General features: G+C 39.1%; 9 protein-coding genes and 1 non-coding gene across 13 annotated transcripts; 7 read left to right on the top strand and 3 right to left on the bottom strand.

The window, feature by feature from the left end:
* Positions 1-8,707: 8,707 nt before the first annotated feature.
* Positions 8,708-67,523, top strand: LOC108607930 (neural cell adhesion molecule 1-A; the record flags this gene model as incomplete). The annotated part of the gene is made up of 18 exons (XM_033294152.1): positions 8,708-8,894; positions 40,810-40,936; positions 43,494-43,611; positions 45,148-45,241; positions 45,338-45,451; positions 45,995-46,198; positions 46,968-47,113; positions 49,726-49,870; positions 53,431-53,561; positions 54,283-54,442; positions 57,726-57,889; positions 57,930-57,984; positions 60,060-60,201; positions 61,504-61,685; positions 62,817-63,004; positions 63,092-63,200; positions 63,968-64,194; positions 66,405-67,523. Coding segments are annotated over 18 exons (3,114 nt in total), but the record flags the coding sequence as incomplete, so codon positions are not given.
* LOC108596787 (N-acetylgalactosaminyltransferase 4-like) lies at positions 30,130-32,168 on the bottom strand. Its single transcript, XM_017983322.2, is given in 5 exon segments — positions 30,130-30,912; positions 30,968-31,099; positions 31,101-31,397; positions 31,451-31,793; positions 31,855-32,168. Coding segments are annotated over 5 exon segments (1,809 nt in total). The 3' UTR covers positions 30,130-30,189.
* LOC108607929 (N-acetylgalactosaminyltransferase 4-like) lies at positions 32,519-34,716 on the bottom strand. The gene is given in 4 exon segments (XM_017999044.2): positions 32,519-33,229; positions 33,290-33,724; positions 33,780-34,122; positions 34,177-34,716. Coding segments are annotated over 4 exon segments (1,704 nt in total). The 5' UTR covers positions 34,431-34,716; the 3' UTR covers positions 32,519-32,557.
* Positions 35,219-38,970, bottom strand: LOC108607928 (N-acetylgalactosaminyltransferase 4-like). The gene is made up of 5 exons (XM_017999043.2): positions 38,900-38,970; positions 38,108-38,688; positions 37,702-38,044; positions 37,215-37,643; positions 35,219-35,952 (listed from the first exon to the last, which is right to left on the bottom strand). Exons 1-5 carry the CDS (start codon positions 38,903-38,905, stop codon positions 35,281-35,283), a joined length of 2,031 nt encoding a protein of 676 aa, XP_017854532.2. The 5' UTR covers positions 38,906-38,970; the 3' UTR covers positions 35,219-35,280.
* Positions 67,524-94,784: 27,261 nt separating the features above from the next.
* On the top strand, positions 94,785-95,721 carry LOC108602032 (protamine-like protein 99C). The gene is made up of 2 exons (XM_017990039.2): positions 94,785-94,893; positions 94,962-95,721. The coding sequence occupies exon 2, from the start codon at positions 94,962-94,964 to the stop codon at positions 95,574-95,576; it is 615 nt and encodes a 204-aa protein (XP_017845528.2). The 5' UTR covers positions 94,785-94,893; the 3' UTR covers positions 95,577-95,721.
* Positions 95,722-97,997: 2,276 nt separating this feature from the next.
* On the top strand, positions 97,998-98,929 carry LOC108602652 (protamine-like protein 99C). The gene is made up of 2 exons (XM_017990799.2): positions 97,998-98,091; positions 98,160-98,929. Exon 2 carries the CDS (start codon positions 98,160-98,162, stop codon positions 98,772-98,774), a length of 615 nt encoding a protein of 204 aa, XP_017846288.1. The 5' UTR covers positions 97,998-98,091; the 3' UTR covers positions 98,775-98,929.
* A 7,880-nt stretch (positions 98,930-106,809) lies between these two features.
* LOC108602307 (CG15278) lies at positions 106,810-108,286 on the top strand. The gene is made up of 5 exons (XM_017990394.2): positions 106,810-106,949; positions 107,004-107,100; positions 107,152-107,345; positions 107,404-107,595; positions 107,660-108,286. Exons 1-5 carry the CDS (start codon positions 106,884-106,886, stop codon positions 107,681-107,683), a joined length of 573 nt encoding a protein of 190 aa, XP_017845883.1. The 5' UTR covers positions 106,810-106,883; the 3' UTR covers positions 107,684-108,286.
* A 5,143-nt stretch (positions 108,287-113,429) lies between these two features.
* On the top strand, positions 113,430-115,533 carry LOC108602780 (protein rolling stone). The gene is made up of 5 exons (XM_033294195.1): positions 113,430-113,617; positions 113,680-113,858; positions 113,918-114,131; positions 114,954-115,260; positions 115,316-115,533. Exons 1-5 carry the CDS (start codon positions 113,596-113,598, stop codon positions 115,479-115,481), a joined length of 888 nt encoding a protein of 295 aa, XP_033150086.1. The 5' UTR covers positions 113,430-113,595; the 3' UTR covers positions 115,482-115,533.
* A 21,087-nt stretch (positions 115,534-136,620) lies between these two features.
* Positions 136,621-143,557, top strand: LOC108608474 (sodium-dependent nutrient amino acid transporter 1). 4 transcript variants are annotated; one of them, XM_017999863.2, is made up of 7 exons: positions 136,621-137,091; positions 140,001-140,089; positions 140,150-140,492; positions 140,727-140,979; positions 142,113-142,854; positions 142,914-143,190; positions 143,241-143,557. In XM_017999863.2, the coding sequence occupies exons 1-7, from the start codon at positions 137,076-137,078 to the stop codon at positions 143,483-143,485; spliced, it is 1,965 nt and encodes a 654-aa protein (XP_017855352.2). In that variant the 5' UTR covers positions 136,621-137,075; the 3' UTR covers positions 143,486-143,557. The 4 variants fall into 4 exon arrangements, with proteins under 4 accessions (XP_017855352.2, XP_017855351.2, XP_017855353.1 ...); XM_017999862.2 differs by lacking the exon at positions 140,727-140,979 and adding an exon at positions 141,711-141,972; XM_017999864.2 differs by lacking the exon at positions 140,727-140,979 and adding an exon at positions 141,711-141,972 and having other exon boundaries at positions 140,168-140,492.
* A 285-nt stretch (positions 143,558-143,842) lies between these two features.
* LOC117135072 lies at positions 143,843-143,949 on the top strand. Its single transcript, XR_004458978.1, has one exon. It is a non-coding gene; the product is annotated as a U6 spliceosomal RNA (small nuclear RNA).
* Positions 143,950-144,179: the final 230 nt, after the last annotated feature.

Genomic DNA, 144,179 nt, shown 5'->3' on the forward strand with positions numbered 1-144,179 from the left:
AACTTGGCTTAAGTAGCTCGCATTAAAAAGAAATTTCTGCATGCCCTAAATTGCTCTACTTGGCTCCGACGAGAACTTGGCTGCTACTTTGCTGTTGCTGTTGATGTTGCTGTTTCAGTTGCTGTTGCTTGTTTATTAAATTTGTATGTAGTTTTTCATTAGTCGCCAGCGAGGGTAAGCGAAGAATGCCGCTTGACAGCAGACTTTGCTACTTCTTTTTGCATAGTTAAAGTTTAATGCAAATAAATTAGAAAGATAAATTAGGGAAAAAGATTGACCTGGAAAGCTACGTAATTCACAATTGAAATATGCAAATGAGCAGCAAACAAAAACCAGTTAGTCCTGCACAAATTAGCAGACCAGCCAATTGGCCAAAAACAGAGCACGCACGAGCTGAGGTCAAACCCATATACGGGGTACTTCCCAGAAATAAAGCGTTTGCTGATTTTGGTTGGCAGCTCGCTACTGTATAGCAGTTATAAAAATTTGAATACTGTATTTTTGATAAGCTGCTTGTGACAGCAACTGTCCACAAAAATTTTGACAAAGCCCCAAACCAAAAGCCAACCCCTCAACCCGGCCACAAGCCGTTGATTTTAAGCCTAATGCCCCATTTGGGTGCCAAACAGCGGGGGGCACGGTGCGGGGCTTTGTGTATGCGTGATGTGTGCCAAACAATTGTTGAAGTTTATAGCGCAAAGCCAATTACGTTTGCAGATACTACATATATATGTGTATGTTGGTATTTTAAATGCCAGCACCCATAAGGGTAGCCCTTTTACTTGGGGTTAGTTTGTGTCAGTCGAAATAGACAAACATGTAAATAAATATATACACACATATATATATATTCATATATGATTGGTCTTATCAAAATGCTAAGCAAGCCTGAAAACCAATTTGTGTGCGTTTCAACTTCAAAAAGGGGCATTAGCCAAAGCGCATAAACAAAAGTTGCGTATACGCAGCGTTAAACGTTGACGGGTTAATGTGATTTTAATGTACTTTTTAGCTACCACAATTCAAAGCACTCGCTGGGGCACACATACATGTGTGTTGTATATATATATATATATATATATATATATTATACGTAGTTTAGGGTAGATATGAACTCTCAAAGTTTTATGCAATTCAAAAAGAAATTTATACTCGAATGCCATCAATTTAAAGACAACTTTAATAATAAATTGAGAATGGAGATAGTTATAATTCTGGCAGTGAATAACATGTCATTTCTTGTAAATAAATTTATGATTTATGTTGCTTGTTAAAAGATTGAATGCATAAATTTTCGTATTAACTTTACAAACTCTTTTAGATTATAAATTTGGTTTGCTGTCAACTGATATTTTTTTTAATCATATTTTTTAATATAAAATGCTTATGCAAACATTATAATTATATAATATATACAAAATATTAATTCAAAATAGCTGCTTACTTTTTCTTTATTTTTTTTAATGTGTTTGTGACTCTTTGGTGGCGCTTCGTAGTCAAGTGTATTTATTGGTCACCAACCAGTTTTAGCTGCTTGTTTCACAAGTGAATAGTAACACACGCAATTCAATATTAGAAAATAAAATAAATATAGCTATTTACGAAGAACAAAACGTGCAGCTAGAAATAATCAAAATGATCTACGCCTCACAGAACAGAACAAAGCAAAACACAAACAAAAACAAATTCAGAGAAAATGCGTGCGGAGTACTAGCGTCTGGGGTGGGATGGGATGGGAGAATATACAAAGCAGTATCTTCAGCGGCTGATTTTGCGTGCGGTTACCACAACAATGGTGTAGAAATGTTCCACGCTTCTGAAATCAATCTTCCTAATGACAGACAGCAACCAACAACAGGCGCCAGCAACAGCAACAACTGAGCAATAAATGGGGGGAAAATAAAGCAGCGAATTGTGGACACGTGCGCGCTTGCGTTTTTACGCTCAAGTGTCTTGCACTTGTAACGGTAATCGATCTGAACAACAGCAACACCCACTTTTATAACAAAAACAACAATAAGTTAGCATGAGTAAGCAACAAAAAAAAAAACAACAGTGAAAAAATTGCTAGTCTGGAGTTCAGTGTGTTCAGCTCATAAACTTTTACCCCACTTCAGTTACAGTTACAGTTACAGTTAAGTTGGAAATAATTTGAAGCGTGTAAACAATTAAATATATATTGAATCAAATAGAGAAGCATGAGTAGTATGATATTATGAAAAGCTAGAATTCCTTTGCCATCATAATGAGTTAGAGTCTTTTCTGTGTGAAAGGCGCTCATTAACACTTTCAAAACTTTTCTTTCCACCTAAGTCTTAGCAGCGACTAACAACATAAAGCTCGTAATAGAAAAAGTTTCTGCAAGTGGCATACAAAATTTAAGCGTATAATAAATTCAATTTGAACTAACTAGCAAATAACTAGATTGAGCACAACAATTCCTAACAACAATTTACTTTTTTGTCTTGAGTTTACTGCAAACTCATTTGAAATGGACAAGAATTTTAAACATTTCTGATTGGGGCTTGCTTCTAATTTTAATGTATGTTAATGATATTCATATCAACTAATGGATGAGTGTATAAATAGTCTGAAACACTGACCAACATAAGACTTTTGTCTCAATCCGAGTAACTGCAAATGCTTAGCACTTATTAATAGCTTTACGAATAGCACTTAAATTAATTAATTTTCTTGGAAATCCTACTAAATGCGACATACACAGTACTTAGTACTGAAGAGAGCTAAAACCAATTGGAGGCTCCTCTACAAAACTGCAGCACATATGTGTGGACATATCAATTTACTTGGCTACTAAAAATATAAATTATATAGAATCGGTTATTTTTTATTAAATATGTAATTCATCCCAAATAAAACGTTTACTACCAATTAGCAAAAGAAGGCTTAAATGTCAATTCAATTTATTGTTAAAGCATTTTCTGATTTAATAAAATAATCAAATCAATCACATCTAAAATAATTACAAGGGAATTTTATTATTTTAGTATATGAATTTACTCTGTTATTTTTAGTATTAATTGCAGACTATGTATTTGTCTTAAAGCTATAAAACGTATTTAACAATTAGTTTTCATTATGTGAGTAGAGCTAAATTAGTTAAACTCTAACGAATGTGTAAAATCCAATATTAAAGGCTTCACTTTAAGCATATATAGAGGAATACTAGCTAAAAATATATATACTTCAGCTGATAGATTAAATATTAATAGCTCTTGGCTATACTGCTGCTGTTGTTGTTGTTGCTATTGCTATTACTATCACTTCCCTTTGCTACTTTTAGTGCTCGACGGCAGCATAAACAAAGTTGTAGTTTCTTTGACTTGGTCCCTTGGCTTGGCTTGGGCTTGTCCTGCATTTGCTGTAGTATATTCAATGATGAGATTGTTATATTAACAAAATGAAGCATTACTTTTTGAGTGCAGATAGATAGGAGAGAGAAGAGAGTGGCAAGTAAAGTGAAGCCATGAATATATTTGCAGTTTTTCCAAATTTTTGGGTGGGCTAAAGGAATTCGAGTAGTCGATGCGAGCTCATCTTGGATTTTGGCTTATCTGCAAGTTTGATGGATTCTTATCCCTTTTGTCGTGCCTTAGCTGCTTACTTTTATTTTTATTATTATTATTATGATGCCTGCTCTGCAGCGTGTTGCGTGTGTGTGCTTTCGTGTGAGTCTGTGTGTGTATATTTTGTTGTGTTTTTATTATGGCCACAGACACACGCAGTTTATTTATTGTGCTCGCACTCGTATTTGCTTTCGGTCGTTTTCTTATTTTATTTTATTCTTTTTTTTTTTGCGCTCTCCACTTTGGCATTTATTTATACTCGTTTCCTGTGCTCTCCACTTCGTTGTCGGCGCATTTATAAATATAAATGAGTTTTGCTCGATGAAGGTTAAATTGAAATTTACTTTGTGCCGAGCATTGGGCTGCTTTAAATAATGCCAACAACATAAATGCGCACAGGACACGCAGTCCTTTTTTCGTGAGTGTGTATATGTGTGTGTGTGTTGCATGATGAAAATAAAAACTTTAAGGCATCTGCATTTCCGTATTTATGGCTTCTGTCTCCAGCTATCACTCTCGGTCTCTCTCAGTCTCTCTCTCTCTCTGGCAATTTGTGTGTGCGGTTTCATTTTAATTTTGATAAGCAAATGCGGCACATCCTTTTCATATTTCTGTCTGTCTGTGTGTGTGTCTGTGGGTGTGAAAAGTTTGTTTGCCAGGCTGGCTTTTGTTTGGTCTCATCATTTGTCAAAAAAATGAAAAAGAAAGTAGCAGACAAGAAAATATTCATAAAATTGAATATTTGCATACGTTTATTGAAACAGGCAGTCAAGTTGGCAACTCGACATTGCCAAACCCTTGCTAAGCTTCGGCTAACTGTTATATATATTGGGGTTATGGATAAGCCCTAAATGTGTTTGATCTTCTGTTCAATTTTGCCATATTTTCGATATTAATATTGTCACATTTACTTGCGCTCTCTTTATGTGCCAAATGGAATGTATATTAAAAACGCTTTCATTTCATTTGCAACGCAAACACAAACCGCAAGCTGCCCATGAGGCAATGATATATGCTCCGACAAGTTATTTCCACAGCCATAGCAATATATATGTGTGTTTATCGTTTATCGTATCTGCGATGCGTTCATAAATTTTTTTTGGACACACACCAAGCGTCGTGTGTATAAAAATCCGCGACTTAAGCGCTGCCCATAAGTCAGCGTAGCGTTGGCGACTGACCAATCGGTAAACATAAATCTCATCGACACTAAAAATCAGATATGCGTTATAAGCTCAGACAGCTAGCAGGGTAGCTTTGCTTTCTGTGTGTGTGTGTGTGCGACTGTGTGTGTATTAATGCCATTTATATGTCGCCATTAATGTCGTGTTATGAAAGTAATTTTCTTAAATTCGCATATTAAACGTTTTGGCCATTAATAATGAGCAGAGCACAAGCATAAGCGAAGAAGGGGAGCCATGCCATGCCAATGAAATGAGTGGACAACGTTCGAAAGCAAAAACGTACATGCTACGGCAACGAAACGAAATGTAACGTAACGAAAGAAAATGAAGCGAATATAACAAACATGAAAATGCTGTGCATGTTCCAAATGATCGCTTCAATAACCACAAAAACCATAAGAAACAGCAACTGAGTGTTTGAGTGTACTGAATGAATAAATGAATAACGCCCCAAACCAGCTTAGTCCAGACTCTAGCCAGAGAGAGAGAGAGAGCCAGCAGAGCTACTAGAGCCGCAACCTGATGGACTGCCGCCATTTTTGCACACGATAAAAATTTATTTAGACAAAATAGCAAACGAAATGAGACGACCGGGTATAATAAACTACAGCGAAAGCGCTCTCGGTTTAACTCGAGCTTAAGCGCAGCAAATGCCACAGCAGCAGGCTATTGACGGGCCATTGTCTGAAGTGCTTTACAGCTACACACACACACACACACACACAGATAGATAGACACACACACAGACAGTCACATATGAGCGCATGTCAGTGGCACTTCAGTCGCTTGACTCCCCCACTCACTCACTCACTCATGCAGTCCGTCTGTCAAGTCTGTCAGTCATTCAGTCAGTTAGCCCAAGAGCTGAGCAGCGACTGTAACCGACGGCTGCCTCCATACAATAAAGAATGTCTATCAAATGCTGGCAACCCTATTTTGCTTTAGCTTCTTCATAAGAGTAGAGTATATACGGATTAGTCTAATTATTGAGGAATTATGAAAGAGAAGTAGAGCTAATAAGATCGAGTAAGCAAAGCTTTTATCAATTTAAAGTTGGAGCCAATTATAGCTGAATATATTTTTTATATTTTAATTTAATTCAATTCCTTATGTACATAATAAATGATTTTTGTCTTGAGCTAATCGAGAAGTAGCGCTAAATATCAAATAAGCAACGGTTTGATCAATTTATAGTTGGAGCTGGGGTTTAATATTTTTGTTTATATTTTAATATTAATTTAATGCTTTAATGAACTAAATTCCTTATTTAAAATATAAAACTGCTACTTAATTAAGTGCATTAGTTGTTCACCTATGCCTTAAATTTTCCATATCGCTTTGTTGCTTTAGATACAAAGTTTCCCCCACGTCCTTGGCATTTTCCTGTTGCTGTTTGAATGTTTGTCTATCGGTTGGTGGGTCGGTCGTTCGGTCGTTCGTTCGACCGGCCGACGTTTCCGTTTCCGGCGTCTGTATGCCATGTTGATTTTGCTCTGCTCTTTGTTATTGTATTTGTTTTGTGCTCTGTTTGCCGCGCTCTCCACCTCCACTTCTGTCTCTATATATATATGTATGTGTGAGTGTATTTGTGTTTGTTCTTTGGGTAATGTGCGCACTCGACTGTGCGCAAATTGCTCAAGTGTAGTTGATGCTGTCCATTCAATTTTTTATACTCACATTATGCCACATCTCAAAAAACTGGAAAAAACAAAGCAACAGCAACAAATACAAATACAAGGGGCTAAGCAAATTTTCCATAATTGCCATTGGTCCATTAGTTTTATCATTGTCGCCTCCATCAGACGGCATTATTATTATCGTGGGCGCATTATCAACTGGGGCCTTATTATTGCTCTCACATTGGCACCTTCTATTGTTTGTGCTTATCTGACGACCATTTCGCTCGCTTATTACAATGTCTTACATTCCTTATCATTATTAAGGCCTGCATGTGCTCATGCTAAAGACACTCAGCGGGCACGTTGACAAAACGACAATGGAATGAGATGTGACTGCCAAGAGAGACAAATATCGAAGTTTGAATGCCCTTACACTTGGCTGTGTACACTCTTCATGCTGTAACCCAATATGCTCGCAATCTGGGCAGTGTAAAAAAGGTCACAGACAAACTTAAAAAAGGTAAGAAATGTCTCAGTCTGACTTGCTATTGATTTGCTGCCTTTGGCCTTAGCTGTATCTGTTGCAACCTTCGTTGAACGAAACACCTTTTGTGTCTATTTATTAGCGCTGCCTTTCTTTTGTTACTATCTTGTCTACCTTTTTTTCTATTTATATCCGAGTTTTCTTTGTCAGTTACGTTTTGTATTTGCAAATCATTATTATTTGCATTTGAGAAAATTTTTACAGATTATATGCAGGCCAAAGCCCTTTAAATTTTCTTCGGGGGGTACCTTAATTTTTATGTTTGTTATTTTCTTTTACCCGTCTTTTGTGTTTCCTGTGCTCACGGCAAGCCCTATATCGAGCACTGGCAATCTATAACTGTGAAAGAGCTAAGGGACTTGCCGGAAATTGTAAATTTTTGTTTGTTGCTGCTGATGCTGCTTCTGCTGAAATGATTCGTGGCCTTATCACGCAATGGGTTGGCTGATGAGATGAGATGAGAAATGCTGCGAGTTTTTTGTTACATTGAGTCGTGGTAGGAGTTGCTGTTCAAAGAAATTCACAAACTGAGATCTCTCTGACATGATTGAATATTGTAATATATTAACGTTAGAAGAAAAACATAATGCAGAGTTTTATTGAAATTTTTCTGTTTGGGTTCAGTTTGCTTTGTAAGTTTAATTAAGCATAGCTCGTCTGCCATTTATAGCTTTAACAGAAAATGTTATTGAAGGGATTAAGTTCTGTTAACACATTAACATAAAAGCAGAGTCTGCAAAATGTAGCTTAACAGAATATGTTATTAACATATGTATTGAGTTTTTTAATTGTTAACCGCAGCGCTTAAAATGTTATTAGCATATTTAAACTGTAAATGTATTTAGAAAAGTTTTGCAATACATATTTTATTCATACTAAGCATTCACTTGGCAACAGCATCCTTTCCCGGAACTTCAAAATTCCAAATTCCATTTGTAGACTTTTACCAAAATGAATATTCATAATTTTTCGTCTATACCACTTGGTAATTAAGGTTTTATCATATGCTTAATAATTCACTGTGTGCTTCGGAACTTCTCGAAGCATAAAATACAGGCGAGGTTAAAGCTACTCGTTTTGTTTTAACAAGTTGACAGCTGAACCAAAAAGGTGGCTTAGTTGGCTTAGCACTCACTTTGGGAATGGTCACATCTGTATGTGTGTGTGTGTGTGTGTGTGTGTGAGGAGGCGTGTCCTACAGCCTTACAACTCGATAATTGCGGCTTCAATTTGACTTTAACGAAAACTTGTTCAACTTCCTAACTAGCCCACAACCCGCGCGACCGAAAAAAAAACTTTTCCCAAACTCAACTCAACTCAACCAAGCTGATGGCATTTCTCTTATATATATACTTTTCGTTCTGTGTGCTCTTTCAGCTGCTGCTGCCGTCGCAGCGCCGCAGGAAAAATCGAAATGTGCTGCCGCCGCCACTAGAAGCTGATGCAGAGCCGCAGCCCAGGCAAAGGACGTAGGACGTAGTGAAGCATAAACTGGCAAAGCAGTCGCAGCCGAAAAGAGAGAAAAACAAAAAAAAAAAAAACGCAGCCAGCACTTGCCGGACGCAACTGAAAATCTGCAAACCAAATCCAACTTAAGTCACATCAAATTAAAATCAACAAGCGACGAATAGAAAAATAGTCCAGAAGCAAACGCTAGTTTGCTCTAAAAAGAAAATTACAACAAAAATAAGAAATATTTTTCGCCAAGGAGCGAAAGAGAGAGAGACAGAGAGCTAAAAGGCAAAGCACGAAAATGAAGTGCAATAAAAGTCAAATGGCCACGTTAACAATGTGGAAAATTTTTATGGCGCTGCTGCTCGCTCTGGCTCTCAATTCGACGCTGGTAATGCCGGTCACATTAGCGCACCAGCATGCCAGCATGGGCGAGCGGACGGGCGGAGGATCTGCAGGACATGGCGGTACACTGGGCCGGCTTCTGGACTGGGCAAGGATGCACACGGTAAGTGTTACAGTTTACAGTTGGCCATGCAGTTTTTTATTATACGCCCTTGTACTTTGCCTGATTATTTTAAATGGGTGCCCAGGCTGTGCACCGGGCTCCAAGGCTGTCCAATAAATAAATTTAAATATTAACTAACTCGCATTCAGAGCACGCGACTTTCTGTTGCCAAAAACTTTAACACCTCGTTGTGCCAAATACGGGATAGAGCCAGCCATTTGGCACAAGCAGGCTAAGCACGTGGCCTGGCTGCGCTGGCACAGCACGTGTCCCGGCATTTATGATTTCATTTTGGTCTGCTTCTGCTTCTTCTTTGTGTTGTTGCCTGCCGCGCTGCACTTTGTTACGGTTGCCAGCGCTCTGCGCTGCACTTTTATCGCTCAACTCGCTCACCTAAACTCTCCATTAGCACAAAACAAACGCTTATGGAATTTTTAACAACATGACAGTAGCGGAAAACAAGCAGAATGCCGTTACAAATGTTACAGTGCAATTACTTCGGGGAATCGGGACAAGGGTGTATAAATAAATGAATAAAATAAATATAGATTTAACAGGTCAAATGTTGGGAATAATATTTTTAATTGTGTCTGGAATAAGTATTAAGAGTTATACATAGTAGCTAAACATTTAAAAATGAATTTGAGTTAAAGCTATTATTCATTCAAAAAAGTAATGTGAGGTGACAGTGAGTTATTCTGTTTACTCTGTTAGGTTATAACAGAATCGTTGCTTAACAGAAGCATCAGCTTAACATAACAGCTGAACATTAGCAGAAGAAGAGAGTTCGTGAATTAAAGCAAATCCAATTAAGATCGTTCGATAACACTTAAATCGAATTTAATATTAACTTATACGTACATCAAATAATTAAATAATATTTGTAGAACCGACTTTTTTTTTTGTCTGGTACTAGTTGATTAATTTTAGTCCACAATAATATTTTAATATTGATTTAAAACGAATTATAGACCACAAATTGAGGTAAGCTTTATTAGTCAGCTTTTGTTTCTAAATGATCAAAATATTTTTACTAATACGAACTTTATCATATTAAAAATCAGCATAATTAAAAATCAATTATTTATCAGATATATTTTTTGTAAAACTATTGAACCAAAAGTTAGAAATGTTATTAAGCAGATAAACCTATTTGTACTATTTTAAATAAATATGGAAGCATTATAAGTAATTTAGATTCAATTTTATGGTAGTTAGCGCAGGTCGAAATAACATATTATAGCTTAACATATCAGTAGCTGAAACCTACTGTTAATAGACACAAAAGTTAAAGCTTTTAAAGTCAATCAATTACATTTAATAAGCTCCTAGTTATTAATTTGAAAAAGATTAATTTTACGTAGTGGCAGTAAACAGTTTGGTTATTTAAGTCGGTCAAACAAATTTGAAAGCAACTCATTAAATAAGTTTCTAGTCAAAAGTTGCTGGACCAAAAAACATGCTAAAGCCCTGCGCTACAGAGATTGCTTGTAAAATTGCTTTCTAAACGTCACACAAATTGTTTTGGTGACAAACTCAAGCGCTGCTAAAAGGCAGCAACACCAAAAGGCAAGTCAAGCAGCAAAGTTGATTGAAAAGTTGTTGCCCGGTTGGCAGCTGCTGCAGTTATCGTTACCTGAATACCCAGCGAGCTGCTAGCTGGAGTTGGTCTGTTTGGCTATACATTTAATGCTGGTTTGGTGTAACTTGTGTGGGCTTAAGCTCTCGCAGTGAGGCGCGCTCTCACTCTCACCCTCTCAGGTAACTTTTGGCAAAACACTTTTCACATGGTTTTGGTAGCAACGAGCTATTTGACAAAAGTGTCTGGCCCAAAGCTGGGCTATTTATTATGCCTGGCACTTTAGGCCAAGCACACTCACACACACAGCAAGAGAGAAAGAGAGAGACAGGTATAGCAAAAAACACACTGGTACATTTACTCGTATGCAAGTGGAAAACTGCGTAAATCATTTCCACTTTATGCGCTCTGTAAGCCAGACAATGTCAACAAACTGCAAGCAAAACAGAGCGAGAAGCGATCTGGAGAGAGCGCGCGAGAGAGAGAGAGAGAGAAGCATTATAACGCATTAAAAAGTAGCTCTAGCTGCAGCGACTGGGCTCAAGCAAAGGGGTGAGAAAGGGTATAAAATCTCTTGGCAGCCAAAAACTTTGGCCGTTTAGAAAAGTGTCAAGCATTTTATCACACGAAGCAAAATCCACAACAGCAATAGCAAAAGCAACAGCGAGTCCAACGATGGCGGCCATAATAAATCTTTCGAGTGTGCGAGAGAGAGCGAAGAGAGTTGCGCGGGTGTGACAGCAGCAGCGACAGCGAGTGCAGTAATGCATGTCAGCTAAGCAGGCGCCTAAAAGTATGCAGCGCAAACTAAATGACGTACTGCCTGACTGAACGAAGGACTGACTGACTGACTGACTGACTGACTGTCTGTCTGTCTGTCTGTCCGCCTAACTGAGTGGTCGACTGACATTTGGCCATTTGGTAAGTTTTGTTCGCACAACCGAAAAACTTGTCAACATGTTGAGTGCAGCAGTTGCCGCCTCCGGGAGACGACGACGTCACCGCAGTAACCCGGACAAACTTTGTGGCACACAAAAAACTCACTGAAAAAGATGGCACAAGTAAGAACGTCACCAAAAATGAGCACGTGTTTGTTATTTGCGGAGCTGTGGGAGCTTTTTTCTGCCGCTGCTGCTTCGCTTCTCTTCTCGTTTTTTAGTGAGTGCTTAGTTTGTTCAGGTGTATTCCAGTGAGGGATTAACCCGTGTGCTAGCCCGCATTGCAAGTGAATTTGGGTTCTCCTTTTTTGGTTTCTGGCATATAAACAAACAGCAAAAACAAGTTGCAAGTTGTCGCCACTCAACGTATGCCACTAATTGTATTTGAGATTGGGGGCGCCACGTCAACAATGCAAATAAAACAAAATACCGTTAGAGGATGAAAAGAGTTTCAGAGTTGACTTTGCAAAAGTATAAAATGCTCTAGACTCGAAGGTGAAAGTAAACTGTAGGCTAACGAAAAGCAAAGCAGCCTACATAATTTTAATCCAAGCATATTCCATCTCAACAATTTTATACACTAAAGACAGCCAAAGGGTTAAGGCTATAAATTGTGAGCATCTCATTAAACTGCTTGCCAACAAACTTGGCTTGTTGCAAATAGGCAATGAACTTGACTAGCGCCAAACTGTTGACAAAATTTGCCTAAATTTTTAATTACCATTGAGATGAATTGACAAGCAGGTTGCCAGCTGCTGCTTCACTACAGGTATTTTGCTAGCCCACCTGCGGCTTTAATTAATTAAAAGTGAAGTGAGTCTGCCAGACAGCAAATAGGTTCTTGGCTATGTCGAGAATAACAGCTGCTAGTAGTTAGCAGTTAAAATGATTTGCTTGCATGCAAATGCAACTATCTTTAAATTAAAGTTGACGCAATTGTTTTTTAGCAACTGCTTAATTGCTTTTTAAATCTATAGAGATTCGGCAAGGAATTTGCGAAAAAAGTTGTGCATTTCTTATTTGCACAAAGCTCTGTTAAGCATTTTCACTTATTATTATGGTTTGGGGCGTGAGCTAGTGTCGAGACAAAAAGCAAATTACGTCGCTTATCTGCACAATTTACGTGCTCGGGCACAAAGGACAACGCCATGCTGAGGTCCTTCGTCGTCTGGCTGCATTTTTGTGCGCCTTTGTGCGCAGAAATTTTGCGAATTTGTGCCGCGCCGCGAATTTTGCTAACATCAAATGCAGCGCGTGCTTCAAATTCAAAGGATTCGGGCGCAAGCTTTTAAAACAAAGCGCCTTCAAGTTTGCCAGCCAGCCATGAATGCCATAGTGTACACGCTACACTAGGATCAGGTTACAAAGTCAGATTGCAACGTTGGCGTTGGTTGAAAGCGCAGTCAGCTTAAAATCTATACAAAATTTAAGTTTCACGTTTTCTTATTTGAGCCAATGTAATATGTGCCCAAGGCACAAGGCACAAGGAACAAGGCACACTGGCCATACAAACTGCGCCTTATTGTGTACACTCTTCTCTATATGCATGTACATGTACATGTGCGCGCGCGTGTGTGTGCGTCTAGTTGCCTAAAAACATGCTACAAAATTCTATAGAACTCACTGCTTTGGCTTTGGCATTGGCAGCTGCGCCACACTCCGCATGGCCAAGAGGCTGCAGCAAAAACTTTGTTGCCTAGCCTCACATTTTTGTGACTTTCATTTGCCATAAATTATTTTATGTTATTATTATACAATACATACATACGTACATGCAAGAAGCAAAGGGGCAGCAAGTGAGAGAGAGAGAGAGCGCGTTGGAGGCCAAGGGTTAAGTACAAGAAAACCGACTACGACAGCCAACAAGCAAATGGCAAAAATTTTACTTTTATTACGTTTTCGTTGACATTTTACTTGTGTGTGTGTTTGTGTGTGTCTGGGTTTTATGTTAAAGGCTAACATTGTTAGAATAATGTAAATGCAAAGGCAACATAAACTAAACCGAAGTACAAGCTAATAAATATGAAATAAATTTTATGCTGATTATGCATTTGATAAAGATAAAGAACAAATTACAATTATTCTAACAACTCTAGTAAGCATGTGTGGCATGCAAATGGAGTCGTATGAAATGGTAGTGATTGTGGCATTTTTATATTCGCTAAAAATCAGTGTCAAGTTTGAATTATAAGAGCAACAAAGGAATTTGATTATTTAAATGTTTAATGCGCCATCTTCGGGTGTCCTAGCTGAAACCTAATTTATTGGAGGAGTAACAATTATTGTAAGCTATTATTAACTTGCTAGGTGATAGCCCTAAAATAGTTTATTACACAAATTCATTCAAGGAGCAAAATAAAATATTGTTTGAATATTAAACCTACTATTTATTAATAAGTTGAACTTGGAAGCACTTCTATACTAGCCCTGCTAACTAATATAAATGAATAACTTATTAATACACTTAACCGCAAGTTGAGTTAATTGATAACCGTTACAATTACAGTTGAGATAAGTTAATTGAAAGAATAGAACAAAATGTGGGCACAATTAATCACTGGACTTGAGCCATTCACAAAAGACATTTGCAACTGCTTAGGCTGCATAACTAATTGAGCATTCGAGGCTCAAGTCAATAAATGGGCATTCCGAATTAGGTTGCGCCCCATCGATTGAATACTTGAATTCATTATGCCGTTGGCCGTTGGTCAGTTGGTCAGTTCGGTGTTGGTCAACCCTTTGGTAATTACAGTTATGATGATCATTGCAAGTGCGCGTGCTGTTTGTTATTTTATTTTCGTTTTATAATTAATATTTATAGCAGGCACAAGGCACAAATTGTATAAACAAACAAAACGTATAGGCGTAGAGTCAACGTACTTCTGCTTACTTAACGTAACTGTAGGCGTTGCAGGTTGAGAGGTTGCCACTCGGTTGCCATATCGTGCGGGCGAGTGATTATGTAATAATTAACTGTACATTAACTATTTGTAGCCATGAAATTCCATACACATACACAGACATAAAATGAAATATTTGTGCTTAGTTTTTCCAACACGACAGCGAGAGCTACAGCGCACACCGAACACGCTATAAGGCCAGTGTACGAAACGGTATTTTCCTAATTTGGAGTCTGTTTGCTTCGAATTTAGCTTCAAGGCTTAGGCTAGTCAAAGTGCCTGCTAATTGAAAGGGTAATTTAATGGCTGTAAGTAAATATTTATGTTTAATTTTAAGCACAATTTTTACGTTTAATTTAACACCCGGGCTTGGGGTTGCTGAGCAGCGGCTAAGCAAAAATATGGCCCACATTGCGTATACGTAATGTCTGTGTAGTCGTTTGGGTGCGCAACAACTATTACGATAAATCTTATTTATGTAATTTTGTGCGATTTTTATGAGTTGATTTTTTCCGGCATCCGACTGGAATTTCTTGTTTGTTAGTTGAAATAAATTCAGCGGCGAATATAAAAATCCAAATGCAAACGGAAGCGGATATAGCAAATGCGCTGGTCACGGCTCACACGCTTCAGTTGTGGACGCAGCTCTAATCTAATTTAAGCTACCATTAGTGTTTAACACCCGTCCAGAAAGAAGCCTGTGTCGAGCTCCATAAGCCTCAGGCTACCACCCACCAAATTCAGCGACAGCTTCATCAATCAAAGGCTGCGCGGCGTAGTTTACATAAAGCGTGGGCAGGTATTCAGGCAGGCGGAAGGCTGCGTGCGCTTGCTTGTACTTGTTGCGTAATTTGAGCTCTAAACTTTGCCTAAAAATATGCTACATTTTTGTACTTTTTGCTGCCATAGTAGATCTATCATTGTTTTAACAAATTAAAGCGGTCTACAGCTTACAAGTTGAGCACAATTTGTTTGATTAATTGGCAAGCAAATTGGCAGCGACATGTGTTGATTTTCGTTAAATATGTCAAAGTTATAGAGGAGAGCTCTCTCTCTCTCTCTTTAAGCCTTTGCAGCTCAGATTTCAAAGCCTTTATTTATTGTGTAATCGCGAGCAGCTGTTCAGTTAGTTGAGGCACTTTTGTCGATTGGCTGCGCTACGCAGTTCGTGTTTACAAATATGCTTGGCTTTTATTATGTTTTCTTTTTTGTTCTTGTTTTTGGCTTTTTGCCTTTTGTCGTAAGCCGATACCAAAAGTCGCGCCCAGGCTTAGAGCTTTTGATTTTGTGGGGGGCTTGGGGGCTGCCGATTTCTCGTTATCGTTGCTTTTGCTTTTGCTGTTGTTGTAATGCGCTGAAGTAATTGATTTTTAAACTTGACACCTTGCGCTAAGCGGCTTAACGCTTGCAAAACACAAAGCATTCGCCCACCCTACCACGCGCCACCCACTGCCCACGCAACTCCCTCAATATTCAGTGCTGTGTGTTATTGACGGCCAAGTGATGAGGGGGGAGGGGGAGCTTTGCTTTGTGAGCTGAGCGCGCGTGTTTTTAGCCAAACAATACAAAGGGCAGCTCAAAATTTGTAGTTGCTGTAACCTGATATGGCTCATTAGTGGATTTGTTGCTTGCTTTGTTGTTGTTGTTGTTGTTGTTGGTGGTGGTGCGCGTAAGAGTGTTAAGTGCCGCCCATTGGGGATGGGTGTGGTGCGTATTTGATTACTAAATGCTTTATGCAGCTAACTTGAAACCAAGGCGACTTCGAAAGGCATTTGGTGTTAAGCACTCGGCACCGGCACCGGCACCGGCAGTCGGCACTCGGCAGAGCTGCAATTAGATTTAAGTGCGACACTGTCTGCGCAAATATGAACAGTAAAATGCTTTTAATTTATGGCGACACTAATATACATTAATGTCTTGGCCAACTTCAAAGACGACGCGCCGGTCGCAGGTCAAAGCCGAGCGCTGAGGTTGCGCCCCTAACCAACAGAAAGTGCCCGAGCAGACAATTAAAAGTCCATGGCCCAGAGAAATGTTAATGACATTTCGCACCAGGCTACGCTCCACTTCAGTACTATGCAGCTCGAACAAGAGACAGAGAGTGAGAGAGTCAGAGAGTGAGAGAGCTCGCTAGTCAAGTCGCGGCGGTCTGCACAAATTTGAAACTACCGTAATTTGCATATTTTAAGTTGACTTTTATTGCATTAAAAATGGTAGTGGCTTTTCCATTTCGGCCACAGCTGTAAAACTGCCGTTTTTGCTAGACCAAAAGCAACCCAAAATGGAAATGCCATGCACAGTGGCACGTGCAACAAGGAAATTAGCGCAAATGTGTTCAAGATTTATGTGGATTAAGCAGAGGTTAGCAAATAGGATTCAAGCGGCCAGGCAATGCCAAATTGCTTTAAGGTAAAATGTGCTAGCACTTACAGCAAATATTTAATTTAATATTAATAAAAATTGCATTAACAAAATTTATGTACGGACATTAGAATGAAGCTGAATGTTGAAAGTGAGGTTAAGTTGCAAACAAATGTTCTAAACGAATTCGCCTAAAAGTATTTGTAAGCATTGCTTCGATGAAAAGACTTATTTGTAATATTTTTTATGTTTATTTGATTGACAATTTCTACAATTTTTTTCACCACTGTGCCTTGGATTTTGTCAACTGCTACTTTGTCGTTTGGCTGTCAACTTGGCTGCCGTTCGCCTTGGCTGGGCTGGGCTGGGTCGGGCCGGGCCGCATGCACAACTAGTGGAAGACAGATTACAAAAATACAATTAAAATGTTTTAGTGAAAATTAACTGCAGTTTAAATAAAATGCTACGTTGGCCAAAGCGACAAGTGATCAGCACTGCGTTGTCCCCTTAATGCTCTCTAAGCTGGCAAACGTTGCTTGCTTGTTTTCCTTGGTGGTTTTAGTGGTCTCTGGGTAGGGTTCTTTTGGGCGTTAAGTATACGCACTGTGTGCGCATAGCTAAGTTAAGGCGACTGCAGTCGTAGCAGTTTGCCCAAGGTGTGGCTTGACGTGGATTTTGCAATTTGTTAGACTTCAACTTGAGCGTTGCTCGCTAACGTCGTCATTGCCATCGTCGTCATCATTATAATCAACAGCAGCAGCAGCAGCAGCTGTTTGTCTACTTGCTATAGTGGCTGTTGTCATTGTTGCTGTTGTTGTTGTTCTGCGGCTAGCCTAGAAAGTTAATTGAAAAAGAAACAGCAGCGTCTGTGGAAAAAAGGTTTAATTTAAATAAACTATAGACTGTGCATTATCAAGCAGTTGCTGGCTCGGCTCAACTTAGCTCGGCTCGGCTTTGTGCTTAAATAGCCAACGCTCAGCTGTTGGTTCTGTTGCGGCTTAGACGCTCAGGCCATTTGTGTTTTATCTTTTGTGTACTCATGTCGCCTTAAGGGTCTTCTGCTACACTGACCCGGACTTACTTTTCTTAATTAGCATATACATTTGTACGCAGCGCCAGCGCCAGCACCAGCTGCCTGAGCTCGACAGCTTCTGCTATATACATTTTAGTAGAAATATTTACTTTCACTCAATTACACCAAAGGGCAAACCTCTTTAATGTTTTTGACTGCTGCTAGTCGAACCCGAAATTACACAAATGCCACTGCCCCTGGCATAGTCAGAGCCTGGCATATTCTATTATTATTATTATTATTTTTTTATTTTGTCTTGGACACTATAAATAGCACATAAACTTTCGCAGCGTGGAAAAAATCATTGCCTACTTTGAGGCTGTGCTGCTAGCTCGTAAAACACGAAATAGAAACCAACAGCGACGAAACTTTAAAACTCAGCGACTAGCCTAGTCAAAGGGCAGCACGCAGCACCCAAAGCCGCAGCAACATAATATAAATTTTTAATAAAGTTCTTTGCTCGCAACTTGTTATTTTTAGCACAGGACGGCAGCAGCAGATAAAATATGACATTTATAGCGCTTGAATACGTAAAAGTTGAACGCACCCGTTGAGCAGCAGCAGCAGCAGCGCAACAGCGGCACTTTGAATCTTATATAGCTTAGAGAGTGGAGGGAGTGGCTTTTAAATGCGTCACAGCTCAGCGGGATAACGCTGCTGATTGAGGTTACAGAGCGGGTGCGAGCTGCCAGCTGTTGCTTAAGGCAAGGCAAGACCAAGTTTACTTGCGCTAACAGCTTAACAAGTTCCGTTTAATTATAAAATTCAATGTAAGCTTTATACACACCTGACTTGCTCAATTCCATTCAATTCGAATTTGAAAGACTTGACTTGTTTTTAATTCTCTAGCAAGGCTTAGATAGACAAATTTGAATTTCTTTCTAATTTATGCTGCCAAATATTACTTTAACACACAAGATTGAGCATTTTGCCAAGTCTTATTAAATTTCTGCTGCCTTGGATGTCATAAAGCACTTGCCAAACGTAAATTACACATGAACAAGCACACAAAAGCTGAAATAATATTTGAAGTTAACAGCCACGCACACACACACACACAAAGAGAAAGAGACATACACACATAGAGAGCGACATTTATGGCAACACCTTCTAATCAAGCAAAGAGCTTAAAATAAAGTAAAGCAAAGAATGAAATGAAAGATATTATGAAATTTCAAACACACCCTCAAACATAGCTAAGCTTTGCTGCCGCCACACACAAAGCAGACACGTGTGTATGTGTGAACACATACACATGTCAGCTAGGCAGCCCTTTTTTGGTGAGCGAGGACTAAAGAAAAAATATAACACACATAACTGTCAACCGGCTGGATAGCTACAATATAAACCTATCTCTCTACGTCTCTCTCTCTCTTTGTCTCCCTCTTTCTGCCTTCTACTTTTTGCGTGTTTGTTAATGAAATGTTTGTCTTTCGCATTTAGTTACGCTACGTTAGACACTTTTGCTTATTAGTGTAAAGCGCACAACTTAAACGCTGCTGAGCACAAGCACAACAGACGACCGTCGGGCTGACTGGCTGACTGGCATTGCCTACGCCCAGGCGCCTAGCCTAGCACAAATGAGTACAGCAACAACAACAACGACGACGACGACAGCTACACACTCGGCTTGTCTAATATTACAACAGCAAAAGCACAACAAAGTATTGTCTCTGCGCCTTCAGCCGCTCAGCCCGACGACTTATGCTGCTTCAAGGTTCAAGGTTGCAGACGTGGTACGCCTGCAATTTGAATTTGTGTTTTTTTGTTTGGTAAATTGGCTCAGCGATAATGTCATAGCACATCTATGCGTCTGTCTGTCTGCAAGTTTTCTGTTGAGCTTGCTTATTCGCTTTTGCTTTTTTGGGGGAGGCAATTAAAAAATTAAATTGTTCATATGTCACGTCTGAAGGGCAAAAACTGACTTTATAAGTTTAATTGGATTTTGAGCGCTGCACTGGGAGCTGCCATTATGAACATAATGCTAAATTGAGCAGTCACGAAGCAGACAATAGTTAGTCAGCAGCAGCAGCTAAGCAGATTTTCCTAATTTTAAGTTGTGCCAGCTCAAACTTTTGCTTAATTAGACTGCCACAAAAAGTGTAAACTATTTATGAAGGCGCTGAATTGGCTGGTTGGTTGCAACTTAAAGCCAGCTTGGAGCCTTGGCCTCGTGTCTGTTGCCACAATTTGAAGTTAATAACTTGCCACCTGCGTCTACTAACTGCTGTGTGGCACTTCAAGCAGATTTACATACTGGCATACCAAGCATGCTCCGAGCATTGGCGGCTGCCCACAAAACGCAGTCAGGCTCATAATCTTAAATCTAGGCTAGCCTCCTGGCCCAGGCTTCAAGTCAACTATGCTGTGTGTGAGTTCTTGGCATGGCCCAAACTCACATAATGATATGCAAATGTGCATGAATAAGTGTGCAGCACACACACACACGCACACATTTACATATAGCCCATATTGGCAACATCTAAACGTCGCAGTCGTAGTCCTTTGGCGCTGCGTCAGCTAGTTAAGTGCGAGTAAAGTATTCAGACTTGTGAGGCGTTGCCCTTGGGGTCATATACAGCTAGCCACGTTAATGAAATGTGCAAATGTACCAATTGACCAAACCACCCTCGAACACCCACCCAAAGCGTCGCTCATTTAGTCATTTGCATATTAAAAGCTTTTGTCGCACAAAGCTTAAATCAAAAGATAAAAACACAATAATATACACATATATATAGCATATATATATATTTTTTTGTTATATTCCTTGCTTGGCTTTGCTTGAAGTATGCCAACTGCTTGTTGTTAACATGCGAATCAAGTCTACAAGCAGGGGTGGGAGGGAGGTAGGAATTGGGTGAGGTGTTCTTGTTGTGCGTGTCGATAAAATATTTTTACTTTTGGCGCTATGCAAACACTTTTGTGGCATTTCTTAGCATGCCAAACAAACTCTTACAATATGAATTGTTTAACACATACACACATTATATAGCCACTCAACTGGAATGGGTATGTGTTATTTGGGTATAATATAAAAATGTATAGTCAAGTTTAATAGGCAAGCAGCAAGAAATTACGTATACCTTAATACAAGCTATCACCTCCAAGTTTAATAATCAAATGCTGCTGATAACGTATACGTAATATTGATTCTTTAATTATTAAATGTTAGAGCAAGTTTAATAATCAAATGCAGGCGATAGCTTAACGTATAGCTTGAACTATTAAATGTTAGATTTAGCTTAAAGACAGCAATAGTTTCAATTCATATTACGTATACGTTATTTAATACTTTTCTTACAAATCATTGAGCTGCATATGAACGCTACTTTGAATAAATATTTATTGTATTAAATTAAAGTTTCCGTCAAGGCAACAAAATAATCAAGCGCTTGCTATTTTGTTGACTCTGATGTGCCACATTTGCCACAATTGTTGTCAACGGTAACTATGTGTATGTTTCAATGCCATACACATACACACACACTCACACAGATGAGCACAAAACACCCACAGAATTTATATGGCTGAGCCGACTTAAAAGGCCGCAACAATTGCAGGCAGCTGCTGCCGTCGACCGGTTTGGTATGCTTAGCTCAGCATAACACAGCGTATTTCTATTCCCATCACATATACATATACAGATGCACATAGCCACACACACAAACACACACATACATAGAGCATACTTATATGGCAGCACATTGCTATAAGGTTCAATAGCGTTGGCCCTCGCTTATGGCAGCTGTGAGCTGTGTTGACATGATGAGCGATTTTAACACTTGTGCGATGGCATTTTTAAAGCAAAATGTTGCAATATTCAACCTACTTTTATTATACGACCAACAACACGGCTCATAACAGCAGCAGCAGCAGCAGCAACAAAAACCGAAGGGCATACAGGGCAATGTCAATATGTAGTTATGACATTTTTGGCCTCTGCGTGGGTGGAAAAAAAAAAAAACGAAATACAAAATGATATTGTGAATGACATTGGCAAAATTTAGTATCCTGTTAAAAGTAACTTTCAAACACGCTACAAGCCGCTTTAAAATGAAAAAATATCGATAGATGAGTCTTAGATACTTTAAAAAAATATTGGTATGTTTTTAAAAAAATTGCACAAGATGGTTGCTTAAATTATATTTATTACATATAATATTTTTGATATTTTGCAGTATTATTCAAAATATTCTAAATATTATTTATTAGTTTATTTTCTATCATTTTAAATTATTTGAATTCTTTTCAACAAAACAATTTCATTCTGAGCTGCCATAGAACTTCCAATTTGTAACTTTACGTTTGGGATATTCATAATTATTGATTTGTAGAAAATTAGTTATAAAAAATTGTTAAATATTCTATATACTTTTACTATAATTATCTATTTTGTTGAAAAACCTCAAACCATTCAACGGTAAATATGTGTACCATAATCATAAGTTCAGTTTACAATTACTTATGAATATTTAACAGATTCGCGTTCTCTATATAAAATAGACCTTTGATTTCTTTGTATTACAAAATTGTATGTGCTGCTTTATAATGTTAGAGTATTGTTAATAATAACAAAATATAAATGCTGCTGCTGACTTGGCTGAGCCAAAAGTCCCATAACCGACTGCCAATGACAATTGACAGGCCCACACGCATACACATGTATGTACACATATTTAAACACACATGGGTATGTGTATATGTATATTTGTTATATATGATAAGCGCTTGTTTACATTTACTCTGGGGAACCACCAAAAACGAGGCATACATTTATGCATATTGATATTTGTGTATAACAAAAAAAAAAAAAAAAGACAAATAAATAAAGAAAACGCGCACTGTGCTCACATAAAAAGATAAAAAGTGATGTAATTTTATTGTTGCTTTCTGTTGTCCTTTGAGACAGTGTTTGTTGAAATTTCATGGGCGTTGATTTGCGCTTGGGAACGCATGGAATTGAAACACTGCAGTAGCTTACATGTGTGTGTGTGTGTGTGTATTTTTGTTGGCGTACAAACAATCATTTTTAATTTATTTACAACACTCCTTACAGCAGCAGCAAGAACTGTGAGCTGAATCCTTTTAAAATCCAGCACGCACAACAAACGAAATGTAATTTAAATTTAATTAGCTCAACAAGCAGCAGGCCAACGAGTTGAGCATGCTGCAGGGCACAATAGCGAAAGAGTGAAAGAGAGAGAGGGAGAGTGTAAAAGAGAGCGGCATCATAATTCTTTCAAAAGCCAAGCTGTAGCATGACTGCCATAAGAAATATAATTACAATACTTTATATTTATCAGTGCGTTGTGCGTTCAGCTTGCTGACTGCATAAAACATCAGTCGTGTGTGTGTGAAAGAGACGACAATATGGGCAACAAGAGCACATCCGTTTCATATTGACTATGGTGGGCTCTGGCTCTGGCTGGTGCTCTTTGCTCCTGTCCAAGCCATAATTGGATCAGCATTAGCTGCTGACGCCGGCTTCCTTGGCATATGAAAAAGCAGGAAATGATATAGTCAAGAGGTCACAACACTAATGCGACTACCACAACTAGCCAGCTTAGTGCAGAAGCCGCTCGCATCCACAATGGAAGCGAGACAAAGCAAGACGCGCGCACACTTGGCCCGAGTGAGAGATGAAAGGACAAGTCCATAAAGCGGCATACACATGAGACAGCGGCTAACGAGGTCAATTGTAAGTTATTTCCTCAACAACAAGAGCCGGCAAAAGCAAAAAGACGAGCAAAATAAAAGAAAGCAAGCCATGAAGAGCGAAATTGTAGAAATGTGTACAAGGTTTTATGAAGCGCAGGCCAGTAAACATATATCTTGTATATCATTAAGGACTAAAGAGCGTTAAGGCTGAAGTTTTCAGCAAAGTGCTGAGCGAAATAATTATGTATATAAAAGTATTCAAAGCCTATAGTATTTCCATTGGCCCATTTCTGTTCTGTGACAATGCAATATTCATGGCATTTTCAATTTATGCACAATATATGTAAATCTTTTTTACTTGCATTCGCCTAACGACTCTCATTTAAAATACCATCAGGCAAAATGCATTTTAGATATCAGCGAGGGTGGACAGAAACAAAAAACACAGAAACAGACACAGACACACAGCCATGGAGACAAAGGAAATGGAAAGCAAAAATGTGAAATTTGTGTCACCTAATTTTACAACAGCACTCAGCGAATGCGTCATTGCGCATCAGCCAGGTGCATACATATGAAAATAAATTACTCATACGCAGCGTATATAGAATTACGAGCGCCAAGCAGACAAACAGCTGAGAGCAGCTCTGGGGGCCGCATGGCCAGACAGCGGGTCCATTGTATGCATATTTTATAATTCATAAGTTTTCGGGATCAACAAAATGTTTGAATATTCAGGCAAACGACAATGCAGAAAGCAAACGAACGAAGTACAAGTCTGAAATCGTGACTCCTTGGCATGCATATAGCCCCAGCAACAGCTTTAATGTCGCCCAATTTGCGCCGAGGGAAAGCAGCACGTGCAGCTGTCGACGCCTCAGCGCCAAAGCGCGTCTCGCAAAAACAAAAAGCAGAAATATATACAGAAAATTCCATTGCTCTGTTTTATTTGATTTGATACTTTAAAGTTTCGATTGCATAAATTTGGGTCAATGCATGAGATGCTTTATTGTCTGCTCTCTCGCTCGCTCGCTCGCTCCCTCTCGCTTGGAGACAAACAAACGGGAAACAATATAAAGACAAAAGCACAATTGAGCTATACAAAGCGTACAGCAGCAGCAGCCGCAGCAGAAGGACATACGTGCTTTGTATGATTCAATAGCCATAGTCGAAAGCCCAAAAAACTTTTATTTTATGCAAAATAGTTATGTTCTCATACATACAAGTGTATGATTGTGTTTGTCTCTCTCTCTGTGTGTGTGTGTGTGTGTGTGGGTTGCATATATAGTGTGCATGATTGTTGTTGTAAGCAGCGCACGTTTTTTGAATCTGCGTCGTATTGATTTTTGCATTTTTAGGTCGTCGCTGTAGTTTGGGGGTGCAGTAGGTAATAGTGCCAACTATACAAGTTTACAAAACATACACACACACACACACACACACACACACTAACCATAGAATACAGACAGAGCCGTTTAATAAACTCGTTTTGCCTCCAGACTTAAAGCCAATCGCAAAAAATTAAAGCAATAATTTTTGTTGCTGTTCGAAATTTAATCAAATACAAATTTCATTTAGGCCAACACAAAAGTATCGTAAATCAAAAATTGCTAATACAAATAATTTATGAAGCAGTCATAAATAGAAACAAATATAAATTTTGTATTGCGTAGTTTTGTTTCATAAAAAACTTTATGCTGAGCTTAGAGCAAAAGTTTTTGGTATTAGCTGCCAGCTGATTAAGCCAACATTTTGAATAAATTCAATATGCAACACTCTTATATTTTAGCCTTAAACACGGTGGTCAACACCTTTGAACTTTTTGACCGGCTTTTGCATAAAGTTGTAAGCCGCTGTTGTAAGCCAGTAAAAGCAACAGACAAGCAGCAGCAAGAACAACAACAACGAGTCCGTTGCCCTTACACAGAGTTCAGTGGGGCAGTTCAGTGGGTCTTAGTGTGAGCTGCACAGATTTTTGTATCTTTATTATAAAACTAACTGGGCTTATTTGTTAGCAGCAGCAGCAGCAGGCAGCCTTTGCTACTTGGCCTGTGTGAGTTTCGTTAGCTGCTGCATTTCAAGCTTATTGTATGCAACTAAACTTATTCTCTCCCCTATCTGCTTACCTCCTTTTCTATTATCTATTTACCCCCTCCCCTCCCTCCCTCCTTTCCCGTTTTTTTTGTCTTCCCCTTGGCTTTCATATCTCCCTACCCCTTGTTCTTTACCTATCCCCCTCCCCCCTCTCTTTCTATCCGTTCTCCCTCCTGTATCGAGTTCTTCGTCCTCTCTCCCCCTACACTCTCTTTCCTCCTCCTTCCCCTCTTTCCTCCTCTTTTCACCTTATCACCTTTTTTCCCTTTTCTCTCCCCCCTCCCATCTCCTACACTCCCCCTTCCCCTTAACTACCCTAAAACCTATTTTCTCTCTCGCCCCACCCTCCTTTATCCTCCTCCTTATTTCTTTCTATACCCACCTCTTTTTTCTTTGACTTTGTTCTTTCCTTGCTACCTTCTTGTTCCTTTTCCTTTTTCCTTATCTACCTCACTCTAACTCTTTTCCTGCTAACTTCTCTCCTTCTCGCCTCCCTCTATTGTTTCCTCCCACTCACTCTTAACCCTCCCTCTTCCCACCTCCTCCCTAATATATACCCTTTCCTTCCTGCATTTCCCTTTCCTCCCTTATCTTCCCCGTTCTTATAATTTCTCCCTTTATGATCCACCTCCCTATCTACCCATTCTTTTCCTCCCCTTTTGCCCCTCCCTTTTTCTTCCCTATCCCTCCTCTTTGCTCCCTCGTTATCCCTCCTACCCTCTCAAACTCTCCCTAGCCCTAGCCTATCCCTCCAACTGCCCCCTTTCCACCCCCCCCACCTCCCTCCATCCTTCCTTCCTTACTTCCCTCCCTTCCCCTGCCCCCTTGATCCTTTCTTCCCTCTCCCCCCTTCCTCCCACTCCCCTCCTCGCCGAGTTGCCTCTCTTTCGTTGCTTCAGTTATCCTTCTGCTTTGTTGGCCTGGCATATTGATTGTTTTGCGTCTTGGCAAGCAGAAACTCTAATAATGGCGGAATACGAAAAATTGAGCTTCATGACTTTTGGCTGCTGTTGCTGCCCTCTGGCAATTTTGCCATATGCATGCTACGTAATAATAAAAAAAAATAAACAAAAAAGGCGCAGCCAGGCAATGGAAAATTGCAGCTAATAAACAGTTGAACATGACAGTAAAAACTTAAGCTGCAATATTTCTATTGCTGGTAAGTAAAATGGTTGAAAACAAATTTAGTTTAGCCCAGTTGGTTTTGTTGCAAATTCAACAGTCAACTGCATGTTTGGTTGTCCTAATGCAGTTTTGTGATTTCATCTGGTTTTTGCAGTGGCCAGAGCCATGCACAAATTCAAATGTTCAAATGTTTATCGTTTTTATTTTGTTTTTGGTTTTGTTTCTGTTGTACAATTTAATCGAATTTGATTATTCTTGTGGGCATTATGTGATTGAGAAATGCCCCCAACGACTGTATGCAGCTTGTTGCCATATCAATTTTGGTTTTAATTCAGTTTCAGTTTTGCGTTTAATATTTCAGACGAATTTCATTTCGGTGGTATTTGCAATTTTCTATCCAATGCTCCTGACTCTTGCCCAATTTTTAGTTGTTAGTTGCTGTCTGCCATCTTTTTTGGCAAATTGAAATTTGATCAAATTTCAAATGCAATACAATAAAAAGAAACTTGTTATGCAGCCATGTCTATGTATTTGCAATGCTCTGTGCACTGAGCACTGAGCGGCTTTAATTCAATTTTTAACACAACAACTGGTCGACTTAACATTCTGGTTTTGTACTTAGTTTTGCCAAATTGAAAATAAAATTAGTTGTACGCAGCTCAACTGAGCGGCTTAAGTCTCTTCTGCTTCGTCGTCGTACTCTTCACACAATGACAGACGCATGGCCAATAATCCACAGCAAATGCAATTTCCAACCACAATGCAGACAAACAGAGTGCGGGTCAAGCGTGCGCAAATGCAAACTGACTGTGAAAACCACAATGCACCAACAGACAATATGCGATCAGTGCAAGTGGTTGGCTTAATGTGCATATTACAATTGCGATTGTGTGTTGTGTGTGTGTCGGTTGAGTTATTTATTTTTATCATGATGCCCACTCTGGTGGCTTTAAAAGTCAAAGCCGAACGCGCTTTAAACAGCGCCAAACATTTTAAATGCAGAGTCTAGTACTGTAAAAAGTATTTAAAGCACTGAAATAATTACTGAAGGGAACAACAATGCTTTTATTACTAAATTTATTCTTATAGCTAACATATTCATATATGTAGCTCGAATAATAATAACAGAGTAATAATGTGACTATGCTAATTGTTCAGTGTTTACATCTCAATTCAAACTATTAATTTATGTTTAATGTTCAAGTTCAATTATGAAATTAAGACATCAATTTAATTTTCCGCGAGTGAGGATTGTCTGCTGTGTAATTAGCTCAATATTCATCTAGCTAAAGATTGTAATAGTTAACCTAAAGGTTTCTGACCTTATGTGCATATATAAATTATAACAGCTGCGGAAAATGAAGAAACTGCCGTTCTTATTATCAAAATAACTTTTCCTTACAAATGACATTGATGAATGAATGAATTATGAAAAAAATTTAGCCCTCTACTCTGTCTTTCATATTTAATATGGCTTTACATTTTTGTCTTTTTATCTCCACTGGCAACTAGACTTGAATGTCAAAATGCTTTTAGTATTTGAACATAGAATTAAATTTCAAATAATTGTTATTAATGCATAAGCTCTAGCACATGAAGATATTATAAGCTCCTTTTGGTAATTTAATTCAGTTAGACTCGTTATTTCTAGCCAAGTTTATAACATATTCATTATAGACACACACATACACACACATCATCATTTGTAGTTGGTAATCTACAAATGTACGCTGTGAATAGTTAAGAATGATTTCAATGTATATTTAATGAGTGCACAACACTGCGTTTTCCCAAAGGTCTTCATAAATATTTTCACCACTAATGAGCCCGACGATTAATCGCAAAATGTCGCACACCCACAGGCACACATTAGACACAAGCATAGAGTGATTTGAAAGCTTTCATGTGTACATTCTGCTGTCGACGTGTAACTGTCAACGTTCGTCAGAATAAAAATATTTTTACATGAAATAAGCGCATTCCATATGGGAATGAAGATAGCCTGCTGCGTTGGGGCGTCGCCAGGACTTGCGTCATGGCAAATTGTTAATGCTAATTGGTGGGCCCAAGACGCACTGGCAATTACACAAGTGAAGCAACAAATGCGACCAGTTGCCAGGCGAGTACTTAAATATCAATTAAAATGCTTGTCCCAAAAATTCAGTTATACGCACACTAATGCACAGCAGCTAATGTATGCGCTCACATATGCACAAGAGCCTGCACTTCTGTATGTAAATGCATTAGAAATAAAGTTAACAGTGCCAAGTTGCGAAAACCATTGTCGCAGCAGCAGCGCAAGTTCCTTTAAAGTTTTGCATTTCAAATTGCATCAGAAAATACTTGTGTCGAGGCGAGTGGGTGGCAGGCCCAACGCTCCCACGAGAGACACTGACAGAGAGAAGGAGAGAGAGAAAACAGCGTGTTCAGCTGGTAATGTGAGACAAAGTGCGTTTGGTGTTTGGGTTTGGGTTTGAGTTTAACCCAAGTGCAGCCGAAAGAAAATTTCTGTAGGCTTGTTGAAATTGAAATTAGAAATTTGATAGCTAAGCAGACAAGTAGAAAGCTTAAAAAAGTCCTGAAAATACTTGTATAAGTTGACTTTCTTAAATGCAGTTACACATAATTCTCTCTCCCTCTCTCTGTCTCTCTCTTTAATGCATTATTTGAAACGTCTTTGAGCAATTGCCTGGAGCAGCAGTTGGGAATTATAGCTGGCTTTGCATCAATTTGAAGTTCTTTGACAATTATAGGGTTAATTCATGCAAAAAGGTTAGACAGACAGCAGCATCAGTGCCATATTCCAACTGTCTTGTGGGTTCCTTTTTTGAGCCCAGCCAAGTCAAGTCAAACCAGACCAAACCAAACTAAGGAAGTGCCAGCCAAGCCAAAGTCTGGCAAGCCGAGCCAGTCAAGTAAGCCAATCAAGGCATTCAAAGAGAGCATATTTAAATAGCTTTTAACATGCACGAGCTGTCGACTGCTGTAGTTAAGTGACGGCCAACCAAAGGCGACACAAAAATGCACCCAAAAGCAAGTCTCAACGTACATTTTTCAAAGTGCCAGAGCATGAGTCGACCCACCATTACCGTCAACCCACCCCATCCAAAAAAAGAAAAAGAAGCTGAGTTAGCTTAAAGTCGTTTAGTAATGCAGTCAATGGGATGCATTTTAGCCTTTGATGCATTGGCATTTTTCGACCAGCAATAGATAGTTAGGCAAGACCCACTGACAGAGATGCCAGCAAGCACAAATAGCAGACTAATGGCTCCACCTCAGTGGCTCAACATCGTTTGCAAAGTTTGTTTTGCAGCTTGCAAATTATACTTCGAAATGTGCCTTTGAAACCAGGCTAATGAGCTTTTATCTGAGAAAAACTGTCAGCCTGAAAAATGCCCAGAAGCCAATACTGTATGCTGAACAAACTGACATATAGGAAAATTAGCATTAATAAGAAGTTAAGCAAACCTTTACTTATAAGATTAATTACAGGAATATACAGATTTAAAATAGCAGTAAACAATTTTTCTTCACTTAAGTTAATGCATTAGTTAATATTCGGTTTTTAATTTGCGCTGTCATAGTCGTAGTAGCGAGGACTTATATTCTTATTATTTTTATTTGTTGGCATATTATGAAAGAAATTATCCAGCATTGTATTATTGACGGTGCCAAATTTCCAGCGTTGTCGTCTACGGCTACTAATGCACTCATTTGCAACAACTTGCGGCTTGCCGTTCTCCCTTATGACTTCCAGGCAGAGATGCGTATGCTGACCATGAACCAGCCAATTGTGCTTACGGTCATAGTAAAAGAACTGATTGTTATATGTGCCATTGACGCACTTCCACATCCAAACAGGCATATCTCGCTCATTTGTGTGTTTTCCGATATTCAGGCATAGGTTTTCATGTCTCGCTGCTAGCACTCGATCAGCTGAAAGCACCCAGTTCTGATTATCGTGTGGCCATATCAGACTTTTCGCGCATGGATATAATTCAACTCGATTTCCCTCTCTTTCGCCCATAGTGTCCAAGCAATATTGCATATACTTCAAACTCTGAATTGCGCCATTAGCATAGCTTGGAGGATCTATGGGCGGATACTTAATGAGAAAATCATATGCGACTGTTTTCATGTACCAGTCAAAAGATTTGCATTTTAGTCGCTCTCGTACTGCAAGCATACGAGTCAGATTTCCAGCATCCGTTTCAGCATACTCTGGATCACGCATATACATGTATTGCTTATACTCATCCATCCATACCTCCGCAACTCGCTTTTGATTCTGTGCAGAAATAAATTAATATAATATCAAACTAGTATAAACTTCACGAGCTTACCCTTGTTAAAAAATTAAAGTCCCGTGGACTAGGACGTTCATCCATGGGACCTCGAAAAATATGTGCCACATGGGAGCAAGGCACATCTAGAATCATGCCACCGCACATCCATATCTTGAAGCTTAGCTCGAAATTGCTCGGCACCCCATATGTCCAGTCCATCATCGTAGCCACCTAAGTCCCAGAAAAATGCTTTGCTGATTGCAAACAGTCCTCCCATCATCACTGGATCTTCGATATGGCAGCGATTGGATTGAATCTTATCTTCAGGAAACAGAGGCAGCTGCTTATAAGAAAAACGCCAGTTCAAGCCACCTCTTGCTCCATTTCTATGGATTCGATACTTAAAATCATTATGAGCAACGCCGTCTACTAAAGGACAAGTGCATATCTTAGAATTGATAGTAATGGGCTCCAATAACGGTGGAAGCTAAAGGGAGTTATGCGTTATAAACTTCAAACTATTGATATAATTTAGCTTACCCAATTGTAGTTAACTTCGATGTGCGAGTCAAAAAATACCAACACCTCACCGGTCGAGGATTTTGCGCCTGCAAGTCGAGCTCCAATTAAACCGAGTCTTTTTTGATTACGAACTATTTTAATAATTGGTGGAAAGTGCTCCGAGATGTAGCCATCGAGTGGTGCCTTCAGTGATTCTTTACTACTGTAATCATCCACCAGCACAATTTGATGAAGCAACTCCTTCGGAGTTCGGTTTATGATGCTGTGAATTGAACGCAATAGCGTATGAAAATGCTCCTCGTAGAAAATGAGTATAACGCTGACACTGGGTAGTTTGGCCAAATACTTGCGTTGCTTGCATCTACAAAAAGTTATTGTATATTGGAAAACTGAAATATTGCCTGATAAAAAGATTTACTTACTTTTCGGATCTTGCATCGGGTACCGACCGATTCACAGATATTTTTTCAGACACCAGAGCATTAAAGCCGTTAAATCTATAAAGTCTTTTTTCCAAATCCTTCTCTGCTTGATTCTTTATTATTACCCTTTTGCCATTTTCGCCAGGTCCAAAACGTTCTCTGTCTGTCTGAATGGCTTCCTTGTCTGCCCAATCTTTTAGCTCTCCGTTTGGTATAGGCAACGTAAACTGTTTAGATTTATTTTCATTGTTAAATCTTTTCGTTTCGGTATCTTTTAGATGCACATTTATTTCTATAGATCCAATTCTTTTCATTTGTTTATTTAAAATTAATATACCGAATAGCGCTACTAATGTAAATAATATATTATTAGCCACGCTTCTTGCTATTAAACGCTTAACATAATAGTTGAGCATTTTTGGCATTGCAATTGTATTATTATTTGAGTACAATTTTTCATTTAGTTAATAATTTTGACTGTTCCGCGTACACGTTAACTCTACACGACTTACATTATACTAAGTCAAATATAAAAGAAACGTTCAGCTTGTAGAGCTAAACAAAAGTTTGCTAACTTAATTACATGGTGGCGATAAGAAAAAGTTACGGATCAAGCACTGAGAAAAATATTCCTCACTTCATTTATTTAAAGCAGCTAATGCGAAAGAAGTTAAACAATTTAATTCAAAATTAATAAACTTAATTAACTTTCATAACTGACGATATTATCAAAGAAGTTATCCAGCATGGAGTTATTGACTGTGGCAAATGTCCATCGTTGTTCCCTTTTGCTTTTGTCGCACTTATTTGCAACAACTTCCGGGTAGCCTTTATCATTAATAGCTTCAAGGCAGCGGTGATTTTTCTGACCATGGACTAGCCACTTTTTCTTACGGTCATAGTACCAGAACTGGTTGCCTTGACTTAAGTGGCACTCCCACATCCATACAGGAATGTTTTTCTTGTCTCCTTGAACGTCTAGGCAAAGTTCGTCATGCGGATGTCGTACCTCTCTATGGGCAGATAGCTGCCAGAATTGGTTTGGCTGTGGATTTGTGAGATTCTCGGCGCATTGAAATAATCCCACTCGACTTTCAGCTGATTTACTCATAGTATCCAAGCAGTATTCAGTATGAACGGCATTCTTAATGGCACCCCAAGCATAACTAGGCGGCTCTATAGGCGGATAATTTACAAGAAAATCAAATGCCACCGTTTTCATGTACCAGTCAAAGGATTTGCACTTTAGTCGCTGGCGTACTGCATGCTGACGCGTCAGGTCTCCAACCTCCGACTTGGCATAGTTCTCTGGCTCACGATTATATACGTATTGCTTATACTCATCCATCCAGACCTCGGCAACTCGCTTCTGATTCTGTGCAGACAGAAATAATTTTCTATCAGGTAAAGCTTACTATCAATCTAAAGCACTTACCCTTATCACAAAATTATAGCTTCGTGGATTAGGACGTTCATCCATGGGGCCTCGAAAAATATGTGCCACATGTGAACAAGGCACATCTAGAATCATGCCACCGCACATCCATATCTTGAAGCTTAGCTCAAATTGCTCGGCACCCCATATATCCAACCAGCCCAGGCAGGCAGAACTTCAAGAGAAAAATTGCTTTGCTGATGGATTTTTGTGATAAATGAAGTGAAATTTGAGTGAAAATTTATCTGGTAGTGTTGGGTTGAGCTTATCCTCACGCAGAAGGGACAACTGTTTGTAAGAAAAACGCCAATTAAACCCACCTCTTAATCCTTTTTCAGTAGGCGCGTACTCGAAATTATTGTGTAAAACGTTGTCCACCATAGGGCACGTGCTAATCTTGGAATTGATAGCAATGGGCTCCAATAACGGCGGAAGCTTAACCAGAGATAAATGTTAAAAGAACTCAAATTATTGATATAATTTGGCTTACCCAATTATAGTTAACTTCGATGTGAGAGTCAAAAATTACCAAAACCTCACCGGTTGCGGATTTTGCGCCCGCAAGACGAGCTCCAATTAGGCCAAGTCTTTTTTGATTACGAACTATTTTAATAATTGGCGGAAAGTTCTTAGAAATATAATCGTCGAGTGGAGCCTTCAGTGTTACTCTGCTGCTGAAGTCATCCACCAGTACAATTTGCTCAAGCAACTCCTTTGGAGTTCGATTTACGATGCTGTGAATTGAACGCAATAGCGTGTGAAAATGCTCATTGTAGAAAATGAGTATAACGCTGACTCTGGGTAGTTTTGCCAAATACTTCCGGGTCTTGCATCTACAAAATGAAGCTATAAAATATTAAATGCAACTGTTGAATTGTTTTTCTTACTCTGCGGGTCTTGCGTCGGGTACCGACCGATTCACGGATATTTTCTCAGAGGCCAAAGCGTTAAATCCATTAGATCTGTAAAGTTTTTTTTCCGACTTTTTTTCTTCATAACTTTCAAAGGTTACACCGTGGCCATGCTCTCCAGGACCTACTCGAGATTGGTCCGCTTCTAAGATTTTGTTGTCGTTCCAGTCCCTGCGTTCAGTTTGTGGTGTGGGCAGCGTAAACTGTTTGTATCTTATAGTAGCGATCATGTCCAGTGTCTTTTGCGGCAGTATGTCACTTTTATTATCCTCATTCAAATTTTGTGGTGCGATATTATTCAAATGAACACTTATTTCTATATATGCAATTTTTTTTATTTCTTCGTTTCAACATTATTATTGCAATTAGTACTAGGAGTGAAAATGCGAGAATATATTGCATTCTTCTCTTTACCCAGCGATTGCACTGGAACTTTCTTTTTAGAACCACCATATTAGGCTTAGGCTGGTCAGTTTTACTTTCTGATAATTCCATAATTTATCCGTCAATATGTTTATTTTAGAATCAAAGTACAATATTAACTGACATCGAAAAGATTTGCATACTGACAAAGATATTGACTAATTGCATTTCATGGTAACTGTTACAAGCTTCTGGTAAAAAATCTGTAGCTAATTTTGATTTTTACTTAACGCTCCAAAGCACAAACAACTTTTTGCATTCAAGTTTAAATATTTTAAAGTAAAGTCAATATAAATAATGAAAAAATGAAAAAAGAGTTGGCTGCTGCTGCTAACTATAGTGCGCTTGTTTATATATTAAAAATAAACAAACCAATATTCAGATAGTAAATTTATCTGCTGCTTTTCCTCAATTCCCGGTAGCTAAATGAAGTTTGTTCCATTCACAAAAATGTAATACACAAAGCGTAAATTTGTTTGAAGTTCATTATTGCTTAAATGGCATAGACATGACTATTATATTAAAAAAAAAACAAATACACGCTGAAATGTAATGATTTAAGTGTCTAGTTTATTTAAATCTTTAAAAAACAAATTAATACTTGATTTGTATTTCACAACAATTGTTTAGGTTGTATGCATATATGTAAAAAAGAGCTTAAGTAGGATTTCTGGCCAAATCTTCAAAGAAATTGTCTAGCATCGAATTGTTGACATTGCCAAATTGCCAGCGCTGTCGTGGATTATTTTCTTGACACTCGTTCCGAACAACCAGCGGCTTGCCATCTTCAACAAAAGCTTCCAGGCACTTGTGTCCGTTTTCCCCATGAACAATCCATTGTAACTCGCGGTTATAATACCAGAACTGATTACCGCCCATATTGTGACAATTCCACATATAAACTGTTGCATTTGGTTTTGAGTCGTGCACATCCAGACAGACATCATCGTTAGCCAAGCGTATATCGCGGCTTTTCGCAAACTTCCAGTTCTGACTCGCCTGAGGAAAACTGAGATTTTGAGCACAACCAAACATGCCCACGGGCTGTTCACCACCCAATCCCATATTGTCCAGACAGTACTGTGTATAATGCAAATTCTGAATAGCACCCCATGCATAACTTGGTGGCTCAACAGGTGGAAATTTGAGTAGAAAGTCAGGCGCAACCTCCTTCATGTACCAGTCAAAGGATTTGCAATGTAGACGCTCTCGCACCGCACGCTGACGCGACAAGTCGCCTATATCAATTGATTCATAATTTATCGGATCACGCTTGTAAATATATTCCTTATACTCGTCCATCCAAACCTCAGCCACACGTTTGTGATTCTATCAAAACGAAAGTAAAGTTTCATTTTCTCTATATTCTAAGTTTAAGCTGCTTACTCTGTTTACAAAACTGTAGTTACGCGGACTGGGGCGTGGATCCATGGGTCCTCTGAAGACGTGGGCAACACGCGAACAGGGCACGTCCAACAACATGCCACCGCACATCCAGATCTTGAAGCTAAGCTCATACTGTTCGGCACCCCAAATTTCTAAGCCATCATCGTACGCGCCAAGATTCGAAATAAGCTCATTTTTTTTATTTCTTTCTTTTTTTAATTTTTATTTCTTATATTTTTTTTTTTCTTATTTTTTTATTTTTTTTATTTTTTTCTTTCTTTTTAATATTCTTTTATATTATTTTTGTTTTGTTTTTTCTTGTTTCATATTATTATTATTTTTTTATTCATTCTATATTTTTTCTTTTCTTTTTTTTATTCTTTAACTGCAAACAGTCGCCCTCATTACAAGGACACGATATGACTGGACATTGTCGTATGGCATCTCCGGCAGCAACAAGGCAGCTGTTGTAGTATAAAAGCGCAGTCGAAGAGCCACCAACGAGAAACCTTCTGAGGTTGCCCTCCCAGGAATACTCAAAAGCTGGCCCAGCGCAACTTAATTGTCACAATGGACAAGTGAGGAATCACTTTCCATGTCAAAGGCACACATGCCAGAAAATGACAAATAGGAAAAGAAAAAATAAAAACGCATCAGAGAACACCCCTCACCGCGCCACCCCACCACCCCACCCCCCCTAACCCACCCCCGCCGCCCACTCCCACCCCTATCTCCAATTATTAAGTCCACTCTCACTGATTCATAGCTATGGCATCAGATCGCGCGCCACGAAGCTCTAACCCAAATCTGTACCACATCCCTCCCCACTCCCACCCCCCCCTTCATGTGGGAATCAAGACCCCAGCCAATCAACATCCCGTCCAAATGGACAACTTTAGGAAAACCAAAGACCCTGCCAGACGTGCGAAAACCCTATACTCAACTCGAATTGTGATCCATTGCGCACTAAATGTCCGAACGAAAATCGCCCCACACACATCCCGCAAGCCAGATTAACAAGGAAAAAAGTAGCCAACAATTGGGCAACAATACTCGGCCAGCGGGCCTTCCAGTCGGTCTCCCACTCCACTGACCATCATCCACCAGCACAATATGTACTTGAGCAGCTCCTTGGGCGTGCGATTCATCACGCTGTAGATGGAACGCAGCAGCGTCTTGAAGTGCTCATTGTAGAATATGCTTACTCTGTTTACAAAACTGTAGTTACGCGGACTGGGGCGTGGATCCATGGGTCCTCTGAAGACGTGGGCAACACGCGAACAGGGCACGTCCAACAACATGCCACCGCACATCCAGATCTTGAAGCTAAGCTCATACTGTTCGGCACCCCAAATTTCTAAGCCATCATCGTAGCCGCCAAGATTCCAGAAAAATTCTCTATTTATTGCAAAAAGTCCGCCCATCATTACAGGACTACGATATGGCTGAGACTTGTCTATGGCATCCTCCGGCAGAACAGGCAGCTGCTTGTAGTTAAAGCGCCAGTCAAAGCCACCACGAGAACCTTCCTGATAGCCACCAGTATATTCAAAGCTGGCATGCGCTATATTGTCCACAATGGGACAAGTGGATATTTTAGGATTGATGACAATGGGCTCCAAAAGTGGTGGCAACTAAAGATACATATATCATATAAGTAATTCTGATTTAGTTGGCTATGGCGAAGCTTACCCAATTGTAATTCACCTCTATGTGGGAATCAAAGAAGACCATAACATCGCCAATGGCAACTTTGGCACCTGCCAGACGTGCGCCTATTAATCCAACTCTAATTGGATTGCGCACTATGTCGACAATGCCGGGAAAGTGTTGGGCAACATACTCGTCCAGCGGGCCCTTCAGTGTCTCCCACTCACTGCCATCATCCACCAGCACAATCTGTTTGAGCAGCTCCTTGGGCGTGCGATTCATCACGCTGTAGATGGAACGCAGCAGCGTCTTGAAGTGCTCATTGTAGAATATGAAAATGACGCTGACATTCGGTAGCTTTGACAGATATTTTCTAGTTTTGCAGCTTTAAGCAGAAAACAAACAGTTAGGGGCGCTTGTCATCCATAAGCTTATTATGGCTACTTACGCTTCGAGTCGCACATCGGGCACTGAGCGATTCACTGAGAGTTTCTCAGAAATTAAAGCATTGAAGCCATTGAGCTTGTACAATTTGTCTTCCAATTCCTTTTCGGCAGCATCCTCGATTACTACAGGCTGCCCGTGCTCACCTGGACCCGTGCGTGCCTTGTCCGCCTCCATGGCCACGTGGTCATTCCAATCTCTACGCTCACCCTGCGCTGTGGGCAACAAGAACTGTGTGTGTGTCACTTGAGTTTCCTCTTGCTTTGGCGCCTCATGCACGGAGTTGCGATCTTGAAAGGGCGGACGAGGTGCGCGTCGCGTGAGCGGCACATTCGCTGCTCTAAACTCTGGCGTTATGGGATCTCCATTGGGATCAAGCTTGCTATCGTCCTCTTGCTGCACCGACTTGACCATGCGCTTCTCCACAATCATGGTGGTGATCAGCGAGACGAAGGCAATGGCCAACACCAGAAAGACGAGCTTACGCACAAAGCGTTTGACATAGCGCTTCTTGAGGGCCATTGGAGGCACGACAGTCTGTTGAAAGTCTTTTCTTGTGAGTGATTCCGCGGCATTGGCGTGGGCCTGCAATGCGTGGCAAGGTGGTCCATTATTATAATTGCTGTCGGAACAATTGCAAAAATCTAAAGCATTGCTCTGCTCCAGCGCGATAAAGCAACTAACTGAACGTTGCTTATCAGCTAGTACACTATTTTTCACTATTAATTAGAGCTACTACTTATCACTATCACGCTGAAGCGTGCCCGAGTTGTAGCCCAACTATGACTTCACTCACCTGCATCGCGTAGGAATTGAGTTTATCAAGCTGTCGCCCTCTAGCGTTAGAAATTCAGACTTCAGCGACTAATTAATTTCACGCTGCTGATAAGCAGTCTGCCGCTACACTGAGAACATTAGAGCTGTGTGAAAAGTATAAAAAAGAATTCTGAAACTGCTGTTCAAACAGCAAGCGGTTTATTGATTCAAATATTTTTAGGCCAGCAGAGCGCAACTGTTTTAATTTGTGTCTTAAAAAAATACTTGTTGCGAGTAAAACCTTAAAATATTATTAAAATAAAGTGAGCATTTCTAAGAAACACACATACGCACACACACTCACAAGCACGAGCATTAAGAGTAATAAACAAATACATATGCTCACTCGCACGCATTTTATTTTCGGAGGCATTTAAGCGCATATTTATTGTACAACGTCGCGTAAGCGCAATAAATTCTCACAAAATTTCGACGCATTGTGGCAATAAAATGACATTTTTTCATATTTACACATAAAGTCAATGCCAAAAACCTTTTGCGTTTCGCTGTTGTTGCTGCTGCTGGGGGCTGTGGGGGTGAGCGGGGTGCAGTTAGCTTGTGTTAGAGAGCGGCAGCATTTTTTATGGCTTTTACTGCTGCATGATGTGAAATATTTTTAACGCGCATGAACAAACCTACAGCATACATATGAAACATGTGTGTGTGTGTGTGTATCTATGTTTTTGATATGACGCGTGATAACCAAATAACGATATCAACAACAACAATGAAGTGTCACAGTTGCGCGAAATCGGCAGCTGACTGTAACTTGTTCCTGTTTGGCTTTTTATTGTTGCAATAAAAACAATTCTTGCCATATTTAAATTTATTAAAATCCAAACGGATTTCTACAAATTCTGATCTGTGTTCTGAAGCGGTTTTATATATAATAGGGTTTAGTTCTACTAATATTTACTTATTGCTTATTTATATATATATATTTAACATAAGTTTTTTATACTCTTATTATTCTTTAGTAATGTATGTAAATGATCTTCACGTATTTCGCGACTCTCTTACTCAACTTCTTGTTTTCACTTCCCTTGTCTCACTTGTTCTGTTAATGCTGCTGCTACTGTTAAGTTACTGTTAATACAGGCCGCCCAGTTAACTCACTATCATCCACATCCTATACTATGAATATAAAATCAAGTCCCAGCAACTGCATAGAAGGCTAAAGATTTCACTATTGACATTTTCTGGAATGGCTCATAAATGAACTTTTATTGTTATTACATTTTAGCATGAATATGTTTAGTGGCTAAAGCTCGTGCACATTATATTTTTAACTTAAATAACTAAATACGCATTTAAGTTTAAGCCAGCTATACTAAATGTGCAGGCTGTTGAACAATATTACAATTTGCAAACTAAATCAAAGGCTTAACTGCCGTTGCACTTTCTCCTTTCTCTTGCATTCCACTCACACATTCCATTTGCTGACTTAAAAAGCATTTCGCACGCATTTCGCACATGCATAATAAGTAAATAAATAAAGCTGCGCTCTAAGCGCGGCTCGCATAAAAATTTACGCGTTTGTAATTACGTTGAAATTAAGCCGCCATCAACATTTAATTGCTAAAAGCCTGGACTACAGTCCTGTGTAGTGCCTGGCTGCCCAGGAGCAGCCACGCATACCAACAAAACAGAGAGAAAAAAAAAACGAAACAAGCAACGAACATTTAATTAACAAATTTTACGCATTTATTTTCTATTTTCATGTGCTGCTGCTGCTGCTGACCAAACGACCAACCAATGCAAAAAAAAATAAAAAAAAACATATATCGTGACAACATAATTTGCCTGGACCAAAAATAAAATGGCGGCAACAACCCAAACACACACACACACACACACTAATGCCAACCACATGCACAACCACAATCGCAGTCAAAACGAAGGACATTGATGCCGTCGAGGGTAAATCAGTGTCGCTGCCCTGCCCCATTGCCGAGCCCCTAAATGATGTTTATATGGTCTTATGGTTTCGTGATAATGCGGGCATACCATTGTATAGGTGAGTATATATATATGTGTGTGTGTGTGTGTATGTGTGGGCCACTTGGCATCACTTGGTGGAAGCTCATTTGGGCCCATTGTCTGTGCTTATGCGCATTTAATTAAATGCAAACGAGGCTCCAGAGCTGCCTTTAAAAACGCTTGACAAACAAATGTGCTACAGTTGCAGCTAAAGTTATGCGTACACACAGCCAAAAGGGTACGCCAATGCGAGCTTACTGATAAATTGAATGTAAGCTCAGCGTATACGCAAGTCGACTTGGCGGCTCTCAACAAAATTTCACTGTGTGTGTGGGTGAATTTTTTTCGCAGCTGACTGGCAGCTGATAAGTGCCCTGGCTGCAGGTGTGATTTAACTTTTATGCGCCCCAGTCTGTCTGTGTGAGCTTGCGTGTGTTTTTGTTGTGACAGACGCGCACTAAATTAAGTTAATTATGTTTACCTAACTTACTAATTAGCCCCAGACAGAGCCGCCGCACGAATTATGCGAATAAATCCCTTACGAAACGTATTTTTTGTTTTTGAGTCTGCTTCGCGCCTTTGGCTTTAACAGCATTATGCTCTTAAGCTTATGGCCAGTCCAAGTTGTTGTTGTTGCCAAGCGACAACAAGAGGAGCATGAAAAGTGATTGAAAACACAGCGAGACTGGCAAAGGCAACAGTTCTAATTGCATTCAACATATTTTAACGCCAAGTTTTGCGCATTTTGCATTTTGGCTGGCAAATGCAATTTTTATAAATGCAATTTGTGGCACTCTGTGGAGTGTTGAGTGCGCACAGTGGCGCAAACTAAGAGTTTATATACTCAAATGTTGAGTTTATCAAGTTACAGTTTCCTTCTTTACGCCTGCGGCCTTTGACCGTTTTCATTACACTCGATTTGCTTGAAGCACATTGCATATTATTTGGTCATAAACATAGGCTCCCAAAGCGTAGTTATTAAGCCATGCCCTCGAGCATTTTCACTTTCTTCAGCGGGTGTGAGTTTTGCTTCTTCATTTTGTTGCTAGTACTGTATTTTAGTTTTTAATTAAAATGGTGGCATAGTAAGCAAGAGAGAAAAAGAAAACCGAAGCAAAATTGGGTTAACGTGCATGCTGCATCTCACTCTGACAACTTAAACTTCAGCAGCTATCTCGCTCGCACACTCACACACACACACTGCACTTAAGTTCTTTCGTTCCGTTCGCTCGGCACGCAGCAATTAAGTTGTTGCATTTGCCTGCAACTGTTCGAGCTGTGGCTGCAGTTGGGGGCTGGGGCTGGTCGCCAGAGTGGGTGTGGCAGTGTGGTTGCGTTGGTTGCCCGCATGAATTTATTGCGTGTTGCATACAAAAAGACGCTTAACGCTTAACAGCGCTACTTGCCGCACTAACAGCAGCCGCGTTGCGCCTCGCGCCAAGTTTCTGCAACAACAGAAGCCAAACCCGATGCCGAAGCCGAAGCCTTTGCCCCACTGAACTTCACATCACAAAGCTGCAGCCCAGTTTCATTTTTCAATGCAAAAGTCTGACCGCTATTTATGTCACGAATGCCGCGAAACATTCAATGAACAACATACAAATTGCATTAGCCAAATTTTCTTTATAGCAAACTGACGAATGCTGCAGCGCATGGGAAATTTATTTTCCTTATCATAATGACTCCATTTTATGCATAAAAAGACATTAAAATGAAATAATATGATAGGTATACATGTTTGATTAAATATTTAATGGAAAATAATCGTAATCCATAGATGAAATAGATGCAATTACTAGTTGATATACATAAATAAAGAACATTTAATTTAATGTTAATTAATTTTAAATATTTCAAAAAAATCTATTTTAAGCTTTGAGCGTCGTCGGCTTATTATTTGTTTCATTATATGATTAGTTTAATTATATTTTGTTAAATACGCACATTTTAAATTATTTTCTTGCTTATTAGTTCTCTTTAAGCGTGATACTTTCATAAAATAAACCTATAAGAAGCTTATCTGTCAGTTTATCATTCGAATTGCTTTTAATGCTTCATTGCAGTTTTTCTACAATATTTATTAATTAAAAAAACCAATTCATGGCTGTATTGCTTTTAATTTCACTTAAAAACAAATGATAATAAAATTAGCTAGGCTTTAAAATATTTTTACAAGCCCAATGCCAACAGTTAACAGCTTGTTTTGGCACTCTGCCATGCATGTTTATGGCCAGTTTAATGACGCCATATAATTTTATTTTTGAGCTTTAAGCATTTAGTTGGGACTCGAAGTGCCGCTGCGACTGCAGCTAGAAAGAACTTGCCGCATTAATTGCACTCGGGCAAAAGCAAGGGAAAACATTTATCTGCGAGCCATAAATTTAATTTTGGTAAACCTTGAGCTGGCTGCTTTGGTTTGGTTTGGCGCCTAATGAGCTAGTCTGGCAGTGCGACTTTCTTTAAATTTGTTGGAGTGTGTCTGAGTCTGAATTTATTTCAACTTGATTTAAGCGGTGGCTAAAATATTTATGTTGCCATTATATAACAAATTCGCTTACTGGATTTTAATGCCCGTTTCTCTTATTTTTCGACAGCTTCGATGTGCGAGATAGCATGGCCATTGAGCAGCCCCGACATTGGTCAGCACCGGAGGTCTTTGGCTCACGTGCAAAATTCCATTTGGATACGCAACCGGCAACCTTGGAAATAAAGGTGAGATTTAAAATGTTCAGTTCAACAGCATGTAAATTACATGTGTAAATTGGGTGAAAAATTCAACGCAGCTATTTAAATATTCCATTTAAAATTGGTTTTATGAATATATAAAAAAATAAAATTGTATGCAACAGCGACAGACAGACTGCCACAAGAGTTAAAGTGAAGTTTAAAAATAAATATATGCAAATTGTATGGGGAATAAATCTAAATTGAAAAAAAGCTCGCATACAGTTTTCCCTTTTATGCGGACTGTCAAATGAAAATGAATTAAGTTTTGTTAAGCCGCAAAATGCATAAATGATTTTAATAGCAATTGAAATTGGCGCTTACGAATTTAAGCCAATTGCTGAAATGCTTAAGAAACTGAGAGACATGCATGGGTTGCGGCAAAGGCAATGCGAAAAATAAAGAAACAAATTTAGATATCAAAAGTTGTTAAATTACCTTGTGCACGCGAAATGTTTATTAATGTCTTGCATGTTTACAGATAACTTGATTTACCGTTATTGTCATGCAATGCACACGCACACACACACACACACACACAGACAGACATACATTCATATACAGTCGGTGTACTTAAAGCAACGCCTCAGCATGTCTGTTGACTTTTAAAGGCCAAGTCGCTGCAGGAGCTGCATAGCCCGCTAACATAGCCTTGTATAAAACTTCACTTAGCAAAGGGAGGAGGTGTGTGTGTGGGGGGCTGTTAACGAGCCACCCACACAGAGTGAGCGACATATATAGAGTCGGAAATGAATGTGAAATGCACACGAAGAGGCGGCCTACTATAAATTTGCCACTCGTTGTTGCAACAACCTCATAATGCAGCTCGCCACTCGCTGAGGCCGTTAGCTGAGGTTGATTTATAAATTAATTTTAATTGCATTTCAATTGCAAAGCAATTAACCTAACGCCATGCATAAATGCCAGCGAAATTATAATGTGCATAAACTGAGTGAAATTTAAATATTATTAATAAATAGAAATAGCTAAAGAGAGCGGGCGAATAACTAATTAGCTTGAAGCTAAAATTAAATATTTACTATAATTATATTTAAAGGCCTATTTAAGTGCTGCGTTTAAAAGCACAATATGCAGCTAAAGCTAATTTCAGATGCATGGCAAACTCTTGACCACTGTGCTGTTGTTATTATCGTTAAATGCTAGCTCCGAGTCCCAAGCTCTGTGTGCTTGCTTATCAACTGCAGCGTATAACTGTCCTGACTAACTGTTCGACATATATCTTAAATGTTGTTGAACTACCGCACACACACACACAGACACACAAGTAACTACAACCACATAACAACAATAAATGACATGCAATAATTGAAAATTACATGGCCAGTAACAAAACTCTCAACGCAAATATACACAACTCTCCGTGTGTGTGTGTGTGTATGTGTTGGCTTACCTGTATGCATGCGTGTGATTGTGTGTGTGTGTGTGTGTGTGACTGTGGGTGTGGGTATGCTAATCATCTGTTTCCTTTCACACAAATAATTTACCAAAACGTAAATGTTGCAGGATATCAAACGTCATGATCAAGGCATTTATCGTTGTCGTGTGGATTTTCGCACAACTCAAACGCAAAGCTTCCGTTTCAATTTGTCTGTAATAAGTGAGTATTACAAAACGCATGTCAAAATTCACAATGTGTGAGAGCGTGTGTGTGTGTGTATTTACTTGATGAACTGTTTCTTTTGCTCTGTTTTAGTACTTCCGGAGCAGCCCCTCATACTGGACCGTTGGGGTCGTCAACTGAACGGCACACAATTGGGGCCCAAGCAGGAGGGCGATGATATTGTTATCACTTGTCGTGTGGTGGGCGGTAAGTAAACCAGAGAGCAGGCTTAACCCCATTTTGCCTAAAAGCTCAATTCCATACGTCTATATTCCTATATAGCTGTGTGCTGTGTGTTATGCTCCCACACATGCGGCTATATCCGTTCGCCCGGCTAGACAATTTCCTGTTAATTTCCTTAAAAGCTTTGGCCAAAAAAAAAAAAAACAACAACATCAACAACAACAACAAACACATATGCTGCATATAGTGCAAGAATGGAAACCTCAAGCCGCACAGCTGCAAAATGAAAATATCACAAAGTTTGCTTTAGCTTTGGACCCGATTCGCTTTCGCTTTTTGCGCTATTTTGTATTTTCCAATTTTGATTTTTTTCTATTCCCTTCCCCTCACCCTCCCAACCGCCAACCCCAACCCAAGCTTGACTTTTTAATTTGCGCCATTTCTCGTTCTGACGGCATGCCCTTTATTAAGACATACATATATTTGTACGTTTGGTGTATATGGACTGATTGTTTTATATTTTTTCCTTCTTCTCTTGTTTCTTCCTCTTGCCAACACCCACCACAGGTCGCCCGCAACCGCAGGTCCGTTGGCTCGTAAATGGACTACTTGTCGACAATCAAAACGAGCACAATTCCGGCGATGTTATCGAGAATCGTCTGTTGTGGCCATCGGTGCAGCGCAACGATTTGAATTCCGTATTCACATGTCAGGCATTGAATACGCAATTAGATAAGCCCAAGGAGAAGAGCTTCATACTCGATATGCACTGTAAGTGAATGCAGCCAGCCTTTGTCCAATAAATTTGTTCCCAAACTGACGCCCCAAGTGACCTGAATATACGGCGTTAGACCAAAAGACAGCACAAGATAGCGCTGCGACACTAGAGTCATTAACTTGTCTATTCAATGTTTGTCTGCATGTAGCGCTGCCTATCATGTCATCAAGGTTAGCTGGCGTATGTTATGTGTCTGGACTGAGTGAAATACAGTGGGACTCAAATTACTATTCGTCATAAGCTAAACAAATTCCTCATTTAAGTTCCTTTCATTCCTTCAAATTGTTACGCTGGAATGTATGCTACAAAAAGTTCATTTCACTTAATGCAATATTTATACGTTATATTGGTTTTAGCATAGCCGCCATTGCTGTGCTAGGATGTGTTGTATAAACAGAGATTTGTTGTTTAAACAAAAACATCCGGGTTTTATTTACTGTTATGCTTTATGACTGGCAACAAAAACATAAATAGGGTGGACTCTCTCACTTGTGGGGAAGGCTCGGAGTTGCCTCCGGGCAGCAGTCAAATTACCCGTTAAATAATTATATGTTAACAAAAACGAATGAATGTCAGGGGCGTTAACCAACAACCTCGCTCCAGTTATAAACAACAACGAAAACATTTAGAGCAAACATGCATTTATCAAGTCATAAACGTACTTTACTGCCGGCAGCTGAGTACATGGGGTCTCTTTTTTCATATTTGAGTATTTAAAAATTGAAATTAATTGTCATTTTTTTTTTGTATATTGCTCAACAGTGAAACCATTGACTGTGAAAATTGTGGACCCACCCAATTCTATGACTGCGGATCGTCGCTATGAAGTCACATGCGAATCGTCGGGCTCGAGGCCGGCCGCCATCATTACCTGGTACAAGGGTAAACGTCAATTGCGACGCACAAAGGTAAGTGGCAAGTTATAGACGGCCAGGGGCAGCTGCAGAGTCACTTCTTGCACATGACCGCAATTGACGTACCGTGCCCAACACTTGTGGTATATTGTTTTCCCCCAAAGGCATGAGGGAAAGGGGGGGCTCAATTGCTCTACTGTTTACTGACTCACGTTCAGCTCGATAAGTTATTGTGTTTGCACAGTCATGCCACACACACACGCACACACACACACTCACGCTCACACATAAGCGCAGCTCGTAACTCTTTGTGCGAAGTGGGGAGAGGGTAACTTCCACTTGTTGTCCGTGGGCGTGGCTGCCCCCACACTTGCCGTTAAAATAAACACAGATAATGTGATATAAACTCCACAATACACAACAACAACATTCTCACCCGCACCGTATCCATTTCGCTTCGCTGCGCTCTGTTTTGCTTTGTTTTTAGTTTGTTACGCTTTGGCTTTGCCTTTGCCATTGCCACTTTTCTACAATTTTTTTTTGCTCTACGGTTTCTTTTTTTTTTCAACTTTCGACAAATTTATGGGAGTTTTAGCGCAATTTTGTTGCAATTCATTTTTGTGCCGCTCGATCCCGCCCCCCGATTGCAAGCTGAACTTTTGCCGACTGTCGTTGCTGTTGCTTTAGTTGTAGTTGTTGTTGTTTATGTCCATGTCTGTCCGCCTTCATATATGCATATATGCATGCCGCCGCTGATTGCTTTGCCGTTTGCAGCTACCTTTAAAGACCGGAAATGTTTTTCAGTAGTTTTCACATAGCATAAAGTTGCCGTAATGCGGCAAAAGACCACCCACATGCCCCCACCACCCGCTAGCAGCGCCGCCCCATTCATGCAGCGACTTTATGGCCATGTTCTACATGCCTTTTGGTGCCTTGCTTTAGAGCTCTAATGTGTGGGCGGCAATTGTACGCTTGTGTATGTGCCAGGATACGCCCGACTTGTGTAGGTTGCAAGTATAAAGTACAGTGTAGCAGCAGCAACTACGTGTAGGGTTTGGGCAACACAGCATTAATCAAAAGCTTTTGGGGTGCCGGTGCCTCAAGCTGGAGCTGGAGCTGGAGCAGTAGAGCCGGCTAGCAAGCAGTTCACTTTGTATTGAAGCTAATTAAGGTAGCCAAGGTACGAGAGGGAGAGCTCTAAATATGTTATTTTTCAAATCTGAGAATGAAAAACATTGCTAACAAACTAACAGCATACTCTATGAATTTAATTTGAAAGTTAGCACGAATATAGACAGAGTGAAGTGCATAAAAGCAAGTGTAATGTAATTTAATTGAAATACCTGCACTTAGCTTGATGCAAAAATGTGTGAAAATTGTGCTCACTTTCATAATTTACAAATGAGCAACATATTATGAAGAGACATCGATGTAAAGCTAGTTAATTTTCCATACAAGATAAGGCAAGAAATGAACAAGGAATGCAAATTAAATTTTTTGTGGGACGACCTGTTTTAGGTTCTGCCTAAAGTTTATTTTCTTTCACTTATTGTTAGATGTATTTATTGAAACTTCTCTAAAATTAAAGGTATTTAAATCTTCGGCTCTACTGTTGGGATAAGTCATCACTTTTATTTTATATTTAGTCGATTGAGTTAAGCTATGCCAAATATACTGAATACTTGTCCGATACTGTCATAAGTGATATAAGAATTGTTCTTAAGGCTTTCTATCAAAGATGACGTTTATGTAGTAGCAGACCGAATAACAATCTTGACTAGAAGAGCAGCATATATGTGACGATCAATGGTGATGAAAGATGTACTGATTCAAAATCATTAATTTCAGCAGCTATGTTATTTATCTACAGATTTAAAATAGTTTCGATAACTTCAATTTATTCCCATGGAAGTGATCTGATTTGAGGATCGCTATTATATGGCCATGTTGGCGTCAGATTATTGGTCCACCTAATTTAGTTTCTTTTTGCACGGAAACATACTTTAGTTCAAGCGAATGTAACCGAAAACAAGATAGCGTTGTCTATAATTTTTTTTTTGTTTTTAGCTCGGCGTCCCTGTGCACTCACCTACTTGTTAGCCTCGATTCTAAACAACAATATGTTAACACCTTTATGGCACTTTAACATAAAATAAAATCTACACCAAACAAAGCAGACACACATACAAGCAAACAAACAATGCATAAACACATGTAAATAACACTTCCCTTACACCAAGGCCCCAAACTCACAGACACCCACACACATACAGACACACATACGAGAGACGCCATTGGCGCGCAGACCACATGTGTCTGCATATTTTACGCCTTGCAGCCATTTAACAAGTTGGCGCCTGTCCGCTAGGGGGCGACACAGTAAAAACTGAAGATTTTATGACCCGTTCAACTAACTGCAAGACTAACGACGATAAAAGCACAACTAATTATATGTTGTTGACGCTATAAAATTTATAATACCCACATGCAGTCACATAAAAGCCAAAGTATACACCAATAAATTTTAAATTGCAAACATAAAATATTTCGACAAATTTGCGAAAAAACACACACACACACGCTCAAACATATATAAAGCAAACGCCTAAAGCATTTTCTTCGTTTTTTTTTTTGGGCGAGTTTAATTAATGCAGTTACATTTTCAGGACGACATATCAAAGAACTCAACACGCTCGGAGCTGAGCTTTGTGCCCACCACAGACGACGATGGCAAATCGATAACATGCCGTGCGGAAAATCCAAATGTGAATGGCCTGTATTTGGAGACCATGTGGAAATTGAATGTCGTTTGTAAGTATTACAAATTGTGCTTAAGAATAAAAAAATAAAGAATACAAAATAAGTATATGCTAAGAAGCAATAGCAACAGTAAAACGCAACAGCAACAGCAACAAAAATGAAAAAAGCTTGTACACTTTCAAACGAATAAAAAGGCATTTGCCGACAGCTACCAAAAGGTAGACAGCCAACTAAATTTATTACGTCGGCGATGTCACCGTCGCCATTGCCGCTGAAAGCCTTTAAAATGCAAATAAATCAAAGACAAATGACAAATTGTGAATAATTTGCCATGGGCCAGAAGGCAGCCAGTGCCCCACTCACTCTCCTGATCTCTCTCTCTCTAGCTCTTTCAAACGAATGAAATGAAATATGTGGGCTGGCAAAATGTATGCTAGGCGCTTAAATTAAATGAAAGACTCTCTGTGTGTGTGTAAGTGTCTGTGTGTGTACAATACCAATAAAAAATTAAGCAAATAAAAGCCACCAGCATAAAGTGACTTCAATATCATTAAACAGTTTGTATCAATATTAATATTTAATTTTTTTAAAGCAGACACACATTAACTTTATTTTTTTTGCCAAAAGTCAATGGGTCAATAGCCGGCATATACTGCGGACATCGTAAAGTCGCCGTTACGTATACGCCGCGTTACCACTGCAAATGTATTTTATGATTTCGTCTGTGTGCACACACACACAAATACAATTGCATACACACATGGCGCAGCACGTAATGTTGTTTCTTTACTTTGCACTTCTTCAAATATTAAATTTGTACAACAACAAAAATATATTTATACATAAAAAAAATGTTGTTAGCTTATGTGAAAAATAAAGGTGTTATGATTATGCTGTAGTATATAAAAAAAATATAATATCTACCTGCATACATGTGCTTGCTTATTTTTTAGAATATTTTCATATACGGTTACTTTTTTTTTCTCTGCCTGGCGTTGCAATGTTTGTCGCAAATAAACTTTATGATCGGCACGTACAGCAAAATATTCATTTAAATTGAAGCAAATGCAGCAAATTATGCCCGCCTGACTTTAAATTAAGGCAAGAGCAACAAAATAAATATTTCAAGGCGAAATATGCTTTTTAATTTGAGTGTCGAGTCAATGGGGAATAGGCGTTAAGATAAGTTTGAATGCTGAATGCTTACAATAATATTAGACGAATTTTAAAATAATATTTATTTGAAAATAAGAAATTCTGTTGTCATATTTTTATTTATAAATTTAGAGCAACAATGCCAGTGTGGAGTGGAGCTATTCACAAGTGACAGTCTGTGCTTATTTTTAATTTGAAGACATGGCTTGCCATTTGTTGCCTGCCGTTATAAACGCTTTATATGTATGCATGCATGTGTGTGTGTGTGTGTGTGTGTATATCTCTATTCATGCCTGAGTTATTATGCCAACTTCGTTTTGGCTTCTTTAGGCGTAGCATTTGGCAAGGCCATTTTGGCGAAAGTTTATGTTTGCTGCATTCCATTCTATGCCTGCCTACGTATATATAATTTTGTTTATGTGTGTGCGCATGTGTGTGCAGTGTGCGTATGTGACACGCTCGTTTTAAAATTTATAATGTGGCTCGGGCAAACAAGGAAACAAGACAACAAAACATGCAATGCAATCACAGACATAGAGATTCCCATGAGCACAGTAACATGCTCCAGACCAAACCAGACCCGACCAGACCAGACCACTATACGTTTACGTATCCGCCAAGCGTTGCAGACAATTCGAGCACATAAGAATCAGTGTGTGCATATGTGTGTGTACTTTTGGCGTTGTTTATGGCTGACAACATTGGCGCTTGTGGCTGAGTGCGTGCCTGGCATTTTGAAATGTGAAAGCATCGCGATATTTTTCTCAATGCCGCAATTTGAGTTGATATTTTTAAAGTGGGGCGTGTGCATCAGTACAGCAATTGGGATTATGGCCAAATGAAATATGGTAGCAGGCCAATCATCTAGAATTGTTTCGTGTCGCACATTTGCACACTAGACAGCGATAACGAAAGGCAAAATAACTAAAGTAGAGTTGTGAACTTTAAATGTTATTACAGTCTTAGAGCAGAATTGCTGGCAAAATTTTTATCAACTTTTAGTTAGACTTCAAAATAAAAAAATATTAGTTTTTACATATATTAATATTTTAATAGCTCAAAAGTTATTTTTTTAGCTTTGAACAAAGCTTTTGGATGAGGATGACAGTGTGCTTACTGTTGAACGTAAGTTAACAGAGGCTTAACATTTAATATGCTGCAGCTTAACATTCAACAAGTAACAGCGGCTGAACAGAGAGTGAAGATCTTTTTTAGAATTGCATAAATAAGAATAAGAGATCAGAAGACAACTTTAATTTCGATTCAATTGAATTTCGATAATATAAATCTTATCTTTGTATATGTGAATGTATATATGAATCTTATCTTAAGTTTATAGTTGTAGTTTTAAATTTGAAAATTAGCTTAACATTTGCTTGTAATTTTATTAAAGAAGTAAGCGAGTTACATATGAACGTCATACATGTTGGCAATTTAAAAAACAGGTTCAAAATTTTGGGCGTGTTGCTCAAGGCTCAAGCCTTTTGCCGTCAAATTGCGTACTAAAATTCGCATATATCAAATGGCGTAATAAGCCAACTTTCATTTGCACATAAATTAGGGGGCAAGTGAGCAAAGCGCGCGTCGAGCAACTCAAGGCCCAAAAAACTGAAAAGCGCCGATCGATGGCCGCACAACATGGCGTATGGAAAGGGCGAAAAAGAGTAAGGAGTGGTGAAGGGGTAGCGGCAACGGTAAATGATAATCACAAAAATGGGCTGCAACATGTGTGCGGAAATACGGCGTCGCGACTTTTTGGCGAAAGAGTTTTGCGGGTCCTTTGAGCACTTTTGCTGATTGGCGGGCGCCGGCTGGCAAAACTGCGGCCAATACGACCCAAAAAACACACAAAATTTGCTAGATGGGGAGTATTTTGGGAGTTGGGAGTTGAGAGAGTTGGTGCTGGTGCTGGTGCTTGGGGCTGTGTAGTAAACTTTTGCACGAGCCGTTCTAAAGTGAGCAAACTTTTGGCCTCGCTGGTTGTCGTAGTCGTCGTCGTCGTCGTGCTAGTCACAGTCGACTGCCGCTGTTTGGCTTTGGCCGCCAATAACTCAACAATATTAAGGTTGGCACGTGCACGTCCTTGCTCGTCCTCTGTCCTCAGTGTCCTGCGACAGCGACAGCGACTCTGACTGAGACTGTGTTGGCTGTTGGCTGTCGCAAAGTTTGTGGCTCGTTAAGCAAATTCAAACGACTTAAGCGGCAACACATGTTTCCAAGCAGTGCTAGCCAAGTTGCTAGCCACTTACATTAGATGCTGCTCATAACTCGTGCTGCTGATGTTTGCTGTCATTGCTGTAAATCGTTCATAGTTGCAGGCACTATTAAATCAATTTGGGCAACAAAGTGAGAGAGAGAGAGAGAGAGAGAGAGAGTTGGGCACATAGCCTTAATGACTGAAAATGTTTATTATGCAGCTTATTAAATTGCGTCTCCTTCTGTTCCGTACATTTCAGATCCACCTCTGGTTGAACTGCACTTGGGCTCCACACTGGCGCCGGATGATATCAAGGAAGGCGACGATGTTTACTTCGAGTGTCACGTGCACTCGAATCCTCAATGGCGGAAACTGTTGTGGTTACATAATGTAGGTCGCATCAAGTCAGCTGGAAGTGAGCGCTGTCACGCCTTTGTCCCCCTGCCCTCACCTGCTCCCTAGCCCCGAGCGAGTCCTGATTGAAAACCCAAACATACAAGTATAGCAGGAACAGAGAGCTGAGCACCAACGTGAGCCACGGCTGTCTGCTTGACTGGCTTTCCATTCAGTTCTGTTTAAGTGTCAATAACATGGCAAGTTGCGTATGCGTTGCGGTAGCTGCAGCATCCGCCCAGTTGCTGCTCCTGCAGCTGCTGCTGCTGCTGCGAGTTGCATTGCTCTGCAGCATTTGCTCATTTCAATTCACACCAAGTCTGTTGGTGTGAAAAGTGTTGTGTGTGTGTCGTGTGGTGGGGTGTGGGTGAGCACCCCCGTTCCGTATTGTGCCGTTTAAGGCAAAATAGTTTTGGGATTTGTGGCATTGATTTCGGCGTCGCTCAACTTCATTCACCGCATTCACAATCAGTCAGCGGCAAGCAGCACCAAGCGCCAAGCCACCACAAACAGTAGCCCAATCCGGACCCACACCCAGTTGCTATTACAGCGCCTGTGTCTCTCTCGTTCTGCCTCAGGCTCACATTGTGTGTCTTCCAACACACAATTTGGCAAATTGATATTGAGTCCGCTTGCCAGCGCATAGGGAGTCTATAGCATTGTGGAGCAGCTCTGACTTATCTTTTTTATTAATAAATGCTGCTTTTCATATTCTCAGGGCATTCATCTGGAGCACAATACGTCTGCGCGTGTCATACGCTCCAATCAAAGTCTGGTCTTGCAGAAGATAACCAAACACTATGCGGGAAATTATGCGTGCAGTGCCATCAATGACGAAGGCGAGACCGTCAGCAATCAGCTCCCATTGCGTGTTAAATGTAAGTAATGGAGATAAATTTCAATAGAAGTGTCTACGAGAATTATTGTTATAATTATTTATTCAAACTGTTTCATTTGTTTATTTTAATTTAAACTAGTTTAATCTAGAATATTTAGCAGGTATTTATTTTTTTTTAAATTATTTATATATTTCATTTCGACTATGTATGGTAGACCATAGCAGAGTATTACAACAACTATTAAAAATTAAGTACATATAGTTACTTATGCTTAAACAAAGTTACAAAAAATTCCAAATATAGTTCAAATGTTTGGAGTGTGAAAACTCATTATAACAAATTTTATATATTATCTATTTTGATACTGACTTTTAATACTATGATCTTTAATACTAACACTACTTAGTAAAAACTTCTAGATAAACTAATTGATACTTCGCTTTCTCATTCGCTGTCTTGGCTTAATCACGCCTCACCATTTTATAAACTAATCTGAACTCCACGTATTTTTTCTTGCCAGGCTTCTGGTTTAAATCAGCAAAGCTTTAATGTATAATTTTTCGTTAATTTTTTTTTCCTTTGGCATCATTTATCTGCTTGTCTACTTACTCTCAGTGCCGGCACATATGTTTTCTTATCATGCAGACAGACAGACAGACAGACAGCGAGCCTGTTGTTGTCGTACGTGCGTTGACGTTGGCAGGACAAGCTCTTGGCATCAGCAGATAGCAGCGGACTTGTGCCTCATTTTGATGTATTGCATATATTTTTTTATTGCCCCTTTTGCTGTTGCTGCTTGGTGTACGCGGCTGTTTTCATTTTACAACTCAACTCAAGCCGACTCAACTTGGCTGGTCGCAGTTGCAAGTCAAGGCTGTGAAAATATTTTTCATTCTGCTCTTTGCATAAATACAATATTTTGCCAACTCGTTTTCATCTTTTACTAGCAGCAGCAACAACAACAACGACAGCTAACGCTACAACTGCACTCCTTATATATATTGCAAATCCAGTCGCCTTTTCATATGCTTGCCACACAGTTTGCGTCATAATTCATTGCTGGCTGCCCTTGTTGTTGTTATTGTTGCAACAGTAACAGCAGCAGCCGCAGCAGCTGCAGCTTCTGCGGAACTCTGCTTCAATTTAACAGTCCGCGAAACGTTGGCAACTCTTCTTGCCAGCTAAGAGTAAAGCCAATGCCAGAGCAGCTTCAGCTTGCCAGCTGCGCTTAAATTCAAGCAATTTGACAGCCATCTCCGCACTGATGATGATCGTGCTCATAATGAGCTTAGTGCTGCAGTTTCGACGGCGCACTACACACACGCACACATATGCAAATGAGTGTATGTGTGTGTGTGTGTAGTCACTCCAGTGTCTAATGTGAGGTACTTTATGCAACATGACAGGCGCATGGCTGCGGAGCTATAAATTAAATGCTCAACGTTGGCGTCGCAGCCACTTTGCTTTAATCCCATATATATTTTTTAGCACTTAATGCCTTAGTTAATGCCCAATCTAGTTTGCTTAATTTATAACAAATAAAGTTAAGCCGGCAGTGATTAAAGTGTTATAGACTACTATAAAAATTATTCTTGAAACTTTTTTCAATAGCAAATCTATTTTGATACTTTTCAAATGAATCTATTTATTTTAATTTATTGCTATAAGCATAATGTTTTAAGGCAGTGTAAATGTCACTGTAAATTATGCATAATCTATTAGTATAAACCCTAATAAATTTATTTAAGTGCACGTTCTTTTTAAGGGTAATAATTTAAGTTTGTATTGTATTTTAAAAAGCGCAAAGAGTTTCAAACTTTAACAAATTGTTAAAAAAATGCTATACAAATGAAATTTCTTGTTATGACCCACAAATATTTTTCCTATCTATATCTATATATTACATAAGTGAAATAAATTAAAGTCTTGTGCATCGCTAGAGTTAATTAATATTGCTTTTTATATATAGAATATTAAATATCAAGGCACATATGTAAATATCTCTTTCAAAGGCACGTACGCATCTATTTAAGAATGAGACTCTTTTCTTTTGAAAAACAACTCGATTGACTTGAAGACAGTCTATTGTTGCTCTTGAAAATATTTGCTTGAATTCACAGAATTGAATTTAATAGAATACGGCTAATATTTTATTTTAAAAGTCTCGCATCGAGTGTTATTTCTGAGAATGAGAACAAGATCTTCTCAGTAACTGAGTGCCGTCAAGAAAAGTCAATCGGCATATAAGCTGTGCTTATTTTAATTGCAATAAAAATTGAGTTTAATTTTGTTAGCGCTGTGCTAAATATTCGCAAATGTCAATGAACCCAGTGGCCGCATAATTGTTATCTAAGTGCTGTCTGAAGTATTGTCTAATTAGCTGGCGTCTAATCAAATGGCTCTAGAAATTGCCCCCCTTGACATTTAAATAAGTAACAACAACAAGAACGAGGACCTACACCAACAACAATTAGGAGGCGACTGTATGCGAAGCAGGCGTTGCTGTTCAGCTAATTAATTACGCCCTTTTGTAAATTTTTAAGACAAACAATTCATCAAAAATTCAAGTTGCCTGACTGCTAATGGGTTTTGGTTGGGTTTGCTTTGCTTTGGGCTTCACTTGCGGATAGCACGTAGTGTGTGTGTGTGTGTGTGTGTACAACGGCTACGACGACGACAGAAAATTACGCATACGCCACATGTGCTGTCAGCTAATAATCCTTTAACATTTATGAACGCCTTACTTACCTGCAAGTACTAAATCATGTTGCCACATTAATTAATTTCAAGTAAACAAGGACGCCACAACGTCAGCACTCCACGAATTGCCATTGCCATTCGCATTTCGCCATCGCCATCGCCATTCTCGGCGTTTCCTTTTGATACTGACTGTAGCTGACTGCCAGGTGGCAGCACCACACCCCCCACACTCCCCCTCTTGACAACGCCTTACGCTAACTGATGAGTGGGCGTTGGCAGCGCGTAACGTCGCTCTTCTGTCTAAATCACTTTTGTGCGTTTGCCGCTTGCGACGCCCAAACAAATTCGCGCAAAGCAAATGCGTTGTCTCATTTTTCAACGAATTTTTAAAACATTTAAACTTCAATGCTAGGCTCCTATGCGTGGTAATTACGCGACAGCGACACGTTATTGTTGTTGGACGATTTGTAGCCGATAGCGATATTTTTCTTTTTGATATATACAGTTTCAATATCGTCAGTCGCGACAGGGCGATAATATCTTAATTTAATGGAATTTAGAATTTATACAGCAGCTTTAAGCACATCAATTAATCTCTTCTATTTTATGCTTTATCTGACAGATACGCCCGTTTGCAAACACACGGATCGCGTTATACTAATTGGTGCCTCCAAGGATGAAACCGTTGAGGTTGTTTGCGAGATACAAGCGGATCCACCGCCACGGTATGTGCCTACACACAAAGAGCTCCGAATATCAAAACAAACCAATTCGAGCAGGCTCATTGTCAGATCCCAAGCCTTCTCCCTTTTATTTGCTGTTGTAGGCAATTGCTTCCGGTTTCCTGTTCAACGGAACGTTTGCTAAATTGACAAATGACTGTAATTGTGCGTGTGTGTGTGTGTGTGTGAGTGTACGTATGTGTGCGTATATGTGCGTAGCGGAAAATGGAGCTTATATTGTAGGAAATGTGCGAAAATTCAACAACATTTTGGCTTGTGCTCGCACTTCAAAGACTAAACACGATTTTGTCTGCAAACAAAAACATTGAAATTATTTCATTACAAATCGGTTTTAACGAAATTTTCCAGCTGGACGTTGTCACTTCAGCATTGCCGCATTTCTGCTCACTTTAATGTATTTTTAATGAGCCAGAGCAGTCCGTCCAGATGTGCTGTGTGTTGTCTGGTATTTAATTTCAATTTTTCCTGCCGTCTCTCGCTGGCTGTTTTTATTTTTTGCTGCTGTATTCAATTTGAATTTGTTTTTATTTTTTATGCTGTGCGCTGCGTCTTGAGTTGACGCTTTATGCTAAAATAATTAATCATTAGCCGCCTGGAAAATATGCAAGGCTGTTGGCAGCGCAGCTGCGTTGTACTGTAATTGTTGTGGTAGCTTATTCCAGCGGCAACAACATGAGAAGAGAAGAGAAGAGAACAGCAGAGAAGAGAAACAGCAGCGTGAACATTAAAAAGCTGCTGCATACTTTGGGGCGCGGCTGGTAGGTTGAAGGCGTCTGCAAGTTAATTTATCAGCGTTTAACTGCTTGACAGTGCAGACAAAGCCATTTTTTCTCCATTTTGTTTACAACACTTAAATTGCGTTCGCTTTAATACTAAAGCGCCCAACGATTAAAGACAATGCTGCGTGCTATTTACTTGAAATAATTTTTAATTGAATTTTCGTACTTCAATTACTTGTTGGGCGCGCAGTCGATGTTAAATATTGATTTCTCCTTACGCATACAAGTGCGTACTTTCGCAGCATACTTATTGATTTATGCAGCCAAGCCAAGGTGGGCAAGCGTGTCCAAGCGTCCGTCCAAGCGCATATGCCAGAGATAATTAACCTTTTAAAAGGTTGCCGCCGGCCCAGCAGCCAGCACAGAAGGCGGATTGTTCAGCTTTTGCAACAGTTCTGTGTATAATTGAGTCAACATGTGAGTGAGTGAGTGAGTGTATGAGGCGTGTGTGTGGGCGTATTTAACCTTTAATATTTTAACGAGCTATTTTAAAAATGTAAAACTTTTGCAAACATGCCTTACTTGCTACTGCCCTGTCCATGTCCATGTCTGTATGTGCTGCCTGTGATTGAGCTGGCTGCTGCTTGTTGCTAACTACTCATGACGCCGCTAACCCTCTTGCACAGTAATCATGGTCAAAGGATGCAACCATTGCAACACAACAATACAACAACAACAAGTAACGAACTGCTTGCCGGAACAACAATATTAATTAGTATGACATTTCCGATTTGGCATTCAACAACATCGGGCGAACACAGGATCTCGTTGGCAGCAGAATGATTCAATGATGATACGTAGCTCTGCAGCATTTTTAAAGGTACACACGTCCCGCCTATGATCAGCGTAAACAATTTTCACAATTATACGCAGGCACAACCAAAAAGATTCATGACCACCGGCAATTTGCACTCACAGCACTAATTGATACAAAGTTTTACGTTATTAATATTTGACAGGATTAATGGCGCTCTCCGCTAGGTCAGCCACTGAGGTGAGGCGACTCAGCAGCAGCCCTTTTATCTTTCCAGGTGTGCTCGCGAGGGAGTTATCAATGTATCTTAGACTGCTGCAGAGCTAGTTTCTATTAATTACCATTATGGATACACTGCTGTTGATATTGAATTAAAAAGAGATTAATTGAAAATTGTATATCAAACGCTTTTATTGCATGCAAATTGTTTTGTATTAATTAAATTTTTTCGTTGCCACAGTAATTATAAATAAATATGTTTATTCACTATTATTTAATCATCAAATGAAATGCAAAAAAAACTTGTGAGCTTTTCATTTAATATTAAGCTTTAAGTCCTTAAACAGAAATTTCAATAACTGCATGTTCTATCTTCTTCTTCGTTCTTTTGCACAACTGTTTGGCTGTTAAACTGCAAACATGGACATCATAACTCTGATTTCACACATGTGTGGCTGCAGCCTTGCCCAATGCCGTTGCCAATTGTACCGTCTTCAATCGAACGGAGCTCAGTGTTGACATACAATGCGTACCTGGCTACGATGGTGGCTTGCCACAAATATTTGTGCTTGAAATGTTTTCCTCTCGCACTGGCCTGACAAGGTAAGCATATTCATCAGGCGTAACTACAAGAGCACACACACACACACACCTCAAAGAAGGGCCTGAGAGCTTCATCAACACACGACATGTGCACATTGCGAATGTGCATCATGAAATCCTTGAAATCAAAGTACTTCATGTCGCAAAGGCAACAAACCAATTGGAAACGTTAAGGCAAATTGAAAAAGCTTACAGTTTGAGTAGCATATAAATAAATTAGCCATAAATAGCGTGTAATTAATTTGCCATAGCGTAGCTCACAAGCGTAGCAGACGCTCGGGATATATTAATAGCTGCGTTTGACAGCTTGCTTAGCGGTGTTACCCGCAGCTTGTAAGTGGAATAGATTAGGTTGGGCAGGTGTCTGGAGTGTGTCTCCAAGTGTGCTGCTCACACCCAACTACACTACACTCTCTAAATATATTAACATATTCACGAAAGTTTGCTCTGTTGTCATAGGCGTGTAATTAGGCGTAAAAACATTGCGTCCTTGTGCCCAAAATTATTCAAGTAACAATGCGTTGCGAATCAATAATTTATACGCATGTCGCAAGGGTGTTTAAAAGCGAAATAAGGATCGCATAACATTAGGCATCGAAACGTATTCATAACCACACACACACACACACACACACACAGAGACAGAGAAACAAACATAACATGTACAACATTATGCGGGCGCTTTGTATAAATTTATGTCAGTTGGCCGAAAGCAAAAAGAGAGAAAGACAACAGCAACAGTCAAAAACCAAAAAAAAAAACCTGCAACATTTTATAAATATTGCTTATTAAAACAATGGCAGGCGTGCTCATAAAAGCACAAATGTTAAAGTCTCCAAGGAGCCGCAACACAAGTCCTCATCAATGAAGAAATGTTTGCAAAAGGAAATGACATGCATATACTTATACTGTATACTGTATGCTTGTAAGGAAAAGCGAATAATAATGTAAAATTTATATAGACATTGAACCCTAATATTTTAGGATTGGCAGCGCAAAAAAATAAAAGAAATGAGCAAACAAAGCCAAAATAAAAGTGTGAGCTACAAGACAAGTGAAAGCCGCAACAAGGCGAAAGGCATCAAATTCAAATTGAGGTCATGATTGCAGCATTTCGCATCATACGGGCAATGGGCGGGGGCCGGGGCGGGGGCGGAGGCGGTGGTGTTGGGCCTTACAAGCTGCCAGAGAATATTCTCTGGCTGATATTTGATTGCAGATGATTAAAGGCTCAGTGGCTGACGATATATGTGTGCTTGGATTTAATAAAAAGGAAATTTTCTTGTTTTCATCCGCTGACAGATTCAATGTGAGCAATGCAGACGAGGCGCTCTTCTCGCTGGAGAACATGGACACGCTAACCTCGATGATGATGCAAGAGAACAACTCGTTGCGTATACGTATCTATTCGTATAATCAAAAGGGCCGCAGTGCCGCATATCTGTTACCCGACTTCATAATTGGCTCGGCAGCTTACAAGACAGGTGAGTGGCATTACCAAGTCGCCAGTTGGCGCTAACAGACACACACACACACACACACAGCGTTATATGTAAGCACAGCTAAGGGCTTCATAAGTATGAGTGCGCCTGATTGATGGATAGGAATCATAGAGCTGCTTGCATTTGACACATGAAGCTGCCGCTCAGACCAGTTAAAGTTTCCCAGTTGCTGCTGCTGCTGCAGCCTGTATGTGATTTCATGTTTTAATCCCAGTGCAGGACTTCTAGAACGGATCCTTGTTTCACATATACAGCGGCACTTGACAGCTACCTGTGTACAGGACACCTCCGCAGTACTTATATAATCAACACATGTCTGCCTACACTTATTTCCCACACTCTCCCGCCAACCAACGCGCCTAAAATATGTGTAAAATTACATTTTGACATGGCAGCTACACAAAATCTGCCGCACTGTGGTTAAATCTCTATAAGCGTGGAAAAAAATATAAAAATAATAATAATCTTACTGTTATTCCAAGCGGCTTTTTACTCAGAAAACAGATTTAAGTTCAAAAGAACTTCAAGCATTCTAAATGAATTAATAATATTAAAGTATATAAATAAATCTAAAGATAACAAATTCAATAGGCGAACATATCATAACTTGAATTTCATTGCCAATTTGTGTTCTTTAAATTGGAAAACTAAGTATTATTTGATAATTATGATTAAATAATATTTCATTATGCACAAGCTAAATGAAAATTATAAAAATAATTTTATTTATCTTTGCGGTTCTGTTGCTTAGCTGCTAATTTTTTAGTCACTGTGCAGCCTTTGATGCATAAGATATATGCATCCTTTTTTTAGAATATTATACTCACGCTATTTTTATATAAATGTTCTTCTTTGCATGGCTGCGCACATGAATCGTCCAAAAATAAAATCCAACCAACTCAATTTGAACGAACCACTTGACTGGCTGCTCCTCTTTCCAACCGGCCGACAACCATTCACCTCCTATGTGTGAATATATTTGCAATGGGGCCAATCTATCTAAAACCCCAACGATGATTAATGGCTGCCGATTGTCGTTCTATAATTACAACAAATGCCTGATGACAATAACAATTATAATGACAACGACAACAACAACAACAATGATAACAGACGACGATGTAACACTGACGCTGTCACCTGTAATTGTTGGCAGCGTTTTGACCATCATAATTATTGGAGTGGCCATCGCGATACGAATATTTGTGGTGACATTTCTGCACAATTTACGTAGCAATCGTCAGCATGGCAACAAGGCGACGGCAGCGGGCGTGGTCGTGCAATCTGGTGATGTCTTCAAGGTGAGAATACACAAAATGCCCAAGACGATTTAGCTCGGCTTGACTCGATGGCAATTAATAATGTTTGTTGACTTCTGTGTCTCGCAGAGTGGCAATCTGGAAAAGCCGCGCTGGCAACACACGGATATTAAAACAAAATCATCTGAGGACTTGGTGGAAGACGAACGTGATCCTGATGTAATACCATCGCAATATGGTGAGTGTCGTAAATAGTTGTCCTTGACATAAGCTCAGATGAGCTAAGGGTAGCAGCTAATATTAAGTGTAGCAATAATTTAAAAAAATTAGCTAGCTTAATATATATTCATTTTATATTTTATATATTATATGTAGTTTCAACATTATAATTTTTTCAACAAGACTTCTTTTTGTTAATTCCTGAACCTTTTAAACAAATATGAGTTTTAAAATAATAGCAATTAATCACTATATATTACTATTTATATTTGAAGAGTATGTGAGCTTCGTTAGACTGAATATTAGTTTTTTACTCTTGTCTGTTGTTAGACTGTCGCATGTTGTTTTAGTGCGACAACGTGCACTTTGACCATTAAAGTTTAATCAAATTTTATGGCCACTTTTCTGACGTTTACTTTCCATGTGTATTCTCCACGCTATCGCAATTGCTGCTTCCTGCTGCACGATGTATACCCGTAATCGTAATCAATCTCATCAACACAACAATACGACCGACAATCCAAACATTTGTGACCTCACCAATCCAATCCGATACCCGATACCCAACTCCGATGGCAACTGAATCCAATCCAATCCAATCAACGGTTGCAATTTTCTTTTAATCGTAAATATTTTTAACGATGGAATCCGCCAATCTAAATCGTAACCGCATCCCCACATGTACATGCTACATGAACTCACAAACACACGGACACGGACACGGATACGGACACTGCAACAAACCCAAAACGTGGCACCATCATCAATAAATTTCAATCGCACCAGTTGGCGGCAGCAGCGCCGGCAGCAGTGGCAGCAATGCCTCCAATGTGGGCAGCACCACAGCCGGCACCACTGGCACTGGCAGCAGCACCTCCACGGCGGTTGCTGCCGCAGCTGCAGGCCCCACAGCAGACAGAGATGCGCATCAGTTTGCCGCAGCCACGCCGTCTGGCATTGGAGCTGGAGTTGGAGTTGTTGGCAGCGTTTCCAAATGGTCACCCAATGGAACTGTAAGTATGGTAGAGAGAACAGAACAGAAGGTTTTTTTTTTGTGGGTTATTTATTGCCAATGGAGTTGCCTAAGCTGCTTGAAATTGATTTGCTTAATTAGGTCAATCAACTAGAATAAGCGATTGCGATTGCCTAAATAAAATAAAGTTGTCTGTGGGCTGAAATGTGTTGCATTGCCGATTTTACAGTCTCCAGGTGCTTGGTGGCAGCAATTAACGTCTGCCACTTGTCAGTTGGCCACGATATTAGCCACGTTGCCACTGCTGGCTTTTATCTCTTATACCGCAATCTGTTTTCCACACTAAAAACCAATCAAATACTCAAATTGCCAAATTGCTCAACCAAAATCCAAGCAGCCAGCAAACTGGTCAATCTGCAGCGAGAGAGAAAAAAAGAGCGAGAGAGAGAGCCCCAGTTGGCTGCTTGCAACGTGCTGCAAAGGGGTGTATATTAAAAAAGCTTTTAAACTGTCAAATCGCACGTCTTGTGGCATGGCAAACCCACCGAGGGATATAAATAAAAGCCATGCTCTAAATCTTGCTCTAATGCTGAAAGCAAGCTGCTTCCTACAGCAGCTTGCCAGCGACCAAGGTAACAATACATCATCTCCAGCTAGCCATAATCAATCAATTTTTTGGTATTTATATTGCACACAGTTTGGGGTGGAGCGAACAAGCTGCTGGTTGTTTTGTTTTTTTTATTATTGTAATATTAAAGCAGTAAATCAGTTGAATTAGATTCGAGGGGCAACATGTGCGGCACATAGAGCAACTACAAAGTGAAGTTGGCATCTAAACTTGTATTCTATAAGCGATGGGGCATAAAGCTCAATACATAAATTCAAATTTTAATTTCGTCTATTCGTAATACAAAAAAAATATTTCAATTCGTAGCTTCATAATTAGTACAAATTAAAGCACCTACGGTCCTTGATAGAAATTTATATTTCGAAATGAATTTCACGGGCTTCAATATTCTATTATAATTATACGTGGAATTAGCATGATGAGTTCTGCTATGATTATTTATTTCGGTATTATTTAGTACTAACGCTTAAGTACTATGTACTTATCCTTTGGGTATAGACATGCCAGATGATAGGTCATCTCTCAGACTCGCCTGCATTCGCAAACTTTGTTAGGCGCTTAAAATTAATAAAAAAAAATTCTGGAAAATTATATTTGATACCAATGTGTAAAAATTATTCCCTGGCTACGCCCATGAGCTTTACTTTTAGATCGATAGTTTTATAGAAATCCCGAATTAAACAGCTCAGCCAATAATTCGATACCTTGCTTCATCCCTTTTTCAATATAAAATTTGTCTTACAGGCGATTAATTAGCGGATCTGTAATTTTGTATTTATTTATCTCGCACTAGCACAATTCTGTTTAGCAATATGTTTGCATTTAATTAAAACGGCAATTAGAAAATATTTATGCATTTGCTGTTGCTGTTTGTGATTACCATAAGCTGTTCAAGTGCGATTAGAGCTTGTCCAGCTACCATGTGACCAATGACCAATTGACTGTCGTGGCCGGCAAAATACGTATGCGAATGTATCGCTAATCTGCCAAAAACTGACCACTGCCAATGCCCAGAACGCCGCAAATTTTTGCAATGCAGTCTCAGCATATAGAAAAAAAAAGTATAAATGGAAAAGCCAAAACTGTGGTTTACGCCATTTTTCGTTGCAGCTTGGCCGATAAGAGAGGCATGCAGCACAAATGGGATTTGCTGCGCTGATTTCAATTACATTTAAATTATACTAACCAAAGCAGCAGCAGCCAGCGGGGATAGACGGGGCAGCCGGCGTAGCTGGCGCATAACTCAATTCGTTAATTAAATAATTTTAAAATTGCTGCTGCAACAACAGAGCAGCAACGGAAATAAATGAAAATATGCACATTCAATGCTTGTAGCAGCGAGTAGAGATTTCAATTAGAATTTCATTTTCGACGGCATACAAGAAATATTTATTTTTGGCAGCAAAAAAAGTTTAAATTTGACGAGGCGCTAAATCGTTTAAAAACCCATTATCAGCTTTGAAATGTATCAAACTTAATGTGACTTGTAGCGAAAACTCTTTTAGAAAATTGTGTAGGCAACTCAAATTTATTTTGGGGTTGGGCATGGCTGCTCACTGAAGCTTCCAGCTGAGTTGGCAGGCAAAGCGTTTTCAAATTTAACTATAACATTCTGTCCACAGGCAGCGGCCATGACGACAACAACGGCGCTGACCAGCGATCCAGTGAATGCGCCGGTCACCTACAATCAGATCAATACGCAGCGCGCCCAGCTGCTGGCTGCGGTCACAGCGGGCGGCGGCGGCTGCAGCAGCAGCGTCATCTCGCCCAGCAGCAGCATCATGAGCAGTCTGACGGGCGCTGGCGTGGGCAAGCCCCATGGTGTTGGCACTCTAGTTGGCTCACCCACTTCGCTCTCATCGACGGCGACGCTGGCCGCGCATTTGCAGCCGGCGCATAGCAGCGGCGTTGGCACGCTGCCGCCTGGCCTGGGCAGTGGCGGTGGCTATATAATGAATGCTTATGCCAGCGGACGTCTGCACCATGCAGGCAGCGCTGGTGTAAGTCACATGGCCACCCTGAATCGACATCATGCGCATCAGCAGCAGCAGCAGCATCATCATCCAGGCTCTGGCTCCAGTTTGCTGCTTGGCAGCGTGGGCAGCGTTATGGGCGTGGGCGTTACCGCCAGCACCACTGCGACCACCTCCTGCAACTCGTCGCAGGACTTGGATGACAACATTAACATAAATGCCATCAAGGACTGCCTCATGACGCAGCGTGTGCCCGAGAGCTGCGTCTGAATTGCTTCCATTGAAGAGCGAGCAGCGAGAATAATTAGACTAGTTACTGAGCTAAATGTTAAATGTCTGTAGATTTGTATGTACATAAGCGAAAGCTCCGAGCATGTATTCCAATCCAATTAAGGTGGACTGGCCTCTCTTTCAACTGACAGCTGGCATATCTTCCGTAAATAAAGTGCATATCAGCATGGAAGTTAATGTTGCTTTTATGTTTGACTTTCCATATATCAATTGCAAACTGAGGGCATATTTAGAGAAAACTTTCAACATTTCCATTTCTTGCTGCAAAGCATTTTCAATACAATAGTTTACTTTCCATGTATAAATGCATATAGCGAATGCAATATATATATAAATGCATCTAGGCGATAGTTTAGCTTAAGGCAACTTCAAAAAGACTCTGAAAATTTAGTAGCGAAACTTATTTGTAGCAAAGAAAAATGTTCCCAAACAAAAACCAAAACAAAAACAACAACAACAACATAAATCTATAAATATATATATAATACTTAATTAGATAATCGAGTGCTGTACATAATTAAGTATGTTAGTTTGTTTAGTCAATAAAGAGTTGTACATAAGTATTATAAATTATGCATATGAATGTCCTTTTGTTGTTTCTTGCGTATAGAGCATTTAAATTGTATGTAAATGTAAAATGACCGATGTCCTTCGGCAATGTCCTGCGTAGAGAAATTAGTTGTTAAGCGGTAAAGTTAATGCAAATTGTTAGAGCGCATTGCGCTTAAGCAGAATTTAATGTTTCACGTTTAGTTAAAAGTGTTTTAGTCTATTAAAGGTCTATGCATAAATATAAATTAATTACCATAAGCTAATTGAATTAACTACGTCATGGAAAGTGTGACAAAAAATAAGAATATAAACCAGTGGTAAATAAAATATTAATGACTAAAAAAAGATTCAACTCAACTTGCCCTTTTTAATTCCAACACACTGTGTAAACTTTTTTCCAGCCATTTATTTGCATAAGTTTCAAGCTTTTCACAACCCCATCCCACCCCAGGCTGACCAATTAAAGCCGCATCTCAAATACAAGACCCAACTATGTGGTGAGCGGCTCAGCCGCAACACGCCAACACCCACATGAGCATCCACAAGCAGTAAAAAAGCAGTGCTTAAATTTTCATATGGTCTCGACTCGACTCATTAGCAAATCAAATTTATACAAGATACAAGAGTGATCTAGTTGGCACATGGCTATGAACCTCAACAGCAATCAACCCAGCACTAAAACCAACCCCAATCCCCATCCTCACTACCCTTTGGTCAACCACATGAAACTTTCGACTAAGCGAAATTGACAGGAAAAGTGAAACTTGCTTTTGCCTTTGATTTGTGGCCGGTCCATGCAAAAATGCTTCTGCAGACAACTTTTGTGGCATTTTGGGTTTCGGATAATTGGGAACCGCGCTGACAGCTGACCAACAAAAACGGGACACGAGTGTCCATTTGCCGTGTGGGCGTGCGTCTACCATAAGTTCGCAATCCCAAAGCAGCCGCCCACATATGTGGCTTATGGTCGACACCTTAGGCAAACACGTGGCATAATATAATTTGCATGGCGTCTGCCTTGGCCATTGCCCCCTCAATAATTACCCATGTTTTGTGTCTGAATATTCAATTGCACAATCATATAACAAGTAGAAATTTTAGTTCGACGCACAAAGTACTGCTCGACTCGTTGGGCCATCGATTGTCTTCAAGCTTTGTGTTTCGCAAGCTGGTCAGCCATATCGACCCTATAAATCCCTATACACTGTATTGGTCAATACAAAAGCACCCCCTAGTTAATTATTTTAATGAGATTTTTTATGAAAGCATAATTATTAATTTTTGTTTATTACATTATCTATTTATCCATTTATTAATGTTAAACTAAAACTTTTAAAATTTTAATTTTAGTTCACAAATCCAAGTGTTCAAAACTATGGCAGCCTTTGAAAGATTTTCTTTGTTAATTTCACGAAGCTACTGTGCTATAATAGAAATAATTGTTTATGTTAAGAGCTGCAGTACGCAAAATAAATACTCATGTGAAATTATAACTCTCAATTATTGGCGCGGTGGTGACTTGACATGAACTCAATATGAAAAAATTATGATTCACACATTTACACAATTCCTATTCACACTAATTTTTGTAAGCTTAAGTTTAAAAAGACATAAATGGCTGAAAAAGTAAATATACTTTTTATTTATTATTAAGAGGTAATTAATACATTTTGAATAATTTAACTTTCAGCTCAGGTAAGTTATTACTTAATAAGTTATATTGTTTTTCTAGGTATGGTAAGTTCACTAATTGGTTAAATTCAAATATTAAACTATTTTATAATGCAACAAGCTCACAGCTAACAATAAGTTAAACGAATCCATTTTAAAGTACGCTTTGCATGTAGAGCCGATCCAAACTTAGCAAACTTATACACACACAAATTTTAATTGACCAATTTTTATTCAATTGAATTTTCGCCTTAGCTTGCATTTATAATCTCAAGAAAATTTTGTGGACAAACTTGGAGTATTTTATGCTTAATTTTTATACTGAAAAGGTTTGGAAATAAGTGCTATTTATATTAGCACACGCTTAAGGAAAATAGTTAAATTTGTTAGTCAAATGTCTTTAATTAAATTTTTAGAGTTGTCTTTGTGGGGTTGCCTTATGTACAAACCAACACCTTTCCTTGGAATATTTTAAGCTAATCAGCATTAATATCGAATTAAATATTTAAATTTGTACAAACTTAAGCACTGACCCTATTAAGTTATCAAGCTTCGTGCAGTTGAAGGACAACGTATTTACATACAAGCGATATATCTATATATGGTATGTATATTACCCATGCAAACTATCCCACTGCTTCAATCCACTTCCGTTGCGATTTTACCCACTTCCGTTTGCACTATTCACACCAATGCCTAATAGAAAACTGTTCACACGTGCTGCAAATTACATGTAGGGGCGAGCCATAACAGCCCTACCCAGGCAGGCAGGCAGGCAGACAGACAGACAGTCGGACAGACGGACAGAGGCCAGACAGCTCCCGTCTATCAGCCATATCCATAGACTGTCTGACGTGCGGTCAATAAATGTAAATAAAAGGCCCGCGACCGCCTATCAAAGAGCACGCCCCATTTGTTGGATTGTATCAGTAAAAATGTGCAAAAAGCAGAAAGCAACAGAAATAGAAAAAAAGAATTGAATTGAATTCCTAATAGAAATTGCATAGCAGAAATTGTAACGAAATTATGCGCGTGATTTATGTTGATTTTCTTTGTTGTGCACACATGCGCTCAAATGTATGCTACATTTATATGTTTGTCTGCTGCGCTCTATATTGATTATTCTTTTTTACTAAATGGCAGCGTGTGAAAATTAAATTCGCATTTGGCGCTGGTGCGAGCCGACATAAAGTTTTGTTAGACGCGATTAGCACTGCGAATGCCGTGCCTGGACGCCCCGTTGGATATAATTGAATTGAAGCGCATTGTGTAAATCAGCGGCTCAATAAAATCTAAACCCGGCAGATTGCGGCTCGGCACGCAGACCAAAGGGAGTCGCCGCAATCAGCTCTTGGGTATGCGGCCATAAATTAACTGGCGACAATACTGATGAACGCGCCACGTCCTTGACACTGGACGCGCGCGCCTAACTAAATTCAAATATGTATAAAGAACATTTAGAGCAGAGCTGAGAGCGCTAAAAAAACGAAACAGCAGCCATTTGGCAAATTAACTAATGACCCCATATTAGGTGCCAGGCATCTTTCAAACAGGGCTGACTATTGACTGTTCGCGGGTGTGTGGCGGGGGCTGCTGGGGCGTATGCTTAATTGTCGTGCGACCCGCTTTATGCTCAGTTTTAATGAGTCAATTTAAATTCCGATTTCGATTGTAGAACGTTCGTTCCCATAGCCAGTGAGGCCAAATCGATGTTCATTAGCAGTAGCAGCTGCCAGGACCTAACCCACCCCCCACCCAACCACACGCACATTGCTACATGGTCTGCTGCTGCTGCTGCCGTCTGTCTGGCGTTTTTTGTTCGCCGCTTTGTTCGCCGCATTGTCAACGCAATTAGCAAAAGTTTTAAAGTTAATATTGGTTTTTGTTTTAGCATTGAAATGATTTTAAACACGCGTAAAAAAGTTCATCAAACTGTTCATTTAAAGCCTTAAATAACTTGGTAAAACATTTAGCATATTTTATTCAAATATTTCTATCAATTATGTCATTTTGTTGTGTCAAATATCTTACTGCATTTTTAATTATAAACTAACCGCATGCCTTTTTTTTAAGCTAATTTAACGCATGCAGCAATTTTTTCAATATTGCTTTTTATTGTTGTGCGCTTGCAACTTTAATTAAAACATCAGCATTTTATTATTTGATTTATTAAAACTGTTAACAAACACATTTGCAATTGCATATTTGAGCTCAATTAACTAGCGACTTGACCGCAGAAATTTGCCAATGAGCAAAGAGAACACACACACACACACTAACAGGCGTTGCATGTGGGCACAGTAGGTGCTAGAAATTGGGGTCCTACGCACACTCAACTTGACCCCGAGAGCACAATAAGGTTTAATGTGAGAGCGCAGGGTTGCATGAAATGAAATTTAGCGCAACGGCGCGGTTCCCCTTGGTTTATATATATACCAAACGTATATATATATATATATATATATTTTTTTTTTTAACTTTGGCCAGCAATTTATGGCTAAACGCGCATGTTTTAGACACAAAATTTATACCTACTCGTATATAAATTGTGCTTGCATGTATGTATATAACATGGCATGTACTATATACACACATGTACATATGTATAAAAAATCGTTACATAGTATCACGTCAATAAATTACACAACTTCAGCCTTAGACGTAGCCAAGTTGAACTAATGGCAGCCCAACAACGCAACAAATAAGGCGGCGGCCTACGGCATTGATCAAAATGCAGATGCTCTTACTCTAAAGAACTATAAAAAAAAATATTATATACTGTAAAGCAAACTGTAAATATTTATTGCTTATGTTCTGAAACTTTGACACAACAAAATAAAATATGCAATTATACAAACTGTTGCTAATTAGCAGCAGTGTCTGCCACATTGTTGTGTTGGCTTGAAAAATGTATACGTACAAATTAGAAAAAACTCAGCAACAACAACAGCAAAAAAAAAAAAAAAACGAGAAAAATAAATTTAAATTCTGTGTCAACATACAGCAGGCGAGACTGAAGTTAGTTCTCAGCTGTATGCGAGAAGGGCTTTGAGAGCTTGTGGGGTTGGCGCGTATCGTGCTCGTCCTGCTGTGCGGTTTAGCTCATGTGTCGGGCACTGTGCCTCTTCTTTCGTTGTGATATCGCTGTGTGAGCTCTCCAATTCTGCACAAACGCGCAACCTCAAACAAGCTTCACCTAATACATTGCGCCTCAGAATATTGATAAAATTGTTGTGTCGTTCGGGTGCTGATGTCTCTGTCCTCATGTCTAATTGACACTGCATTTCTTAATTATAATTACTCTACGAAACTAGTTGGCAACCGCAGGCGCCACAAGGCTCGCGAGAGGTGAGCAAGACGAGACTCTGGTGAGGAGCACGTTCATCTAGTGCCAAGGAAGCGAACAAGGATTGCAAAACTTTTATGTCATATAGTTGAGCACATGGCCAGCTACATGCATTGACTTACATTTCGCTAGCGAGCACAATGCCTGCCCCAGGCTTGCGTTCACACAAAGTGGGCGCACCCTTATGCATGGCCCATGCCACCGCTTTAACCATCAGAGATTCAGATATAGATATAAAAGTAAAGAGAGAGAGAGAGCCCCAAACGTATTTAAAAAACTTGTACACATTTGCACTATGGTAGTATCTCTAAGAGTCTTAATAAAGTGTTTTTGGTTGAGGAGCTCCTCCAATACTCCAATGTGCTCATACGTCCAAATATAGTCACCAGTCCCAACACAACACTTAACACAACTTTTAGCTACATTCATCAGGATGCCATCAATTGCTATATGGGCTACTGCACCATGGGAAGGCAGGCGGTTTGGTTCGACACGATTATGCGCGTTAGCGTGTCTTTTAGATGTCGCCACGAAGCCGCGACACGTAAGGCCACCAAAACCAAAAATAGACAAAGGCCAGATTTAATGTTGAAATGCTCCGGGGTGGCCAAACTAACGGAATGTTAATTGTATCCCACTCCCCCACTGGATTCCAAACACAACGTTATGTCCCATGACACCTACAATACCATTGTCTCTTACTGCGACTAAACGTTAACCAGTTGGGCTCCTCTTGTACCAATGTGTTAGCTCGTATCAGTGAAATCAGTCTCGCGGCAGGGTGAAAACGCTTTGTGTGGTGCTCTATGCTCCTCGATCAGCTCGTTTGACGTGCCATTCTAGAATAATTTGATTCTGCTCAGTGCCATAGCCAATTTGTAAACTTCATTATTGCTTAATTGTCTATATAGATGCTATGAAATAAGGACGGAGTCTTGTGAGTGCAGTGCGCTCTCAAGCGCAAGCCCCGCGCGTGTGTTTTTGTCGCCCTTAGTTACCGCTAGCAGACACATTATATCCTTCACTATCTTCCAGAAGCAAGACATTCGGGTACCCATGTATAAGAGCTTTACTAACTATCCAGCCAGGCGTCCGTACGTCCAAAGGTAGGCTATTACCCAGACCCGTCAACATCTTTGTCTTTTGTTTGGCCGTGCGCTTTTAACATAAGTCTCGTTGTATTTTGCTATCTTGCTCTTTAATGTCTTATCTCTAGCGCGAGAGTCTCTAGATTTTACAGCTTTGCTCAATGATTACTATGTAGACTAAATGCCTAACACAAACACGAACAGCACCACTGCAGTAGAAACCAAATGGCTGCGACCAAGCCTATTATGTTTTATGCTTTGATGCAGCAGGTATCTCAAGGCCTCTTAAAGACATACTTTCGTTGCCGAACAAAAAAAAGAAAGAAATTACACAAAACTGTATAGTATAAGCATAGCTGTCCGTCCAACTGCCAACTCCGCGCCAGACCCAAACCCAAGCCGCGCTACTGTAACTGTAACCTCTGAAAGAAACCCCAGCAGGAGTCATAATTATACCCGAGCCCATTGTGCAATGCGCGCGGCACGCAAAACATTTTTTGTAATTATCTCTTCAAAACCGAAATGTACAAAGGGAAATACACAAAAAAATAAATGAAAAAAACAACCGCATATACTACTGATGGAATAGATAAAACTAACAATGGTCGCTACCAAAATGCTCTACTGTCTGCAAAAAATGCTTGCAGCCAAACTTCAGAGTTTCGCTGTAAAAAACAATATTAAGGCAGAATACTTTTTGCTAAGCTCTGTCATATACTCCTTGCTGCAGAGTATAAGCGTCAAGGACTAATGAAGTTACTGCAGTGCACGTGTTACAGTCAAGGGTTACGGCACTGAGCTTTGTGAATTACAATTCCTTCTCTGCTTCAAGACAAGGCCTTAATTTTTATATGATATGCTAAAAAAGGAAAAGGGTGTTCTTAAGACAATCATTACCTGCACCATTTAGGCAACATAAAATGAATCTGTCAAGCTCTTCATTGTGTAATGTGTATTTAGTAGTTGGCTACGTTCAGTCTTAGTTGTGTTCCATATATCGCTTGTTTCTTATCTGGCTATTTATGATAATCCAAAAATGGGAAGGAATATTCTTAAGACCATTTATGGAATATGTTCTAAGAGTATGATTCTGTTCTACAAAGTGTATTTATTAGCTGGTCTAAGTTACGCTTTTCCGCTTGTTTCTTACCTTCATATAATTGTTGCTAATCTTAATCTTAACACTGTTGTCTTATTTTTTGAGAGTTTCCACAATTGTGACAACATAACTTTAAGCGATGAAGAAAACTTGTATGGCCTTATTTATGAGAAGACTAATGGTAAGAAGGAAGACTATTTGAAGTATTTAAAAAATTCATTTATGCACCGCATGCGTACAGATAAAATATAAAAAGTGAAATCAGTTTGGGACAACAAGCTCACGCACATTGGGCAAGTGAAATCAAGCAAGTTCACAAGTTGCTGTTAAGAATGTTGTTGCTTAAGCTTGAGGCTGTGTTCGGGAGATGGGAGAGCGGGGTGCTGTGTTAGTTGGTTGGCGTGCAACATTGTCGCTTTATGGGTCAAACGTTTGGTTGCACTTATTGCTGTTATTGTTATGGTTAGTGTTGTTGGTGTTGTTATGGGTTGGCATTGGCGATAATAAAGCAAACATATGACAGCAGTTCCTGAGCACTGCTTCAAGTCCTGCTGCGCTTGCAACCCACACACACACACTCACACACACACGCACATGGCATGCATATATAGTAAGGGCAACAACGATAACAGGAAGAACAAAGTTTTTAGCCTGCAGACAGACAGGCAAGCAAGCAAGCGAGCAGGCAAGACGAGCAGCCAATAAAGTCAAGAACAAAGTCATGAAAAAGCGTTGCCAAAAATAAAGCGCGCTTGATACGACAGAGCCAACAAGGCAGCAATTTATATGTACATGTGTATGTGCGAGTGTGTGTGTGGTGGTGTGTGTGTGTGCGAGTGTGTGTGTGGTGGTGTGTGTTATTATTATTTTTACTGCAAGGCATTCGCATAAAGGACATAATCATATTTTTCATCAAAGTCAGCAACAGCGATAAAAACTACAACAAAAGCGCACACCGAGCGCAATAATACAAGACCCCATATGAATGTCTCCCTCTCTCGCTCTCTCACACACACACACACGCTGTGGGTATATATGTGTCTTTCTTGGCTTTTTGTCGCCCCGCTCTCGCGTTCAGCATATCTATTCTGCAGTTGCTGTCAACATTTTTCATATCATAAACACTTTTAGTGTTGATATTACCAACAATAACTTTTACCCACACACACACACACACAATACTGTATATGTGTGTGTGTGTGAGTGAGTGTATTTGACACGCCTTCCTGGCGCTCGGTGGGCGTTTGTGACTTTCGGCTTGGCGAGCGTTTGCCTTTGACGCGCTTCACCATTTGCCCCACATAGTGAACACAAAATGGCGACCTTGGGAACAAGACACGTTGCGTGTGCTCTGCTGGCCAACTGCTTCTTCTTCTTCTTGCAATATGTAGAAAAATGTTTTATCCTTGAGTGCGTTGATACACGCTTAAGCTGTCGTCCGCCCTGTTGAGCAATATTGGGCAGAGCATCCTGCCGCTTTAATAGTGCAAGCTTTAAACTTTGAAAATAATCCATGACGAGTTGCCAATTAGGAAATTAAATAAGACTATGATTTAGTCTGAAACTTGAGCTTCAAGCCACAAGCAGCTACGTATTTGTTTAAAACACAAATTGACATTTGACGTTTGCTATGCCCAAACAAAGCAAAAATGTTTGACTGCCATTAGATTAAGACTAAGCTTGCGACAAAATTGAAATAAATACTTTTTGGTAGGCGAGAAATACAATCAGCCGCCATAAGCTAATAGAATTTGGCACAAATCAATGTCTGAATAGACAGCTAGTCTAAGTCTTAGAAATACCCTGTATCGTTTACATTTCTACACTTTATAAAATGATTAATTAAAGCTTCGGTTTTTTACACAAAATGTATCGTAGTATAAATTTGAAATTATAATATTCATTAGACAAAAGAACTTGCGGCAGCTGTCTTAGCAACAGGCAGGCTCAGGCAAGTTGCCAACAGCCGCAAGCCCACACATGCCAAAGATACACACACACACAGACGCACACGCACACATGGTTAGTAGCCATGGCTATTTGGGCTGTATATCCTTCTGCTCAGCGCCTTAGTTATCTTTACACAAAGATGACATTTGTGTTGAAACAGGCAAATTAGTATTTATTGCTTTTTGCTGTTGATGCTGCTGCTGACATATTATTTTATTTGTTTAATTAATTTAGAAAGAAAGGACCACAAAGCAGCAATATTATCATCCTTCCGCTGCTGCTGCTGCTGCTGCTGCTGGTGGTGAGGCTGCCACTGCCTTATGTCATATGGCATATGGCAGTTGTAATAAACAGAGCGACTAGCAACAGATAAGCAAAGACGTATACTTTCAATGTGAGCTCCCAGACTCGAAGGCTCGTAAATTTTATGCGTAGTTTGGGTTGATTTAATAGCCTTGTGTTTGGGGCAAGCGCTCCCACAGTCCACATAATTAAATCAACTAAATATTTAACGGCACATTTGTTTGCTAGTCTCTGCTTCTGTCCCGCCATCAGTGCTCGGCCATATTCTTGGATTTTTATTACATTGTTGCGGCATTAAGTAGTCGAGAGTTGACCTCCCCCATAAATTAGCAATGGCAACGCCAAATTGTATTAAGTAAATCATGTGGCAATGGCAAGCAGGACACGCCCACTTTGTCGCACGCTCAACCGCCCGCCCGCCCGCCTCTCCCCAAATAAAGCCCGTACAATAATTATTGTGTGTTGATTTGACAAACGCTTTAAGAGCATACATTCTGAGCATTGTTTTCATGTGTTTTATTTATGGCCCGCAAGTCGGAAATATGCGAAATAAATGTCAATGGAATAAGTCCTGAATGCCGAATGCGCTTCATTAAAATTAATTGAATTAACACTTATTGCTAATACATTAAAGCAATCAGAGCTCATAGAAATGTTTTACTGAAAGTTTAAATCTTTAAATGTTGCATACAAAGCACACTGCTGTTTTTATTATAAATTTTCTTTTTCATTCAAAGACTCATTCAAATTACAAAGTTTGAAAAGAATTATCAGACTGAACATCACCCTATCTATTGATTTGTTTTTTATGAAAACTCTGCCTATGGATCATTTAAAAAATATAATTATTGCGAGCGTCAAGATATATTTGGACATGCTTTGATATCTATGTACTATTTCAACTATTATGCAAGCCACCAAATAGTAAAGCTTTAAATATGAAAAATATACTATTTTTATTTGTATGAATTAATTATATCTATATTATATTATTTAATTATATTATATTACTGATCAGTGGTCTTCTATTCGTTAAGAAAATTTACGATAATAATAAAATTTAAAATGTACATTCAAAAATTGGCACATCATACGACTACATCTATATATAGTTAGTTGAACTTCAATAATTTAATTCATAATTCGGGGGTCAGTGGCCCAAAAATGAAAATGTTTGACAAACTAAGAGAGTAGAGTTTGAAATATTTTTTAATAAATATTATATTACCAATTTATTCGTCTGGTAATGAATTGGCGAAGCTTAGCCTGCAATTTTACCTTTATAATCAATTAGGAAGCTTCACTTAACATCTTTACTATCTTAAAGCATAAACAATAAAACTGATAACACCAACAATTAGGACATCGAGAACTAAAAATATAATAAACGTTACTAGGCACACAAAATAGATTAAGTCGATTAAATTAATTTCGCAAGCTCAATTTATTAAAGTAAATACTTTCAACTACAAATTTAATTCTTACTAACTTATTTTTAATAGGACAAACTCAAGCAAACGTTTGACTTCTTCGAAATGAAAGTTTGATTCGAATAATGAATACATGAATATTTAATTTAATTTTTAGAAATTCTCATAAAGTTGCATTAGCAAGTGTATGAATGGAAAAGTTAAGAGTCTTTTGAATGTGTCACAGTTAAATTAAACGAAATTAAAATTCTTAGAACTCAAACTAATGTAACAGAGTTTTGATGAATTAGTCGCATAGACTAGAGGGTTCGTTTATAGAAATGAATAAAATAAATAAAATAATTTACGCTTAAATTTTACATGAAATTGCCGTTGCATGCACATTCTATCATTTCTGTGACTCTTTATTTATGTGTGTGTGGGTGGGATATTTTTATTTTCTTGGGTTGCCATGAAGATTGACTTTGTGTCATTGCTAACATTTTTCCCTTGCTTCTATTTCAATACAGTTTTTGTTTGGTTTTTGTGTGTAATGACACACAAGCCAAGTGACACACACACACACACACACACATACAAACGCCCTTAAATAGGATATAGTCATAAGCACATAAGAGCAGACTGATAGACATTTGTTGAAGACCATTTGCCAGACAGCGCTTGGCTCTCGTTGGATTTATTTCACGGCACATTTAATACGAACACGCGCTCTTGGAAACAGAAGAGCAAAAATGAAAATGAAAATGAAGATGAAAATGAAACAATCGCCTCTGACTGCTTTAAGGACAATTCGACGACAGTTGACTGTTGTGTAGTAATTTGTTTAATTTTAAGTAGCTGTACGATAACTATTTGGCTTGTCAAGTCTGCCAATTTAATCGCTAGGGGAACATTTTCTATGCACTCCCCAACTCCCAGCCTCAGCGCTCACTTATCAAGTGTCCAGAGAGTTGCTGTTGTTGTTATTGTTGGTGGCAGGGTCATAAAAATCAAAAGAGCATAAAAATACATTTGATAACAGAGCCAAGCTCGGTTTGTTGTTTGCTTTCGCCTTTGCCGTTGCCGTTGCCTGTGCCCCTTGGCGTATTTGGCTAAAGTGCTCATTTCAATGTCGCCAAGTGTCAGGCAAGTCGTCCAAGACGTGGGCAGCAGCTTTAGCTACAGCATCAGCTCAGCTTCAGCAATCAGTATAGAGTAGACCCAGCACAGGAAATTGGCAATGTCATGAAAACACATTGAAGGGAGCGCGCGTTGTTGTAAGCCAATGCCAACGTCCAAAAGTGAATTAAAATAAATTTGCTAGCGGGGATTTGGGGATTTGTTGTGCTACGCATTTTTAGTATGGCTCCAAGGACACGCCGGAGCTAAACCAAAGCTTTTCGACTTTCACACTCAGGCAGCCAACCAGGGCTGGCAAAATGTAAGCAATTAAAAACTCAATTGTGGCTCAAGCCGTCTAAGTAAATATTTAGCACAGTTGAATAATTTACATATTGATTTTTAGCTTTAACAATTTCTGTTTTTTGCCAGCCCTGTTTGCTCACTTCCGTTGTTGTTTTTGTGCTAAAACATACTCGTAATAATAATTTGCTGCATTTGGGAGCGCTTCGATGTTGTTTGTCGCCCGCAGCTGTTATATTAGCTCTAGACTAAGATGATGGTCTTGTTATCGGCATCGCTGTTTGTCTATTGACATTAGCATACGGCATTTATATAATTGTTATATCAAATATCAAGCAATGTCGGACACACTTTAAACGCTCAAAATGCCATCAAATTTATGGCTTTAAAATTAGCGTAAAGCAAACCCATCGGCCCAGCAGCAGCAACAACAACAACAAGAACAGACGCCAAGCAGTAGGCAAAGTCTAAAGTAAATTGCGCCACGGCTTCGGCTTCGACTTGGGCTTGGGCTTGGGGTGCGTGGCATTGATAATGACGCCACGCTGGCTTATGTCTTGAGGCTTGGGGGTTTGCTTATGGCCCAGTTTACAAACTTTACAATTAGATTTGAGCGTGGCTGAGCTGTTGCTAGGTCTTTTGGTCGCTAAAAAAAAAACATGCTGGCCCCCAATGGGCGTGATTTATTGGCACATTGTTGGTTTGTTGTGGCTTAAGCATAAATCAGCAAAATATGTTGCAACTCCGTTAAGCAATTCAACAACTCGCTAACGGCTTTAAAACGTGCCAAGAAAAGAAACACCAGAGCGACAAACTAACATAAATTTCAACCCTTTTTTTTGTTGTTGGTCCGTGCTTTGCATTTGGGGCACGGTCAACGACTTGGTCCTAATGATTATAACATAATCCAAATTTCATTACGCTTACATCAATTGCAAATGATAAATGAAATGCTTAAATAATGAGACCAAATCTTGGGCCATTCTGCACTAACCCTTTTTTCTATTACGAGACATGGCTTACATTAGTGTTAGAGTTAAGTGGGCCAGAACCAGAGTCCGCTGACTAGGGCAACAACAACAACAACAACAATAATGCAAAGAAAAGAAAGTAAAGCGCTTTGTATAAACAAAACAAAATTGTTTATATTTTAGATTATTTAATAAAAACTTGTCTAGCCGTTCGCACAGCTGTTGCTGTTGCCAAAGTTCGAAAAGAGAATTTCAATTTCGTTGTGTTAATAAATTTCTCTCAATTCTTTTTTCTTTTATCAGTTGCGTTTCTTTATAGCATTTGCATAATTTTCTATAGATTAAACTACAATTTATCATATTTTTTTTCGCACACTCAAATTTGTTGTTGTTGTTGGAGTTACGCCCGACTGCTCAAAGTGATTTTTAATAGGAAGCTAGAAGGGGGGGGATCTTAAGCTGCCGTGTCCCTTCTCAAACGAAATCATTTGTTTATAACTGAGCAAAATGAATGGGGATTTGTGTTGAGCTGACAGTGGAGGTTTAGCTGCAGTTGCTTCGTTTTGTTTCCTTTCGAACGGTGCTTCCTACTTGAAATGCAGAGTCAGCGAAAAAGGATAAACATACATCAAAGGCGGCCATAAATCTGTGGACACACCCCTTACCCTTACCCCCAGTCGCTCACTTGAGTGCTGCGAAAATGCGAAAATCACTTTGCAATATTACACAGAGAGCACATAAAGCGCCACGCACGATATCTTGACCAAACAATGAGCGAAACACACACATAAAGAGATATAAATCCAACTTGGCAGCGAGACAGAGAGAACTTTTGAGTGAAGTCAACACATTTTCACACACAATAAATTTTTGCCAGCTTGCCAGTTTGCAGGAAGAACGGATACGTGTGCTACAAGCTCCGAGCTTCGAGCTCCGAGCACCGAGTCTGAGCTCTGAACCACAGATAGCAGTGCCGAGCATGTTGGCCAAAGTGCAAAAGGCGTCGCCGCTTCAGTTACTTATTTGGCTTGTTTGCCTATTGATTTTGCTGCCAAAACTTAAAGCCAAACTTCGAAGGCCGCGCCAACCTTGAGATCGAGACAGAAATTGTTTTGGCCAAATTACCCATTGAAAGATTTATGGGTGAAAATGCCGAAGCGTTAATCCAAGTCAATTAGTTTCTTTGTTCATTTCGCTCACAAAACTTTTGCCAGCTGACGAAAACTTTTGGCGACCTTTTGCACCTGAGCGACCTTCAGGACCTGCCAAAGTTTCGACGCCAAATGTCAACCAGCATGCTCACCTTAAGCGTTCGATTATGAGTTGAGGCTAATTACAAGCACAATTTTATTCTATTTTTACAAATTTTTGTGCATTTAAATAGAAATTTAATGTCAGGCCAGCAAATATTGAATGAGGCTTCATTGTGCAAAACTCTTTAGCTGGCTTTTGACACTTGATGTCTTAGTTATTTCCACGAAAGCCAGCACACACACAAGAATATTCCCCTTTGGCAACCACTCGGCACACACACACACACACACACACTCCTTTATGGTAGCAGTCTTTCTTGCCTACGCCTGATTTGTTGCCATTGAATTGAATGATTTTGTTTTTCAATTTATTGGGATTTGCTCAACTGGCAAGCAAGCAAGCACGCACACGCACATACACACACACACACCACACACACACACACAACACACCACACACACACACGCATTGAAGTCCTGTCAGCTAAGCATATATACAAGTATATGGACATACATTTGTTTGTATGTACATATAGCATTTTTATTATAAAAGGGCGCCTCGATATTATCAGAAATTGATTTATTTGACTCTCGACCAATGGCTTCTGGTTTGCCAATTTCTTAAACGGCTTGCCACACGCTCGCTTAAAGCCTTTGTGCTTTGTCTTGTATTTGCTCCTGCTTCAATTTGCTGACCAAAACACGTTTCATGCGTTTGCATTTTTTATTTCATTCAATACATAAAAACCATTTTCAAATGCATCAAATTGTTTTCGCACGAACTTATTTAATTAAAATGCTTTTGTTGCCGCTTACAATCATTCACGTCGCACGCAGTGCCAATAAAAACAACACTGTGCTACACAAACATGCAAATGCATATCATAACAGCAAAAAGTTTTTACAATCAATTCGTAGCTACTCTCCTGAAACATTAACTGAAGTTTGATAAGCTTATTTCCCCTAACTGACAGTAATGCGATTCAAGATTTCTGCGCTTATACAACGATGGGCAAAGGATTCTGATGCCTAAGCAAAATTTGTTTATTTAATTTTATCTTGCTTGACTTAAAATGTTCTTGTTTTCAATATTCAATCGGCTAAAATCATTTTAGTATACGAGTACTTAAACTCTTATTCTAGTAGTCCATTTATTTTTAATAACTTTCCCTTGTTTACAATGATCATAATCCTAGATCGGCGACATTTTTCTGAGTACATATATTTTTTTTTATTTTTCACATTTCCATTATGTAGCTTCAACCCTCCCAGTATTCAAAATTATATGGAATCTTCAAACACAACTTTCAACTTTATACTTAAAAATACTTATGCTCAAATTATTTTCCTTTTGGATTTTTTCAAAACTTTATTGATACTTCTAATACATGTATAGTATACATGTTATTATTAAAAATAATATTTAATTTTAAAATACTTATGCTGAATATGTTCCACCATATAAATAAAGAAAAAGCCGCCGATAATTTTCAAAAAATGTATGTTTGGTTTTTACAATTTGCAGCAGAGTGTAAGAAATTTCTTTGCATGCGCATACGTATATGTATATATGTATATGTATTTTTTCTTTGCGCTTGTATGATTATTTTTAAAATCCGTTAACCGCAGCGCTGACGACCACAAGCGCCTGGCAGTTGGCATTGCTATCTGTGACTGGTTATTAAAAAGAAAATAAAAAAACATAAACGAAATATAGTATAAAAAATCCAAAACAAAACCGAACGCGAAGTTTAGCACAGAGCTGGCGCTCGAAATGTGTGGGGAACACCCACGGTGCTGGCTCGGAAGGGGGCTGTGGGTGGAGAGGGGAAATGTGTGCTGTGCGCGTCGTCCATAAATCCCGCCAGAAATTCACATGTGTATGGGTTTTTTATTGCCATGTATGTAGGTTTTGTACTCGTTGTGCTTTTGGCAGTGCCCCGAAGGCAAAACGCTTGGCGTCGCTTTCTTTGCAATTGCCACGAGGTGACCCCTTTTGGGCTAACGTGTGGCAGTGGCTGTGCCTGTGTCTGTGCCTGTGTGTGTGTGAGGGGCCAAAGGGTGGTAGGCCAGCGGCGAGCTTTGCGCTTAAGTCTAATGCGAAAAGTTGTGAATAGGCTCAGTAGGAAATCCTATTTTATGGCGCAAAGTTACTGCAGTCATAAAAACGTTGGCCAACTGTGATGCACAACGCGCGAAAAAAAAAATACAACGCACAACAAAACATAGCAAATGACTAACAGATAAAAGCAAGCGACCAAGAAGAAGAAGAAGAAGAAGAAGTACGAACAGTTAGACAGTGAGTGCCGAAAAACCAACAAAACTCTTAAACAGAATTTCTTGTTTTGAAATTTGGTTTGTTTGCTTTCTTAATATACATAAATATTTTTATTAAGCTTTTGCTTTTCTGAGTACACGCATATAAACATGTGCGAAAACAGGATCAGACGCTTCAAGCCGCTTAGCTGTAACTGTAAAGTTTTGACGAGAGTTAGAGCGCTGTGTCCCTCTTCACCCACGTGGTGTAATAATACGCTGATATCGGTGGGCAAAGAATCTTTAGATGAGAAGTGTTTTCAATTGGTTGCGAGCACACTCAAAACTAAATTCTCTCTCCCACAGTAATCATAGAAAATATATAGATGAAATGTTTTTTTATTAAGCAATTCTGTCACATTTAATTTGCTGGCTCAATAGCAGAGAGAAACCAAATGTATGCATATTTAGGTAGATTTATTTTTTCACAATCGTAATACAGGAACAACTATAAATGTTATTCATGGTTTTATAATAAAGCCTTGACTCTTCTCAGAAAAAACAATACATGACACTTATTTAAATTAAAATTTGGTAATTAAACAATAACGTAATAAAGTTGAGTACAGCTTACTATTTGATACACGTTGGCAGCACTCAGTATAGAAAATTAGAATATATCTAAAGTTATTTATCTAATCGGATCATCAGCAGTCAGTAAAGCTTGAATCTGATATTAAAACGTTAAGTACATAATATTTATTTTATGAATATATTTTATTTTATTTGTGGGAAGGGAGGGGATTCAAAAGCAGTGAGTTATTGTTGCATGGGGCTTAATAGACTGAATTTCTTGCTTAACCTCTCCCGGTTAGATACATTTGCACAACATCATGATGTCCTTTACTCTTTACATACATAAATCTCTATGAGTATAAAAATAACAAAAATATACTTTACACTTGGAAACAAAAATGTATTCTCGGAACCAGGGCCAGATTATGGTTTTTCTATATGCCATATGCACATATTTTGTCACTTCTTAACAATGTCAGAAAACTAAAGCTAACAGAAGCTGAATTGAGGTTGTTTTTAGTTAGTAAAATGTTGCATTTATTAATTAAAAATACATAATATAGTACACATATACAATAAGTATTTGTGAATTTATTGTAAATTTATGTTAATTTACAAAAGCTGCCACTAGAGCAGTTACAGTTACAATTACATTTACAATGCGTCAATAAAAATTTATTATAAATTGGCTAAAGCCAATGAATATGCCCCATTGTCGTAATATGCAAATAATTTGGTTAAAATGTTATTGCAATTGAATGCACATATTTTAATTTGCATAAACATGAGCATTGAACGCTGAGCTTTGCCCCGAACCAGCCCCGCCCATGCCCCAGAATCAAGCTGGAACTAGAACACATCTATCTACGGTTCGCATGCCCCAATGAGCTGAACAGCGCGGCACGCAAATCCGACACGTAAAATAATAAGCGGAAATGTTGAAAAATTCAAAGCAGATTCCCAGCATCTGTCTCCAGGCTCAAACAGCAGGTGACGCTATCGCTGCCGCTGCCGCTGCCGCTGCCATTATCGCATTGACGTTAGCTGAAAGTCAAGATTTGTGCGCATTAATGGCATCGATTCAATTTTCAATATCTGTGGCACGTGACTGCCGTCTTGCCGGCGTTGTCATTGAAACCTGACGTGCCAAACATGTTTAATTGCAGCTAGCTCAAAGCCAGACATTTAAAGTATGCAGAGCCAAGTTGCCAATTATCGGCAAAGAGATGAAGACAGAAGAAGAAATCTCATAGCACAAACCATATTGAAATCAACCTTAGCTGGCAATCAATCTTTTACATTTTTTTATTAAACTCATCGATTGCGAATATTGTTAATTTTACTTAATGTTACCAAGTCAATGACAAAAGTACAATACCCAGGCCTTTGTCAAGTATGCGATAAACAGGCCCAGAAGTCCACACAAACAAGCGGCGATGGGCTTTTGGCACATCGTAAGTTACGCGGAGATTAATAGCCGCACTGAGTGCTTGGCACCTATCAAATTCAATCAAAGACATTCATCAATTTTCAATTTGGCATTTGGACCTTGCCAGTCGCCTGGCCCCAACGTCCGAACTATTCAGAAAATAAAACGAAAGCAAAAAGCAGAATACAGCAAAAACGGATGCTCGGCTGGCATTTTGCAGCAAACTTGGGTGAGATTTCTTGCTTCCGACAGAGCACATCAAAAGCGAATCGCAGCTTAAAAAGCACTGGGCGCAAAAAAAAAAAATGTACACAAAATATGAAAAATCGTCACTGACCACAAACACACACCAACAACAACAGCAAGAACAACATCAAGAACAGCAGCAAGAGCAACCAAAACTCATGCACACTCACACTAAAAATTGATTCAATATCATAAATTAGATTTGAAATGCTCAAAAGCTTTGGCAACGTTCTCAAACGGCAGCCGCCCATAAAAATGTGTGAGAAATTTGCTGCTGTCGCTTGACATTTTTTGCACGCTCATACGCAATGGCCAAAGGGGGCGGTGGGGTGGGTTGGGGAAACCAATGAAGTGCCACAAAATAATGTAAATTATATTTACGTGTATTTTGCATAGCAATTGCGTTGTGATTTTTATTCTACTCTGCGGCGCACAGGGCGTATGCGCAACTTTTCTGTTTACACCACATTACCAGCGCGCAGTGGGGACAACTGACGCGTGCCTTATAAATGATGTACAATCAATTAATTTGTGGCTTGTTTACAAAGCGACTAGGCACAACCGATGAAGCCTGCCCAGCTGCCCATGGGTTCGGAGTGGGATTGGGATTGGGAGAGAGAGGAAGCAATAACAAAAGCAAACAACAGCGGCCCAAAAAATTATGCGTAATTTAGCAGCAATTTTTGGGCATTTATCACACTCGAAGGCAAAGTGTTTTAGCTAATGATGGCAAAATGTTAGTTTTGGGCCGCTTTGTTTGATATTTGATATCAATTTTATGCAGCCGCTGATGAATGTGTTGAGTGTATTTAGATTAAAGCTGAGAGGGATAGGAAATATATTACGAACAGTCGAACAGTCGAACATCTTAAGGCACACATGTCATTATCTCTGCTCAAATCAGTGAGCAGCAAATACCACGTTTGACAACAATAAACAAGTGATCAATCAATCAAGCAGGCAAGTTGTCCAGCGGCACAACGGACTTTGCTCTAAGCAGCAACATGTGACAAGAGTGAAGCGCCCGCGTTGCAAGTGCTTACTGCCGATTTCAGCAATGACGTAGACACTCGAGTGTCAGTATAATTAGCGCATGAGGCGCACAACGAGCTGTGGCCGGGACTGAGGCAGAGGCTGAACGCATCCATCAAGCGAAGCAATCAATATGATTTTAATGCCAAACGTTGCACAAATCACAGAATTACGGCACGAAAGTGACTCCCAATCATATCAACATGTCAGCAGTTATGGCTTGTGATTAATCATGGCCAGAAGTGGACCACACACACACAAACACACAAATGAGTTCGGCCTCCATACTTTAACCAAAGCGGGAGCGAGTGAGAGCAGATTAAATACTCTGAGGTTGGGGCAGGCGTATTTAAATGATTTCAACATAATGCAGCAGCAACTTCATTCGAATGCCAACTTTTTTTTACGAGCTCAAACTTTTGACCTTTTTTATTTTATTTTATTTTCTTTTCTGAGCCAACAATACAATCAACACGTTTCGACAATCGATCGATTTCATGAGCAATCAAACGATGTCACATGCGGCAGCGGCAGTGGCAATAGCAGCAGCAACTTGTGGCAAAGCCAAAGTTCTTAACCCCGTGGCGAAGTAAAAGCAACAAACCCACAACAATAACACCACCATCACCAGCAGCAGCAGCAGCAGTGGCAATAAAAGAAAATCCATTTAACAGCCAAAACTCTCGCCCCGACTTAAGCAGCAGACAGAAAACTGTGCGACAAAAAGCTGAGAGCTCAAAGCTCAGATCTGCGAGCAGAAAAACAAATTCAAATTAAATTTTTGCTGCTACAAAGGAACTTTTTAGCCCAAGTTTGTTTGCTTTATCAATATTTTTACAATACTGACAAATAAATATGCAAATAATTCCGAAAACTTTGATACACAGCAGAAATAAGCGAAATATCTGTTAAAATGTTATGCAAGAGAAAATATTAAAAACTAGCACAGACCCAAGCTAAACGCAAAGTTTAAAAGAACAAAATGTTAATAGCTTGTACTGTTGCAAGTTGCATGATATACTAACTAGTCATAACCCATTCATAGCCTGAATACAACACTAAAGAAGTTTCTATCGCCGCTGCTGTCGCCCCTGCCGTTGCTATTGCCTTTGGTTTGGCCTGCCTGGGCAGAAGTTAACAAGAACACGTAGTAAAGATTTTGCCGTTTAGGTTTTAATGCGATTAGAGTGGCAGACAACAGAAGCAACAGCCGGAGCGAAGCTCACAGCCACCGGGTACGGTCTACAAAGCCGTTTTAGTTCTGTGATTTATGGCCGCAATACACAGTGCGGCCGAAAGAGATAGAAAGAGAGAGAGAGAGAGAGAGTTACAATCGATGCTCCAGCTCAAGACGCAGGCTCAGACGCAGGCACAGGCACATGGTCAAGGCACTGGCTTGTCTTGGCCAACCATATTTAACTTAAAAAATTTATCAATTGGATTTGCAAACTGCTTTGTCATAAGTTCTGTGGCCTTCCGACACTAAAGCCCAAAAAGACTAGAAACAAGTTGCATGCGTTTCTCTCTCTCTCTCTCCCTCGTTCTCTCCACGCTGATTAAGCTTAGGTCAAGGCAAGCTGTGACTATCGAAGCACGTGCCGTTATTTTGTATTTGATTTACTGTTGAGAGCTCTGGCTCAATAAAGATTGGGGGCTGGCTAAATCAGCATCCCATGGGAGCTTGGGTGTGTGTGCTTATAAATATGACGTATGCTCTAGTTCTTATCTATTAAGCAGTGCAGCAAAAGAACAATTAAATTTAAATCTCTTTAAGCTTGCATAATTAATGTGGAAATTCTTTTAGTTATAATTATTATAATTGAGTACAATTGGCAGCAGCTCTTGTGCAACCTGCTGCTGTTGGCTCTACAGACTGCATAAGTATGCAAATACCTTTATGTATGCAACAATATTTTTAATGATTTCAATTAAGCTGAATTGCTTGATTTCATGCATTACAATGATGTTAATAGCAACGACAACAACACAGCAACAACAACAACGACGCTGGCTTTTGTAACACTGTCAACGTTCTTTACGCGCTGCCAGGCTAAATATTTTAATTAAAGAAATAATTACATTTAATGTATGGAACGCATTGGCAATGCACGTGAAATGGCAACGCACGCGAAATTCATTCTTAACAATTTGTGCTTTTTAAATCATTTGATGTTTTTTTCGCCGATATTACGTATTTCGTTGTTTTTTTAATTTTTGTAAAACTTCATTAAGCGAATTTATTGCGCACAGGTTGAGTAAAATGCAATTTAAATGCGCAAAAAATTACCCAATGCAACAACTGTAAATGGGCGTACGTCTACGTGTGTGTGCGTGCGTGAGTGTGTGTTTGTCACATTTAGGTCATCAATGAAATGAAACGCGCACCTACGACAGTTTTGCTTGCTTAATTATTTCAATTAGGGCAACATTTTTATACAAATGCATATACTATAGCACACGTACACATTGAAATTATCTGAGAACGTATTTACAGCTCCAATACCAACACCAACACCAACAGCAGCAACATCAACTCGAACTCGAACACGAACTGCAGAAAAAATGCGGTTGACACAAATGAATTTTCAATTTGTTGCGTTGTCAGGCCACAAATACGAGCAGAGCCGTCAACATAAATAGCAATTTATATTATCTACTTGTTATTGGTTTTATAATTAAGCTGTAGTGCAATAAAAAACATAACTAAAATATTGTACGTATTCGAGTTTCAGTTGCTCAATTATAGTTGAGTTTTGAAACATTTTTACAGTTTATTCAAAAGTAATACAGTACAAGCTCGATACAAAGTTAAATTATTGCTTAAAGTCTGTTTTGTTAAAAATTAAATTATTGCTTAAAGTCTGTTTGTTAAAAATTTAATCATGGAAAGCCCTGAAGTGTGTTGTTTTTCTTGTTCCAGACTTTTTCGAAATATGCGAAATCGATTTGCGAACAAGTAAAAAGACTAACTGACGACTGGGAACTAACTCCTAGCGGCTGAAATCGCTACATACCAATCAACCACCCCTTTTCACTTTACTAACCCTTGGCAAAGTATTTTGATAGGTTGGTAGCAAGTGCTTTGGGTAGTTCAAGCGGTGCCAATCGACACTTTTAGTACTGGAGAGCAAATTAATATTGCATTAATTATTATCTCTATGCTCAAGCCTTAGAAAAGTCAATGCACAATAACTATTTGTTGTTTGCGTTTTAGAGTGTTCATTGTAGCGAGCAGCCACTGTATATATATATTGCCTTTAGCTACTTTTCACTTCAATCTTTAGGTGCTGCTTCGTTACCCGGCGACGTGAACGCTTTAATCTTGTTTAAAAATGCGTAGCTGAAGAAACAACAACAACCGCTAAAAGGATGAGTATGATTAGAGACGGTAGCAAGCTGGCTGCGTGACTGCGCGTTAAGGTGCGTACACACACACACACACACACACACACACACTTATATAGAAGCAATTTCTGTTAAAGCAGGAAACCTGTAACAAGGCAGTGCGCACAAAAAAAGAAGGAAAACAATATAAAAAATTCCCTGCCTGCATTTAGGCGCGTCTCCTTGTCAAATCAGCGCTGTAAGCATTCTAATGAGAAGTGCCTTGCCAGTTTCCTCAAACTTGTGCTTTATTTTTTTTTTTTGGCAAGCGCTGGCAACAAAGTGCCGCTATCAGAGTCATGTAATCAGAGGCGCATTTTGGGCATGGCAGGTACTCGACTTCAAATTCCTTTAGCCTGTCTCTGCTGCTCTTTATGTTTTATTTTTTTATGCACGTTATATAATTTCATATTTTTGAAGATAATTATGTCGATAAGTTGAAAAAGGCAACGCACATTGTGTAAATAAACCAGGTGCAGGCAACAACAAGCCGCAAGCAGCAAAAAATACGAAAATGAATAAAAAAAGGTGCTGGAAAAGAAGGCAGCACAAAGGCCAAGATGAATCCGATACTGAGCGGGGATATACAAACGATACTTGATTGTTAAGCTAGAGAATCTCGGATTAGCAGACAAGCCGGGCTGTGCTTATTAAAATTGTAATGTTATAGATAATCTTATAAAAAGATTTAGTTATATTCAGGAATAATCATAGCATATAACTAGATGCCTGACTTTAAGCTCGATCTGGCGCCTTGTTGAATCGAAAATCCGATTTACAATAGTAGAAGCTCCAGACAAAGGGAAATGCTTTGCCTGACCCAAAAATACACTGGTAATCGGCAAAAGCTGCAACCACTAAAACACAGTAACAACAACAACAACAATGAAAAAAGAACACACAACTCGAGCCACAACAATAACAACTGCGGGCAAGCTTTAAGCCTTTGCCTGGTCTGCCTCCTAAGCTGTGCAACCAGCCGCTGCAATTTCATTATAGCTAGCCTGGGCACTAAAACTCACTCTCCCCATTGACTTTGCCATTACAAGGAAAAAAACATTTGCATTGCCTGCAAAAGGGTTGAAGCTCAAGTGCTTGGGGATCACAGCTCCGGTAATTGTTGCTGTTGTCTGGCAAACTGAATAGAATTTTTGCCCAAATTGTTCCATTTAGCTGCTTATGCTGCCTTTGTTAATCATTTAAGGCTCATCAAGTGCCGACCTGGTGCTCTTCACTCTCTACTCTGTGCATGGATTATTTGATGAAACAAAATTATTTGTGGTAAAGCATTAATTGAACGCTTTTTTTATTTGTTTTATTGCCAATACAACTCGCTGTTGCCACGCCCATTTTGGGTTTATGTATAATAGCTTTAATTATGCGTGCATTGAATATGCAATTTGTATGCGAACTAGTTGGCATCTGCCGCACTCGCCGCACCGCACCAATCAACGCGTTGCAATGCAAAACCTCATCAACATTTAGCAGCGATGCATAATTCATAGCATACTTAACAGCGCTCGCGCATACAGCCATAACATACACACACACACACACAGAGAGAGCACATAAATTGATTTGATGTCCAGCTGCGTAACAGGCCCGCGGTTGTTTTGATTTCGTTTTCCGTGCAACCTTTAATTAGAAATATTGCCACATTGCCAAATGATTTCGTTGCAAGCTGCAGGTGCTTCGGTGGAACTAGTGGGGCATACAAGTTAAATATTGTGTAGCAAAAAATGCAATAACAAATTGTTTGTGTGTGTGTTGCTTGTGTGTGTGTGGAGTGCACGGCAAATGCATTAAAACCACAGCTCGTACATTTATTTATGCATTTATGCGCAAAATTAACTAATTTAAGTGACATGCTATATTTTGGTCAGCACTCGATTCTGCGGCTCCGCATTGAATTAGTCACCCCATCGGGCTCTAATTGAGTTAGCCTGCCTATTAAGAGAGTGCAGCTTAATTGAGAGTTCATGTTAGATCCATCACTAGCATGCAAATTTCATTTAAACTGCAGCTTACGCAGTGAAAAGCAAAATTATGTTTTCAAAATTCTGCGAAAATAGATATTTTGCATTCCAGCCTACTTAGCATAACAAGCAGCACTATTCAACGGAATTTCTCAAGTTAATTTTGTAGAAGAAGTGCATATCTGTGAAAGCTTAAGCCGAGGCAGCAACTGCTGCTGCTCTGCTCTGATTTATCTTGCCAACAGAAATTAATAAGAGAAAGAGGTTAAGCACTTCCTGTCGTTGGCAGCACACAGCAGCGCACAGCAGTGGCAACAGCAATAACACAAATAACTACAAAAAAATGCTAGAAAAATGCCAACTAATATTCTATTGTCATTGTCGTTATTATGGGGACCAAGTTAGGGGTAGTCGACGGAACTAAGAGCAGACATTCCAATAACTGTACAACATCCGCTCGCGCAACACAATGCGACAAAACGTTTCCAATTTCAATGGAGAAAATATTTCTATTCTAACATGAAAATATTTTTATCAGCCTTTTATGTCTGTCTGTGTGTGTGTCTGTATGTGGAAATCCAAACGGCTCTTCACCTGACGACGACAAGATAACACAAAAAAAAAAAACTATGCTCAACAAAATTCAATCTTAATCCAGTCGATCAGCAAGAAATTTTTTAGCACACAAGCACAAATGTAACTTAACATGGCAAATATATATATATATATATCGAATATATATATGTAGAAAAATGAAAAGGTTGTAAGGCATACACCATGCGTTGGGCGCCGAATGGAGTCGGTGACGTATGCACTTGACTTGACTTTTACATTTGCAACGAAGGCTCTGCGGCTGTGAGGCCGTAAGTCTCGAACTCAATTCAAGCTAAAGCCAAATCCAAAGAAAAATAGTTATTGTTAGTCGTCGACGACGAGCAGCGATACCAGCAGTAAGTAGCTTTATTATGGGATTCTAAGTTATTATGCCCACATGATAGGAGAAAGCGTGGGACGAGGGAAGAGGGTGACAGAGTGACAGACTCCAGTTACTGTAACTAGGTGACATTGCGAGCACTCAAATATGTAGCTTTTTGCACTTTAATGCAAGAGGCTTACCACTGATATGATGAAGGGCTAAATATGCCGGCGCCTTGGGCTTAAAAATATATGTATTTGTAAGCAAATGAGATTTTTCGAAATGTGCTCATTATTTATCACTATTGCTCGAAAAAAAGAAAGGGCGTTCTAAAAAAAATAATGTTAAAGCTTATATCGCCACTAAAAATTCTTATGACTTGCTTTTAATTTAGTGCAGAATTAGATAAATTTATGTCAATATAATCATGCAATATGCCTATGAAGATTATTCTTATATCTATCCATATCCATTCTATACTTGAATTTATCCTGTTTTTCATGCGTTAAGTTTTGCATCTGGGAAGATAAGAATAATTTGCGACAGGGAGAAAACGGCGTGGTGGACCGCAAAAAGTATATAATATATATTCTTGATCAGCAAAACAAGCTCATTCGACATACCCATGTCCGTCTGTACGTCCGTCTGTCTGTCTGCTTGAGCAACAGCAACTCTGAAACTATAACATCTAAAGCTAACAAAATGTACAATACAAACGAAAACGATGCCTTAGTAAAAGTGTACAAGTAAAAATATTTCTACCCAGTAGGCGGTAGTTTTTATTTTCAATGTAAGTAAGCTTCTATACGCTCGGAAATTTTAGTTTATTCCAAACGCTTATGTGAAAAGCAACAATCTTTGATCCTTTTTTATAATTTATACTATTTTATTTTTATATATTATACTTTCCTGATTTTGTGTAATTTTTTTATAATCTGTTTTATCACTGGTTTTGAAGAGTCACATAAGTATATATTATTACTTATATATATTATTAAATTATATTATATATAAATATTTATTTTGTGATCCCCAGATGGACGCGAAAGCAGATGTTGGACCTGTAGTTAGCAAAGGGTTTATAAAATTTATGACAAAGTATGGCACTCAAAAATACGGCGTGGATGTGTTGGATGCGTCTTTAAGAGGCTGCAGAATGTGGAACAATTTCAGCTCGAAGGAGCAGGACGAGTATCGCAGATTGGACGATATAGACATCGATGACGATGTTTCAGACACGTGCTGTCCCAAAAAGCGTAAGCCAGCTTGTCACAAGAAACCAGCCTGTCGCAAAAAATCGGCCTGTCACAGAAAGAAGAAGCCCTCTTGCCGTCGTAAGCCGAGTTGCCCAATGCGTCGCAAGCCCTCCTGCCGTCCCAAGAAAAAGTCGTGTCGGCCAAAGCCAAGGTGTGGCAGAAAGAAAATCAGATGCCAGCACCCCGGTCCAATTACCAATAATGGCTATCTTAACTTTCTACGCGTCTATCGGCGCAAGCATTGCGGCTTGAAGCCCAACGATCTGGTCCTGAAGGCTGCACGCGCTTGGTGTCGCCTGCCCGAACACAAAAAGGATCGCTATCGTCGCCAAGCATGCAAGGTCACCAAAAATTGTCGCCACAAACGCCGTCGTGTCTGCACGGGAAAAAAATAGAAACTTAACGCCTGCCTCGCTGGCCTCAAAAATTAATTTAAAATACTTTTGCGTCCTGTGCTAAATTTGTAGTGCTGTGGTGAAACAAACCTAAATTTTATTGTTTACGAATCGAGCTGAGCTTACAGTAAATTCAGAAAGTCTACAAGTTGCTTAATTAGTTGGGATGTGATTGGCGATTCCTGCAGCTTATATATGGAAATAAGTAAATTCTTTTTAGGCATGGATGTAAAGGCCAAAGTAGCCCAGTTGGTGGTCAGTTTGTCATAGAATTATTAAAACCAAAGATTCTAGACGTTCATTCACTTTCTATAAAATATTTTTCGCATCACCTGCTGGTGAACTTTGTTTTCAAAATGTTGTCTATGGAAAAACTTTAAATGCGTGTTTAGGATGATTCCTTGGTCGTCGAGTCATAGTATTGTTAACGCCCACTAAATATACCTAGGCATATGCCGAGCTTTAATCGAGGACAATTTATTGGTTGGTGGAAATTTATTAGTGTTTTAAGGCCCGCGTCTTTGTTGGCGGGTGGTATAATAATATAATATCGTCCATATATATGGTCAATGTTCCATCATCTAGAAGTGATCTTAACAAACACTGCAAAAATGTATCTCATGAATACCGCGGGAGAGTATGTGATTCCAAATGGAACAGAATTAAGTTCGTATTTCCCGCTAGGAGTTACAAATGACGTAAACTTGTGTAAAATCTCTCTGACTTGCACATAAAAAATAATCGTTTCACAAATCCAAAGTTGTAAACACTTGTCCAATTTGAAGATTATGTTGACTATAGCTGTGGGTAATTTATAAAGAATAATCTTTAGATTTAGTTGAATGTTATCAAAACACGGTCTATTCTTTCCATATTTCTTTGCAACTAAGACAATGGGTGACATATATTCGAAATCACTATATCGAGTCATCATCATCATCTAGCCACTTTTTCATTTGTCTCTTGTTCTCTTGTTTATTGTATGATAACCGTCGGGGACTCGTACTTAATCTATAAGAATAATATCTTAATAGTTGGTTGAGCTCAACTTTAATGCGCTTACTTGTTTCTTATTGAAAATGAAAAGCTGTATGTGAGGGCTTTCAGTTCAGATATAGAGTTCACACCATTTATGGTTCAGTTGACAGTTTGTAGGCTGGCGCGTGGCCTACAAATTTCGGTTGGTGGGTTTGTATTTGCTAAAACAATTTTGACCCAGTTAATAATTTAGTACATTAAATGGCTCAAATGAGTGTGCTGCCAGCATTTGTTGTGTCACTTTTGACACTAAGGCTAATTTAATGGAAAACAACAACAGGCCAACGAAGAGGCCAAGAGGCCGAGCACGCGATGCTTGATCCAGGCAGTTGACGCTACTCGCGGCGACAACAGACTTGAGGCCCACATGCGTCTAATATTTAAAGTGACATATCTATTTATATGCAAATGCTCTGCGCACACTCAACGTACATTGGAGTGTCACCTGAACTCATAAAGGTGTACTGCTTGTAGTAAGTGTTGCATGCGTGCCAAGGCGCAGCCCATTGTTGAATTCCTCGCGCAATAAATCACAGCGCGTACGTTTAGCATATGAGTGTGTGGAGTGGGGAGTGTGGGCAGTGCTAGAGAAAAATAGAAACTAATAAATCTAAAGCCAATTAATTGACTTAACTGCTACCGGCTTGCCAGCCACTGGCAAAAGGCCTCAGCTCCTTTCAAATGGTTCGCAATTTATAACCGCACCATAAACTTGAACCCGCACATAATAAATCATAACATTTTGCAGATAATAGAAAGCCTTCTAGCATATAAACACACATGCACACAGACACAGACACAAACACACACACACATGTGTCTGGCCGTAAATACTGAAATTCTAAATCCCTTGAGAGATTCGCATACATTTCGCTCTCAGTCTGATTCCCGCTGTTGCCGTCCGTATGTTTTAATCGCAGCGCTTGCGGCTTGAAATTTTAATAAGTTGCTTGCAAAAATTTTCATAGTAAATTTTTAGTTCTAAGCTCAGACGCATAATTTATGCCAGCCCGCCTGCTGCAACCAGGTCAAAATAAATCTGAGCCCTACAGGATGTTGGCCATGTTTCCGCCGGCGTCGGGTAAAAGCAAATCCAATCAAAATCATGTTTATGTCTATGCTTAAGTGCAGACTGTCTTGTTTTGTCTGGAATTATTACAGCTAACAGTGAGTTAATTTAAATATTTTCTGCTTAAATTTACGACGCTCAATTAATTATGCGACAATATTCAATGAACTTTGCACAATTAAGCACAAGTATAAATATTTCTGCCCAGTAGGCGGTAGTTTTTATTTTCAATGTAAATAAGCTTCTATACGCTCGGAAATTATAGTTTATTCCAAACGGTTGTGTGAAAAGCAACAATCTTTGATTCTTTTTTATAATTTATACTATTTTATTTTTATATATATACTTTCCTGATTTTGTGTAATTTTTATATAATCTGTTTTATCACTTGGTTTTGAAGTCACATAAGTATATATTGTTACTTATATATATTATTAAATTATATTATAAATAAACATTTATTTTGTGATCCCCAGATGGACGCGAAAGCAGATGTTGGACCTGTAGTTAGCAAAGGGTTTATAAAATTTATGACAAAGTATGGCACTCAAAAATACGGCGTGGATGTGTTGGATGCGTCTTTAAGAGGCTGCAGAATGTGGAACAATTTCAGCTCGAAGGAGCAGGACGAGTATCGCATATTGGACGATATAGACATCGATGACGATGTTTCAGACACGTGCTGTCCCAAAAAGCGTAAGCCAGCTTGTCACAAGAAACCAGCCTGTCGCAAAAAATCGGCCTGTCACAGAAAGAAGAAGCCCTCTTGCCGTCGTAAGCCGAGTTGCCCAATGCGTCGCAAGCCCTCCTGCCGTCCCAAGAAAAAGTCGTGTCGGCCAAAGCCAAGGTGTGGCAGAAAGAAAATCAGATGCCAGCACCCCGGCCCAATTACCAATAATGGCTATCTTAACTTTCTACGCGTCTATCGGCGCAAGCATTGCGGCTTGAAACCCAACGATCTGGTCCTGAAGGCCGCACGCGCTTGGTGTCGCTTGCCCGAGCACAAAAAGGATCGCTATCGTCGCCAAGCATGCAAGGTCACCAAAAATTGTCGCCACAAACGCCGTCGTGTCTGCACGGGAAAAAAATAGAAGCCCAACGCCTGGCTCACTGGCCTCAAAAATGAATTTAAAAAAATACTTTTGCGTCCTGTGCTAAATTTGTAGTGCTGTGGTGAAACAAACCTAAATTTTATTGTTTACGAATCGAGCTGAGCTTACAGTAAATTCAGAAAATCTACAAGTCATTCAGTTGCTTAATTAGTTGGGATGTGCTTGGGCATTAGTGCAGCTTATATACGGAAATAAGTAAATTCTTTTTGGGCGTGGATGGTAAAGCCAGGGTAGCCCAGTTGGTGGTGTCGCAGAATTTGTAATTTGGTTTCTTTAATATTTAATAAATTTGTTCATAAGATTTATGGGAAAATGATTAAGAGCAAAGATTCTAGACATATACTGGATTCAAAGGAAAATGTTGCACATCGCCTGCTGGTTAAGATGCTTACATCGAAAAACTTAGAATGCGTTTTATGGACGAATCCTAGGTCGTCCCAGGCATACGCCGAGCTTTAATCGAGGGCAATTTATCGGTTGGTGGAAATTCTAAATTGTGTCCCTATCAAATGTAGTCGCAGTTGAATTTGAGCACAAATTGTTTTTATGCACTGCGATTGAAGACACTTGAGTCCTTCAATAAGAGCCAAAGGGGGTCAATGGGGGCTGGAATAATGTCCAGGCAGCCGCTCGTAAACATAAATCCAAGTGACGCTAATTGTTTGTTGCAATTACTGCTGCAGTTGCTGCCACTGTTCACTGTTACGTGTTGTCGACAGACAACAGCAGTTGTCAACAGCGGCGGCAGTGGGGCGATGCGGCAGGGCAAGCGGACAGTGAGGATGCTGACTGGAGGTTGCGAAAGTGCATGCAAATTTCTGTTGCAACTACGTATATTGCGGCAGTTGTAGTTGCTGATGTTGATGTCGATGCTGCTGCTGCTGCTGCTGTTGCCATTGCAAACAATTACTCAAACATTGTTGCATCTGCTGGTTGCTACTGCTGCTGCTCTCGTTATGCGTGCTAAATGGCAACTATTCTAGCGGCTAATGATAATCACCCGACGCCCCTTTTCTCTTACCTTGTTATTCAGTCTGACTGTCTGGCAGTTTGGCTGCCAGTCTGACTAACTTGCTCTAAAATCTTGTCTGTCATCTTCACACTGCACGTTGCCAACTTAGCGCCCGCCTATCAATATCGTAATCAAAAGCATAAGCGCCTTGATGGCTGCTGCTCTTGCTTTCTTTTCACTTTGCTCTCAGGCAATTGTGAGGCACGTGATTCTATTCCAGCTTGCTTTATTACTTGTCGCTTAGACTGTGTTGCTGTTGGCAGATAATCAACGCTGAGCAACAGTTTATAGTTTCACTTGGAGTAAGCATATATAATGTAATTAAATTAGTGTTTCGAATAAACTTTGTTTTGCGCAAGACCACAAATACTGAATTTAAATTGTGCGCTTGCACTAACGTGCTCTCTTCTATGTGCGTGCATTTGGTACTGCACTAATAAAAGCTTGCGCTCTCTTGGTGCGTGCTGACTAACTTTTACCTTGCACTGCCTTCTGCACAGCTGCACTCTCACTTTTTCGTTTGATCTTTATCTCATCACTTTCTTTATACTTGGTCTTAGCCTGTAGCTAAGGGCATTTTTTATATTAGATAATCAAGTTCGGTCGTACGAAAAAGACTATTCGAGTCTGTCCGCCGTCAACTTTGTCTACGTCGAGACAAATACAAATTTAGTCAATAGTATTTTTGCACAGCCCAAATCGGGGCTTCGAACTGAACTAATTAGTTAATAAATTAAACAATAAAACAAAATTTGGTTGCTCCAGCACATAATCAGTTGCTCATACATCCAAACGGAGGGTCTGGCAGACGGACATGCCTATATCAACTCAGTTTCTCTTGCCGATCAAGAATATATATACTTTATGGGGCCTGCCACGCCTCCTTCTCCTTGTCACATACATTTGCACAACTTCATAATACCCTTTTCCATTTTTATAAAAATGTTAAAGTGTATAAAAAAATTAAGGACAATTTAATGAAATAAATAATAAATAATGAAAATTGAAAACTCTAAGGAATATACATGACTATATATATAACATAACATAACAACAACAACAACGTATATTCTGCACACTGTTCAGATCAGAGAGCTCACATTACTCCTGGCTCTGGCTCTGGCTCTGGCTCTCGGATTTGCCAGCTGTCAGCAGCTCCATCAAACAGACAAATAAGACCGCAAGCGTGCACATACAACTATTTATGTGCCATATAATTAGCATTGGAGAGCCTGAGACCCCCTGCACAGCTTTGACCAGCAGTCAAAGTGCCTGCAAGCTGGCAGGGCACAGAGTCGAGCTTAGCGTGCGGAGACGAGAGTACAAGGCTCATTCTCAAATGGGGCGTATAATGGCAGAGACAACGATGCACATATTAATGCTGCACAGCTGGTCATAAATTAGAATTAATGCATGAATATCTTATTAATATTTTTGGTAATGCATTTGAAACATAACGCAAACAGACCGCAGATAAATTATTATTTGCAGAGTTAATTATGGTGCACAGTTTGGTTAGATTATTAGCTTCGAATGCGAGTATACTACAAACTAATATGCAAATGTCATGCTGTAAAATATATATTTTGGCAAATTAATAAGCTTACTAGCAGATAGTTAAATATAGTTGTTATTAATTAAGTTCATGTTTTAAAGTAAATAGTTATATATGTATATAATTTTTTTTAGTAAAGCTTCAGTTCGAGTGAGTTACTCAGTAAGTAGGTAATTTAGCAAGGCCTTCAACTAACTACTAATCTCTATTGTTGACTTGCGGTAAGCATCCCACAGTCTCAACAATTTCATAAACAGTTCCCAAAGCTACTATTCGCCCTCACCCACGCCCCCTTTCTGCTCTTTCTGCCAGTCTCGGCGACAGTTTGCAACTGTAAAGTGATATTAATTATGGGCTTTTGTTGCCTACAGCTACAGCACTCGACATAGTTGCCAGTTTGCCTTCGCTAGCCGCAGTGTCCCTTTCTCGCTCTCACTCGCTCTGTCAGTCTTGCTCACTGCATGTCAAACTTGCCACTGATTAAGTGAGTTTTGGTGCATGCTGCAACGATGCGGCTTGGCCAACACAAACAAAACTTGTCGCAATTAATGGTGCACAATGTATACAAGCGCTTTGATATGCCCAAGTGTTCGGGATTTCCGTCTATTATATAAAAAATTAATACAGACGCTCAACATTTCAGCTTGCCAAGTGAAATGGACAGCAACTTACGGTTTTTGTACCGCAGCCCCATGACCATTAATGGTGCCTGAACCTTTTCGCAGCAGTTCACCTCACACGGTGCTAGACCTAATAATCCCTCCAGTATTTTGGCCACCAGGGAATGGAATACACTGAGTGAACGTCAAAAGGACAAGTTGCGTAGACTTGCTGAAGCGGATGATGACGACAGCTATGCCATCATCTGAAGCTGCCCCGCTCCACAGTCTGAGCACCTTGCCAAGATTAAGCCAAACCCAAGCATCCGCGCCTATCTCAAATGCCAAGTGCGTGGAAGACCAAGGTAAGCTTTGAAGCTCAGTAACAACAACATAATGATTCCCAGGTGACCAAAGCGTTGTCCTCTTACCAAACCAAGTGTAAATGTATATAGGTGCATCAAAAATATTGTATTTTATTCTCCTTTTATAAGGTAGTGTGACTTTTTTAAGACGAGAAGCGTATCTTAATAAATGCGAGCGAATAAAAATTTTTTTTTTATAACCTTTTGAACTCTTTCAATTTACATATATAATATTTTAGAAAATTCGCAAATCTGAAATAATAAAAGTGAAGAATTTGTACATAACATGTACATAATGAACATGAAATTTTATTTTTATTTTGAAATAAAAGCTCAAAATGTTAAACAAATTATTGAATATTTTGCTTGCATATCAATAATTTGATTGGCCAATATGTATATAAATAAAAAAAAGTCATGATCAGAAGCTCTTGTTTTTTTTGTTGTTTATTATAAATTGAAAATAATAATTCCCTCTTGTGTTTTGGTTTAATATCTTTGCCTTTGTCGTAGCTTAGCGTATTGTCTGTAATTAGCAAACTATAATCGAATTTCGATTAAATGCTCAATCACTGTTTGTAAGTTAAAGCCGCTTTTAGCGCCAAAGCCAGGTGTATGAACTATCGCGTGATGCGTGGCAAGTGCCATTCAAATGCTTAGACACATTTGTATCTTATGGTTTGGGGGGCCTAAGCACACGTGTGTGAGTTGCTTATGCAGTTCTGCAGGGCTGTGGGCTAAATTCAATTTATTATTCAACCATATGAGCTTTCGCACTTAACTTGCATGAATATATAATGAGCTATATATGATTGTATGTGTGTGTGTGTGTGTGAGGCGAAGCAGGCGGTGGGCAAGGGCACAAGACGTTGCGTGTTTAAGCCCGCTGTGAGACAGCCAGCCAAATTGAATTATTAATAACACGCAGCGCAATGCGACGCGGCGCAAACAACATTGCCAGCTACTATAAATATACAAATGTTTATTATAAATATATATGTATATACGCTTATAAATATATGCTTATGAATGTGAGTGTGGTTGAGAAAGCGACAGTTGGGTAAGTGAAAAGGCAGAATCCTTGGGCTCAGCAACAAACTAATCGTGCCACTTACAACCATAATTTGTCAATTTTCTAAACAATTCCCCAAAGTCGCATAAAATGACTTTTGTCTCCCTTTTGGCTTTTGACTCTCTCTCTCTCTCTCTCTCTTTCTCTCTATCCAATGAAAGGGACATTTTTGAAGCGCGCTCTGAAAAATGAAAGTGAACCCAAATTGTCATGACAATGACAGGCAATGTGTGGGAACTGTTTCTTCAAATACCGTTGTAGGCATAAATTACTCGGCTTCTGACACATTTAACATAAGAATTTCAAATAAGTTGGAAGCTGTACGCAACCAACTGATTATACACTTTGGATGTAGGATGTGGAAGAACAAGAGCTAGTTCGGTCAGTGCTATTGACCGTTGAGTTCACAATTCTCTATTAAGTCGATGCTTAACATCTATAGAGAATCGCAATAAAGTCTCAGTCGGCGCCAGCATCTTGTGAGCTACACACATAATTTCATTTCATTTTATAACCATTTGTAGCATTTGATAATTTAAGTCATTTCATATTAGTGTGGAACTAGGATTAGACTCTGTTGATCAGAGCTAACATAAGAGTAGTACTAAGTAGTCGTTAAATAAAAAAATATCGTTGAGGCAACACGCAATACGTTTCTTTTCCTAATTTTAAATATTTATTCAACTATTTAATTATTCTGCTATTTGTTACAACAACTTACATTTTTATAACTGCTAAATTTCAATTAAAACCTAGTATACAAACAGTCTAGGTAATACTTTTTGTAATTAATTGTTCAATAACAATATTGTTTATTAAAGGAATTTACAGGTCAATATTGTGTTGTCACTTTATGAAAATAAGTCTTCCCCTTATGCTACGTCCGTTTAGCAAGCGTCTTGCAAGCGGATCAAGCCAATTACTGTGCCGTCTGCTTCTGTAGAACGTCGCCAATTTTAGCTACACTCAGATGGTTTTCTTTATTTGCTGTTCTCGATCACAATCTGTCAAGGACTCGCATCAGCCATACACACACACATATTTTATTTGCATTTTACCGCCAAAAACATTTGTTAATTTAAGTTATTTCATATAAGGGGTAACACCAAAGTAGCGCGTGATTTTGAAGCCCTTTTTCGAAATTATTTTTAGACCAGAAGGAACAGAAGGTAGATTAATGATATTTGGGTATGAAATATTGAAAATAATTTGAGGTGTCCTGCGTGCCAATTTTGAAAACTGTGTTTCGAGTAAAACGCGTTCAAAGTTTGGCGGTCCCACTGGGTTGTCCTAACGCTCCCACACTAAAAGCGTAATGAGGGTCAACAAAAACATTTTTTCGCCCAATTTTCACGATATTCTAGTTTGTTTAAACTATTTTTTAAGCAAATAAAACATTATCATTTTGAAAAAATTCTACTGTTGTGTTAGCCCATAATTAAACAAGAAGTAAACAATTTAAGCGTTGGTTTCGAATACCACAAATACCCGAGGCCACATACATATGACAATCGCCTGAGCATATCAAGCTGAGAAAGAATTTGTATAATTGTTGCGTTTATTATAACAAAAAGTCACAAAGCACTTAGAAGTCAGCCAGGGAGAGAGAGAGAAAGAGAGTGTTGCCATTTGCTTAAGTGAAGTCGTTATAATAATCCATTTAGTAAACTTACTTATGGATTTCATTGCAATGCAATCAACAATGACTAAATGTTATGGCAAATGTCCAGAATTCACTTAGCCAAAAGCAGGCAGCAGCCGCACAAAATCAAATCGACCAAAGTCGACTCTTTGTTTTAACGCCCTCAAATTACCGCCCCTTTGTGAATTTGGCCGCAGATAACTGCCGGCCAAATGACACACATTAGGCTAAGGTATACGACCACGCACACACACTCACACTCACACACTGATACATACACACATGAGAGCCGTTACACTTGTGTGTGCAAAATCAATTCAAGTTCAATTTCCTTTGATGAAATGTGCGAGTGCTTGGACTTCGTGCGCTACGTGACAGTTGTTCTCAAAATGCGGAATTACGAAAATATATATAAATGTGTGTACTACCAACCGATATGTTACATGTGTGTGTGTGTCTGTGTGTGTAGAGGAAAATCGTTCAATTAATAACGCAAATCCTTTGCGTGCCACTTGCAGAACGACGCCCATTTAATGTAGTCGCGACTGCTGCAGCCGCAGCCTTCGGAGCTACGATTAATGTTTAATTAAGTTTTGCAAGCATTTAAGAAATGTAAACAATAATTACCGTAAAAAAAATATATATAAATAAATGCTAGCACTTAAGCGTTTTCGTACCTTAAATTGTTGTAAAGTAAAATGATAATTATATAAATTAAATACAAAAATATGAAATTGAGCGAGTTACAAGAGTTTTGCACTTTTATGTAAAATATTAAATATATGGAAAGTACAGGGTATACCGCAAGCATTAAGCGATTCATTACCATAATTAATCGCCATCATTATTTACAACAATAACCGTCTGAAAGTTTTTTTAGTCGACGTCATTGCAGTTGCAACTGCAGCGTAACTCACAGATACAAGAGCTTAACATTAACCATATGCAAAAAAAAATACTCGCGATAACGATCCCAATAATAACTACTCATAAATCAGTTATCTTTAAAGCGATCTCATGTATCAACTTTAAGCTCATCAAATGTGCAAGCTACAAGTAAATTAATTATGAACATGTCTACATGGCTCCCATTGTTGCGTTGGCTGCGAAGTTTCATAGACAGAAGCCTTTTTCTGTTGGTTAGCTGGTAGTAGCTGATAGTTGGTAATTGGTAATTGAGAAAAACCTGCTGTTGCTAACTATTATCTTAATTTAATAATAGATTTTGAGCTTGACCATGTTGCAGCATTAATATCCAAAATATGTATACGCAATGCAGCTAGCACTATGAATGGAAACTGGTGGGCTGCATCACATCAAGATAAGAGTAAGCAAAGTTGAAAGACAAAAACATTTTCATTTCTGCTTAAATCTGCAGTTGATAATTCATATATGGCCTATGCCGTAAGTAATCAAAGCAAATCAAAATATAATAGTTTAAGCTGAAACTCAACTTTAGATAAAATTCATGCGTCCTAATTGGAAATATAATAATACGTATGTATGAAAATTATAAATATTTATTGATGCACCACAATAAAAGAATATAAAAACTTTAAAAAGTTAGTATTGTAAAATTCAGTACTTGCTTAATCATGCAATTTGTTTTTTTAGCTCTCATTGTTTGTTTGCATTACAAAATATGTGAAGGGCATGAGGAATGATGAAAATATAATCAATACTGTAAATAGCATTCTGGCTACTGCCATGCGCCATTTGGCTTATTAAATAATTTATGCCAAAACCAATTGGTGATTGAAAAATGGCTTTGCTTTTAAACTCAATTTAACTTTTAGACCTGTTCGAAATTGTACAAAATTCAGAGAATATTTTGTGGGGCATTATGGCCGATCTGCATGAGATTATAGTGACCTTTATAGTCATTATATATCAGCTACTGCGCGAAATCGTAAGTTGTGAACTTTGGTCTATTCATAGTTGTTTTTCTCATTTGTTTCTACAGCGCCTAATGAGCCCCATCAAACGTGAGGCCTTGTTGCTTGTCCTGCACAATTTTTGGCTATACTACATAATAAATCGGTTCAAGCAGCTGGCCCAAGGTGAGAGCGCATTAAAGAGTGCACAAATATTTGAAGGAGCCTTTCCCACAGCCTCCATTAATGCAACTGGGCCGGTAAACACATTTTATTATGTGCCCTTTGTGTATGAGGCGCCTGCCTCGCCGCTGGAAATGGACGAGCCACTGCATGCTGTGCTGGAGAGTGCGACCTGGACGTTCTTTGAGACACTGTTCAGGCATCACTTGGCGCTGCTGTTGCCCTTTGTGCTGGCCCTGCTGGTACCGGTAATTGCAGACAAGCTCTTTAAGGCCAACTCTTTTAGCTCCGAAGTCATATTTTCAGCGCTGCAAGTTGGTCTGCGTCAGCAGCTTGGTGATTCTGTCGAATCTGACGCTGCTGCTCTGCTTCATCTACTCCATGGCACAGTGGCTAAGCCTAAGCGGCGCCCGCTTTAGCTTCCAGCTGCTGGCGATTATAGTGCTAGGTCCTGTGTTGCAGCTGCTGCTCATGAGTCGCTTCGCAACGCGCATGCTGGTAAGTGCATTAGTGTGTGTGCATGTGCATGTGTGTGTGTAATTTAATGCTGCGTTGCCCATAGCTTAACTCTTGGATTGTAGTTTGAACCATGAAATTGACTGCAGCGGAATTGGCTGAAACCTTTTGGCAAACCAATGGCAGCAAATGGCTCCAAAGTTTGTCAACAAATCAAACCAATAAACCAACAACAAACTGAGCAACTTGGCAGCCACTTGCCACTGCCACATACCAGCACCAGCACCAGCACCAGCAACAGTAGCAGTGGCAGCAAACACTTTCGCTGCACAGCAACTGCCAAACTGCAGGCATTTATGACAGCTTCGCCCAGTTGCTGAAGTGTGCGGGGCAGCGGGGGAGTGTGCAGTGCAGGTTGAGTAAATCGCATAACGAAATTGTTGAACAAATATTGAGGTCAGCAAAATTTTGTGAGACGTTGATTGCGGGCGCCTCCTTTGTTGTTGCTGTGTAAACTGTTTTGCAGCCTTTGGCATAAACTTCTGACACGCTCAGCATGCTCAGCAACACATATGCAACTCACACACACACACACAAGCTCACACATTCACTCACTATAGCTTTCAATGATGATGCAAAAATATTCAATGAAAATAGTCAGTCGACAGTCAGTCGTCCACAGTCCGTAGTCCGCAGTCCGAAGTCCGCACAGTTCTTTTCTCTTTTGTCAATAAAAATTTGTTACCAACCACACGCCTTACTCTGCCTGCTGTGTCTTTTTGGGTCGTACCTTTTATATGGTGGAGGTCCTGCAGCCAGCTTATGGCGCATTGCAGGCACACACACTGCGTCCTGTTCGCTGCTCATTGAGAAATTGACGTAAATTCCTTTCGATTTTTGGCTTCGTACTTGCTGCTGTCTTTTATTTCTGGTGGGCACGACTTGCTTACTCTCCCAGCGCATAATTGATTGTCTCCTTCAGTCCGATACTCAATATGCATTCAGCGATGCCATTTACTTTCATTGCAAATAAAGCTTTTATTTATGCCACTCTGCGTTTTTTTTTATAAAAATTGCATTAATGATTTTAAAATGCGCACAATAAATAAAACACAAACAATTATGAAGTTTATATATATTTAATACCTAAATTGCTTTAATTCTTTTACAACAACTACTTGACACTTTAGTTTCAACAAATAATACAAAAACGATATATACAGTGGTGGAAAAGAAATAGAAACAACATTCGAAGTTACGAAGACCAATGTCCACTTAATCTTACACATGTTAGTTTCCCTTCTTACATTTGATTAGCTGTTGTTATTATAAATCTGTAGAAAAGAAAAGGTAATCGACGATAATATCTGTCGATTGGATTTTCAAATTAATTATTTGAAAAACAGGTTATATTGAAAAAATATTCATTAAATGGATTATTTAAATATTTGATGCAAATCTGTGGCTTTTTGAGAACAGTGATTGAAATACGGATTGTTTCAATATTTTACGCTTTATTTATTTATTTGGTGTTATTCGAAAGTAATAAAACTATTTCAATTTTTGTGAATTTAACGAACTTAAGCTAAAACTCTTTGAGTAAACTTTTGGCGTTACTATTTTTTCTCCCAATGGCTTGACTATGGACATTCAGCGTCAAATGAAGATGATGAGATGGTAAAAAGTAGTTAATATTAATGAAAATAAATATTTGAGTAAAATGTTTTATAAAAATAAAAGAGCTATAATGCTACCCCGATATTAAACGCGAAACCGGAAAAAGGATATCAAAATAATGCCTGTTACCGATATTCTCTGTATAGTTGGTAGATAATTAGCAATCGAGTTGTAAATTAATGGAGTATGCTGTTTCTATTATTTGTTCCATGACTGTTTGTTATATGTTGAAATTGCATGCGTTGGCACATTTTGGGACTACATTTTGACAGCTCGATGCTTTAAATGCAATAATATCTGTACAGCAGGCACACACGCTATATCTGATTTGGACACATCAAGTGTCACACTTTGTTGATTTCATACATATGTAAACTGTGCAAGTTGCAAATTTTGAAATGCATGTGCAATAAAATGTTGATATGCCAAGCACACACACACATAGACAGTTTGAGAAGCAGCGCAGCTCTCATTATGTCACACATACTAGATTTTAAACTCATATGTATTTATGTTTTCATTTGATAAATATACTTATACAAAAACTGTCATGGCACACGCTCTGGGAAAGATTGCAAATTGCATGCGAGAGCTTCCACGAGTCTAATAACTGCGTATAAACAGCAACAAGAACAACATCCACTTGAGGAGAGGAATAGTCGAAGCAGCTATACACTTGTAAGTAAAATACATAGATTAACATTCATTTTATTATATTTTCAAAAGAAGGATTTTAGCCTTTTGTATATATTTTTATTTTATGCGATATATGCAAGCGACCCTCTAAAAAGCTTTGAGCTGTAGAGCACATGAGACGAATCTCAAGTCGTGCTATACACACGCATAGAAACGAGCCACGGTCCGTGCCTGACTGTATAATGATGAGCAACGATACCGTCATCTCTTAGCATGAGAAATTTAATTTTTATACACACACGCACACATTGATACTGACACACAACTTGTACTTACACTGTGTGCACCACATAATTGTGTATTCAAGCAAGAGATATGGGAGTTAAAAGAAGCTCTATCAAACAGGCACGCCCCACAGACCTGCGCCTTTGCGACTGGGGCTGCTTTAAATTAAGATAATGACACGTGAGAGACACGATGCTGCTGCTTCTACTGCTGCTGCTGCTGGCGGGCACTGGGGCAACTTGGTTGCGGCTCTTTAAAGTTACTGTTACCTTTACCGTTACCTAGACACCCCTGGGGCACAACTATGTATGCAACACGGGAAGTGGTTGTTAAATTGCGATAAGGCAAAAGGCTCGACAACGCCGGCTCGTAACCCCTTGACTAACTGCTCGAGAGCTTAAAGCCCAACTGCTGCGATTTGATGGCAATGTGCCAAAGAGCTGCCAATGAAGCTGCTGCTATATAATTCTGCTGCTGGGGCTTAACCGGGGCTGGGGCTTAACCGGGGCTGGGGCTGGGGTGGCATGACAAAACGTTTGCTGCTACAAAATTGAAATTGAATGTGGCAAGTGCCTGCTAACAAATCATTATTAGCTCTCCTGGTTGCTATCAGTCGAATTTTTGTGCTGCGCAGTCACCAAAGATCAGTACAAACTCAAAAAGCAGCAAATAAACAACTTCTCGGAATACTTACTTTTTATATTTGATGAGTAGTAAATAAAAGAAAGTGTAGCAATGTAAGCAAAAATAGAAACCATTGCTCTTATATTGCGATTAGGACAACTAATCAGTTAAATAATTTATTATACACACTAAGCGGCACACTATTGGTAACTAATTTTCCTTAAAAGAAAATTTTCAATTTATAGTAATTATATATAGTGTGACGATACACGTTTTGTATAAATATTTTATATTTTGATGAAGGCATAAGAAAACCAAAACCCTTTATATATAGATGGAACGTAAGAGGAACAAAGAGATATAACAAACGCGACAAAACCATCAACGCGCCGAAGAAAAACAAACCTAGCTGAACGAACAATACATCGACATGCCCGAACACAACGAGCAACGATCGAACACAAACATGCCGCGATCGAGCACGAACAAGCAGCAATCGAACACGAACAAGCAGCAATCGAGCACGAACAAGCAGCGATCGAACAACAGAAGCAAAAAAGCTGATGGTAAATTGAGTGAATAAAAGGGGAAAGCAGAGAAAAATCGACCTCGCTACACGATCATCTCTAAGATTTTAATTTATGTTTGTTAGTATAGATTATAGATTAAGTGTTAATTGTTATTAATTGTTACAAGCTCGCCGGTGCACCAAATAAGGCTTAAGGAATAGAAACGAAGCCACAAAGGGCAATATTGTAAGCCATTAAATAAATAAATAATTAATTAGAAGAACGGCTACAATTTGAGAAAAAATTCATGACGTAATCTATTCAATCTACCACTCGAAAACTTAAATCTGCTAATAGATTACTAATCTTACCAATAAATGTGATTAAAACTACCAAGCCGTGTTGTGTTTCACATTGACTAACCGCCCGCGTACGAATGCAGCTTGATTCCGGCTAACATCGAACCCTGCTCTTAACCGCCTACCGCCAATCTAACACCAGGTTGCCTCCGCTCGGCCAACCGTTGCCTAGCACCGGAGCACTCAAAGATCTTGCATGCCCGCTTAAAGCTAATTTGCGTTACAGTATTTCTTATTATTTTCTAATTATTTTTTGATTGTTTGTGAACTGTTAATTGAACATAACCGAAAATATTAATAACTACTAATGACTGACTCTCCTTTAAAATAATTATATTCTAATTACCAATAATTATTACTACAAAACATTATAGCAAAAAGTATTTCGCATTAAGTTCAAAGGCACCCTTGTTTTCAATGTGTTTTCAATGTGCGATTACTCGAGACCTTAGACACAATTGTTTGCCACTAATTGGTGACAACGTTGCTGGTTAGAGTTGAACACAGACGATTGATTTACGCAAAGGACTCGGTGGGTATCAATACCTTTCAGCAAAGGTATAACCCAACAGCATTGTAAATTTCTGTTCTGTTGCCTACTGTTGTGTGTCTAGCTTAAGCTACAGCCACATAATTGACAGCGCTTTTGCCACAACAAGAACAACATGAGGACACGAACAAAAGCAAAAAACCACACAGAACTGTACATAGTATATTACTTGGCATTTGGCACACATCCACATCCACATCCGTTGCTGGTGGAAAACCACATGAAAGCGAACTTACAAGAGAACATTTTCTTTGATTGATGCGCAAATCAGCAAATCAATTGGAATGCCAAAAGAAAAATAAACTAACTTACAAAAATTGGAGCAGAAGCCAAAGAATGAAAGATAATCGCTGAGAGTGAAGCGAGCTAGAGCTGGCAGCTAGAACTTTTTACACTAAATTTGCATTTCCAATGCCCCCAGGTGAATGTGTGTGTGTGCGAGTGTGTGTGTTAGGTTGGGTATGTGGTTAGTACATGTAAATTTGATATAACTGCGTGATTTCTGTTATACCTGGAAAAAAACCCAACAAACAACATACAGAATAAAATAGAAATGCACGTGAAATAAAAATAGAAACGAGAGACTCGCAAAAATGTTGAGCCAGGCAAGCTGACAATCGCGTTGTTGCTATGTTGCCACAAAAATTGTTCGTATGTGTGTGTGTGTGTAGATAGTCCAAGTAAATCAGAGCTGAAACCATCAAAAAAGACAAGTGGAATGGAAATGGAGTTGGATTTAACGTTTGGGGGTTTCTTTAACTGAAATGGCCCTGTGTGTTGGCCCGGTAGGTAACCCTATGGCTGACATTTTCATTGCACGCCACTAACTGACGGCCTGCTGATGCATACAAATCCTTGCCTTGCCTTGGAATTTACTCAGATGCTGCACAGTGGAACAACCAACTGTATACAATAGAAAGTTATCTGAGTATGTCAAGAATGTTTGTCAAACTTGTGTTCTTAATAAAGTAACTTCAGCTTTCATGCCTGCACACCACTGTGCGACACAACTTTGTTTTTACATGTAATGGCATTTTAATTGCGCGCTACAACTCAGCCAAGTGTCTCTCAATTAAAAGTGTCTGCTTGGCTCAAAAGGACGCATCGTCGCCGTGGGATTGTCGTCTCGGCCAAGTTGTGGGAAAGGAAAATGATGTCAGGCACATGTCGTAATTTGACGCACACCGTATCAGGGCGAGCCAGCAGAGGCTAGCAGAGGGTGGGTGGTTGGCTATGGGCTATGGGATGTGGTACCTACCCACAGCTTATGCTCAGCTCAGCTGAGCTGAGGCGCAGACACATGTAACTGTTAATTATGCAACGTAGGCTGGCAAGATAAGAAGCAGCACGCTCGGCTCGCAAAAAAGAAGAAGACAACATGGATTCTGCAAATGCCACTTAAATGCAAGCGTTTTATTTAAAAGGTCTGCTTTGCGTAATCTCTCATAATGTTTAAAATTTATCTTTCTCTCAAAATTCCAAAAAGAGTTCCAAGAATTTAATGCAATTTTTGAGTTCAAAACAAGCCGAGAGCCAACAGCAGTGGAACACCTGATGGATACACCAGAGGAGCGCCGTCAAGAGCCGCTGCGCTTTAAGCACGAATTTCGCTGGCGTCACTTTGGCCTGGCACATCATGCACTCGAGGACTTTCATAGATCACAAGTCTGTTGCTCTGCCATCCATCTCTGCTCTTTCATACTTAATTTCCCTTTTCAAATCAGTGGCAAAAGGAAGCTACTTCCCGTTGGTTTCTCATCTATCGCTGGGCCATGGCTCTGTTCTTCATCATTGGCTTGGTCAGTTACATGTCGCATTATTTCCTGGAAGGCCATTGGTTTCTCTATTTAACGCACTGGGGTTTCTTTCTTTGTTCCATAACCAGCCTAAGTGCTGCGATATTTGTTACTATATATCATTTTAATCCTGACAAAATGGGTAAGCAATGCAAATTTAAATATTACGTACAATTTTGTGTCTATTCGTGTTAAAGATATATGGATCTTAATTTGCTTGGCAGTTTCTACACGACCTGTCGAAATTATGTTTGCTAAGCATTTATATTAAATGCTTGTATAGTATTATACATTCTTGATAAGCACGAGAAAGTGAGTCAATTGAGCCCTGTCCATCCGTCTGTATGAGCAACTAGAAATCAAAAAGTATTGAAGCTAAATTTCCTTTTTATAAGTACTCCTGTTTCCAAGCAGTCCTTCCCCTTCTGACTCCAACTTAATTTATTTATTTATTTTTTTTAACTGAAGAAAGGTGGAACTTCTCATGTGTAGTCCGGTGTAAGTTGACTAACAGTCATTTTCTTCGATGCACAAGGGAAATATGTATAGGTTTTACTTGCAAGCCAATATAAAGCAGTTCCTTAAAATAGTCTCTTCATTTAAAAATCGAAATGGTTCCCAGAAACTTTTCCAGTCATCTGAAGGTTAAACGGATTTATCTCAAATTCCGCGCATTTAAACTTTTGCTTGTTCTCGACCATTGTCGAGTTTCAGTCCATTGAAGTTTTACGTTGGAAATATTCTAATACCGCCGAATTTGCTTTAATGCGCTCAGCTTAGCTGCGTTTTAGTATTTTATTAATTTCATTAGCCGTTTCAAGCCAATTCTGTTGAAATAAATATATTTTGATAAGACTTTTTCTGTAGAGAATAATTACATTTATCTATAATGCTGGGCCAAATGGCAAGGTAGTTAATGTCTAAACTTATTTTAAGTTTTTTGAGTTTTGTATCTTTTTTGCAGTTACAAGGCATTGTCTAATCAGATGCTACTGGGTGTGCTACTGGACAAACCTGATTATTTCCCACGTTATATCCATTACCTATTGGATCTTTGTTTTTCCCACACAAAAAATGGAAACGGATTTGCCCAAGTGGCTTGTCATGGGCTTCAACGTATTGGTGCATGGTGTACCGGTGGTGCTCTTTACCGTTGATCATATGCTGGTGGCACATCCAACGCGTCTGCTTCATTTTGTCTACCCAATGGGCTTTGGTTGGCTCTACGGCGCATTTGCCTATGTGTATTATTTGTGTGGTGGCGTGGATATGTAAGAGCTCGAGCTTGTGCTTGATAGTTAGTATATGTATATTGTTGCTTTGCAGAACCGGTAAGGTATATCTCTATGCTATACTGGACTTTCGACAGCCGGGAGAGGCGGTGCTCATGATTGTCTATTTGAGCATTCTACTGATCTTTTGTCACGTATTGCAGTATGGAGTCTATCGGCTGAGAGTCTATATAGCCCACAAGCTTGGCAAATTGCAGTAGTGCAGCTACAATTATTTAGATACTAAAATACTGATATATGTAGGTATATTATATTATTTATTTAACATTTTCTTTTGGTATGCAATTATAGCCACATAAAGCGCATTTGCGTGTTTGCAATTGCTGTTGCTGTTGGACTGATATGTCGCTTTGGTTGTTTATGTCCCAGGCACGTGCTTGGAAATTGTTATGAAAGTGCAGTTTCCGCTTTCGTTACAATTTCTTCACATTGCAAGCTTAGATGTGCCCTGTTATTATGCAAAGCAAATTGTTGTGATAAAGTTTGCTTGCATTTATTTGTTTGTCCGAGTTGCTTGCCAAGCATTCGAGCTTAAAGTTCTCAGAATTAAACTGCATAAGCAATTTCACCGAAGCAGCTTCAACTAAAGTAAAGCATTTGCCTGCGCTGGATTTTTTTATCTCTTCAGTACTTTATGAAGTCACTGCGTACACACACACACACATACACACATGTGACATGTGAGCAGCGGCATTAACTTGTCGCCTGCGGAAATGACATTATTGAAAAATTGATTCCATATAGTGTAGTGGCAGGCCTGTGCGATGGCAAAGCTGCCAGAGTTGCCAGGCAGTGGCAAGTTACTTAAGTGATTTCAATTTATATAAAATTTGACTGCTTTGGAAATGCCTTGATGGATACATGTATCCACATGGATACGTATATACAAACAATATGGTGTGCGTGTGTGTGTGTAGTAAGCTAGAGGCATGCAGCATGTGGCATGTGGCAAATGCACTGGCACTTAGCCTGGTTAGTTGCAGCTGGCGTTGCCGGCAGCATCACATATTGAACGCTAACGTATTTATGCCTGCACTTTGCCTGACAACCAGCAAATGGCCAGTTAAAACTACAAGCAGCAGATAAGGAGAGCAAAATGCAGAGGGGAGAGGCGGAGAAAGGCGTGGAGTGCCATTTAAGCAACATCTTAAATTATTGCCAACGGCTGTGTGGTTGGCAGCCAAGTGGAGCGAGCCCGACCCCGCTCGAAGCCAACAAGGCGCAAAACATTTTTAACATTTTTTAACATTTCCGCCTTTTTGCTTTCAATTTAATTTTGCATAAACATTTATATGTTTATTATTATACGCACACGCTGAGTTGCTGTTGCTGTTGCTGTTGACGTTGCTGTTGACGTTGCCGCTGCCGTTGCTGCCGCAGCTGCTGCTGTTCATTGTGCATGAGAGTTTCATGCTTGAAATGCGCATACGTAACGTATACGTAATATGCATTTTGTAGCAGTTCGCGAGCAGGGGCGCACGGCACGGGTGCGCACAACGCAGGGGGATCAGTACCCACTGTAAATTTGTGCACACTTACAATTCGACGCTTGTCCAACAACAAGAAGTGCAACAAAAACAGCAACAACAATAACTGCAACTTAAATCTTAAGTAGCTCAACTTGTTTATTTATCGAAGCAGAAGTTAATGCCTCACCACGGTAGGGGAGCATATGGGGTGGTGCGTGGGCGTGGCATAGAAAAATGCAGCCGTCACCACATTATGCCAGTCGTTGTAGTTGTTGTTGTTTTAGCTGCTGCTCTTGGATTTTATTCGCCATATTAATTGCATTCTTAATTGCTTAAAGCTATTGCAAGAGGCAGATGCCAATCTGGAATGATGTTAATGGGCTTGTCCTAAATAAGTTATAAATTTAAGATGAACTTCTATAAATCAAAGAATTAACGATTTAGATGATTTTTATATCCTTGCTTATAATTTAGAATTTTGTTCAAATATTTATGACTCTCTTAAAATTCAATTTTTTCGCTTTTACGAATTAAAAATATATTTTGGTAGCATTGCCTCAGTCCCAAAATTCGTTCAATAGATTGGGTCAAAACCAATCAAGACTGGGTGACTTTTAGTTATTAATAGTTAAATAAGACAAATTGCAGCTGTTAATAGTCAAAGCTTCAAGGCGAAATTCTCTTACTTTGACACTGCTGTTGCTTTGTGTGTAGCAATCTTTGAGGTATGGTAGTATTTGTGAAATAATTTGTTGCTTCAGTGACTGACATTTTGTACTTTTGAACGCATTCAAGTGTTAAAATAACACACAAAGAAGTTCGCACGCTCGCATACAGATTCCATTTAAAGTACCTACTATGAATATATCTATATATCTATGCATATCTCATATATGCTTTATGGGGCTATTGTTGTGTTTGCTTGTGTGCACTGGCCTTGGGTTTCTGCGTTGATTTGCTGCGGAAATGACGCAAATAACGCAGCAAATTTAAGCCAGCACACACACAATCATACACACACACAAACAGTTTACACACTCGCTTGAATCTACACCTTTTGCTGGATTATTTATGACAGCAGCAGCAGTTGAGAGCGAGCCCGAACTGCCTGGTTACCGGCAACAGGATGTTTTATATTATGCCAGCGCACAGACAATGAACGAGATTTGCCGTTTTAATATTTCGCATATCGATAGGCGCACACACACACAGAAACATATATCTTTTTAAACCCATTTTTGTCACACTTCGGGGTATGAAATTTAATTGTGGTGGCTCATTAATGAGGCAGCAGCTCGATAAAGCAACAGCGAATATAAAAACCAACCCAATGCGGAAATATGTGATTTCCGGCAATAAATATTTGTGCCTTGTCGATAAATGTAGCTCTCATAAATGTGAGTCAAGGCCCAACAGCAATGTGAATTTTCGCCTGTAGGGCAGCCCCCGAAAAATTTTACTTTTGGGAATTTATGTGTTTCAATTTAAATTTATAACTTGATTAGCACTTTTTGCATTTGCTATTATTGTAGGGTCTTGCAAAGCAAACAATCATTTAAGCATAAAGCCATAAATCTACTCGCCAATAATAGGGATTTCAGGGGCAGCAATGCCCCAGCCGCATGCAAGCATCAAAACAAATAAATAACAAGTGGATAAATTAAAGTTGGGCGCAACCAACGTTTATGTACCCTTTGACTAGAGTAACGCATGCGTCGGCAGCGACGTTTGTAAAACGCATCAGCAAGCGCTGTGTATATAAAAAATTTAAGTTCGAATAATTCCTAAGTTATTTATCCGACCGCTGTGAAATTTCGGCATCGATCGATAACTTGTGATCACGTATTTGTGATTTATTTTATTATATTTTTTAAATGCTTAATATTGTGAATGTTATCCGTTTTTTGCGTTTTGCTGTGGAGGGGAAATGAATTAAAAAAAAAAAAAACTTAAAGTGATTTGTCCTGGGTTTAGGAGTTGGTTGCTCCTGTGCACAATTTAATAGTACCCTTGCTCCATTTTTTCCAAAAATATCAAAGGGTATAAAAACGAAGAAATCGGGAAAAAATAACATGAGCAAGCGAAATTTTTCAAAGGGACACAGTCAGGGCTGGAGAGACGCATACAGAAAATTTAAAAAAAATATTCAAAGCCAATAAAGGGCAAGGTTTGAATTTCTATATTTTATAAATAAATGCAGATGCTTAATATGAAAATGATTTTGTTTATGCCAAGTGTCTAGCTGTGTGTATGGGGCTTGCAGCTGAAAACCCTTGACTATAAGCCATGCAAAGCTTTAAGCAACGCCAAAACCAACGTTGAGGCCAATCAAAGGCAAAACAATAAACAAGCATGACAATAAATATAAGTAAATAAATAAATAAATAAGCAAAAGCGTACATCAAGGCAAATGCGAGGATTGAGTTGAAACTCAAACAGGCTTGCTGGCTGGTTGGTTGGTTGGTTGGTTGGCTGGCAGGCAGGATACTGTGCCGTATGCTCTACGCCGTATGCGGATGAGCTGCTGGCACGCAGCAGCATTTTGTTTGCGTGAAAGGATAATGACGCGCACGATTCTTGGGCTCTTGGCTGTGCTGGCAATGCAAACGACAATATTGAAAGGCAATAAGCTGGCAGGGGCATGGGCATGATGAAATTGATTGAACGGCGCATTATGTTTAAACCAAAAGATATACATATAAGTACGTCTATGCTTTTGCTTTTGCTTTTGCTTTGCCTTGTCATGCCCAAGGCTGTGAGGTGGTTTATTGTTGGAGCTGGCACTTCCATTTAACGGCTGCTTGAATGCCTGATTTCAATTATCCTTTTAGCCATGCGTGCTCTACCTTACACTTTCTTTCTTTTTTTTATAATTAGGTGTGCTGTTAACAATTGTTACTCCGCCCTTGCTTGCAATGTTGCGCACTTCAATTTAACGGCTACTTAAATCCATCATTTCAAATTATTATCACTCGCTCCGACAAACTGGCAAAGCTCGACGCTCACTTGGCCACGCATCAAATGGCCTTCAATGGGCATTTAAGCGAAGCGAAGCAAAGTGCAGAATGCTTGCTCAGAATGGAGAGTGAGAGGCCATTAAAAGGCCACCGCAGAAAACTGCTGACATTGGTACTGCTGGCTGGCTGGCTGGTTGGCTGGCATTGCGGATGGTGGCGCGAATTAAAAAGTTGCCATGATAATCCTTTTGCAAAATAGACGGGATTAAGTAAAAGGCTGCAGCGGAAATTTATGCAGCCCCCAGAGCTGAAGCCAGGTGGACGCTGGCCAGCCGACTAGCCAGCCAGCCCGCCAGGGCCAGGTGCACGGCAGCTTGGTACTTGGGGCACTTAAAATGTGCCACAGTGTTGCAATAATTACCGTTAAATGGTCGCTGTTTAAAACACTTAAGAGCTTGGGCCGCAGCAACTGCGGAGGCGTTTTGCAAAAAGGTTCAATCTGGCGCGGCCACAGCAGGCCGTCTGTTATTATCCTTGCAGCAGCAGCAACATCATCATCAGCACTGCTGCCGCCAGCACAATCGTCGTCATTATCATTATTATCATCATCATCATCATCGGCATGGACGTGAACTACTTTGGCGTGGTTGTGGTAGCAGTCACAGTCGCAGCACTGGCTGTGTTTTGGATCCTGCTGATGTCCTGCTGATTGTGGTGATTTGTAATTTTAAGCAGCGTATGATTAACTTTTGCCCACTGAGCGAAGTTAAAACTGAGTTCAGCACTTCTGCCTGTGTGTGTGTGCGCTGAGTAATGATGCCGGCGTGTCCTTGACAGTCACACCAACAAGTTGGTGATTCTTAATGCGCTTACCTATTATTAAATAAGCTTAATGAGCTTGCGACTTATATGTGCTTAAGCTCGCTTAATTAGAGTTTGCTTTTAGCCACAAATAGATTTGTGTTTACATGTGACTGTGTGTGTGTGTTTGTAAGCTATAATTTCTTATTTACCTTATCGCACTATATTTTGATGGGAATTAAAGTTTGTAATTACTGAAATAATTCACTACTGCCGCAGTTGAGCATTCGACATTTGAAGCATTCACAATCAATCAATCATTCTCGCTTAAATTAAATTATGTAATTTTGATATTTCATTTAAAATTCTACTGAGCGTAATGCATTATTAAGCTGAATTTCTATTTGCCTGCAATAAATTCAATTAAAATGAACAAAAGCTAAATCCGTTGCAATAAAGACTTAAATATTAGGCACTGTCTAATTTAATGCTCCTAAGCCCGGGTCTTAAAAGCATGCACATGAACACTTTCTTATGAATATTTTATGCGCATGCTGGCCGAGGGTGGCGCTGGTGATGCCACCTGACCGCAGATTGCCTTGGCCACAAGTCATAAAAGTATTAATGCCATTCTAAGTACTTCCGCAACGAAAACTAAACACACACACACACACATATACATAGGCACATGGACATAGACAGAGATATAAACTACTCATATATATGTGTATGTATGTGCTGCATTAAGGGTGTCAGATACTCGCATATGCGACAACAGCGAGCGCGGCGAAAAATGCATAGCGTACTAATTCTAACTGTAGCATAAATTAAAGCGCTCATGAATAATAATTCAAGACTGGCAACGAGCAAAGCAAACAACAAAAACAACAGCACGACCACTTGAGTAAATGCAATTGTATTTTCGCTTATTCCAGCAAACCTTTTCACATTCATAACGCCAACTGAACTTTTTGCTGTCAACATAAATGTATACAATATATAAATGTTAATGCATTTAATATGTTTTTTGTATTTACTTTGCCCACACATAACTGAATTTGAGAATGTCTCTGTCTGCTTTTCACAAAATGACAACGGAATGTTCATAGCTGTTGTCATTATTTCATGTGCCCACATCGCTGCCCTCGCCACATACACACACACACACTAAGCAAACGTTGATCATACGCAATGTTGTGCTTAAAATTTCAAATGCAGGGCAATCTACTGCAGAGGGCACTGGCTTCAAAGTCAGTTGCTGGTTGTCATAGTCGCGTTGTCTGTGTGTGTGTGTGACTGATTTTCATATTTATTTATATGTTTTACGCTGGCTAAGCCACGAGTACAAGTGCCCACTTGTCTGCAGCACCAACAACAACAACAGACCACAGCATTTAAAGTGGGCGTGGGCGTGGGCGTGGGCTCTTCTGCGTTGGCTTTTAACGCTATGCTTGGCATGATGCCCATGGCCAAAAATTGTTATTTACATCCTTGGCCTGATCGCTTGTGCATTAATTTGAATTTCGTGCTTTTTATATCTGTGCAGACTGCGCTAATGCTTTGGGCAAGCCAATTTAATGGCGCCACATTAGTTGAGTCTGCAGTGCGAGGTAATGTCCTGCGATTAAGCCTGCGAGTGCAAATAATGTAAATTGATGCGCGTAATTGGTTTGAAGGACATGCCTAGAACTCTATAAGTAAACTTTGCGAACATTCTAGGTTCATTATTGAATGCAGTTGAAAACAAAAAATATATATTTAAATATGTCGCATGATAAGACAACTTGACGAGACGTTGATTCTAAGATTTGCTCTTAGCTTGTATAACTTGGCTTTACATGCTGTTAAGTAACTCAACTTTAACATTATTTGCGCTTGGAATCCCTTAAGAGAATACTTAAGTATTAACTGAATCGGTTTTATTTTATAATTTTTAATATTTTGTAATATAATATTGTTTCAGATCAATCCTTAGTTTGCAATTAAGCAAAAATTGTGTGCCAATCCTATTAAGAAAAGCTTATTAATCGTATCTTATGCTACGTTAGGGAAACAGTTTAACTACCGGATGTAAAAGCAGCACGTTTTCGATACTAAGCTAACCACAGGAATAACATAGGTATGCCCTCGTATCTGACCCAGTGCAATTTGGTGCTTTGCATACTAATTATTAATCCAAAGGCTTTGCTGATATTCGAGATATATTCAGTTATTTCCGCCGTTTACTGTGGGTATTGGGGCCTTGTCATAGGCGAGAACTATTCGAAAATGGAAAGCTGACTAAATTATTTTGAAGAATCTTCTCAACTCAGCTACTCTTGAGTATTGCATGTAATGAAATATATTCTTGTCCTTTCTCAGCAAACTTCTCGCCACAGGCTTTGACATCCACTCACTTCTTCCCAGAATACCTATTCCCAAGAATACCTAAAATTAAGTATGTCCTGCCAGATCAGACTTTATCCAATATTCTTAAATACTAGACAATTCTAAACTTTTTTATATGGCCACAATTGGATCTCTGAGTGTTGGGTACTTATAATAGCTTTGCTAACTTATAATCTAAAATAAACGTGCTTAATATGAAACTTAATAAATTGTTTACATTTTTAGGAATATCTTGAACCTTCCATTATCCCCTGATTATTTTAGCTTTATGTTTAGCATTTCAACATGTCTGGCAGTTTATTTATTTTTGTTATTTTTCCAATTAGCTTTATGGGCATTTTGGAGGATTGTCAACAACATTTGACAGTTGTTGTGTTATTTTCCAGCATTTGAATAGCGCTGATTCACTTTGGAATGACCATTTTGACGTCTGCTTAGCTTTGACGTCAGCGGCGGGAATCTCTATTTTAGTTTGCAAATGCTTAGATACTTTTTACTGTCTGCCTTTCATGACGTTTTTTATTGTGCAAGAGGCAGTAAAAATTGGGAATGGTTGATGTGAAATTCAAGCCCATGCTTTTGATGTCGCATTTATACATTTTGGCATTTGAATAATGCATAAGATTATTTTAAGAATCTGCCCTACATCCTTCAAAGTCGGAGTTCCAAGAAAATTTCATTTAATCCAGCTCTAAAAATGTTTGCCTGATTAAAGCAAAATTAATAAAAAAAATGTTATACGAAAGTAAAACTGAATCAGGATCAGTTTTGTGCTTTGTATTCTTTAAGTTTCTCTTGCCTCTGTTACATTTGGAATAACCATGCGCGTTGATTTTTAGTTTGCTTGCTAGGTAAAGTGTATATCAAAGTCGGTTGCAGCCTGTTTATTTGCTTGCTTTAAATGACAGAAAGGTCGTCATTTAAGCAAGACATGGAATTCAATTTGCATAGCCAGCCCATTCATAGCCAGAGCTACATTAACAATTTGAAGCAGCAACTTTAACGTCTGCAAAGCTCTAATGTGCTCCATGCTGATTTTCTTGGATGCAGACTTTGTTGTTGTTGTCGCTGTTGTTGTTGCTTTCGGCTGCTGCTTGTTTGAAAACTAATTAAAAGTTTAAATGTTTGTAATTAGCGTCGGAATAAATGTCTGCCTGCCACATTATAAAATTAGTCAATTTTATGCCAAACTTTAGCTGCAGTCAAATATAAAATTGACTCAAGCTAGACCCGAGTAGTGTGCAATGCAAGCTTAAATTGAATGTGGAGCTGTGTCAAAATAGAATTTCTTTCTTCCTCGGCATGCCAAGATTCGAATTATTTTTCATGCTGTCAAACAATGTTTGGGTTCGACGCTGGTCTTTCAATCTTTTGCGCAAGCATTCAATCAACAATAAAAACGCACACGCTTAATTAATTTAACCCGAAAAGTCAATCACGCGAAATGCTGACGAATGACAACAAACGAGGCCCAGGGCTGCGTGGGTGTGCGTTCGTCCTGTACAAGGATACAGCCCCCCCCCCCTCGACCATTGAGCGTAAATTATGGCACAATGACAACATCGATAACAAGTTGTTTTTGATTTCGTTTGTTGCATTAAAATAAAAAAGAAACGAAGTAAAAAAAGTTAAATTGACAAGGAGAAAGGCCACAATCAAAGCTATTATTGTTGCTGCTGCGGCGCATAAAAAATGGCAACAATACACAGCAAGACAAAACGAGGAACATAATAGAAGCATAAACAAAAAAATGCAAAGAATTGGTAGAGTCGACGCATTCGTTGTTGGGCTTTGTTAATGTCGCACTAAAAGTTCATTGAAATGTAAAAAACAAAATGTTTAACATTGACATGACCGAAAATCGAGCAAAAGCTTTGTTAATGAAATGCGTGACTTGCAGTTGACCTGGCACAAAAAATGTCACAAACGTTAAATGTAAATAATATTTATTTAAAATACAACATAATGTGCATTATAAATAACTAATTGAGTTCCAAATAAAACTGTTGACATTAATGGACAAGAACAAATTCCATTCCATAGCAGCAAAGCTGGATTTATTTTTATTTTATTTATTTACGAGCGAGCTGTCAACGGCTTGACTGAGCCCTATTTCAATCTAAGAAATTCTCTATGGGGCACACCCAAAATAGTTTGGCTGGCAATTTCAATTGTCAGCTGATTAAGGTAAAAGTTGCTTGAAGCTTCAAAGTATTCAAAGTGTAATTTGGTACTAATTGTCGCACTGTGCGCTAATTTCAGTCGAAAATTTGTGCTGCTTTGTTCTACCAGCTGGCAAATCGATAATGATAATGATGACTTTATTGATAGCAGTAAGTATGCTGCCACAGTCATGTTGCAGACGCGAGTTGCTGCTGTTGCAGTTGCAGCTGCAGTTGCATTCATAGGCTTCTGGTTCTCAATGCGACTCGCATTGTGCTTTATCGCATCGAATTTGGCTCGTGCCTGGAGCTTTTAGCACATAATTACATTGAGTGTTGTGGCATGGGGTGGGGAGGCCTTTTACTCCTCAGTGGGCATGCCACATCAGCGAGTAAACAACGCAGCCAGCCAGCCAACTAGCAACCAACCAACCAACCAACTACTGACTGCTAAACCTTAATTAAGCGATGCTGAGAGCGCGTTTATCTGATTCTGATGCATTCATTTTGGCCTGTGCTGGCATATTGAATATTTGCTAACACTGCCCAGCAACTGCCGCCTGTCTGCCTCCCCGCTTTGCCACACACACAAACACACAAGCAAACACACGCACACACACACACAGGCGTTGCAAGCTATTTAGGCAAACTGCCAAAATGATTGTCGACTAATGAGTTTATGTTTGCGGCAAACAATTTGCCAACATTCGCTATGCACAGCAGCTAAATTTAACCTAATTTGCAAAACATATAAATATATTTAAGAATAATTTTATTCAATTTAAGCAGCTTTGTTAATTTACAGTCATCAACATAAATCGTTAGTAGTCAAAATTTAATTTTTCTATCAATTTATTTGCATTGCAGTCGGTCTCTCTCTCTCTCTCTCTCTTTCTCTCTCTCGCTCTCTCGATGGGAGGTCCATCGTCTTTGCTGGCTCAGCAGGAAGGCCACAAAACTGCGGGCGGGTTAAGTGTCTCTGTGTTGACCGGAAAAACGCGGGAAATTAAGGATAATGTAATTTATTGATGCATTGTAAAAGTTAAGCTCGCCGCTGATGCTGCTGCTGCTGTCTCGTATAAATTACAATTTGACAGCCTTGCAGCGACACAGCTAGACAGAGATGGCGATAAAATGAACGGTATGGAGCTGCTTGGTGGCGGGGGGGAAACTTTTGCAAAGTCATGCGGGCAGACACAATGTTCATAATACTTTGTACCCACAATTTTTCGCACAATTAGCAACTTTGTTGTTGTCGCCAGACTCAATTTGCATAATTTTTATACACGCACAACAAAAATGGAATTAAACAATTTCATCAACTTATTTTGTGCCTTTGCACGTTTCACACACGAGACCCCTAAAAATATCATATGAGATTATGTAAATAGCCGAAAAGTTGAAAGTCAAACATCAACAAAGGCACTTGGGAGAAATTGATTGGAAAAAGGCAGCAAAGTGTTGCTAGTTTTTTCTAGTTAGTCGCATATAAGCTAGAAAATTATTTTATGCATGTAATTGAAATGTTCATGTGTTTGTTTATAAAATGAAAGTTGCTTTTACGCACAAATTGCTGGCAGAACGTGCAGATTCCTTTTATTTTTATGCCAGGCTATGTAGCCAATTAGGTTTGACAATAAAAACAGCACACACTACTATTGTTTTGCTGACCTCTCTCTCTCTCTCACTCAGTCTGTCTCTCTTGGCTGAGAATTTGTGCTTAAAGCACGCAAAGACCTTTTTATTGTGCAAGACAATTTTTGTACGTCTGGCCAAACAATCAACACTTGCCAGCACAACAAAAGTGCAAACGCTCACACTCAGTAAGAAAGAGAAAGAGAGAGACACACACACAAATATGTGGCTATGGCCAACATATTGTCCAACAGCCTTTGGCTTTAATTTCGAAACATTCAAGGCGTTAGCTTTTATTTTGTCTATTTATAACCTGACTCACCAAAAACTCCTCCAAGTGTAAGTGTAAGAGTGCGCATTCCAAGCATGTGGCAACTGCAAAATAGATGCTCAGCTTGGCAATGTTGGCTCTGCAGCTGCATCTTAGCACATCCCACACTCAGACACGCATCGCATATGCTATTGGCTGCTTGCTTAGCTTGGCTGACTTGGGTTCACATGCTGGCACATAACTAACCAGTCCCAGTCCCAGTCCCAGTCCACAGTTGTCGTTCCCACTGAAACGGTTGTTTGTTAGCACCAGAGAGAAGGGCTATCTAGCTTACTATGAGGTATGGCACACACACACACACATATGTACATATATACTTATATATAGATAGTCAGCTTTGGCTGGCTTAGCAGCGAGATTTATGTGGAAATTCCTAAAAGAAATCCAAGTCAATTACTTGCTTAATTATTTCCTTTGAAATTTATTGATTTTTTGCCAAAGGAATTCTCCAGCAACGCTTTGCAGCTATTTGTTTTGTCTTGAGCTCAACTCTTGACTGCAATGTGAACCGAAATGAGTTGAGGCAACAACTACAACAAGCGACTAAATGATATAACAACAAATGAAAGGCATTTGATGTTTGACTACAGTTTAAAGCTGTAACTCGAAATCCTATAACAAGGCACACGTTACTTAGTACTTTGCCAGGCTTAAAGTTATCAAACATATTTGGTAAGCTCTCAAACAAAATTTATTTGCTCATATAATTTATTAAATTATTAAACATGCTGCAGTTCTTAAACAACATTGTTTTACATTTTTACAAAAGGCACGTGTTGGCAAAAAAAAAACACGAAATAAAAGAGTTTTACTTATAAGCGCCTGTCCAACGGTGCGTATGAATAATATGTAAATATATTGACATACGCTTCAATGAGTTTTAGTTGTTGAAAACTGTTTTTTTTTTTATGTGCTTGGCCGCTGTTGTTATTTTTATAAATTATTATACGGAAATTACTCTCACGGATTTTTCAAGTAGTTGGAGCGCAGTCGAGGGCGCACTTAAAGCACTTGAAACGCCATTTTTGCGGAAAAATCGAAATGTGTGTGGCGTAAAAACTGTGTAAGCCGCCGCGGACACATGTTAAGCGCAAACAATCGCTCACACACAATGAAGAGACTGTCGCTCATTGCCGACCGCTGTGGCAATGGCAAAAATGCCGTCAAAATGGCTAGGAGTGAATATATGAAAAAAGAGCTGCAATGAAATTTTTTAGTATTGATTATATAAGTATTAAGGAAATGTTAATTTGTTAATACTCTGTGTCGAAATGTTAAGTTAGATTGCTATCCGGACAGCTTAGAGAAACTAATTTTTATGAATTTATTATTTACTTGATTCATTAGAATTTCTGCTTTGCATTTTATTAGAAGATTGCTTTTGGATTAGCCTTGCTTCAATATATGTACTCGCACTTGAATTCCGCCAATTGTTTACTGTCAAATACACACAGCCTCATGCTAAAGTTTTTCACGAGCATTGCGTTGTTGCTTTTGTTGGCACGGGCTGTTCCGTTGAAATTTTTAGCAGCGCTTTGCCAACGGCACCATCAACGGCATTGGCCACAGCGAAAATCTCTTTATTGGATTATCCTGCAAAATTTACGCGGCATTAAAAGCGGCAACAGCAGCCCTGTGGCCGTCCAAAAAGGGGTTAAGTTGAGCGCAAGCAAGAAAATAAAATCCCAAAAAGAGAAACAAAGTATAAAAACCCAAAGCAAAAAAAGCAACATTTATTTACATTTTAAAGGTCGACGCTTCCATTAGCCCAAAATCCATTAGCATGCCGCATATTTTCGGTGCATTGCCTACTCATAGGGACTAGTTAAAGCTTTAATTAATTCTTGACAAACGACTCAATGCAACGCAAGGTACATTAACAATCTAGTTAGACCACAAACAAAAAACAAAAAAGTTAGTTGTATTAATTATGCATCTGAAACGAAGAACAAAACAAAAAAAAAACGTGAAACTTCAACTTATTAAAATATATGTTTAGAAAAGAAAGTCAAAGGCAGTGCAAAATATGGCAAGGATGGGGATTTCTTGTAACAATCTACTATTGTACGTACTCTTGTGAGATACTAAGACTAATATGAAAGGCGAGCAACCTCTTAGTGGTAAACCCTATCAGAAAAAAATTTTATGAAGTACATGATTTGCCTCTATAAACTTAAATCTCAATAGCTACTTATAGAGTAACCCTGATGCTGAGCGGCGTATGCTTAAAAGAGCAGTGAAATTTATTACGCCAGAGTGGAAAAAATTGCAAGATATTATTTCCCAACACACCATAATAACTTAGCTCTCACCAATCGACAAAAAACCCTGAATTGATGCAATTGTAGCCAAGAAACCGTGTGATTATGGGACGTAGCACATGGACTGTTGTATACGAAAAACCTTATATATTAACATAATGCAAACACGGCGATCTGTGATGAAATACAGAGAGTTTTCTTGACCTCGAGCTCTATGGCTGCACACCAAATTGGAACTATGTAATATACGAGACCTTTTCAATGGCGCACAGCGTCCGTTAAATTGAAAAACTTAGAAAAGTAATAGTAGTCGGTACAATGAAATAATTATAGTGCATGTAAATAATTTTCTAGTCATTATTTATTTCATTAAAACGAGTTATAGTCCTTGTTGTCTGTACTAATTATACACTTATAAGGGCTAATGAATTTCTCATTTCTGTATACAATACTAGTGCATTTAAATTCAAACAGCATCATTTGTTGGCTTATTGAACAAAAAGCATTTTAATAATAGCCTTTAGTTTTGCGCAGCGGTTCAAGTCAGTGATCTGCAACCATGTATTGATTTTTTTTTTTTTTTATTTTAGTTTTTAGAAAATATATTTAGTTAATATGTAAAATTAATTTTATAAGTTTCAACTTAGTCTAAAGCTTACAGCCACAATGGCTTTGGAGCTACGTTTTTTTTATAAATATTTGGAATAAAATTCAAACAAATTTTCTCAAAATATTTGTCAAACATATTAAGAAAAAATAATTGTTTGGAACAAAAATAGAGCTGATTAGATTAGATCTGATCAAATAAATGTTAGAAAAGTAGTGTTGAATATTTAGTAAATTAATTCACAATAGTCTAGTGGCAAAGTCTATTATTAAGTCTTATTTTCATAGACTTTCGCTAATGTCGCTCTAGAGGACAACTAATACAATGAAATAGGCGACTCAAGTTGAATGCAAGTTGTGCTCATTGATTCTGAATAATTTGGACACATCGTCAGATGATAAACAGGAGTTTGTAAATAAACTTTAAATGAATAAAAGCTAAGCTTTATAGAAAACTTTAATTGAGTGAATTTTAAGTTTAATTTAAAGTGATGCTTATGGAAAAAATATATTAAATATATTGGTCCTTGTGAGAAAGACCTTGAAAATTAGTTATGACAATCACATCAAATCAATTTCTGATTTATCTAGTATGCGCTATAGAAAGCGAAGCAAATGAGAGACTTGCTGGCTATGAGATTTCTTTTTACAACTGCGAAATATAAAAATGCAAATGCATGTTTTGCATATTTAAAGCGCTCCTCACACGCAACGCAATATGCAGTACACACATTCATATAACTAGTGGTTTATAAAATACAAAACATAGCATACCATACATTCGAAATCAAGCTCATATGTGCTGGCGGTATATGGAAAATAAAGTCTTATTGTTACAAGCAGCAGCAGCAGCAGCAGCAAGAGCACAATAGTCCGCCAAGAACCATTCAATATCCCTCAGTTCTCAGCCCTCAGCCAAGAGCCGAAAATAAAAAACCACACGCATGACAAAATACCAAGTGCCAAAAGGGAAAATATTTCGAGTTGAGTTTTCTATTTTAGCAATTTTACATTATACACTAACTGAGGCATTGAGCACTTTATGATGAAGCATAAGCAAGTTCAAGAAAAAAAAACTTGTAATGAACATTAGAATTTATTAGTCTCCTCGAACTATTTGCGGTTAGCTTAAAATTATTTAATCAATCACCAAGTACATTTAATATTCGATGTGTTGTTGTCTTGTGGCTTATTTTTTGTACTATTTTGTGGGTTTTGCATTTTACTCTTTTGGCCAGCAATGACTTTTTACAATTTTCATATGAAATGAACCATTAAATTGAATTGGCATTAAAATTATGTGCATGCGTGTAGCGGCTGCAAACTCCTTTTGCTTTTGGCACTTTGCATACGCCCCGTAGTCGACATCGACTTCGACAAAACCCATTCAAGTTATTTGCATTTTTATTACAACAACAACAACAACAACCGCAGCAACAACAGCAGCAGTAGCAATAGCAGCACTAGAGTAACTTGTAAGCTTTGCCCACACGCTAAATGCAGAGAAGAAAATAAAAAATGAAATAGAAAAATTCAAATAAATGTTTGTTAAGTATTTTTGAATTGAGTTTTATGCGCAAATACACACGTGTGCAGACGTATGTGTGTGGTGTGTGTTGCCTAAAGATAGCCGTGCCATACAATGTCCAATGCATAGACAAGCATTTCAGCTGCTACGCCATAAAACAACAACAACCAAAAGCATAGAACGCATAGCCAATGACAGTAACAGCTGAGGAGTTAAAGAAAAACATCAAAAACTGCGTCTCTCAAGTATTAAATTATACTTTTCATTAACTTCAAACCCAGTCGGGCCATGGACTTCATACAAACTTACGCAAAGGGACTTTAAGGCATTTCATGCTCGCCTCGATTTAGAGTTCGAGTTCATTTGGCGACTTGCAAACTTGTGAGCTGCACGCAGCGCAACAATAACAACAATGGCTGCTGTTGCATGTCGCTTTGAGGCTAACGAGAGCCATAACAACTAGCACTACATTAGCGGGGCCAAGAGCATCCGAAGTCTGTTGAGTGCGCTTAGTGCGAGAGAGGGAATTAGATGTTGCATGGAAGGCATCGTTGTCATGGTCACGTGCTGCTGCTTCCGGTAAATGCTGCAGTTGCTCGCACGAATGGACAAAATGGCGGCCATGTTATTCATGCTGCAGCCACAGCGCGCGCAACAATTGTCAAACAAGCCAGAAAAATTGCGGCTACTGTTGCCCAGACTTTGCTCAAACGCCGCGAGCACTGCGGTTATCCGCCAGAGTCCAACACATAACGAAAGATGTTCGGGGCAAAGCAAAATAAAACTTTGTTTTATAAAATCTGCAAGCGTTTAAAGCTGAAATATATAACAAATTATTAGCTGATATATACTCCAAATCACTCATACGCCTCGTCAGTCGCCTGACTGCTGCAGACGGCGTCGCCGCCGTGAAAAGTTTTCTTTACCTTTGACGTTTGTGCGTTTGCGTTTGACTTTGGCCAAAGTTGTTGCCACTTTTAGGCAACACCATTTTTAATTGTTCTCGGCACGTTGAGATTAAACGCTGCCTGCGCACAGGACGAGGATCAACTTACATGGCTACAAGACGAAACAGCGTTAGCTTTGATGGGCGTCTAATTAGTGTCAGCTCAACAAATTTGTTTGCTAATTGCAAATTAAAATTTTGTTTCCCCGTCGCATTTGCTTTTATTATGTAAATGCTAATTAGCTTCATTTAAATAAAAAGGGATAATTGATGAACTCAGATTAGTGCAGCCATAAATGCCAGCCAATACACTCTCCTGCTTAAGCTCTCAATCTGAACGACAAGCTGCAGCAATTTTATGGCAGCTGCAATGCAATATGCATAAAAATCTGTGCGACACCCAAATCGCAGTCGCTGTCGCGGTCGCTGTCGCAGTCGCAGTCAGCATTGAGCGTCATTAGAGACACGCGATGCAGCTAATGGTCGCGCTGGCGAAAACAAAATGCGCAATAGTGCTGTCACTTTAGCCTTTTACGGATAGATTTAACCGCCGCTTTAATGTGGCTTCAGCTGCAAAAACTTCATCTGTCGTATGTCCAGAAGTTTAGAATGCTTTTTTGACTGCGTTATGCTTTTTATGAATTTTTAACAAGGTGGTAAATAAATATGTTTATAGGCCTCTTTATTTCGGCTACTTGTGAGTATTAGCGCCCGATGGAAATTAATTATCAATAGAAAAATTAAGATTATAAAATTCATAAAAAACAAAAATCCATAAAAAAACAAATTCTTATTGTATGATTTTCAGAGATTACGTTGTTATTTATTAATGTGTAGCATATCCATTGTAGACAATGATTAATTATAAGTAACTTTATAATAAATGCTAAGTTATCATTATTTATGAACAATAAAGCAAAAGCTGAAAATGACTTTTATTGCTTTTATTTTCTTCATATAAAATAAAACTCAAAAGTTAATCGCGGCTTCTGTGTCTGTCCAGTTCTTCATTTTATTTTAGCCCTTTTTTATTCTTATAATTATTCCTAAGCGAGTCTGCGGCAACACTGGTGCTGGATAAAGAGGAATCTGTTGTGTGGTAGAAGGCAACTGGGAATAAAGTACAGCTAGCTAAATATTTACGCTGAGTCAGCTTTGCTGGTTAATTGCAGCTTAAGTAGCAGCTTATGAAATTCTGCAAAGGTTAAGACAAAAACAACTGATTATGCTATATAATAGTTGGCATGGCATACTTCAACTAAAGTCCGTTGTACGGCAACGCTTCAATTCAATTCAACTGGCAAATAGCAAGACAAGTAACTTAATTGAGCAATATTTGCTTGGGATATTCATTAGGCAAATGGCAAATGCGCATTTTATAGCCCAATGTCGTATTCAATTAGCGCAATTCTTGGCTATTGAGAGGCCAGATGACAGCTACCATATAATTTGAGTAAAACTTTGTTTTATGACTTTGTGGCAATTGTGTTTGAGCCGCAAAATAAACATTTACGTAATACTCACAGTTTGTCTCTGGCATGTTATGCAAAAGTTGTAAACTCCAGCTCCAACTAGAGTGCGCTCTCTCTCGCTCTCTCTCTCTCTCTCGCTCTTTCTCTGCTCGGCACTACGCTCTGCTGAAAAACTTGAAGCAGCAAAATCCTGCTTTATGCCTCGGTCCAAAAAGTTGCCGCAGTAATAAAGGAGATTACCTACACATAACATGTGAGTGGCCGTCGTGGAGAGCGGCCCAAAAAACCAAAATAATTTTTGCTGGCTATATGTGAATATTCACTTATTTTCCTTCTTCTTCTTCTGCTTCTCTGTTGGTTAGCATACCACAAAAGCCAATGGAGTCGCCTTTGAGGCAAATCTGCAGTTGCAGCTGCCTGCAACGCAGAAGACTAAATTGTGACAAGGAGGCAAACGAAGTGCACAAGGCTCGCCTGGCAAATGCATTTAAATGTGTTGAGCAATTTAAGTGCATGTTTCCAAAAATAATCCCAGACAGTAACCGAAAACTGTGATATAGTCTAGGAGTAGATAATAGCAGTAGCAAGCGTTACACTTTAAGTTTTGAATATATATTCCATTTAATATTTAAAATTCAATGCGAATGGGTTGAGCTTAAATAAAAGCCAACGCCGCTCTGCTTCGTCTTAGCCATTAAATTAGTGAACAAAATGGCTGCTGCTTGCAAAAAGTCTTGTGTCTTAGTTTTTTAATTGCAATTAAAAAGTTGTGAGAGCCGCAAAACTCCCAGCCAAACACACTCACACAGTCACACTCACAGTCACAGGCTCGCCCAGCGTCTGTCACTGTCCCCAAGGTCCAGTGGCAGTCATAATGACAATGCCAAGCAAACAGAGCCAAGTTACAGTTTAGAGTTTAGAAAGACGCCCAGCGATGTAAGTCAATCCCCCCGTCATGTGAAGAAAGCAACCGCAAAATGGCCATGCAACCAATTGCTGGAGCGAGGCGAGCAGTCTTGCAAAATTGCTCACTGTATCCATCCGAGAGGCTAAAACTGGCTTTTAGTGCTGGCCAGGCTGCAGACTTAATGATTTTTGGCTTAAAGTTTACCAGTTAGCCGTATTTTTGCAAGTAGTTAAAATTTTATGAGGTAAACGCCATACTCCGAGGCTTTTGTTTTGCTCAGCGCGCTCTTGCTTCACTTTATCTTATAAGGAAAATCAACGTCGCTTCGAGAACAGCGCTAGACAACACACCACAAACACACACACACACACACACACACAGTAAAATCTAAATAATACGAAAAACCCTACAACGAAAACTTGATAAAAACTTTTATCATAACAATTTGTGTTGTTCTGCGGCTAGAAACAATGAGCCCACAGTGCATTGTACATATAAATGTCTGTATATATGTATATATATATATATATATATGTATATGTGTGTGTGTGTGTTTGTGCGCTGGTCATAATGAGAAAAGTGTAAGTGCAACATGCCAGTGGCCAAGTCGTTGCAGGGATACACACAGTGCTATTAAAGTTTTGGGTTGGCAGCAATCTTACAATTTAAAAATTTTTTGCCATTTAAGGAGACCATGCGTTATTTTTTTCAATCCTATTAATAATAAATAAATGTAGTCTTTTGTGTTAAATATTCAAAAGTGGCTTTAATTTTCTTTTAGTTTTTAGCTTTAAGTTTCTTACATACATTTTTTACAAAAATGTCAAAGTGCATGATTTCCTTTAAAGTTAAAAAAATATCGAGAAAAATTAAACAGCTTGTTGTTAGAATTCGAGCTAGACACTAAATATTAACTATAAGTCTAAATGTAGATAATGCATATATAAAGGCATTTTAAGTGCATATTTTTCGATATTGAATTGTTGCTATTCAATTGCTTGCTTGTATATTTGGGTGTGTTTATGCCTACAAACAAAGCAAAACGACTAAGCAATGTTCAAAATAAATGGCTTAAGCAAACTATTGTAGAATTAAATGGTCAAAATTATGTTTGCCCATTTCTAAGAATAAAATACACATTTTGCACACAACAATTGCAAATTTGCCGCTTGGAGGCAATCTAGAATGCAAAAGTCAAGGGGAATCATTTGACTAACTCGCAAATTGATTAAATTGAAAAGGCGAACGTCTCGCGGAATATGCTACTTTTATTATTGAATATAATTAATAAAAAGTTCTATGAAACAAGACTATTTTTACATTGGCTTGTGCAAGAGGAGTGAAGGTGTGGTCACCTAAAAATATATAAGAATTTTGCAAAAATCTTATCAATATATGTTTCAAATATGATGTAATATTTTTGGAATTAATCATTATAAAAAATAAATAATATAATATAAATATAATTAATTGAAAATATTGCAAAGATTATTATTTTTAGATTTTTTACCCACCGTGCAGTGGCGCTTTGAAAGACACAGTAGCCCTCAAACTGTAATGTCGCAGATCGCTTAGCAGTGACACGAACCACAAAATTGTAGGCAAAGCTTTCACCTACATTTGATCGCCGCGCCGTTGAGCCAACAACAAGCTGAATTTAGTACTGGCGCTATCGCCAGCTGCACAGTGGAACAGAGCAAAAGCTTTATTGACTTGTAAAATTTTAACATTTAAGTATTTACACAGCTGCACAAAATGGATAATATTTAAAATTATATTTAGTCAAAACAAACACAGTTGATAAGTTAGCTGCGCTTTGCTCCACTGTGCGACGCTGAAGTCAAGTTCGGCATAAAACCCTCAGAGCCATGCCTTGGCTAAGTTAGTTGGCTGCTGGCTCTTTGCCAAAACGATCGTCAGTTGCTCTCAAAAGCCATTAGCTAAAATAACGGGTTTCGTTTGTCGAATTTTATTTGTTTTTGAGCGCAAAGTGTTAAGCGGAAGTGTCGATCTGTGTGCAATACTGCTGGATGAAAATTAACATAACAAAAAGAGTGCATTTAAATATTTAACACAACTGAAAATAATTTGCAGTACCATAATTGTTAAGTGAGCAACAAAAAAAGCCTTGAAAGCGCATGCTTAAAGTTAAAGTTGAAGTTTTGTTTTGTTTTACCTGAACATATTGGCCGGTTCAAAGTGGTTACAACTGGCTGCCAGTTCCAACAACAACAATAACATCAGCTGGAAATCAGCATATTGTTAATTGTCGTCCAGCAAGTACGCCGAGTTAAAGAAACTCAAAGCCAACCTGCGGAAACTTTAGCAGCAATGAAAACAACTACAGGTAATGCCCCAGTATATTCTCCAAGTGTCGCAGATGCAGGCGGCAGCTTACAGATCTACTGCATTAACAGTTGCGCATGCGCATGACTCGTTTGGTCGCTGAACAATTAGAGAGGAGAAGGGTGGAGTAGTTTCAAGCCCAGGGACAGCAGCTTTATTGCTCGCCAAGTTTACAAAGCTAAAGCTAAAAGCCCAACGTTATTCGTAAGCACGCAGTTAGAGTTGAACTTGTGTATTACTAAGATAACTACAAATGATTTAATGTGCGGTTTCAAGCAGCTAATTATTTTCAATACTCATTTTGTCAACTGCCATAACTCATGCGAATGGTTAGATTTCAAAGAAACGTAACGTACTTTGCTTAGTTACTGCACCATATCATGATAAAAGGTTAAGATCAACGATAAGATAACAATTATGTTGCTACTCATTGGGCTATCGGATCGATCAAAGCGCTAAAAATAGATTCATTTTCACTCGAATTAGAGCAATAGGCCTGAAACATAATCGCCAGCTAATATCAAAGATTAGGCAGCGTACTCACATGATAATAAAATCATAATTTAGAGTAAAAATTACTGTGCAATTTTTGAATTTGAAAATCACGTAGTGACATTTTTATGGCACATACTTCATTAATTTTTATTACGCTTAGTTAGGCATTATTTTTTTAATTGGAAAGCAAATTGTATACAGTCATTTAATGGACTCCAACTGTATTCAAAGCTCTTCAACAACAATTATTTGCAGAGCATTTTGCTTGCACTATGTGCCACGATGACGTATACGCAATGTACACAAGTAGTTCTCATTATTATTTTACGTTTGGCGTCTTTTCTGCTTTGGCGACGCGCGTAACAAGCGCGATAGGAAACACGTTTTTGCATACTAATGCGTTGATCAGATGTTATGCCACCACCTATAGCGTCTTTCAAACGGGTTTTCAAATCAAAACATAGAAAACTCTTCATGCTTGGCCGAAATTTAAAAACAAACGCCAAGATCAGCAAAGACTTGATCGGTTGACAAGCAAAATATTTGTTTAATGATTACCTTATTCTTTAGTTTTATTTAGTTTTTGCGCTTCATTCTACAACAATTTAACTTCAAGCAGTCAAGTCTGCCTCTCACATCCGCCCCCTCCCCCTCTCCACGTACATTTAATTTTGTATACATCTGCCCGACTGAGTCATCAAACTGAAGTTGGCACAACTTTGGTTTTTCTTCATTGTTCATTGTACAAAGTAAATAAAGAAAAAAAAAAAAAATAAATTATTGTTGAAGACAAATTAGAAACCAGTTTTTTTTTTTTAAAACACCTTTGCATTTCTTTGTTTTTGCGCTCTGCTTGCTGTGCGTTTGGTAAAAGGTTAAAGCGATTGAAGTTGGTTCTTTGTTTTGCTTTTCCAATTAAAAAAATATTATTTTTAGACTGTCGAGTTTGCGTGCAGTAAATTTATTTAAATTATCATTATTACATGTGCTCTTAAGTATAAAAATGTGAGCAACTGTGACCGTAGCTGAGAGCTTTGTACTTGAAAATAACATAATGTTTGTTGACCATATTATCTTTGGATCTTTATAGCTTGACTTTATAGCACCAATTGAGCAATATAAAATATTCTTATCAGCATAACCTTTAAAGAGCTGCCCCAAATTTCAGCTTTCAGATATTATGCGAGAAATTAAGAGAAATTGTTGCTCAATTAAGAGTTAAATATGTCAATAAAAAGTTCTAGCTGATTTTTTAGCAATAAAGCAAAGCAACATGAGCTGGACTAGAGGAACTGGCTCTGGAGCAACTCAAGAGCTTGAGAACAGCTGTCTAAAGTAATATTACAAATTGAATTTCATTAAGTTGTCTTTTAGAAACTGTCATGCTTTTATTAATTGCATTTTTCTTCACACTTCAGGTGTAAATTGTCTAAATTTATCTGCGAATACACAGAGTTTATCATTGAATCAATAATGAGAGTCATTAGGGATTGCTATCGCTATGAAAGTATAAAGTGTGCAATCGTCACTGTTTGCGTGCCGCAAATACTGCTCACCATAATATTAGCTAGACATTTAATATACAGTAGCGTATGGAAAAATTCGGACACTCAATTAAAAAAACAATTTGGAAAATATTTTTTTATACATATTATTATACTGTGATTACGATAATAGTTAAGTCCAAAAATATGTTTAATTTAGTAATTTAATACTTTCCTTGTTAATTTATAAAAAATCGCGACTGTTCTACTTATTGCAATCTTCGCTTTTTAATTCTTTTCTGTACACCTATGACTTTTATATTGGAAAGGTGTCGATAATTTAAATCAAATAAATCATTCCAGCAATTGTTATATGGCTTAATAAATTGTTTAAAATTGTAGGTGTGCGTACTCTTTTGGCCTGTACTGTTGCTCTCATAAATTGTTTGCAATTTCATAGCTAGCTGTGCATCGTGACTTTTTATGAAGCTCATAATCTGATTTTAATTGTTTAAGTGAAGTGCATTTGTATTGGCAGTGATTTGTTTTGGTTTTTGGGATATCAGCCGCCTTTGTGATTGGACATTAGCTCAATAAAATCGAAAAATTAGCTTTGTCTGCAATTTAGAGCTATGATTCATGATTAGACTAAACATTTATTAATTTGAAAATGTGTCTAACAGCAAAGTCATTATTTGTGTAAGACAAAAGTTGTAAATCTGGTAACAATAGATTGTTTTCCAGAGCTATCTTCTCTGGCTTATTTAGCTAAAGAGTGTGACGACATAATTAAGTCTTATCTGCGACTCTTTTAGGCGTTAATGCCTGGTTTAGCTGATTGTCAGTTTTACATGGGAGTAGCCACATGAGCAACAGACAGCGTTAATTGCCCGGCTACAGCTTATGAAAGTAATATCTGAACATTTTACAGATCGAGCGGGAAACATGAAATCAACGCAACAAAACGCAGCCTTCGTGGGCGACGATGGGCAAAGCAACGCTAGCACATTGCCAATGTCGGTAAGTGGCCTCTCAAATCCATGTGCGAAATCTATGACCTCGACTAATCGTTGCGCACAGTCGCTACCATCACAACAGCAGCCGGACTCGGATGTGAGCCAGGAGTTGGGAAAGGTGAACGGGGCGGCAACGGATGCGGGTGCGGGTGCGGGTCGCGAGGAGCGCGACACCTGGGGCAAGGGTGTGGAGTTTCTAATGTCCTGCATTGCGATGTCCGTCGGCCTGGGCAATGTGTGGCGTTTCCCCTTCACAGCTCTGGACAATGGCGGGGGCGCATTCCTCATACCATACCTCATAGTGCTCTTCCTAATTGGCAAGCCCATTTACTATCTGGAAATGGTAATTGGCCAGTTTTCCAGCCGCGGTTCCGTAAAGGTATTCGATTTGTGCCCAGCTATGAAAGGTAAGCACCAGCACGGCTAATACGCCATACGGACACAGTGACCGTTTGGTCACTTGATGCACTTGCACAAATTATTGTAGTAGTTTGCATAGAATCACAAAAATCTTGCGAATGCTTAAAATATATTTCGACATTGAATAAGTACAAAATTGGCAGACACTCATGAAATTTTAATGTTACCATTTATACATCGCTTGCATCTACTCATCACAATTGCATCATCAATCGCTCCAGGCGTCGGCATTGGACAGGTGATATCTATTTCATTTGTTACGACCTACTACGTTGCCATCATGGGCATAACGCTTTATTACTTTTACGACTCGTTTCGCACGCCGTTGCCCTGGTCCGAGTGTCAGCCGGCTTGGGGCGCACACTGTGTGGCATCCAGTCTGGGCAACACCAGCATCAGCATGAGCATGAGCTCCCCTCTGAGCAGCCTGGACCCGCAACAGCAGCCAGTCGCATCCGCCGAGTTGTACTTTCTGTAAGTGGCTTTGTTCCGTTGTTGTATTCCATACCATACTATAGTTATGTTACTATGGTGCTATGTACTTTTTGCTGGGGAATGGGCTTTGGTGTCGTGGTGAGGGGCGATTCTGTTGCATGCATTGTTGGTAATCTTATTGCAGCACAGAGCGCACACAGTTTGCCAGATATCAAGTTTATGGCCGTTGAACGGATCGCTTTATTGGCATGCGACGCTAATTGATTGAGCAGGCGGCAGGCGAGGCAACTAACGATGACTACGCGCCACTTAGGGCGCCTAAATTGACATCAATTGGCCGCAAAGGTTGGCCTGCTGCAATAAGTAGAGCCGATTGCAACAGCCAAACCTAGGCGAAGGCCAGTTCAATCAGAGACGGACCGGACCGGACCGTCCAGCACTGAGGCTGATGGCATTAGAGCTGTTGTGCATCCATCAGCTTAACTACTCGTTAATTTAATCAAATTGTTATTCCAATTTCAATTTTTATTGGAAGTTCTAGTGAAAGCATTTTGTTTGTTTCTCATAATATCATTATCATGCTTTAACCCATTTTAAGCTTATGCTAATTTTGAGAATATTTATAATTATATGCACACCCAGCACACCGAATTAACATAATTTACTAAAACTCATCAATGCGTGATTAACTCTTTCTTTCTAAAAAACAAACAAAAACAAAACCCAAACGCGAACGCGAATGCGAACGCGAACATTTGGCATTATCAAAGGTGTTGGCGTCGGCCAGGGATTCCAGGTGTTCATGCTAGCCACATACTACGCTTCACTGGTGGCCATCTTTTGTCGATATTTCGTTGACTCGTTCCACAGTCCGTTGCCCTGGGCAACGTGCCGTGCCGAGTGGGGAGAGAACTGCATCGACTCATCACCAACAGCATCAGCATCCACTGCAAATAATTGGATGGGCGCACTAAATCCAACTCAAACTAACGACTCAGATCGACTTATATCCAGCTCGGAATTATACTATGTGTAAGTGCTTAATACCCTAGGGAAGAGCTTTGGGTGGCAGCAGCAGCGTTAGTAACGACTTTAAGTTCATGCATTTGGGTGTTGGCTACTCGACTAGTTAAGTTAGTATTTAACTTATGCTAGGTTTCCAATATTCACAGCAAGGAGGTGCTGCGCGAAAAGGAGCAGATTGCTGATGGCATTGGCTTGCCCAACTGGGAGTTGGTCGTGGGTCTCTTTGTGGCCTGGGCCAGCATCTTCCTCATCATTCGTCGCGGCGTCAAGAGTTCCGGCAAGGCCTCCTACTTCCTGGCGCTCTTCCCCTACGTCATCATGGGCGTGCTCCTGGTGCGCGCAGTCACGCTGCCAGGCTCGCTGAACGGCATTTACTACTTCATCAAGCCCAACTGGGGCAAGATCCTGGATCCCAAGGTGTGGTATGCCGCCGTCACTCAATGCTTCTATTCGCTGTCTGTCTGCTTTGGCAACATCATTATGTACGCCTCGTTCAACAAGTTCGGACACAATGTGCATCGAGATGCGACAATTGTAACCGCCTTGGATACGGCCACCTCACTGCTGGCAGGCTTTACAATCTTTGGCATTCTGGGACACTTGGCTCATGAGATTGGCACCGATGACATTGGCAAGGTGGTCAAGGGCGGCGCTGGCTTGGCCTTCATCTCGTATCCGGATGCCATAGCCAAGTTTAAGCAGCTGCCGCAAATCTTCTCCGTATTGTTCTTCCTCATGCTCTTTGTGCTGGGCATTGGCTCCAACATAGCCATGACCTCCTGCACTGTGACCGCCATACGTGATCGTTTTCCCAACTTCAAGCAGTGGCAGTGTTCGCTACTCATTGCCGTGCTGAGCTTTTCCATTGGCCTCATCTATATTACACCGGTAAGAGCTAAGCCCAAAGTTATTGCAAGTACTTCGGCTAATTTATTTATTGCCTATAGGGTGGTCAGTATATGCTCACGTTGGTGGACTTCTTTGGCGCCTCAATGATAGCCTTGGTCTTGGGCATTGCCGAGCTTTACACCATTGGCTGGATCTATGGCACCGATCGTCTCTGCAAGGACATTGAGTTCATGTTGGGCCGCAAGGTCGGACTTTACTGGCGTCTATGCTGGGGCGTCTTTACTCCGCTCATCATGACCATTATTCTGATCTATTTCTATGCCACATATGAGCCGATTACCTACAACGATCAACTGTTTCCCACCTGGGCTTATGGTACGTATTGCAGACTTAATCTCATCCTTATAACCTTTTTATTTTCTTAGGCATTGGATGGGCTATTACGGCTTTTGGCATTATGCAACTGCCGCTTTGGATGTTTGTGGCCATTGTGCGTGATCCTGGCGTTACGTTATCGGAGAAAATACGCGGAGCCTTCCGTCCCAAGAAGAACTGGGGTCCCAGCGATCCTCTGCTGCGTGAACAGTACAACAAACAAATTGAGCATGAGCTGATGCCCAAGCGTGGCAAAGGCTTTTGGTCTAGCATTAAGCAGAATATTTTTGGTTAATTTATAGATCTGAATTTATTGTAAATAATTTTGTTTTTTAAAGTAGATTTTTCCACCATATATTTCGATTTAAGAGTGACGAATTTAATATATAAAATGTACAAAATATAAATAAATGATTTTGATAATGCAGTCCAATGAATTTGACAAAATTATAGATCAGAATAATTTGTCAATTATTAATATGCATTTATAATTATATATCACTAAATATTTTTACTATTCGTTAATCTTTACTAATTAATTTATGAAAATTGTGAAAGTAAATTTTAGACGCAGCAACCAAATGCTAAGAATTCTCAACTTGCCATTTCTCAGTACCTCAATATAAATAACTGCTCTGAGCATCAACTCTTCGTTCTTGCTTCGGCAGAACATATACTAAAATTGGAACGATACAGAGAAGATTAGCATGGCCCCTGCGCAAGGATGACACGCAAAATCGTGAAGCGTTCCACATTTTTTTGCTGGTCTAACTTTTTCTTTATTTTCATGCTTACAGCTAAAAATTCCATTGGATAATGCTCAGATAACTACATTAGCTGGAGAGATATCACGGTACGATTTGGAGCCTGACCATAAGCTTAAAATAGGTCACACGGAATTTCAAACTCAGCCCAATCAACTGAACAATTAACACTAAACACATTAAAAAGTGCATTGAAATTGCATTAAAATTTATTCGTAGCCGTAC

The sequence above is a fragment of the Drosophila busckii genome, chromosome 2L (genome assembly GCF_011750605.1).
Source record: "Drosophila busckii strain San Diego stock center, stock number 13000-0081.31 chromosome 2L, ASM1175060v1, whole genome shotgun sequence".
Classification (NCBI taxonomy): domain Eukaryota; kingdom Metazoa; phylum Arthropoda; class Insecta; order Diptera; family Drosophilidae; genus Drosophila; species Drosophila busckii.

Coding starts and splice junctions, on each gene's coding strand:
- LOC108607928 (XM_017999043.2), bottom strand. Junction 38,045..38,107: donor CCCGATGTGCGACTCGAAGC/GTAAGTAGCCAT, acceptor TTCTGCTTAAAG/CTGCAAAACTAGAAAATATC. Junction 37,644..37,701: donor TAGAGGTGAATTACAATTGG/GTAAGCTTCGCC, acceptor ATGTATCTTTAG/TTGCCACCACTTTTGGAGCC.
- LOC108602032 (XM_017990039.2), top strand. CDS start 94,962: ATGGACGCGAAAGCAGATGTTGGACCTGTAGTTAGCAAAGGGTTTATA.
- LOC108602652 (XM_017990799.2), top strand. CDS start 98,160: ATGGACGCGAAAGCAGATGTTGGACCTGTAGTTAGCAAAGGGTTTATA.
- LOC108602307 (XM_017990394.2), top strand. CDS start 106,884: ATGGCCGATCTGCATGAGATTATAGTGACCTTTATAGTCATTATATAT. Junction 107,346..107,403: donor TGCTGGCCCTGCTGGTACCG/GTAATTGCAGAC, acceptor TCATATTTTCAG/CGCTGCAAGTTGGTCTGCGT. Junction 107,596..107,659: donor GCTTCGCAACGCGCATGCTG/GTAAGTGCATTA, acceptor CGTTGCCCATAG/CTTAACTCTTGGATTGTAGT.
- LOC108602780 (XM_033294195.1), top strand. CDS start 113,596: ATGCAAGCGTTTTATTTAAAAG. Junction 113,618..113,679: donor GCAAGCGTTTTATTTAAAAG/GTCTGCTTTGCG, acceptor AATTCCAAAAAG/AGTTCCAAGAATTTAATGCA. Junction 113,859..113,917: donor AGGACTTTCATAGATCACAA/GTCTGTTGCTCT, acceptor TTTTCAAATCAG/TGGCAAAAGGAAGCTACTTC.
- LOC108608474 (XM_017999862.2), top strand. Junction 140,090..140,149: donor CTAGCACATTGCCAATGTCG/GTAAGTGGCCTC, acceptor CGTTGCGCACAG/TCGCTACCATCACAACAGCA. Junction 143,191..143,240: donor GTTTCCCACCTGGGCTTATG/GTACGTATTGCA, acceptor TTATTTTCTTAG/GCATTGGATGGGCTATTACG.